Source organism: Vipera berus (genome assembly GCF_964194415.1).
Source record: "Vipera berus genome assembly, chromosome: 3".
NCBI lineage: Eukaryota > Metazoa > Chordata > Lepidosauria > Squamata > Viperidae > Vipera > Vipera berus.
Genome location: NC_138204.1, coordinates 74,226,099 through 74,370,277, shown reverse-complemented (window position 1 = coordinate 74,370,277; position 144,179 = coordinate 74,226,099). Strand labels below are relative to the sequence as shown.

The 144,179-nt window shown below is 39.3% G+C and overlaps 4 protein-coding genes across 8 annotated transcripts in view; 2 read left to right on the top strand and 2 right to left on the bottom strand.

Moving 5' to 3' along the window:
- Positions 1-3,384, bottom strand: part of TYW3 (tRNA-yW synthesizing protein 3 homolog) — a 9,111-nt gene extending 5,727 nt beyond the window's left edge. For both annotated transcript variants that reach the window (XM_081325087.1, XM_081325088.1), the window contains exons 1-2: positions 3,166-3,384; positions 1,756-1,836 (exon numbers count right to left, since the gene is read on the bottom strand). In XM_081325087.1, the coding sequence (XP_081181213.1) occupies positions 1,756-1,836; positions 3,166-3,354 (270 nt within the window). In that variant the 5' untranslated portion in view covers positions 3,355-3,384. The remainder of the gene's footprint in view (positions 1-1,755; positions 1,837-3,165) is intronic.
- A 56-nt stretch (positions 3,385-3,440) lies between these two features.
- CRYZ (crystallin zeta) lies at positions 3,441-17,506 on the top strand. Of its 4 annotated transcripts, XM_081325082.1 has the most exons (10): positions 3,514-3,642; positions 7,087-7,158; positions 7,245-7,361; positions 7,909-8,061; positions 8,975-9,138; positions 9,934-9,985; positions 12,337-12,486; positions 16,382-16,483; positions 16,567-16,662; positions 17,162-17,506. In XM_081325082.1, the coding sequence occupies exons 3-10, from the start codon at positions 7,251-7,253 to the stop codon at positions 17,327-17,329; spliced, it is 996 nt and encodes a 331-aa protein (XP_081181208.1). In that variant the 5' UTR covers positions 3,514-3,642; positions 7,087-7,158; positions 7,245-7,250; the 3' UTR covers positions 17,330-17,506. The 4 variants fall into 4 exon arrangements, with proteins under 4 accessions (XP_081181209.1, XP_081181210.1, XP_081181208.1 ...); XM_081325083.1 differs by lacking the exon at positions 7,087-7,158 and having other exon boundaries at positions 3,441-3,642; XM_081325084.1 differs by lacking the exon at positions 7,087-7,158 and having other exon boundaries at positions 3,504-3,654.
- A 14,333-nt stretch (positions 17,507-31,839) lies between these two features.
- Positions 31,840-105,725, top strand: ERICH3 (glutamate rich 3). The gene is made up of 15 exons (XM_081325819.1): positions 31,840-32,032; positions 41,203-41,296; positions 56,894-57,019; positions 61,964-62,035; positions 63,705-63,827; positions 66,523-66,684; positions 71,010-71,213; positions 73,176-73,356; positions 75,527-75,713; positions 80,625-80,893; positions 81,795-82,046; positions 89,078-89,488; positions 93,324-93,458; positions 97,403-102,782; positions 105,276-105,725. The coding sequence occupies exons 1-14, from the start codon at positions 32,013-32,015 to the stop codon at positions 102,757-102,759; spliced, it is 7,593 nt and encodes a 2,530-aa protein (XP_081181945.1). The 5' UTR covers positions 31,840-32,012; the 3' UTR covers positions 102,760-102,782; positions 105,276-105,725.
- A 15,177-nt stretch (positions 105,726-120,902) lies between these two features.
- LOC308666503 (serine/threonine-protein kinase TNNI3K) overlaps positions 120,903-144,179 on the bottom strand; it is a gene marked incomplete at both ends in the record, with an annotated part of 226,850 nt that continues 203,573 nt past the window's right edge. Inside the window, 3 exons of the mRNA XM_081325369.1 lie at positions 120,903-120,979; positions 123,502-123,581; positions 141,051-141,220. Of these exons, the coding sequence (XP_081181495.1) occupies positions 120,903-120,979; positions 123,502-123,581; positions 141,051-141,220 (327 nt within the window). The remainder of the gene's footprint in view (positions 120,980-123,501; positions 123,582-141,050; positions 141,221-144,179) is intronic.

The window sequence follows — 144,179 nt, the reverse complement described above, 5'->3', positions numbered from 1 at the left end:
GATTGACTGCTAACGATAAAAAGAGGTTTAGAAATCTTGATGTTGCCTCATATAGCCACAATTCTAAGGTCTGCACACCAGTTTTCAGAAAAATTTCTGATCAAATCTGGCCTATCGGTTTCCAGATGTCATTCAAATAATACTTTGAAAACTAATACAAACTCCATCTAGCTACAAGATCTGCAATAGGGGAAAAATAGTGCACATTTACAGTAATAATGCACATGATTAAAGAATACTACAAAAACATTCCTGACTCCAAAAGTTTTATTATTTTCTGTACAGATCTTATCCACATATTGACCTATTTAACCTTTTAAAACTGGTTTTTGGAAGAAAATGAACACAACAAAGCATTGTTTCCCTAGAATGCTTTCACTTCAATAAAATTTTATCTTCTCTTTGATCACCATACCCTAGAATGTTAGAATGGAAGGGAGTTTGGAGATCATCTAGTCCAACCCCCTAATAAGGGCTGGAATCCACTTCTACAGCATCCCTGATACAGAGCTATCCTACTTCTGTTTAAATACTTCCAGTGAAGAGAGACCATCACCTCCAAAGGCAGACATTTTCCAGGTCTGGTAGTTAAGATTTTTTTTCCCCTTGGCATTTAATCAAGATTCTATTTCTCTGTAGTATAAACAATGTTCTGGAACAATTCTGAAGAATTCTGTCTCATTTTTTGTATCTCAACCCTTCAGCTTTTGAAGAAAACAATCTATTATGTTGCACCTCTATCTTGTCTTCTCCAAGCTAAGCTAACCTAACACTTTTCTCCATTTTTTGTACCTTTTCCCTCCAAGTCACTGATCATCTTTGTTACTTTCCTCTGGATGTAGTCCAGTTCACCAATCTTTTAAACATGTTTTTATTAAAAGATTTTAATAAACATAAGTAGTATATTCAAACAAAAATAGTAAATGTGAAAGAAGGAAAAAAAGAAAGGAAAGGAAAACAGAAAAAGGAGGATTGATGAACTGGACTATTTCTTTTAATCCCGGTATTATACTTCATTGGGGAAGTTCAAAACTACATTTGAATTTTCTGCATCTGTTAACTTATGTTCAACTTGTGATCCACCAAGTCATCCAATTCCTTTTCACATGTTCTTCTGCTCTCACATGGTCCCTTTCTTTCAGAAGCCTGCAATTTTCTATTACAAAAAATATATCTTATTAGGGCTTTAAAACACGTTTGTCCCCATCACTAGAAATCATCACCAAGACATTTAAAATTTTGAAATGAATAAGGTGATTTGATCATCTGATATAGTCAGCTTCTTGGATACCCTCAGACTTAAGTTAACAGTAGTCATTCCATGTGAGTTAAATATCTATGATGGAAAAAGCATCAGAAAACCAGTCATGTCTATCATCTATAGCAGGGGTGTCAAACTGCCGGCCCACGGGCCGGAGCATCACGGAGAAACCGTGCCCATCCCATTTTCAGCAATGGGAAAAAGTTCCGATACGTCGTGCGACGTCACGTGACGTCGCGAGTTTGACATGCCTGATCTATAGAATGACTCACAACTCTACAAAAAAGAAAACACAATAATTCCATTTACTTTGATCAATAAAGAACTGCATCAGCCACAAACAAGACAATGACATGGAAGAGCAGACTCCTCTCTTACTGATTGTGTTATATAAATTTAATTACAGAAGCTTGGCAATTCTTACAATATTGTTAGTATGCAGAAATAAGCAACATTTTGAAAGCTTGGGGAATAAACAATGTACTGATCCTTACCACATCTTTTGTAGTACATAATTGGTGGGTCACCATAAGCCAAGTACAGCTTTGCTTCTGTATTTCAAAGCCAGCAGCACCCTAGTTAAGAAAAAAAAATCACAGAGTACAAATCTTTTAGGCATAGAAACATACTCAGAACTACTTGCTGTATTCCCAACTTTCCAACATTAAAACACTAGAATTTTCCCTGCATGCTAAGAAGAAGGGGGAAAAAAGTTAAGGATGATGGGGGAATAAAATGTAGCCAATGAATCAGTTTCAAGCTACATATCTGACTAGTTAGATGAAAAAGAGTAAAGACATATTTCTGGAGATCGTATCACATTTATCTCTAATAGAAGAAGTCTTGAAGGGATTGAAGCAACGGCACTTACTCTAAATAAGGCATATCTTGCCATTATATTTTTAAAAGATGAGAAGTCTGTGACATACATACATACTTCCAAATACATCAGGTGCAATCTGAAGCACCTCCTAGTAAATACATGTATAAGATGTCTCAATTTTCTTTTAAGAGGTACTCTGAAGTGTTGACTTAGCTTTCTATCCTTCTGAGCACCCAGATTGTTGGGGAAAATATGCTGACTATGTAAACCACTTAAGAGGGCTGTAAAGCACTGTGAAGCAGCATATAAGTCTAAGTGCTATTGCTACTATCCAAACCATCTTACTTAAGCTGCAGAATAATTCTGGCCAACTGCCCAGTTTTGTTAAAGCACCAGGATAGAAACAGAGATACATGAGTCCTGCCTTAGGTGGCACAAAGCCAGCTGGGAGATCTTGGGCCAGTCCCTCTCTCTCAGCCCTAGAAAGGAGGCAATGGCAAACCACTTCTGCATTTATTTTTTTTGCCAAGAAAATTCAGGAACCAGACCACGCATTCGCCAGGTGTCAATGCTAACACAGACACCTACACGTAAAGGGATTTTTCCACCCTTTGGAATATTTCAGGGGAATCTGAATTCACTGAGCTGCTTGTTCAATTCCAACAAACTGAGAGTGGAATGAATTATAGCGGATGGAAGAGAGGGAGGGGGAGGGGGAGGGAGAGGGAGAGGGAGAGAGAGAGTGAGAGTGAGAGTGAGTGTGTGTTGTAGATCAGGGCTTCAAAGATTTTGGGCTGCAGAGTTCCGGGCAGCAACAACTCCCCACATTCTGTAGGCATCGTCTTAATGGTCGAGCGCAGCTCTGCAACCCAGATGGGGCAGAGCTTTAACCTAGCGAAGGGCTGCCCTAAAGCAGCGCTTTAACTCCCAAAGAAGTGGATTTTGTCAGGTTACAACCCCATGAGGCTCCAGAGCGGAAAGAAGAGGTGGCGGAGGAGGAGGAGGAGGAGGGAGCGGTTCCACCCAACCTCAGGTCGGCTTCAGATCTGCTGGGCGCAGAACAGGCCGAAGCAGGGCTTACCGCAGCCGGGGGGGCGGCCGGGGGCTGTTCCAGCACCACCACGCGCCCCGAGCACGAGCTGGTGGTGCAGAAAGTCTCGCGCTCATTCAGGAGCCGGACGATCTCCTCGATAGGCTCATCCACGCTGCCCTTCCGGCTAGCGTCTGCGCGCGACAGCCGCTGCTCTTTCCAGCGTTTGAAATCGGCCATCAGCAATAGCGGCAGCGGCGGCTCTTTTTCCTCCCCGCCCCCAGACGGCGGCAATGGCAGCCTTCATGGGACCCGTCCGTGGGAGGCGCCATCTTAGCCGGACGGTGTCTCGCTTGGGGCAAACTTAATTTCCCCAAGTCCCGGACCCTCGGAAGTAAACGCCCAATGACCTTTTCTGATTAGATAGGAGTATATATATTGCTTTCGGGCTTCACCCTCCCTCCTTATTTTCTTGGATGCGAAGACACTGCGGAGGCTTCTTCCCTTGCTCAAGGACCCTAGGCGACGGTGAGTCGAGAGGTACAAAATCCAAGCCACGTTTTGCGGCATGATTCGACTGTGATTGCGGGCCTGAAGTTCCTTAGATTTGTACTCCGCCTGTCTGATGGAGTCACCTACTGCTTCCTCTTCCTGTTTCTCCCCGGGCCAATCTTTGAAATAGGTCAGGCTGAGAGAGGTCTCTATGGCTGAGGTTGGAATAGAATCCGGGTGTTCCCGGTGCCATTCTAACACCCTTAAGCCAATGTTTTTCACCCGTACAACTTTAAAAGCTGTGGACTTCAACTCCCAGAATTCTACAGCAAGCCATACTGGCTGGAGAATTCTGGGAGTTGAAGTCCACAGGTTTTAAAGTTACTAGGGATGGAAAAACACTGCCTTAACCACTACATCACTCTGACTTCTTAGCCAGGCTGCCTTGGTCTAGAGCAGGGGTAGGCAACCTCGGCTCTTTTATGACTCATGGACTTCAACTCCCAGAACTCCTGAGTCAGCTGACTCAGGAATTCTGGGAGTTGAAGTCCATGAGTCATAAAAGAGCCGAGGTTGCCTACCCCTGGTCTAGAGAGAGAAGACAGCAAAACACTGAAAAAAGGCATCATCCACCTAGTTTTGTACTGCTCCCAAGAAAAGTATCTGGAGATATCCATGAAGTCAGCAGAAGCTGGAATCAATTCAAGGGTGGTTTCATTCTACTCATCCTCCATCGTGAGGGTCTATAGCTCCTGTTAGACAAGAGAAGACTCGACCAGACGGCTGTTGGGAAACCAGGGTGGTTGTATTTTTTAGTTGTTTAAATTGTATCAGTTGAGCTAACTGGAGCTGCAGTCCTGCAAACATCAGGAGACCACCTGTCTTTGGCCAAAGGGCAGTCATTCATATTGTGTAACAGCAATAGGTCTGGGAGGTTTTGTGGTAGACATTCCACAGCAATAAATAGCAGGGGGAATGTTCACATCAGAACTAAGTCCAATTTTGTTCTTGGACTATAACAGGATTGAAAATATATTTCCTTTTTTAAATTGGATTTTCAGACCACCCAAGTCCAGAAAGACACTAGGCAGCTCACAGTCTCTTTTTTGTAAAAAAAAAAACTAATTTAAAAGACTACCTGAACAAAACTCCATAAATGACATATAGAAAAATTGCAGTCTTTGATGGTGGTTGCTTAAGTAAGAAGAAATCTGCACTGAGTGGTACCTTAGCTAAATTCTGAATTAAAAAAGGACTGCTAGATCTGTTGTGCAGAAAGGCAGGTGGCCATTGTAAATCTTTGCTGCCAGCATGTGGGTATCCAGATTTATTATATGTATGGATTTGGCAGCCCTAAAAAAATAGAATAGGGATACAATTCCTGAAATCTTATTTTGGAATAAATTCCATTACAACAATTTTTGGACAAATGCTCATGCAGTGCAGAAGAAAAATAATTTAAAAACTATTTACTAGCATTGAAAACTAGCACTAGCCAATATAGGTGTGATCTCTTCCAAAACAGATGAGAGCACGTTTGCACATTCCTGTGCAATCTTTAAAAGCATATTTGTTTGCTGAATATGACCCAAGAGTTCTGTAGTCCTGGTTATTTCTTGGCAGTTCAAACAGTTCAGAGATAAAGAAGGACAATACAGGAATTCAGAGACTCTGGTGAAATATGTTATATGCTTAGGGTTTTAAGTACTACTGTCCTTGCAAATCATTTTTCCCTCTATTTCCTTTTCATGCCAGAAGCAGGAAGATTCTATGAATTATCAACAGTATGACATTATTTAGGTTATTTATATTATAAAACTATTTTGAAGTAATTTTTTATTGTGCATTGTATCTATTAAAATTTGTTGATTGTGTTAGAAATGGCAAAAATGTAACTTGCTTTGATTAAATGTATTGAATAGCTTTTTAACAGACAAAATTCCTTTTTTTTTCTAGGAGTGTAATAGGCAACTCCTATTGTTCATTCTTCTTGTTCTACTATTCTTCTTTTACTAGCCAATGATGCTAGGAATAGTTAGTGGGACAAGAAGAAGGGGCAAGCAAAAAAACATCGAAACTGATACAAAGATGAACATCCAACAATTGAAAGAAGCTGTGCTTGACAGGGTAGCATGGAGAGCACTGGCCTACAAAGTCAGCAAGCATTGGATAAGACTGAATTGTTAATTAAAACAACAAGTGATCATGTGAACAAATTGTTACAAATATTGGTGATGTACTGACTCTGGCCACTGATAATTGGATTCGGCTTTTCTCAGAAATATTATATGTCTGACATCTCTACGGATATGATTTGCGGCAATATATTATTGGTCTGTGCAAATTTTCATATACTTTAGTTTCACATATAGTTTAGTTTGATTACTGCAAAAGGATGAGTTTTTGCAGTATGCTTTTTAAATCAGAAGACACTTTTTGCTTGGGATATAAAACAAAACAAACTAACATGGCATAAGAAATGACGCCATGTAGACTTAGCCTTGAGATTTTTCATTTTTATAGATGAAATTATGCCAAAAGATTGAGCAAGTCAATTCAGTTTGCAACATTCAGGCTGTGCAAACCAGGATTTTCTGCACTTATCGATCTGCAGCCATACAGTGTCAGGAAAAGGTAAGGCTGCTTTAAGGTGTTTTACCACGGAGACATCCTCAGACAAGTGCTGGCTCTTCGGCTTTGAAACGGAGATGAGCACCGGCCCCTAGAGATGGAAACGACTAGCACGCATGTGCGGGGGAACCTTTACCTTTACCTATACATGTACTAGGTTCATGCTCCCATGTACCCTCAAATAAATTTTTAGAGATTTAATCTAAAGCACTGCAAGGCCCTTTGTTGCTATTTATATGTTCATTTATCAAGCACTGCTTGCTTTTGGCCTAAAGAGGAGGAAAGATTTCTCCCCATAAAGGAACATTTGGATGGAATTTGAGTAGAACTCATACTGTACAGTAATCATGCTATGTTATGACAAGTATTATTAGACTGCAGGTATGCCTTTGTTTTCTTTTGGACCCCAAAGGGAAAAAAGGTGCCAATTATTTGCATATCAGATCAAAGACACTGATGTCCTGATTTGAATGTTTGTTGATTTTGCCTTCCCTGAGATTTTTATTGGCACCAGGATCTTTGAATCTGTGTTGTATTTTGATTCTCCCCTTCCAGGAGGTCAGGAGCTCAAGGTAACACATGTTATATTCCCCTTCTGGTTATTTTCACAATTCTATAAGGAGGGTCAGACTGTGTAGTAATCTCTTTGGGAGTTCCATGGTTCAGTAGAGACTCGCCAGTTGTAATTTAGGACTCTGTTCCTTTGCAAAATCCTGTTAACTTTGCAATGCAGTAAATCATTCAGAAAACGTGATGAATGATGCCAGTTCAAAGTGATGTGTCTGTATATATTTTGCTGTGTTTGATTCAAGATTTCTTCACATTGTGGTTGGAATTTTCTCTCTTTAGGGATAAAAATCAGATGGGGACATAAAATAGAACAGGAAGAAATAGACGGAGAACCACTAGTTTAAATTTCAGGTGAAGAGCAAGTGATTTGATTCTCTTTGACGTGAAAAGGCAGCAGATATTCAGATACTGTAGTTTTTATATCTGTGCATTTTCAGGTTGTCATGACAACAGGAAGAAATTTGATGAGAGCCATAAAAGTATTCGAATTTGGTGGGCCTGAAGTGCTCAAACTGCAGCTAGATACCTTAGTGCCAGTTCCAAAAGAGAACCAGGTAAAATAAAGAATGTGCAATGCTGCTGCTTTTGCTACAACGGCTACTACTAATACTATTCTTAAACATGAGGTCCTGCTCAGATAATGCAAAATGAGCTTGAATAAACCTTGATACAAATGATTTCATTTCAGAAGATAAAATGGGGGAAACAATTACAGTTGCACCTTAATTGGAACCCAGAATTTACATTTGGATCATTGAAATTGACATCAATAATCTGGAACATAACTATTCTACCAAGAGTTGTGGTAGATCTGTGTGCAGATTCACAGTTCATAAGAAGGCAGCAAGAAAATAGGGTGATTAATGATTCCGGGGTGGTGAGGAAGGGAGAAACTGTAGGAGAGAGGATATTTTCTCCAAGTCATCTTATTCATGACTGATGCATCCATGTGAGTGTTGGGGGTTATGATTTAATGCCTCTGGAGTGAGCCAAATCAGGGGTGATTGCAGACTTATCTCTGATCTGAGATTGTGAGGTTGCACATTTAAAAAAAGTATCCCCCTTTCTTTTGAACTAAGTTCTGAGACATTTTTTTTTCAGGTTCTCATCAAAGTTCATGCATGTGGGATCAACCCAGTAGACACCTATATTCGTTCTGGATCTTATAAAAGGAAACCATCTTTACCATATACACCAGGTACAGATGTAGCTGGAGTGGTAGAAGAAGTTGGAGAACATGTGACTGCTTTCAAGGTGGGCTGCTGTTTGCTTCTCTTCCTTTCTCTTAATCTTTAGGCTCGGGAAATAAATTCTTATCTGGGTTTTCTGGCCTTGATAAAAGTTCCCATCCCTCACTGGGTCTCACTTTTGTCATTTTGCTGGCATTTTTATAGCAATTTAAACATTATAATAAAAAATACAAATAACAAAAAGAAAAATACTGCAGAAGAGAAAAATAGAGAGAAAAGTTAAAAAAAAAGTAATATAGTAATGAAAAGGGGGGGAAAAGATACATAAAGAAATGATTTCCCCCTTCATCACAAACAATTTTAGTAACTGATCGCCTTCTTTTAAAATACAACAAATCTCTTCTTCCCATATTTCATCTCTTATATGTAAACAAATCCTTAAAGCCTTGTTGTTCAGTTTTGGTCAGCAAAAGTCCATTAAGAGTTATCGGAGATAACATACTTATTTTAACCTGGATCAAATAAACCAACTTTTTATTTCTTCCCTTTAACAAACTTGATCTATAATCCCTTCAAATAGTGCCCTAGAACTTGAATGCTTTTCATTTTTTTCCCTTTGTCCTTTCTTACTAAATTCTTCAAAACTGCCAACAAGTGTCTAAATCCAACGTAGGAAAGTTATCCAGGTCATTCTTTTGATTTGTTTAAAATCCCTTTTAATTTGTCCAGAGAAGAATTACATAGAGCTGGCTCTTCACTCCGCTGTGGTCATCAGCTCTAGTTCCAGTTCATCATTTCTTCCCCAGTAGTCATTTGGCTGTTATTTTATGAGTCGGTTCACCTCATGTTTCTCTTCCAACTATATTTTGTTCAGATTTCATTCTTTTTTTTTCTTTTTTTGAACAGACTTTGCAGAAAACAGAGACAAAACCCCAAAACCTTTCATTAATCTTTCTGCATTTGTTTGCTCTTGTTAGAAAGGTGACCGGGTTTTTACCCTGGGCACTGTTTCTGGTGGCTATGCTGAATACACTGTCGCATCCGCTGACACCATTTTTCCTTTGTCTGATAAACTGGACTTCAAGCAAGGTGCGGCCATTGGAATTCCATATTTTACTGCATTCCGAGCCCTCTTTCAAAAGTAAGGTTGCCACTTCCTAAAACTGTTTTTAAACTCTTGTGTGATACTGCCCCCTTCCCTTTTCCTGACTTTCCAAATGTACTCCTGTTAAGTCTTCCAGGATTTCACACTGTAAGTGCTGAATGACTTGATGTGCTCTTTCCTCGATGAGGCGTAAAAAGAAGTCTTCACAGAGGTTGCTGAAGACCTTCATTCAATATCATTTTGTCAGTAGTGCTATAAGCCAGCATATCTCTGGTTGTTGGTTCATTATATGACAAGAACCAACATTGGGATTATGCAAGTGATCAGAGAAATAGATTCACAGATCCACACAGGGGCACATGTTTTGTAAATCTTAGCCAATTTATCGTAGACTCCAGCATGTTCCACATGTCCTTCAAAGGGGATGGACTACTATATTATCTTTCACTTACAGTTATGTAAATAATTGTGACTGGTATGTGCATTTATGACTTTGCATATCTATAAAGCAAAGGAAAAGTGAAGTAAGATCGCAAGCACATTGACACTTTTACTTAGTGACTGCTTTGCTTAACAATTGAGTTGCCCACCAAGTACCACTTGCAGTCGCTAAATGAGGAATATCTGTACTTATTGCCACAAAGGATTTTTTTTTAAAGGAAATTCAAAATATCTGGAACTGATCCCAATTTAATTATCAAGACTCCACTAAATATAATTTTGAATGGATGTTATTTTTCCCCACTGGCTGTGTAAACACTAGATTTTGAGGCTGCATAATGTGAAATGGTTACATTGTTACGTTCAAAATATTTATTATGTTTTCTTCAGAGGTTCTGCCAAAGCAGGAGAAACTGTGCTAGTCCATGGAGCAAGTGGAGGAGTAAGTGATTCTGTTTCTATTGCTGTATGCCAATCAGATTTGCACTTTTGTGAACTGGTGGCCGTATATTTCCTTTAAAGAAATAAGTATAGTATGTGGGTACATACAATACGTACTAGGGAAAATTACTTTGTTGTTCTTAAGCAGGTTGATATTCCCTTTTCCGGGTAAACAACCCTAATCCAAAAGGCCTAAAAAATATTAAGCGATGGCTCAATGATTAAAGAGGCCAAGCTTGTCAGCTAGAAAGCTTGACAGCCCGGGTTTGAGACCTAAGCGCTGTGCAACTGGGTGAGTTCCAGTCCTTGTCTCAGCTCCTGCTCACCTAGCAGTTTTAAAGCATGCAAATGTGAGTAGATACAGATAGTCCACGACTTACAACAGTTTGCTTAGTGTCCGTCACTGAAAAAGTGACTTATGACGATCTTACACACTTATGACCGTTGCAGTGTCCCCATGGTCACACGATCTACGTTTAGACGTTTGACAGCTGACTCACATTTATGACGGCTGCAGTGTCCCACAGTCATGTGATCCCCTTTGGCGACCTTCTGACAAGCAAAGTCAGTGGGGAAGCCAGATTCACTTAACAACCGTGTTACTAATTTTAACCACCTCAGCGATTCACTTAACAAAGGTGGCAAGAAAAGTCATAAAATGAGGGCAGAACTCGATTAACAAATTTCTCACTTAGCAACATCAATTTGGAGCTCAATTGTGATTGTAAGTCGAGGACTACCTGTAAATAGGTACCACTTTGGTGGGAAGGTAACAATATTCCATGTGCCTCAGGATATAGTCATGCTGGTCAGATGACCACGGAAGTGTCTGTGGTCAACACTGGCTCCCTAGGCCAAGAAATGGAGATGAGCACAACTCTCTAGAGTCGGACACGACTGGACGGGGAAAACCTTGACCTTTACTCCTAGTGCATTTCACCTACAATACGCTTAATGTTCATACTGTAGAATGGCGGCCCCCAACCTTTTGGGCACCAGGGACCGGTTCCGTGGAGAAAAAGTTTTTCCGTAGACCAGCGGGGACATGGTTTCACGTGCTACCTGCATCCTGTGGATGGGGTTTTTCTTGTTTGCGTGGACCGGTTTCTGGCATGCCGCGGAACGGTGCCTGTCCACGGACCTGGGCTTGGGGACCCCTGCTGTAGAACCCCCATAATGGATTAAGGGTTGCAACAAAGTGGTCCTCTGGTTGAAACTTCCTAAGCATTAAAAAAAAGGTCTATGATGCTTGGAAATGTGTTGCTTGAAAACGCATCTCCCTTAGTTGAAAAGTATGCAGTTTCTGCATTGCTTAGAGTAATGGTTCCCAATCTTTTCTGTGCCCCATCTTCCTAGGAAATGTTTGATCAATGTTAGCACCCACTACAAAGGTACTTGTGATTCGTGACTTGTCACTAAGCACACAAGTCACTCTTTGTCGCACCCCCTGAAATTCCACCTTAAACCCTCTGGGGGGTGGTACAGGTACCCTAGATTGGGAACCCCTGGCTTTGAATAATATTATAAGGAGTAGCTTCAAGTTGATACCTTGGAAATTTGAAGAGGGAACGGTTGCATTATAGTGGGTAATTGAGCAAATAAGATTTTACACGCTACCTGAAAAAGTATAATCGTATACCCTGACGGTTGAGTTAATTATTCATTTGCCTGCTTTTGTTTCAGGGATGATGTTTGAACTATTGTTAAGAGAAAGTAGATTGTCTCATAATAATAATAATAATAAACCTTTATTGTCAAAGTACAACATGTGTACATTGAGATTAGCTGAGCCTCCCCCCGTGCTCTCTCTCCCCCCAACACACAGTGACAACAAACCCTCCATCCCACCACACTATGTGAACCAACTACACCACACACCGGCCTCCCAAGTCAATTCTGCATAAGATTATGTCCCATTTAAAAGCCTAACAGCCCACGGATAAAAGCTATTTTTCAGCCTGTTGGTACGGCTGGCTATATTCCTATATCTCCTACCGGATGGTAGGAGAGTAAAGAGATACCGTCCAGGGTGTGAGTCATCCCTGAGAATCTTCCTCACTCTTCCAAGGCAAAGAGCCCTGGCGATGTCATCCAGTGGTGTCAGGGAACAGCCCACAATGTCTTGTGCTGTGCTCACCACCCTCTGTAATACTTTCCTATCCTATCATGCAGATGTATCAGATGAGGGGGAGCTATAAAAACACTGAACACTTTAACAAGTGTAGTAATAGTTAAGGGGTTATCGCTGTGTGGTTGAAGGGCTCTTCATTCAATTGGATGATTGTCATGATGCTGTTGTGCTGGAAACGTTACTACTTCTTATCTTTGCTGTTTTTCCTCTCTGTTTCTTAGGTTGGAATAGCAGCATGCCAATTAGCAAGAGCTTATGGCTTGAAGGTTTGGGGCACAGCTGGGACAGAGAAAGGAATGAATCTAGTTTTGAAAAATGGTGCTTGCAGGGTATTTAATCACAGGAAGAGTGATTACTTGGCTGAGATTAAGGTAATTTGAGAGTTCTATCTAATATCCTACCTGTAACCTTTCAAAGTAAGTTACATTTAGTTCCAGGGGAGTCAGCTAATAGGTAAGCCAGTTTAGATTGCAGTCCTACTCTGCTTTCCATGTGTTGTTGAATTATGCAGGGTTTGTTTGTTTGTTTGTTTATATTCCACCTTTATTATTCATGTAAATAACTCAAGGTGGCGAACATACCCAATCTTACTTCCTTCTCCTGTTTTCCCCACAACAACTACCCTGTGAGGTGGGTTGGGCTGAGAGAAAGAGGGATTGGCCCAAAGTCACCCAATTCAATCATAATTACATTGAATTAAGGTTACAGTTAAAGGTACGCATTCATTTCCTTTGAATAAATATATAAAGTTTGCCTCGGATGGTTGGTGGCAACATTTTTAGATGCTGGCTTTCTCTCAGTCTTTGATACATTCATTTTTTAAGTTTAGGTCATTCCCTACTTTTAATAGCAAGTGTGGAACAATTTTGGGGATTCTTTTTAGGCAAAAGTTAACCCCCTCCATAAAAAGAAAGGTTTGGGAGGTGAGAAACCATCATCCTCTCAGCTTTACTGTTGGGTGGTGGAAGGAATGAACCAAAGAGGGCAGCCACCTGAGCAATGGAAGATGGAAGATGTGAATTATAATGACGATTTGTGCCTGTGTGAAGCTGGAGCTTAACATCCCCACCTAGTCATTTTCTCTAGAATTCCTATTTAAAATAAAATGTATTTAATCCTCCTTTAACAAGAATAAACGCAATAATACTTTGTTATTTTGATATATGTATGTATGTGTATGTGTGTACACACACACACACACACACACACACATTAAATTTGGATTGCTAACAAAGAATTAAAGGGAGACTGGTATAGCTATTTCAAGCTGCTTTGCTCTCATCAGCCAGCCACAAACTTGCACATGCAAGCAGCCCAGGTTCGAATCTCAGAAGGGTGTGGCTGGCTGATGAGAGCAAAGCAGCTTGAAATAGCTATACCAGTCTCCCTTTAATTCTTTGTTAGCAATCCAAATTTAATATAAAAATGATTGTTGCAATTTTTAATGACCTTTAAAGCCCTACATGGCATGGGTCCGGAGTACCTTAGGGAGCACCTGCGGCCGGCATCAACTTCCCTCCGCCCAGTGCACTCCCACAGAGAGGGCCTCCTCAGGGTGCCACCGGTCAGAGAATGCCGTCTGGTGGCCCCCAGGGGGAGGTCCTTCTCTGTGGGTGCGCCGGATTTGTGGAGCCGTTTACCGGTTCAGCTCTGGACGGCGCCCGACCTTCGCTCCTTCCGATGGGATCTTAAGACCTACTTGTTTGAACAAGCCGGCCTGGCCTGATGGGTTTTGGGTTTTATTATTGCTTTTAACGTATTTTAACTTATTGTTTTTAGGTATTGGGCACTTTGTTTAATCTTTTCTTAATTTTTGTATCCTTGTATTAGTATTTATTGCCCTGTTCACCGCCCTGAGTCCTTCGGAAGAAGGGCGGTATACAAATAAAATAATAATAATAATAATAATAATAATAATAATTATTATTATTATTATTATTATTATTATTATTATTATTATTATTATTATTATCATTATTATCATTATTATTATTATTGTTGTTGTTGTTGTTGTTGTTGTTATTATTGCCTGTGGATGGCCCTAGTTTGGGCTGATACAGGCAAAAGATTCCTTCTCCCCATATTTGGGTCGACAGGATGCATAAAAAAACACTCTCTCTGTCTCTCTCTCTATACACACACACAGACACACACACACACACATATACAGGTGAAACTCGAAAAATTAAAATATCGTGCAAAAGTTCATTTTTTTCAGTAATGCAACTTAAAACGGGAAACTAATATTTATTTATTATTTTATTTATTTTAATCCCATTTATCTCCGATGACTCAGGGCGGCTTACAATTTAAGCACAAACCAATGTGCTTAGCAATAGCCTTCATTCTATGTATATGCCTGCTTATTAGGGCTTTCCCCCCCCAAGCGGCATTATTACAAAGTCAGCTTATTGCCCCCAACAATCTGGGTCCTCATTTTACCTACCTCGGAAGGATGGAAGGCTGAGTCAACCTTGAGCCTGGTGGGATGCGAACCTGCACTAATTGCAGGCAGCTGGTGTTACTTAAGGAGGCATTAGCCCACTGCTCCACCCAGGCTCTTTTTAATATATGAGATAGACTCATTACATGCAAAGCAAGATAGTTCAAGCCCTGATTTGTCATAATTGTGATGATTATGGCGTACAGCTCATGAAAACCTCAAATCCACAATCTCAGAAAATTAGAATATTGTGAAAAGGTGCAATATTCTAGGCTCAAAGTGTCCCACTCTAATCAGCTAATTAAGCCATAACACCTGCAAAGGGTTCCTGAGCCTTTAAATGGTCTCTCAGTCTGGTTCAGTAGGAATCACAATCATGGGGAAGACTGCTGACCTGACAGTTGTGCAGAAAACCATCATTGACACCCTCCATAAGGAGGGAAAGCCTCAAAAGGTAATTGCAAAAGAAGTTAGATGTTCCCAAAGTGCTGTATCAAAGCACATTAATAGAAAGTTATGTGGAAGGGAAAAGTGTGGAAGAAAAAGGTGCACAAGCAGCAGGGATGACCGCAGCCTGGAGAGGATTGTCAGGAAAAGGCCATTCAAAAGTGTTGGGGACTTTCACAAGGAGTGGACTGAGGCTGGAGTCAGTGCATCAAGATCCACCACACTCAGACGGATCCTGGATATGGGCTTCAAATTCCTCTTGTCAAGCCGCTCCTGAACAACAACGTCAGAAGCCTCTTACCTGGGCTAAAGGAAAACCGACCTGGTCTGTTGCTCAGTGGTCCAAAGTCCTCTTTTCTGATGAGAGCAACTTTTGCATCTCATTTGGAAACCAAGAACCCAAAGTCTGGAGGAAGAATGGAGAGGCACACACTGCAAGATGCTTGAAGTCCAGTGTGAAGTTTCCACAGTCTGTGTTGATTTGGGGAGCCATGTCATCTGCTGGTGTTGGTCCACTGTGCTTCATTAAGTCCAGGGTCAACGCAGCCGTCTACCAGGAGATTTTGGAGCACTTCATGCTTCCTTCCGCAGAAGAGCTTTATGGGGATGCTGACTTCATTTTCCAGCAGGACTTGGCACCTGCCCACACTGCCAAAAGCACCAAAACCTGGTTCAGTGACCGTGGGATTATTGTGCTTGATTGGCCAGCAAACTTGCATGACCTGAACCCCATAAAGAATCTATGGGGCATTGCCAAGAGAAAGATGAGAGACATGAGACCGAACAATGCAGAAGAGCTGAAGGCCACTATTGAAGCATCCTGGTCTTCCATAACACCTCAGCAGTGCCACAGGCTGATAGCTTCCGCTGCATTGAGGCAGTAATTGCTGCAAAAGGGGCCCAAACCAAGTACTGAGTACATATGCATGCTTATACTTTTCAGAGGTCCGATATTGTTCTATGTACACTTCTTGTTTTACTGATTGCATGTAATATTCTAATTTTCTGAGATTGTGGATTTGGGGTTTTCATGAGCTGTACGCCACAATCATCACAATTATGACAAATCAGGGCTTGAACTATCTTGCTTTGCATGTAATGAGTCCATCTCATATTAGTTTCCCCTTTTAAGTTGCATTACTGAAATAAATGAACTTTTGCACAATATTCTAATTTTTCGAATTTCACCTGTATATACTGTGTGTGTGTGTGTGTGTGTGTGTGTGTGTGTGTGTGTGTGTGTATGTATAAAACATTTCCAAGAGAGGGACACTACTGGACCAAAGACTCCACAAAAGAACAGTAACAATTCAGGAGAGACTAAATCTGCCAATCTTCCATGCTTTCACAGTGCAGCTGATTTATTTGTTTTGTAGAAAATTGCTGGTGCCCAAGGCATAGATGTGATAATAGAGATGCTAGCCAATGTCAACCTTGCAAATGACTTGCAACTGCTGTCAAGAGGAGGAAGAGTGATGGTGAGCAAGCGGTTCCACTTTTTAATTAGTGGCTTTACCATAAAGCATTCTTATTTTATAATTTTCATCTCTCTCTGCGATAGATTGTTGGAAGTCGTGGCTCAATTGAGACAAACCCCAGGGATCTAATGGGGAATGAGTCAAGCATCATAGGAATTACTTTATTTTCTGCCTCTAAGGTAAAAACTAAAATGATGTGACATGATAATAGGTTAAGCTGAACTGTTTATCTTTTTGGTTACACAATGTCAGATGATTGCCTCCATGTGGAGAATTCTGGAAGTTTCTTTAACCTCCAGCTTCTGTTCTGTTGTGTTATTCATTTTGCCCAGTGTTTCCCAACTTTGGTCACTTGAGGGTATGTGGATTTCAACTCCCAGAATTCCCCAGACAGCTTAACTGAGGATTTCTGGGAGTTGAAGTCCACATATCTTCAAATGGCCAAGGAAAGGGAACCCTGATTTAGCCACATAGTGTGAACATTTCCATTTGGAGGAAACTTTACATTTACTTCTTGTTGAGGAGCCTTGGACTGGCTAATGAAGGGAATGGCAAGATCTTGGCTTCAATGGGACAAAGAAGGTCAATGCTGACATTTCCAGCATGTCAAATCTTAAGTGTCAGGATATATCTGAAATGTTCTTTTTAAATGCTTGATTTTAAATGTTCTCTGTTTAGGAACAGATGCACGAATGTGCAATGGCAATTCTTGCAGGGATCGAAGTTGGATGGCTGAAACCAGCAGTGGGCCCTGAATACCCACTGGAGAAAGCGGCAGAGGCTCATAAAGACATAATCCACGGCCAAGGGGCTTTGGGGAAGATGGTGCTTCTTACGTGTTGTTAAGTTCTTCTACAGTAATTGTGTAAATACGAATTGCAGTCTTTTATCCAACGCATTTGAAATGTACAAAATGTGACACCGAAGTAAAATATAACACATATAACTGGTATGAATTTGCACAACAAATTTAAAATTTAAATGTATCAGATTTCACACGATTAAATGATTAATCTTCTGAAAGTCTTTATGGATCCTTGTAACAGATATTTGGGGCATACTGCTGAATCGTCCTTTGCTAGTCTTATCTTCATGAAATTTCCTTGCAGTCCTTCCTCTCAGAAAAAGAGGGGGGAATCTACACTAATTTTCCTTTAAGGTGAGTACAGGTAGTCCTCAATTTACAACAGTTCATTTAGTGACCATTGAAAGTTACAACGGCACTGAAAAAAAGGACCATTTCTCACACTTAACAACTGTTGCAGCATCCCCAGGGTCATGTGGTCAAAATTCAGATGCTTGGCAACTGGCACATATTTACGACAGTCACACTGTCCCGGGGGTGTGTGTGTCATGCAATCCCCTTTTGCGACCTTCTGACAAGCAAGGTCAATGGGAAAGCCAGATTCACCTAACAACCGTGTTGCTAACTTAACAGTTGCAATGATTCACTTAACAACAGTGGCAAGAAAAGTCGTAAAAGAGGGCAAAATTCACTTAACAAATGTTTCACTTAGCAACATAAATTTTGGACTCAGTTGTGGTGGTTAAGTCGAGGACTGCATGTATTCCCATGTCTGCTTGAAATTGCACTTTCTCATATTCCAAGCAGATAAGGGTAATGCCCGTATTGGCCGAAGAATTCTGGAAATTGCAGCTGTAAGATACTTAGAAAGCACAAGTTTTTTAAGGTGCATGATTTGCTTCCATCAGTTGTGATGGATACCAGTTGAGATGGTTTTCAAATGAGCTTGGTGGGATTCAAGAATTGGACTCTTGATAAATACCACAGGCAGAATGACTTGAACCACAAGCTGAGGGTTGTATAGGCCTTCTTTCAAATGGCATGCCAAAGGTGATGGGTTTCCTGGCTGTATCTTGCTGGCCACTCTGGGACCCAGAATGCAGGAACTGATGTATCATTAACCCAGGGGTAGGCAACCTTGGCTCTTTTATGACTTGTGGACTACAACACCCAGGACTCAGGAATTTTGGGAGTTGAAGTCCATGAGTCATAAAAGAGCCCAGGGCTCTTATATTCTGACACAAACATGCAGTCAGTATCTTTTGTGAACCTCCTGCACATAGTAACATTATGTGGACATAGCACTAGGACTAAAGACTTATATATTGCTTTATAGTGCTAAGCCGTTTACAGAGTCAGCATATTGGTGGAGCAGTGGGCTAATGCCTCCTTAAGTAACACCAGCTGCCTGCAATTAGTGCAGGTTCGCATCCCACCAGGCTCAAGGTTGACTCAGCCTTCCATCCTTCTGAGGTAGGTAAAATGAGGACCCAGATTGTTGGGGGCAATTAAGCTGACTTTGTAATAATGCCGTTTGGCGGGGGGGGCGAAAGCCCTAATAAGCAGGCATATACATAGAATGAAGGCTATTGCTAAGCTTGTAAGCCGCCCTGAGTCTTCGGAGAAGGGCGGGATATAAATGGAATTAAAATAAAATAAAATATTGCCCCCAATAATCTGGGTCCTCATTTTACCAATCTTAGAAGGATGGAAGACTGAGTCAACAACCTGGAGCTTGTCAGGATCGAATTCCTGGCAGTGGGCAACTTGCAATACCACATTGTAACCACTGCGCCCCCACAGATATAATACAAAAGTAGTAGTTTGACACTATGAGCCACAGCTAGTCTTAGGCTTCTGCATTGTGTGTATTTTTTTACAACTGTATAGAGCTGTATAGAATTATGCTACTTGGTATATTATCTGAGTTTTGCTTAATCCTCAGTTTCATAGCTCAAATAAGTCAACTTCAAGACATAATTTATTGTATGCCATTCCGGTGTACTGAAAATTAGTAAAAAGCATATCTACCCAAGTAATGCTTTGAATGTATAATTCATACTTTCTTAAATTTCGCTTAGAAATACATTTTAACTGTATGATCATTGATCTGATTCCTACCAAATGCTATCTGACACATACTTCTGGATTGCTGGCTTCGCCTGAATGCATTACAGATATGGAATCGTGTGTTAGTGCTGAAGGATAATTTTTCTCGGACTGGTGAAAACTTACAGATTGATAACTTGCAGGTTATTGATACGATCTATGATGTTCTCAGTTCAAAGCATAACTGAACGTGAGCAGTTAGGTGTGAAGGCCAGGTAGTAACTATCTGACATTGATGGAAGCCTCTAGCAGTGGCTGAATAGAACCTAAATGTTGAGTTTGTGGATCCAATGATTCCTGGGAAATTCCATCTTTGACTGAATGGAGTGTAGGGTCACAATTTGGGGGTTATAAAGTCACAGCTGATACTTGATGACATACTGACAACTGTGGCTAGGAGGCCTTTGCACAGTCACATCTTGTGTGCCAATTGTGACTATTCTGGAGTGAGAGGCCCTACACACATCACTCATGCTATAGCCATTTCCTTTTTGAATAGCTGCAACATTCTCCATAATGTTACCCTTGAACTGCATTCAGAAGCTATTGCAGTTACCCAATGTACTGTAGTAGCCTGAGCAACAAGAAATACATCCCTATGTACTTGGGTGACCAAACAGTGATTTAGTAAACCCTAGAACTCCCCCCGCCCACTTGGCCACCAGTCTCAGAAAAGAAGATACAGCCCATCATTAAAAGCTTAAAGAGCAATAAAGCCCCAGGTGAGGATTTTTTACCAGCAGAATTATTCAAGAAATTTCCCAACTGGTGGGGCCCTGTATTGGCAGGTTTTTTTTACACACATAAGTAACACCTGCCATATACCAGATGGGTGGAAGATGGCAATAGTTGTCCCCATATATAAAAAAGGGAATAAAAAGGATCCTAGTAATTACATGCCCATCAGCCTGATTGACATTGTAGCAAAAATACATGCTAGGTGCCTGTTGAACAGAACTGAAATCTGGGTAGAGGAAAACAATATCCTCACAGAAGAACAAGCAGGTTTTAGACAAAGCAAATCTACTATTGATAACTGCTTTGTCTTGAACCATCTAATTGCCAAATATGCCTATAAGAGGAGACCCCTGTTTGCTGCTTTCATAGACCTTACAGCAGCATTTGATATGGTAAATAGAGAAGTACTATGGAGTAAATTGACCTCTCTTAAAATAGAACCCAGATTCCTGGCTTTGATTAAAGACCTTTACAAAAGTACCTGTTTGAGGGTGCAGTATGGGGTTAATGGGGCTCTGACTAACAGGATTCACACAAATAAAGGGATAAGGCAAGGGTGTATCCTGGCCCCATTATTATTTAGTTTATATATCAATGACTTGCCAGGGTTAATGAAGGATCCCATGGTACACATGCCGATGATCCTAAATACTTACTGTAACAGCTTGCTTATGCTGATGATATGTTTTTATTATCATACTCACAAGTAAGATTACGTAGGCTATTAAGAAGATTCAGCTCTTATTGCCAGGATAACTTTCTAATCATTAGCAAATCTAAATCAAAAATAATGGTGTTTGGAAGACACCATCACAGACATAAGTGGCAATTAGATGGTGAACCAATTGAACAGGTTAATACCTTTGTATATTTGGGCATAATTTTTCCCAAGACTGGATCTTGGGCCTGCCATCATCAACGGAGTACATGTAGAGCAAAAGCCTGTTTGAATACTGCTTAAACTAAAGAACCATAGTTACCCAGGGTCCCTAGCCCCATTAATTAAGGTTTATAAGGCTAAGGTTACCACTATGCTCTTGTATGGAGCAGAAATTTGGGGTCTTTTTTTTTTATTGAAAAGTTTTAAAATACAGTTTTCCTTTAAAAATCCCCCCTTCCCCCTCCCTCCTCCCCCCTCCCTACCTCCCCCCCTCCCCCCTCCCCCCCCCGACTTCCCAGAGCTAAATACAAGGTATATATATAAAAAGCAATCATAAACAATCATATACTAACAATTATAAACTCTAAAATCCATCACTCTCTAGCTTATATAAGATAAAACAAATAATAATAATATTGAATATGTAAAAAAAGAAACTAAAATAATAAAAGGAAAAAAAACGAAAGAAGACTTATTCAAATGCTACATAAAACTTCTTAACCCTATACTTGTTCTGGATAAAATCAATCCATTTTCTCCATTCCATAATATAGCGTTCTTGCGAATGATCTTTCAAATAGGCCGAAATCTTCGCCATCTCTGCCAGGTCGGAAACCTTTAAAGTCCACTCCTCTATGGTCGGCAGTTCCTCTTTCCTCCAGTATTGGCCTATCAAAAGTCTTGCCGCCGTAATTAAGTTCAACATCAACTTGGTGTCCACAACTGTGGCATCTGTAATTATTCCCAACAAAAAAAATTGCGGACAAAACTTTATCCTCTGTTTAAAAATCTTCTGCATGTTCCACCAGACTTTTATCCAAAAAGCCTTAACCTTTTTACAAGTCCACCATATATGAAAATATGTTGCATCTTCATCACCACACCTCCAACATTTAGGCTGATAATTCGGATACATACTTGCAAGCTTTTTGGGAGAAATTTGGGGTCTTTACTCAGCCACAGTCCTAGAACAAACACAGTCCCAGCATTTCAGATGCCACCCCCCGCCGTGGGTGCGCGGAGCCAACCAGATGGTACCGCCCCAGGCACCTAATGGACCCTGATAGGTTCCAGGCAGCGCTTGGGAACCCACCTGCACTCCCTGCTCACAGCTCGGCGGATGCCTTAGTGGAAGCCTGGGAAAGGGCAGCCACGGAGGCACTTGACCGAGTTGTACCCTTGCGGCCCTTGACCCGGCGCAGATCCCAGCGAGCCCCATGGTTCACCGCGGAGCTCCGGGAAATGAAGCGTCAGAGACGGGGCCTAGAGAGCCGTTGGAGATCCAGTCGATCCGAATCCGACCGGTTGCGACTAAGAATCCACACCAGGTCTTATCTCGCAGCGATAAGGGCGGTGAGAACCAATTACTTTTCCGCCCTCATCACGTCCGCAGATAATCGCCCGGCTGCCCTGTTTAGAGTGACCCGCTCCCTTCTGAACCAAGAGGTGAGGGAGGAGCCATTACAGGGTCGAGCCGAGGAATTTGGTCAATATCTGTTGGACAAAATCGCTCGGATTCGAACCGGCCTGGACTCCAACTGGGCAGAGTCTGAGGAACAGGACATGGGCAGTCTTGTCGACGTCATCTGGGAGGAGTTTGATCCTGTGACTCCAAAGGAAGTGGACAGGATTATGAGGAGGTTGAGTTCCTCCACATGCTTATTGGACCCGTGCCCTTCCTGGCTGGCTTATGCAGCTCGGGAAGGGACACGAGGCTGGTTTCAGGCGGTCATCTCTGCTTCTCTGAGTGAGGGTCACTTCCCCGCCTCCTTGAAGGAGGCGGTGGTGAGACCTCTCCTCAAGAAGCCTACCTTGGACCCAGCTACATTGAATAACTTTCGTCCGGTCTCCAACCTTCGCTTCCTTGCGAAGGTTGTTGAGAGTGTGGTGGCGCATCAGCTTCCTCAAGTCCTGGATGAAGCAGATTATCTAGAACCGTGCCAATCGGGCTTCAGGCCGGGCTACAGCACGGAGATGGCATTGGTCGCTCTGATGAATGATCTCTGGAGGGCCCGGGACAGGGGCCATTCCTCTGTCCTGGTCTTATTAGACCTTTCGGCGGCTTTCGATACCATCAACCATGGTATCTTGCTGCGGCGCCTCAGGGGATTGGGAGTGGGAGGCACGGTTCTGCGGTGGTTCTCCTCCTTTCTCCTGGGACGCTCGCAGTCGGTGTTGGCAGGGGGACAGAGGTCGACTCCGAGGCCTCTCGTTTGTGGAGTTCCTCAGGGGTCGGTCCTCTCGCCTCTCCTGTTCAACATCTACATGAAACCGCTAGGTGAGATCATTCGTGGTTTTGGAGTAGGGTACCATCAGTATGCTGATGACACCCAGCTTTTCATCTCGACTCCAAACTGCATCAGTGATGCCCTCGACGTGATGTCCCGTTGCCTGGAAGCGGTTCGGGAATGGATGGGGAGGAACAGGCTTCAACTCAACCCGGACAAGACTGAATGGCTGTACATACCGGCATGCCAGGATACTCAGAGCATTCCATCCCTTAACATCGGGGGTGAGTTATTACCCCCTGTTGATAGGGCCCGCAACCTGGGTGTCCTCCTAGATTCACAGCTATCCTTGGAAGATCACATAGGAGCTGTGACCAGGGGGGCCTTCACTCGGGTTCGACTGGTGCGCCAACTACGACCCTATCTGGACCTGGATGCCTTACGTACAGTCACCCATGCACTTGTGACCTCTCGCCTTGACTACTGCAACGCTCTCTACATGGGGCTGCCCTTGAGAGCCACTCGGAAGCTTCAGCTGGTGCAGAGTGCAGCTGCACGAACACTTTTGGGGGCTTCCCGATACTCCCATATCACACCTCTCCTCCGTGAGCTGCACTGGCTTCCAGTTGCCTTCCGAGTGAAATTCAAGGTACTAGTGATGACATACAAAGCCCTACATGGCATGGGTCCGGATTACCTACGGGAGCACCTACTGCCAGCGTCAACACCCCTCCGTCCTGTGCGCTCCCACAGAGAAGGCCTCCTCAGGGTGCCACCGGTCAGAGAATGCCGGCTGGTGGCCCCCAGGGGGAGAGCATTCTCAGTGGGTGCGCCAACCCTCTGGAACTGCTTGCCTACCGAAATCCGGATGGCCCCCGACCTTCGCACCTTCCGGCGCGACTTAAAAACCTACCTGTTCCAGCAGTCCGGCCTGGCCTGATAGCGCTTGGGGTTTCAGTTGTTTTTTACTATTGTTTAACTGTATACTTACCTTGCTCTGTACACCGCCCCGAGTCCCTCGGGAGAAGGGCAGTATATAAAAACAAACAAATAAATAAAATAAAAATAAATTTTGGGTGTAGATCCAAGAACATCTGCTGCAGCAGTTAGAGCTGAATTGGGAATTCATACAATTCATGCATTATCCAAAATTACAGCATATAACTACTGGTGCAAAGTTAATGAAATGGAGACTGATAAGACTCCCCAAGTTATGTTTACTACAGCAAATTAAACTAAAATCACAAATCTCCTGGATCACCAAACTAACAAATTTTGTAAGAAGCTGTGGCCTTCCTGTCTCTTGCGTAACAGGAGAACAACCCAAAAAAACAGTTGCCCAAAAAATTAAGGATATAGAAGCACAAAATGATATAGCTCTCCTTGGTAAGGTGGGTAACTTGAAATGGCTGAGTAAATACAAACGTACCTTTCAAATAGACAGTTATTTGAAGTTACAACTGCCAAAACATCTTAGGGAGATATTTATGCAAGTGAGATTTGAACACCTTGACACAATGGTCAGATATGGGAGATTTCATGCTATACCCTACAATACGCATCTGCATTTGCGGAGCGGCAGAGGTAGAAGACCTAGCTCACATCCTATTTGACTGTTGCCTGTATAAGAGGGTGAGAGACAGGTATCTTGGTCTATATACCAAACAAATGACCCATTGGGATCCCCATATCAAAACAACTTACTTTATGTCTGGCCAGAACTTGAAAATAACATTTAACACAGCACAGTACTTAAACAAAATGGTTCGGTTGAGATCTGCATATGTGGGACTGATTGGGGTAGATTGCAAGGGTGACTCCAAAATATAATTTTATCATATTTTATCTATATCTTAAATTATTGTACACTATTATAATTTCATTTTAGATTGTATTTTATTCCCATTTCATTTTAAATCATATTTTATTCTAATTCCATTTTAAATTGTATTTTATCAAATTCCATTTTAAATTGATTTTATCAAATTTTAGTAATAATTTGTTGCTGGAACTTTGCACTTTGATATGGCCCAAGGGCTAATCAGTAAAGACTTATTATCATTCCTCCACTGTGTGTAAAGAACCAAAATTCTCCATAGTCTGGCAGTTCCAGAGCACATGCCTAACCTTTGGGCAAATTTGTTGTTGTTCAGTCACTACGACATGTCCTCTTCGCAGCCCCGTGGACCATAGCACGTCAGGTCACCTGTCCTCCACTGTCTCCTACAGTTTGCCCAAATTCATGTTCATTGTGTTGATGACACTATCCAGCCATCTCATCCTCTGTCATATTCTTGTCCTTTTGCCTTCAATCTTTCCCAACATCAGAGTCTTGTCCTCTCATTAGATGGTTAAAGTATTTCAGCTTCAGATTTAGGCTAGGTAGAATATTAAAAATTACAGAGTTTCCAACAATTTCTTGTTGGAAAAGAGTGAAGGAGAGATCAAGATTGGTCCTTTATTATAATTTGGATGTAAATATGCATATAATTTGTTTGTAAAGGTAAAGGTTCCCCCGCACATGCGTGCTAGTCGTTTCCAACTCTAGGGGTCGGTGCTCATCTCCGTTTCAAAGCCGAAGAGCCAGTGCTTGTCCGAGGATGACTCCGTGGTCATGTGGCCGGCATGACTAGATGCCAAAGGCGCACGGAACGCTGTTACCTTCCCACCGTAGTGGTCCCTATTTTTCTACTTGCATTTTTACGTGCTTTCGAACTGCTAGGTTGGCAGAAGCTGGGACGAGTAACAGGCGCTCAGTTTGTTACGCGGCACTCGGGATTCGACCCGCCAAACTGCCGACCTTCTGATCAACAAGCTCAGTGTCCTAACCCACTGAGCCACCATGTCCCTTGATTTGTTTATAAGGGGCTTCAATGGAAAGCAAGCATGATATAAGGCAGAGATAGGAAAATTACAGTATTCTGGACTAAAGTTTCTATAAATTCCAGTCCTTGGATTACTGGAATTCTAATCCAAAGCATCTGAAAAGATAATTTTAAATGCATATAATTTTTCAAACCACTGTGGAGATGTTCTGACTATTTTCTGTTGGTGAGGCCTTTCATTGGTTTTGAAGTAATCATGAGAGTTTATTGACTTCCCACCAGAAGGTGTCATACGAGTATTATTTTAAACACATTTCATTTCTATCACTTTTCACTCCGAAGGGGGGAAATAATTGTAACATCATTTGCCAGAATATAATTTTACACCCTCTACTTGAGATGCATGTGGGATTCTCATGGAAGATGGAAATTATGGGAGACCTTCCTTTTTTAATAGGTTATGTTTTGTTTGCAAGATCTGTGATAAACGTCCTTCAGAAAGAATGAGCAAACCAGTCTGAAATTCAGTGAGCTGATATGAACTTTATGAAGGCAATAAACTGAAACCAATACTATAAATGTATTTGGAGGACATACAAGCTATTGGATTAATATAGTTTAGTAAAAGTGTCAAGGTCTGGACTGGAGGACGAATTTATGCTGATATAAAAAAAAAGCCAGCTTCATACTTTTCCATAAAGATAAACATCCTGTTTTGTTTGACAATCTGTGTTTTCTCTAGCTAATTCTTTTCTTCATCACATGAGCAAAATTTATAGAACTTGAAAAAAAGTGATTTATAAAAAAATAATTTGTTTTGACCAGATATTGGGGAACATAGCAACTGCAGTGGTGGAGCAGTGGGCTAATGCCTCCTTAAGTAACACCAGCTGCCTGCAATTAGTGCAGGTTCACATCCCACCAGGCTCAAGGTTGACTCAGCCTTCCATCCTTCCGAGGTAGGTAAAATGAGGACCCAGATTGTTGGGGGCAATTAAGCTGACTTTGTAATAATGCTGCTGGGGTGTGTGTGAAAGCCCTAATAAGCAGGCTTATACATAGAATGAAGGCTACTGCTAAGCTTGTAAGCCGCCCTGAGTCTTTGGAGAAGGGCGGGATATAAATGGAATTAAAATAAAAAAATAAATAAAAAACATTATTCTTAGGGATGCCATTTCTTTGTTTTCAACCATATTGCCAAGTACACAAAATGCAACTTGTATTTTTATTCTTGGTCCTCCAATATTCTTTCTTTGTCATTCAGTGATTGCTGAGCTAATATTCGTAAAAGTCCTACCAGCATAATCGTGTTGAGAAACAACATGCTTGTAGCAATGGCTGCCGGACCATTCCTGCTCTGTAGACATTTTGACCTTATAAATACATGTGATTTTAGTGCCATTTCTAAAACTGGTAAGATCCACCTATATTACAGGTAGCCCTTGAATTATGACCGGTCGCTTAGCAACCATTCAAAGTGATGACCGACTTGAAAAAGGGGATTCATGAGCTGGATGTGCTGACGGTTGGGGTCAGACAACTGCATTTTACAGTGTTTTTGCTGAAAACCAGCACTTCCACTTTTCAGCTAGCGAACCATTGACAACCGCCACAAAAAAGGTTGTAAAATTGCGTGGGTTGTGTGACTGACTCATACTACAACCCTTATGACATACAATGGCTCTGTTCTGGTTGTATGTCAAGGACTGCCTGTACTCCAGCCTCAGTTATTCTCTTTCATTATGATGTGGCATTTGATACATTTATATTCTCCTTCTTTCTTGCCATTTGGGACAGCATCCCAATGGCCTCTTATCTAGATATTAAAATATTATTTTTTTATATCTATGTTAAACCCGTTAAGGATGTTTCAACATGGAAAAGGAAAATGGGCTATTATGTGAGCTCCACCTCTAAGGCTGCACAAGTAATCCTTGACTTACGACCATAATTGAGCCCAACATTTCTGTTGCTAAGTGAGACAGTTAAATAAGTTTTGCCCCATTTTACGACCTTTCTTTCTACATTTGTTAAGTGAATCACCACAGCTGTTAAATTAACATGGTTGTTAAATGAATCTGGGTTCCCCATTGACTTTGCTTGTCAGAAGGTCACAAAAGGTGATCACATGACCCCCAAGACACTGCAACCGTCATAAGTACATGCCAGTTGCTAATTATCCAAGTTTTGATCATGTGACCATGGGAAGGATGCAATGGTCTTAGGTGTGAAAAATGGTCATGGATCATTTTTTTTTCAGTGCCACTGTAACTTTGAATGGTCACTAAATGAATTGTTGTAAATTGAGGACTACCTGCACATCTCTCCGTTCTAATTGTATACAGGCATTTAAGTTAGAGAAGCCTTCGAAGGTAGATTTTAATGCGCATAGGCTTCTCTGGCGATTGAAACCAAGTTTCTATGGAAGTTTTTGTCAATAAGACATTAACAAGCAGGCATTCCAGCGTTTGTGGATCAGATTGGAAATGCAGCTTGCTTAGTTACATAAAGGGCCTGCATGTGAAGAACTAGGAGCAGAGCTGAATTCTTGCTCCATTTCAAGTGTGTCAGACACTTTGGGGAGCTGTTTATCAAATTTGTATAGCTGCACAACTCACCAATGTGACAAATTGCAGCGTCTCCACTTTATGAATTATATTCTTAATTACATACGCCTTTGACCTTGGTTTCCAAGTAGGCATGTATTATGCCTTACCCCACAGGAAACGTCTACTCTACATCCCATGTTAAGTAAGAACTTGAATTGTCAGACTTAATCTTGCTAGAGGTCTTTTTAAAATTCTAGTTAAGAAAGAAACTATAGAAAAGATTTGCTTTTTTGCTAAACGGAGGAATCAAAGTCTATCCAGGTAGTCCTTGCTTGATGACCACAATTGTGATTGGCAACTCAATTGCTAAACACTGCAGTTGCTAAATGGAAAAACCACATGACTGCAATAGGCTTATGCCCTTAGTTCCCCTTCAGTCGTTAAGTGGAGTGACAGGGTCATTAAGTAGCAATTGTGATTGAGACTTACAGTTTTACTTCCACCTTCTCCATTAACTCTGCTGGCACAAGCTGGTTAAAAAATCACACAAATGGCAATCGTGACCATGGGACAGTGCAGTGGCTGTAAATGTGAAGACTAGTCCAGGGGTAGGCAACCTCGGCTCTTTTATGACTCATGGACTTCAACTCCCAGAATTCCTGAGTCAGCTGGGAGTTGAAGTCCTTGAGTCATAAAAGAGCTGAGGTTGCCTACCCCTGGACTAGTCGCAAAGTAAACTAAAGAAAGAAAGAAAGAAAGAAAGAAAGAGGTAGTCCTCAACTTACAACAATTCATTTAGTGACCGAAGTTACGACGACACTGAAAAAAGGGACATGACCATTTTTCACACTTACAACCATTGCAGCATCTCCATGGTTACTGTACATAATCAAAATTCAGACACTTGGTAACTAGTGGGTATTTATGATGATTGCAAGTCATGTGATCACCGTTTGTGACACACAAAGTCAACGGGGAAGCCAGATTCATTTCACAACTGTGTTACTAAAGTAATAATTTCAGAGATTTACTTAACAATTGTGACAAGAAAGGTCACACAATGGGGCAATTTGGAGCTCAATTTTGGTTCTATGGACTAGCTGTAGTGGTGTAAGTTTGTAAGTTTGAACAATCGCTTCATGAGGCAGTCAGTAAACAAGGAATCCCTGTATACGTGGGTCTGCTCAGCTGAATTATGCCAAGAGGTGGCCAGTCCAAAATCACTCGGTGAACTTCAGTGGCTGAGGTTGGACTTGAATCTGTATCCTTGTAGTCCAACAATTAATTACCACATCATACTAGAGCTAACTAGGCAATTTAAAAAAGTCATTCTTCAGTCCCTGGCATTCATAACAATCAGTCTGTGTACTTTTTGTTTAATTATCGGAAGTAATAATAGTAGAGAGGTCTCATCATGGACATGTTTTAGTGCTTTGAAAATCATCAAAGTAGCCATTGCTTCATGTATGTTAAATAGTAGCCCCTTTTAAGGTACAGGTAGTCCTCAACATATGACCACAATTGAGCCCAAAATTTCTGTTGTTAAGTGAGACATTTGTTAAGTGAGTTTTGCCCCATTTTATGACTTTCCTTGCCACCACTGTTAAGTGAACCACTACGGTTGATAATTTAGTAACCTGGCTGTTAAGTGAATCTGGCTTCCCCATTGACTTTGCTTGTCAGAAGGTCGCAAAAGGGGATCACCTGACACCCCCCCCGGGACACAGCAAAGGTCATAAATATGAATTATTTGCTGCCAAGCATCTGAATTTTGAACACATGATCATGGGGATGCTGCAAAGGTCGTAACTATGAAAAAAGGTCATAAGTCCCATTTTTCAGTTCTGTTGTAACTTTGAATGGTCACTTAATGGACTATTGTAAATCGAGGATTAACTATACCCTCCAGATGGAAATCCCAGTTGTTTTCTTGAGAACACTATAGAACAAGTTTTTCTCCTACTTATGGGATTTTTTTTTAAAAAAACTTCTTTGTCCGGCCTATAGATCTAAGATTTCCTAGTGGTGTCCCATCCCAGTATTAACTGAATGCAACTGTTTAATTTTTCAGCCAGCATATTCAGTCACAAGAAACAATCCCTTCATTCTCTCTGGATTCATCAACCACTTCTGGTTCTAGCTAGCATCACGAGCAGCAAGGAAAGCCTCTACCATGTTTGCGATCCTATCCATCTCAACCATGCTCCTTCCTACAAATGCTTTTTTTAAAATAAAAAAAACTAAGCTAAAAGGGTTTAGCACTGAAACTTTATCTTGAAGGAGAGATGCTGGAGCTGGCCACAAAGCGTATTTTTAAAAGCAGGCGAAAGAATAGCGTTTGCGCTGCAGTCAGAAGAAAGGTGGGCTTGGGGGTCGTCTCTGGTCTGCTTACTCCAGAGGGTAACCGAATTTTAAGGGCATGCGGCGTTTTCCGTTTTCTATCCTTCCTTTTCCAGCCTCTTTACTGCACTTCTCTAGCTTTTTAAGATGCAAATACCTGAGAGGCAGGCCACCTTCCTCTGGGACTCTGGAAGCTACACCCTGCCAGTGGACACTTCCTCGCAGATTTCAGAGATCTGAGTTTAGAAGAGTCAAGCCCTTGACGACACGTCGGGCCTTGATCCTTCCGTGGCAAATCCCAATCATTTCCATATTCAGGGACCATACTTCAAACCCCGCCAGGGAGAATCCTAACACCATCAGCGTTCGCGTTTGACAATAATACCTCTTTGTATAATAAGCCAGGGGTAGGCAACCTCGGCTCTTTTAGGACTCATGGACTTCAACTCCCAGAATTCCTGAGTCAGCATAGCTGACTCAGGAATTCTGGGAGTTGAAGTCCATGAGTCCTAAAAGAGCCGAGGTTGCCTACCCCTGGTATAAGCCAAGTAAGTCGGAGCATTGCCCAAGTACAAGCAGCTCGCTTCTCTCTATCTCTCTCCCGTCTACTTCTCCGCGTTGGGTTACAAGAGCCCGGGGAACTGGCTCGCCAACCGAGCAGAAACGGGCAGCTCGGCTTCCCCTATCAGCGCGGAGAGCCCGGGCAGCCTCCCAATTCATTGGGTCAAGGGAGACCTTTGCACCCACCTCCTTCAAAGCATCACCACGTGGTCCTCTCTTAGCAACGCGAAGACCTGCGTTGATGCAGGAGGCTGGAGCGGGGGGGGGGGCGGGGACGAGGTGAGGTGCGGGTTCGCTCCCCCCCCCTTTCCAGGGCATCAATTGGGTCCGGGCTCTGGAGCGGAGCGAGGCGAGGCGAGGCAGCGCAGTCTCCAAGCGCTGAGAATGAAGGTTCTCATTTAAAAAAAAAAAGCATCCAGCCTGTTAGCGCCCCAAAGGTGCCCTTTGGGTTTCCAGTGCATCCTCCCCACACCAAAAAGAGCTATTCTGTAATCATGAATCATCCCCATTTTGGGTAAGTGAGAAGCTTCCAAATACTTGGGAGAGGGTGGATGGGATGAGATAAGAGTCATCTCTTGGGTTGCTGTCAGCCTATCTTATCTCCTTAGTGGCTGTGTTACGAATTCATTTTCTGGAAAACAAAAAAAAAACACCCTTTTTTTCTCCTCTGTCTGTGCCTCAGAGAGAGGAAGCCTTTTTCCCCCTGGTTATTAAAATGCCATTTCTTTGCAAAAGTGAACAGGCTGTGGACGACACAGGTCACTTCAGCAGTTTGAGTTGTAGGCAGCCCTGCCCTAAATTCCAGGTTAAGGAGATGCTGTTTAGCGTCTGACGTTTGGGACAGCATAGGGTTTTGACTAGGCTGAAGCTCATCCATCTTCTTCAGGCATGATGGAGTGGCAGGGAGCATGGAGAAATAATTTTAATCTGCAGAAATTGCATCTCAGAATGAAATGGTTACATTATTTATTTTGGACAACCTGTTGGAATATAGATTTGGCAGCTCCTGCTAATTCATCAATGAAATCTTTCAAGCAAGGAGGAAAAAATCTAATCTAAATCCCCTTGCTCTGATGAAGTTTTCGTTTGTTTAATGAACCGTGGTATACATTTTTTAAGAAAGTAGGTGAACAGCTCAAGAGCTGGTCTTATTGCAAAACTTGTCCTGTTGTAGTTAATACAATCACTTCTACTTATTACCTTTCGGAAGGGGAAAAACAAGTAAAATTAAATTAATACAAAACCTAAAGGCAGCTAACTTAAATCATTGTAAGATTTATGCATTAGAAAGTTAATAACCTTGATGTTGAATGTTCATAGTAACACAGAGTTTTCTAATTAATTCTTGAGGGATTGTGAAATCAAATTTTAAGGAAATACGAAGCAACTTTAATACGGTAAATTTACAACTGGCCAAGTGCTGATGGCTAGAAAGTCTGAATTTCATCATGGGAAAAAAAAAGTGTGTGTATTTGTGTATGTGTGTACAACTCTGTGTCTTAGCAGTTTAATCAAATATTACACTGAAAAATAATAGCAGGATCCACATATTGCACTAAATCAAAATTACATTTATTTAGATTTATCAATCCTTAGTTTTCAAACTATTTATACTAGATATAGATCAGTCATAAACTGTCATTTCTCATGCAATCCATCAGTGCATGTGTACACAAATATAGAGGGAGAGTAAAACATTTCTGTTTTCATGAACTGAAAAAAATAGCATAGGATCTGTCTTTTTTCTGTACAAGTCTTATCTCTTTCAGACTGCAGCAGAAGACTATTTTTTTTACTTAAAATACTTCCTCATATAAGAAGTCCATCCATGCAGAAAAATAATGCATCATAGAAGCAATTGTCAATACTGATGCAGTAAGAAGCAATAATCACAATAGGACAAAACTGCCCTATGTAATTATTATTAAAGGTAAATAATCCTTAGGTTGCATACATCAGTCTTGCTTAATATGGACCCAGATTGTTGGGGGCAATAAGCTGACTTTGTAATAATGCCGCTTGGGGGGGTGTATGAAAGCCCTAATAAGCAGGCATATACATAGAATGAAGGCTATTGCTAAGCACATTGGTTTGTGCTTAAATTGTAAGCCGCCCTGAGTCTTCGGAGAAGGGCGGGATATAAATAGAATTAAAATAAATAAATAAATAAATAAAATAAATAAAATATGATGGATGTCCCTGTGAATCTGGATTACAGTTCTCGATCAGTATGGCCATAAGCCACAGTGACTGGGAATGATAGAAATTGTAGTCCCAATAGGCTAGGCCAGGGAAGGGAAGTTCTGCTGTGGCTTTTATGCCCATCTGATAGACCTTTCTTTGCTACTGACTTTGCTCGTTATGAGAGTTTCTGTAGGCCTCCTTTGTTTTTCCTCTCATTATCATCATCGCCTCCGGTCATTGTTTTCTCCACCTACTAGCCCTTTCCCCTTCTCAGATCATCCTTCTAGCATTTCAATTTCCTTCTCACTGCAAGATCTCCTGACTGTAACCACAGTAATATTTGTTCAGTACCTTCTCATTAATTTATCTATGCTTCCTTTTCCTTGTTCCTTCTTCCTTCACACCTGTCTTCCAACTACTTTTCTACCAGAACCTACCCTTCTATTTATAATTGGCAACTTTCTTTAATCACTGAATGTCTATGTTCTTGCCCTTTAAACTTCTCCATCTTCCAGAATCTTTTCCAGCCCGCAGTGAAAGTTAATTCAGATTAACTAATTAGCGCCTCTGTCATAGCAACTTATTTTTAAATTTTAGGCAGAGTAATAGCTTCACAGAGGTTGCATTTCAAGTACCCTGTCAGTTTTGTCTCTGGAAGATAATATATTCATAAACCTCCTGGTGCCCTTTCTCCAGGTTAGAAACTTCATGTCCGAAAGAATGAGGAGAAAAAATTCATTTGCAAATGGAACATAGAACTTTCAAAAGCATTTTTTTTAATGGGACAAAAAGACTTCAGATTGTTGAGTGAAGGTATTTTTGATGTTTTTACGAACAGAGACTGAGCCTAAACTTGTGAACTGTCTTATGAATACAGGTAGCTCTTGATTTATGCTTCTGATCAAAGTTAAAACAGACCCCGCAAAGCTTCTTATGACCCAGTTCTGAAGTTACAATACCAGGCCTTCCCTGCAGTTACGTGATTCCATTTTGAGTGCTCTGGTGTGCATTTATGACTGTTTCCAGCACCCCATGATCATGGTACTGCATTTTATAATGTTTCCCCCCCAGAAACTGGCATTTAGTTCCAGCTTATGGGGGGGGGGGGGACAGGTTTTTTTCCTACATGAAATATTTTATTTACCAGTCTGCATACCATTTCAATTGTCAGCGACTCTGAGCAGCTTCTATGTCATAAAATAAGATTAAAAACCGTCCTATTGTATTTAATAATAATAATTTAATTTTTATACCGCCCTTCTCCCGAAGGACTCAGGGCGGTGAACAGGGCAATACACAATAAAAATAGAATACAAAAATTAAAAAGCCATTAAACATTATGCCCATAAAATTAATACATATTAAAATTAAAACTATTTATAAAAACCCAACCCCATCCCGTCAGACCAGGCCAGCTTGTTCGAAAAAGAAAGCTTTGAGATCGCGCCGGAAGGAGCGAAGGTCGGGGGTATCTTACTCATAATATCGCCATATTATTTGCTGAGGCATATTTTTCTTCTATATCACCTGCTATATCCATTGATTCCTCTATCTTCTTATTCCGATAAATATTCGTGGAAATGGACCAAATTTAGAAAACACAAATAGAAGATTAAAAAAAAACAGTTCAAATTAACCTTCATTCTAGAAGTCTTTAATAATTAAAATCCTGACTAAAACGACGTGCCTTTACAGGTTTTCTAATCACTTCGTGGGAGCTGAACACCATGACAGATTTCACCGAATCGAGCAGAACTGAAACAATGGAGCCAGATCATAAAAATTCCAAAAGCTTATGATAAAAGGAAGTTAGAAAACATAACCAAAAAAATAATAATGTCAGCACGTGCTATCATTGAAACACCAACCTATAGAAACAAAGCTTGAGGCCTTTTGCATTTCATTTTTCTTTATGCCCTATGGCGGGGACATCTTGCCCTCTGATTTTGCATACGTTGGTCTGTTTCCATCTGTCCTTTATTTCTGCAGTGGTCATATTTGTTTTTCACTTACTGTGTGAGAACTAACACACCCAGCTTTGAGTACATTCCGTTAGCCAGAAACAACGCAAGGGAGGACATTTTGATTCATATCACAAAGATCAGCCTTTTGCTAACAAGAGGCATCTCCAAAGAGACCTGTCCTGTAGATCTTAAGACTGTTGTAATGCGACAGGCTGCCCTTAAACCTTTCAAAATGAATGTAATAGCAACACTTTAAATTGTATCCAGTAAGCAATTGATACCATGTAATTTTTGTGGCTTGCACCTTGTTTTTTTTTTTTACCCATCGCTATTTCTGGACAGGGTTTTTTCCCCCTACATGAAATATTTAACTGATCTTGTCAGTGATTCTGAGCAGCTACCTTGGCTTATGTCATAAAATAAGATTAAAAATCGTACTATTGTATCTTACTCATAGTTTCAGGCCAGGAACAATAGACACAGTTTAAAAAGCATAAAAATGATTAAAATGATTCATGACCCGTGTTTTCCAAGAACTGATGGAAAAGTTATTCATATTTCATTGCTAAGTGATTCTTTTGGGGAATGCTATTCCAAAGATTCCAAAGAAGAGGGATAGTGGCTGAAAAAAGGAGGTATTACTTGAGAATAGCCTAACCCAGGGGTCTTCAAACTTGGCCCTTTTATGACTTGTGGACTTCAACTCCCAGAATTCTTCAACCAGCGTGCCTGGCTGAGGAATTCTGGGAGTTGAAGTCCACAAGTCATAAAAGGGCCAAGTTTGAAGACCCCTGGCCTAACCTAATAACATAGTTTTGCAAGCCTTTAACTTTTTTTTTAATACCAATCAATTGGGAATAAAACAATTTGTTAATAAAAAAGATAAATCAATAGATAAAAGTGTATTATCATCCAAGATCAGCCATTTGCTAGCTCATGGGGAATTTCAAAATGCCTCTTTCAATAGTGACTTTTGATTTTGATTTTGCCCTTTTAATCCTAATATATGTCACCATATTTGGCTACTTAAAATGGGAAAGAGTCAGGGTCAGAAGTGTCCCTGATAAACGTCCTTGAAATATTTGTTTAGGTGTTTAATTTTGTAAGTGAAAAGTTTAGTAGAAAAGGACCACTTGTAATTAAAGGACCACTTGTAATTAATAAAGAACTCCTCCATCATTGACTATGGATACAATAAATAAGGGAGTGTTGGGACTCATGCAGCAGAAGACAAGTCAATACAGTTACCATGCTTGAGAGAAATTAGCTTTTGGGAGTGCAGTTGAATCAGCATGTTGCTCAAGTACATGGGTAGACTGATGGACACTAAGCAATTTTAGAGACCTACATACATCTACCGTGGAGTCATGCACTTCGGATGTTTAGTTTTGTCGTGTGAACTCTGTCACAACTGGAGTTCTGAAACCCTTTTTCAAACACTGGTGGTAACACTTCATGTAAACTTTTAGAACTGAAGACCATGAAAATTAATTAGCCTCAGTCTCCACTCTTTTCCAAAGGAAAAGGAAAAAAAATACGAGGGCAATTCAGTAATAAACCTCTGTTTGGTTATCAGTGACAGACACTTGCAGATACAGAACTTTTATTATACACATTAGAAAACTACATTACTTCATTCAAATTGAGGCACTTGTCATAACTCCTTACAAGGTTTGAAATTCCTTAGTAGTAGTCACCTGGCGCCAAATCTGAGCTATAGGTGGGGTTATCAAAAACAGCCCAATGGAACTACTTCAAAAGTTCTTGAGTGCGTCTAGTGGTGTGTGTGGGTGAGCATTATCATGAACCACACCAGACGTGGTGCTATAGAAAATCCTGCCAAATGTGAAGATGCCAAAGGAGTACTGCTAGTGAAGTTCCTGGAGCATGGTTTGACCATCAATTCAGAAGTCTACTGTGAAACATAATGAAAACTCAGATGAGCCATCCATAACAAGCATCGGAGCATGCTGACTTCCAGTGTGGTGCTTGTTCATGATAATGCTCGCCCGCACACCGCTAGACACACTCAAGAATTTTTGAAGCAGTTCTGTTGGGATGCTTTTGATCACCCCTCCATAGCTCAGATTTGGCGCCGAGCGATTACTACTAAGGAATTTCAAACCTTGTAAGACGTTATGACAAGTGCCTCAATTTGAATGGAGACTATGTCGAAAAGTAATGTTGTAGTTTTCTAATGTGAATAATAAAATTTCTGTATCTGCGAGTGTATGTTATTGATAACCAAACAGAGGTTTATTTCCAAATTGTGCTCATATGCTAGAGATCACTAATGATAATAATTTCTCTTGCCTCCACTGAGTCATGTTGTCCATGCAATCACTTGGTTCATATCCTAGAGAAGAGAGTGTCTTCTAGCTATACCAAGACAATGTCAAGTAGCTAAGGTGAGTTTATATTTTTAGAATAAATATTTCTTTTGTTAGCTGCCTCAAAGTAAAAGGCCACACGTTCTCTTTGTTCATAATACATTTACCTGAATCATCTAACTAAGCTGAATGGTAGAACGCTCAGAACTGGAAAATGGCAGGGATTTCTTCCCATAGAGCATAGATAAACCCTGGAATTCACTTCCACATGATGTAGTAATGGGCATCACCATCTTTAATTGGACAGCTTTAATTGTGTAGACAGATTAAGGATAAAGGTAATGATGCCATCATAATGATGTTATACTGCCTTAAGAATCAAACAGCATGGCCTTGAACCATAATGATTAAGAACACCATTGGAGAGAGCTATTTCCCATATGATGTCTTTGGTAGGCAGATTGAATTGAAATGGGCTTTTGATCTTGATTAGCATGTTCCTTCTTAGTGAATATCTTCATGTTTTCCCTCACCTCACCTAAAGATGTTTTTCCCCCCACTTTTATCCTCAGGTATGATCAATAAGGTTGTGGTAAACAAATAGTGTTCCATTAATGGTCAGGAACAGGTAACTAGAAAGAGGGTTGTTCCCTTCTGTTCATTCCAGCAGTGTAAACATTATACCTGCACAATAGTTTGCTATTAGCACTTATAAAAGAAAGCCTAGTTTAGGTTTTCAGTAATCTGTGCATGTTTGAGTGAATGGTACACAATTCATTACGTTGGTGGAAACTATATCTAGGCAGGCAGCCAGTGATGTCATATTATCTGCCATTGTATTGGAGTTTCTGAGTGTCAGAAAAACTAATTTGGTTCGAGGAGTTAAGCTCTCCTATGAACTGGACTACCCCACTACTTCATTTTTTCAAATAAACGGGCTGAATGCCAGGTCTGATTAGAAGTTATCCACCAAAGCTAGAAGTCTTGTGTTGCAGTTGTTACGTCTGTAGACCCTTGTGCATGTCCAGTTTTTCTCTTGAATTTTCTTGACATTTTGTTGATCTCGAAAAGTGAACCAAGGACTTTCCAGGTGAAGACGTGCCAATAAGTTGACCAGCTGGCTCACAGGAGTAATGTAATTGGCTAGTTTGTTTTTCATAATCCTGAAGAATCTGCAGCCTCAGATTAGCTGGGTATCATCTTTGCAATTCCCCCCCCCCCCATATGTCCATTCAGTTTGTACTTGTGGTCTATCAACAGCCAGGATTATTTTCATTTTCTTTCATGCTGAAAGATAATTTATGGTCTTACCCAGCCATAAGGCCACTGACTCCCATGCCCTCATTTTTCTGAAGTGCATTATTACTTTCCAATATAAATACCCAGTGCCTGACCTTGCTTCTTTCCAAGAATCAAATATGAACAAGGTTGTGATTAGACAGCAACCAGATCAGCCTTTCACTCAGTTTCCAAGACTATTCCTCATTATGCTTTCAGAACAGTATTTCTGCTCTGCTGTAATGCCTAAACTCCCAGAATTCCCAAGTTTAGTTTCGCAAAGCAGTCTTTACCAAAATCTGTTTCCATAAATTCATAATGCATCTGTTGGCTCTGATTCTCCTCCTTTTAACTCCATACAGGTTGTCACCCTCCATGTGAATTGCTGGCTTTGAGTTCAATGGCAACAGTCAAACAAGAAATTGAGGGGATTATAAGAACCATTTACACAGTGCCTAAACTGATACGTATCTTCTTAAAAAAAAAGCTTTCTGTTTCAGCAACACTTCCTTCCTGTCTTTCTTTGACAAACACTAATGTCTTCATTTTCTTCTTTCTCTAACTCTGAATTAGGACGATTAAGACTACAAGCATTAATACACTGAAGAGGCAATTTTTGTCTTTTGTAATGAGTCTTTTCAATATAAAGACCGAAACCTTGACTTGAATCCTTGCTTGACTTATTCTTTCCTGATTTAGAGTAGCTAATGTTGAATCACAGTGGATAAATCTCCTGCATTTTAGCTTGTGAGGTAGGCCATGAAATACTGAGAAGGAAGTAAGTAAAGGGATATTGGGTAAAGCAATCCCCCCCCCACCTCCAATTCATGCAGAACACTAGAGCCAGCAAAGCACACTAAATCAATATTTGGTATAATTACTGTAATCTGGCAGTTTCAGATGCAAATGCAAACAACAGGATAAAGAAAGTAACATAAAACAGTTGCTATAGCACCCGTGTTTAATCACCAGGCATAACACAGCAAACTAAATTATGTGTTTAAAGTTTAATTTATCTCGTGTAGGCTACCTGTGGGATTATTGTGAAACCAAAAATAAACTTCCTGTAATTCTTTTGCCTTTGTCAATGATTTTGTAAAGGGAATAGTTTATTCTTTTTTTTTCTTTTGCCTCTCACCATCAGAGTGATTTTGTTTATTAAAGTTAAAAATCCTGATAGGATGTAATCTGGTTTCAAAGGCATGGGATTAATGCAGAATAAAAAAAGCAGAAAAAAAGATGACTCAGCCCATAGAGATGCTTATCATATTATTATGATGTGCTGGTATCTCCTTGGTTGGCTTGGTATTTAAAAGAGATACTGCTTTAATCTCTCTCTCTCTCTCTCTCTCTCTCTCTCTCTCTCTCTCTCTCTCTCTCTCTCTCTCTCTCTCTCTCTCTCTCTCTCTCTGTCTCTCTCTCTCTGTGTCTCTCTCTTGTCTCTGTGGAGCACAGAAAACAGCAATATAGACACATGGTTTTAAATGCCATATATATATATGGACATCAGAAAGCTTACACCCAGTCATTTTAGGGGTTTTAAAGGTTAGCAATGAATTATTGCTACTATTGTTAGTAATTATTTTTCACAGGTTTCAGCTAACAAGCTAAGCTGGGAATAGCTAATAGCCAATGCAGGAGTATTTATATTAAACACAATAGCCTCATCAAATTATAGAGGACCTTTCCTAGCTTGACCCCTATTAGACAGAAGAGATTGGGACTCTCATCTTTTCTATCCAGCACATCAATAAGTTGCAGATGACTGAAAGTATACTTCAGTTTAGCAGGATTCTAGGCTTGGGCAGAGCCACTCAGAATTCTGGAAAAAAAATTCTTGACATCTATGCTATTGTGGATCCCTTTAATTTTCTATTTTTTTAAAAAAAAAACTATTTTCTCATACTATGCTGGTATGTTCATTTCAGATACCTTGCAAATTACAACAGTTTAACAGACAAGCATCTTACAGGGTATTTCAGCAACACCAGGATAAGACGTCATCTGCGGAGGTCAGGACTGGTAGGTATGCAAATATTTCTTAGTTTCTCTAGATTTATCTCGCCAGCTTTCTCTTAAGGAGTTTTAAGAAGACAGTTATGATTTCTTCCACTCTTATACCTTGTGAAGTTGGTTAGACTAAGAGAAAGTGACTGGCTCTGCATTATCCAAAGGGTTAGCTGTATAATAATTTAAACTAAAGTCCTTTGTCCAAAACTATAATCAGGTAATGACTGAAGATTTTTTCCTGTTTCCTTGTTTCATGCCTCTTCTCTAAAACATATTAAAAATAGACTTGTTATTTTAATCAAATCTAGCCAAACCCTCAGGCCATACCTGTATTGAAAATGCATGCCAATGCACTTTTATTACAGTTGTCATAAATCATTGTGACAACACCCAAAGTTACCAATTAAGGTGACAGCATAATATAGCAACCAATATACATAAAGGTTGTGGCCCTAAGTTCATTTCCTAAGGAGTGTCCAACTAAATTTTGTGGGACTTACTTCTGAGTAAGCCTTCATAAGATCGTGCTGTATGGGAATTCTCACATATTTTCACAAAGGTAAGAATATGTACTTTTGTATATATGTATGCATACTATATATGTGATCTGTAAAGTGAGTCATGACATAGTGTTATCTGAGATAGTGGATAACCTGAAAAAGCCTAAGGAAGAAATGAGGTTCAACTAGTTATTTGCAAGGTTATTTTAATAGGAATTAAATAATGAGTAACTTTGGAAACAGAATAGAAACCTAGAGATTCTATCACTGGTATTGCTGTTGCCTGTTATTTCTGTTGGAATAATACAACTACATTGATTTTAGTGTTCCTAAGAACAGTCCCCACCTCTGAGAAAACAGTCTGATGTCATATTGGGCTCTGATGTCACATTTCATTTTGGGGTACAGTCTGTTTCTCACACAATAGCTTGTATCCATAGATGTCTGTTATAAGCCACAGTGGCATCAAATGACAATGTGTACATCATGTCATTGTACCATTGATGACACTTTCATAATTTCACCTAGAAATCTCATTTGACCAAAACCTGCCCATCTTTAAAACACACCTATTGTCATTGGCAGGTGCTGCCTTTTGTGCCAAAATGGAGGATAAGTGGGACATCTACCATTAAAAAGCAGAGATGTCAGATTCAAGTATTTCAACTATGTACCATGGAACAGGAACAATGAATAGAAATAATGACTACTCAAATATTATATATTTGCTTTTGCTTAATTTATTTAATAAAACAGAGAAAAGACTGAGAAAAAATTCAAAAAAACAAAAGCACAAACAATGCAAGATAAATTGTGTGTGTGTATGTATGTATGTAGGGACGCGGTGGCTCAGTGGGTTAGGACGCTGAGCTTGTCGATCAGAAGGTCGGCAGTTTGGCGGGTCGAATCCCGAGTGCCGCGTAACAGAGTGAGCGCCTGTTACTCGTCTCAGCTTCTGCCAACCTAGCAGTTCAAAAGCACGTAAAAATGCAAGTAGAAAAATAGGGACCACTATGGTGGGAAGGTAACAGTGTTCCGTGCGCCTTTGGCGTCTAGTCATGCCGGCCACATGACCACGGAGACGTCCTCGGACAAGCGCTGGCTCTTCGGCTATGAAACGGAGATGAGCACCGGCCCCTAGAGTCGGAAACGACTAGCACGCATGTGCGGGGGAACCTTTACCTTTACCTTTTTATGTATGTATGTATGTTTCTCATGCATACATATGAATGTATGTATGTTTCTCATGCATACATATGAAATTCTTTATGTAACCATTTCACTAGAATTGTTTTACAATTCATTGTAATCGTTCATGCATAATCTGTGACTGTAGGCAATTCATTCATAGGGTGAACGTAACATCAGGTTCAATTTATTAAATAATTGGAGCTATAAATTTACCTTTCTAATGTTGAAGAACTAATCTCTTGGCATTAATGAGGGCATGGAGAATCCATTTTTGTTGTCCAGCTGTCAATTCCCATGTTGCAAATATGTAGTTCAAAAGAACATGTACATACAAAAATAGTAAACTATTTCAAAATCAAATTAATACCTGTAAATTACTTCTTCCCAAAACAGAGTAACATTAGGACACTGCAAAAATATGTCCTTGAATGAAGTACTCCAGTTGCATTAACAACATGATAATTTACTCACACTCCAATATTAGACCTGTTGAATTTAATGAGTAGGATTAGTGAACTAAGGTCTGTGCATTTAATAATGAGTAAAGGTGAATTAGGGACATGGTGGCTCAGTGGGTTAGGACACTGAGCTTGTCGATCAGATGGTCGGCAGTTTGGCGGGTCGAATCCCAAGTGCTGCGTAACAGAGTGAGCGCCTGTTACTCGTCCTAGCTTCTGCCAACCTAGCAGTTCGAAAGCACGTAAAAATGCAAGTAGAAAAATAGGGACCACTACGGTGGGAAGGTAACAGCGTTCCGTGCGCCTTTGGCGTCTAGTCATGCTGGCCACATGACCACGGAGACGTCCTCGGACAAGTGCTGGCTCTTCGGCTTTGAAATGGAGATGAGCACCGGCCCCTAGAGTTGGAAACGACTAGCACGCATGTGCGGGGGAACCTTTACCTTTACCTTAAGGTGAAATAGAGATGAATTACTGACTAATTATTACAGATTGTTACAGATTTATTATAGATTTACTACAGAATTACAGATGAATTAGAGAATGTCTCAAAAAAGTAGAATCTCCTGCAATCTCTTGTAGAATGCTCTTTGACATGCAGAGCTTAGCCTGCAGACATAAAAGCCAAATGGGTTGACTATTTTCCTTTTTTTCTGACCAATTGGGCTATTTTACAAATGTCTTTCTCCTTCAAATCTGTGGAAGGAAAAATATCTAAAGCAGCCTGAGAAGCATAGAGAAATGACTTATGCTTTCAATTCAGCAGATCCAAAATCTAATCACCTAAACTTTCAATAGCGTAAGTCTGACTTTCCAGGATGATGAAATAGTAGCCACAAACTTGGCTGGCTTTATTGATTTATTTCATTTATATCCTGCCTTTTCTTTAAGAAACTCGCCCTCATTTTTATCCTCCAAACAGCTACGCTGGGAGGTAGATTGGACAGAGAGTGTGTTAAGGTCAGTGTCATCCAGTGAGCTTCAGGATTGAGCGGAGACTTGAACCTACATATTTGATTCCCAGTTCAACCTTTGTAGCCATTACTACCACATTGGTAAATTGGACAAATACATGGGAGCTAATCCAATCATGATGCTGTTTGTATTCCCTTCAATACCAGTGACAAAATGCCTGTCAGCACTGGTTGCTGGGGAACATAAATGAGAAGATGCTATTTGCACTTCTGCCCTGCTTGGGGCTGGATTAGTTAGATCTTTGGTTTGATCTGTTTTTATGATATTCCCTCCCCCACCAGCCAAATGTACTTCTTACCAGTAGAGGGCACTTTCACACCATCTTAATCCACTCAGTTGCTTGTCTGAAAGGGCTCTAGAATTGCTTCTCTGTATACCTTTAGACCATGACTCTCTGTGGACCTTAAAAGGTTAATAAATGTGTTGCTGCACATCCTAGAAAGCCCGTGTTTCATTACATGCCTAATAGTGCAGGAAAGAAGTACAAAAATAGATCCATCTGGAATATCCATTCTATTGTACTGTCTTGCCCTTATATTATAATCCTCTACAGGTATTTAGTGGAAGGATTTGGGCTATTTTTTTTCTTTTTTGCTTTATATTGCCATTTCTGCTTGTTCATAAAGTTAAGTGATCTTAACTTTCTCTGAGAAAAACAGCCTTAAGCCAAAATCACAATCAAGTTAGAATTTTAGTTGAAGGATTGTGCTATGCTCATCTGTGTCAGTAATGCAACATTCAGTAAAGAATGTGCGTGTCTGTAGACAGGGAACTAACTTCGTTGGCTTCTTGAAGTAACATATTTCTCCTCCATTCCCTTAATCACCTGCCGTATTTACCGTGAGCAGATCATACTTTCCGATATCAGAAAAGGCCCATTTTTTAAAAAAACTTTGCCTCCCATTTTATTCAAGAAAGCCTAGAAAGTGGGAACATGAAGCATTGAACAGTAGATTTTTGTACATGTTTATGCACATACATAGATACATAGCCGTCATGCAACAGTATTTTTAGTTTGGGGGTAAACAACAGTAGGCAAAGAACAAAAAGAAGTATAAACTAGAAATCCAAGGAAACAAAAGATATGAAATAAGAAAAGGAATAAACCTAGTTTAGGCCAACCTATCTGACTATGCTTTCTGTATCTTTCTGAATCTACAAAATGTCTTGCTTCCAGCACATCTGTTGCTCCTGCTTCACATCTTGCCTTTTGTTATTTAAACGCCTCACTGTCTCTTTTTGAGGATCTCACCAATGTGATCCAGTCTTCTTTTTGACCCATTCTTTCTTAATAAATTTATTTGCAATTTGATGATCATTCAGTCTCTGTCTATAATTAAGCTACCTAAATTGTTTCGTAGTGGTCACTCACTTGTATACTTGATACACATTTGTCCAGTGCCCATTTTTTCTTGATGTTCTTTTTAGTTTACCAGTAGAAGAGAACATTTGTAGCTCAGGGTTGAACTCAGGGTCCTCGATGTTCTTTGAGCTTGGTTGTTTTCTTGCAGACGTTTCATTACCATACTAGGTAAAATCATCAGGGCTAGAAGAGAGTTTGTTCTTCTCTTTGTATACAGGTGGTTTGCCGTGTCAGTGCTGGTGGCCTTTTTGTTTTATTACTCACCACTTATGTTCCTACTGTATTCAACTTATATTCAATATGCTTTTTTCTGATCATCCAACTCCCAGCTACCATATAACATATAACAAAGCAGGCACAAACACATTCTTTTTTACTTCCTTTAACATTCTTTCCTCACTGCCCACTGCCTTTCTAGAATATTAAACATCCTCAGATTTTTCTGTCCATCTTCTCAGGTTAAAATAGATATGCTGTTATCTTTGACAATCCTTAATGAGTTTCTGCTGACCTGGGATTTAAGGATTCATTTATACTGTAGATAAGAGATGAGATATGGGAATAAGAGATCATTGGTTGTATTTTTAGAGAAGGGGTAAGTTACTTAAATGGATTATACTTGTTGTGATGAAAGGGGAAGTCATTTCTTTATATATTTCTTAACTTTTTATTTACTGTATTATTATTTTTTCTATTCTTTTCTGCATTTTTTCTTCTTTTATGTTTTACTTTGTATTAGCTTTTTTTAAAAAATGTAACGTTTAATAAAACTATTACCGTATTTTCCGGCGTATAAGACGACTTTTGAACCCATGAAAATCTCAAAAGTTGGGGGGTCGTCTTATACGCCGGAAAAAAAACATAAATCAGTCGAGCGTCCCCATTCTTGCAAAGCAACTTCAAGCCTCCTTAGTCCAGTCCCCCCTCCATCGTGACTCTCCCTTCCCACCCCCAAGAGCCTCTAAGCCCCTTCCCCTCCCCCTTGCAAATGCCAGACCCCAGGAGTGGCAGGAAGCCCCTCCCCCTCACCCAAGCGGCATCTGAGCATAAGCAGAGCATGCCCTGCTACCCGCTATGTCTCCCGGCAGACACCCGCATCTGGCCTCGCAACCAGCCGCAGAAGCCCGCGCCCGGCTTTCCTTCCCCCCACCCGCACCCGGCTACCTGTTCCTGGGCCCCGGCCCTAGCCGCGGGCCAGCTCGCCAGTGACCAGGCCGACGGACTCCCGGCCGCCAGGCAGTTCCAGGTTTGGGGGACTTCCGGTGGGCCGGGGAAGAGCGTGCCTGCCAGCCCGTTCCAGGAACTTCTGGGGACTTCCGGCAGGCCTGGCGCCCCTCTCGCCCTCAGACCACGCAGCGGCCCTCGCCAGCCGGCCTCAGCATGGCCGCCCAAAGCCCGCCTCTCCAGCGCGTCTTCCGAGCCCACCTGGCTGACCGCCTCCTGGGCGGGGCTTGGTTCCAGACGCGCGGCTGCTCCGTCTGCAAATGTGCTCTCAAATGGGTGGGTGGAAGGAAAAGCCCCTTTTGAAGTCCAAATTACAAATACAGGTAGTCCTCAACTTATGACCATAATGGAGTCTGCCTATTATGGCCATACGTCATGACAGTCATATAGTGAGTAATCACATGAATGATGTGATTTTATGACCTTTTTTGCAGTGTTGGTTAAGCAAAGGGCACAGTCATTAAGTGAACCCATTGTTTGCTTTATGGCGGGGTTGCCAAAAACTGGAAGGTTTTCAGCAAAATCATTGTAAATTGTGATCATGTGACTGCGGGACACTTCAAATGGCTGTAGGGGAGGCCCAGCTGTCGGAACTTTGGAACCAGGTGTGTTGTGGGGGGGCGGGGGTGTTCCATCATAACTTTGAACGGTGATTTAGTGACTGAGCATAAGTTGAGGACTATTTGTATTCTGGTCTTCCATGTACATTATGTCCGCAAACAATAGCAATAGGGCTTAGACTTATATACCGCTTCACAGTGCTTCACAGCCCTCTCTAAGCAGTTTACAGAGTCAGCATATTGACCCCAGCAATCTGGGTCCTCACTTTACCAACCTCGGAGGATAGAAGGCTGAGTCAACTTTGAGCCAGTCAGGATCGAACTCCTTGATTGAGCAGTGAGTTAGCCTGCAGTACTGCATTCTAACCACTGCGCCACTAAGTCTCACCTTTCTAACATGATCAAAACTATTCTACATACAGTAAATTTAATACACTAGTACTGTTTCTTTTTTTTTTTATTGAAGAGTTTTAAAATACAGTTTTCCTTTAAGAATCCCCCCTTCCCCCTCCCTCCTCCCCCCTTCCTACCTCCCCCCCTCCCCCCCTCCCCCCCCGACTTCCCAGAGCTAAATACAAGGTATATATATAAAAAACAATCATAAACAATCATATACTAACAATTATAAACTCTAAAATCCATCACTCTCTAGCTTATATAAGATAAAACAAATAATAATAATATTGAATATGTATAAAAAGAAACTAAGATAATAAAAGAAAAAAAAAACGAAAGAAGACTTATTCAAATGCTACATAAAACTTCTTAACCCTATACTTGTTCTGGATAAAATCAATCCATTTTCTCCATTCCATAATATAGCGTTCTTGCGAGTGATCTTTCAAATAGGCCGAAATCTTCGCCATCTCTGCCAGGTCGGAAACCTTTAAAGTCCACTCCTCTATGGTCGGCAGTTCCTCTTTCTTCCAGTATTGGCCTATCAAAAGTCTTGCCGCCGTAATTAAATTCAACATCAACTTGGTGTCCACAACTGTGGCATCTGTAATTATTCCCAACAAAAAAAATTGCGGACAAAACTTTAACCTCTGTTTAAAAATCTTCTGCATGTTCCACCAGACTTTTATCCAAAAAGCCTTAACCTTTTTACAAGTCCACCATATGTGAAAATATGTTGCATCTTCATCACCGCACCTCCAACATTTAGGCTGATAATTCGGATACATACTTGCAAGCTTTTTAGGATCTAAATGCCATCTATAAAACATTTTGTAAAAATTCTCTCTTAAATTTTGAGCTTGTGTAAATTTTACGTTCCTCACCCAAATCTTTTCCCACGTGTCCATTGTGATAACTTCCTGAATATTTTGGGCCCATTTTATCATACAATCCTTAACAAGCTCTGTTTCTGAGTCAATCTCTATCAATACAAGATATATCCGTTTGATATGTGCTGGTCCCTGATTCCTAATTTGCTTTATCAAATTTTCATCAGTCATTGTAAATCCATTTTTCTGGTCTTCTTTCCACCTGGCCCGTAACTGAGTATATTGAAACCAATTTTGAACAACCTTCTCTTCTCGCAAGAGGCTATATGATTTCAAACACCAAACGTTTCTTTCCAAACTGAGAATCTCCTTGTACGTAGTCAAATCATGTTTGAAGCCAGCATGTATATTTTCTATTGCGTGTTTTGGAATTGCCCACAATGGTATCTTGCAACTTAACTTATGTCTGTACTTCTTCCAAACTCTCAGCAATGCCTGTCTTAAAATATGCACCCTAAACACATTGTCTACCTTCTTATCATACAACAAATATGCATGCCAGCCAAACAACAAATCGTGGCCCTCAAGATTTAATAACCTCCCTTGCGTCAAATTAATCCAGTCACTTATTCCTACTAATGCAGCAGCTTCATAATATAATTTAAAATTAGGCAATTTAAGGCCACCTCTCTCACGAGTATCCTGCATAATCTTAAGTTTAACTCGTGGTTTTTTCCCTGCCCACACAAATTTATTGATACCTCGCTGCCATTCCTCCAGATTAGAATCTTTCTTAAGAATCGGTATCATTTGAAATAAAAATAAAAATTTAGGCAGGACATTCATTTTTACTGCTGCAATCCGTCCCAACAAAGACAATTGCAATTTTTTCCAGCTCTCCAATTCTTTTTGAATTTCCCCCCATAATTTTTCATAATTATTTTTATATAGCTTTGTATTAGAGGGCGACAAAATCACCCCCAAATATTTAACCCTTTTAACAATCTCAAATCCAGTTAATCCTTCTAAAAGGGCCTTTTGCGGCGTTGTCATATTTTTGGCCAAAATTTTTGTTTTTTGTACATTAACCTTAAATCCAGAAACCTTCCCATATTGTGTTATTATCTCCATCAGGTCCACAACAGAGTACTCTGGCTGGGTCACTGTAACAACCAGATCGTCTGCGAATGCTCTCAATCTGTAGTCCTGATCTCCAATTTGAATCCCCTTAATTTTTTCCGAATTCCGAATTTTAACCAATAATATCTCTAATGTTAACACAAATAACAAGGGCGATAACGGACACCCTTGCCTTGTGCCCTTCTCAATATTACATGCTTCTGTCAAGCTATTATTAACTATAATTCGGGCAGTTTGTTTTTGATATAATGCCCTAATCGGTTGTAAAAAATTTTCCCCAAAATCCATTTTATCTAAAACTTTCAACAAAAATTTCCAATTCAATTGGTCAAAAGCTTTTTCAGCATCTAAAAAAATTAGCACCGCAGCAATCTGGTTGTTCCTTTCCAAAAACTCTAACACATCAACTATATGCCTCACATTATTTTTCATTTGCCTACCACTAATAAACCCTGTTTGATCCCCATGAATCACCTGTTGCAGAACCCTCATCAGTCTATTAGCCAAAACCTTAGCAAATATCTTGTAATCTGTGTTTAAAAGCGATATCGGTCTATAATTTTTAACTTGAGTAGCATCTTGGTCTTCCTTCGGAATCAAAGAGATAAAAGCTGTTCTCCAAGACGGTGGCACCTTTCCCCCCCTCTGGATTGTCTGGAACAGTTCCTTTAACGGTTTGATCATCTCTAATTGTAAATTTTTATAATAGGCCGCAGTCAAGCCATCCGTACCTGGTGCTTTATCCACCTTCAATTCCTTAATTGCTGTAAAAATTTCTTCTTCTGTGATCAGTTGATTAATCCCTTCTTTTTGTACTTGCGTAAGAACCGGGATGCTAGCATTTTCCAAATATATATCAATGTCTTTTTCATTAATTTTCTCCTTAGCATATAATTTAGAATAAAAATCCACAAAAGCGTCCTTGATAAGGTCCTGTTGAAACACAACCCTTCCTTTATGCTCAATCTTGTCTATATTAGAAGCCCTTTGTTTTTTCCTCAATCTATAAGCTAACCATCTGCCTGGTTTGTTAGCGTTACAAAAAGTGTTATGCCTGGCAAACCGCAGATTGGTTGCCACTTGGTCAGCCATTAATTTATCAAATTGTCCTCTTAACAATTTAATAGCCTCCTTAGTCTTCACATCCTCTGACTTCAAAATCAAAGCCTTTTCTTTTTCCTTTATTTCATTCTCCAGTTCTTTCCTCCTAGCTTCCACAGCACGTCTATGTTTGTTGTTCATATATATCAACACCCCTCTCATGTATGCCTTGCTAGCATCCCACACCATGTCCATAGAAGTACCTTTGTTCATATTAGTTTCAAAAAAATCCTTCATCCGCTGTTTGCATTCTTCCACATTTCTCTGATTTCTAAACAAATTCTCATTTACGCGCCACGAGCGCCTGTCTCTTTTCTCCTTATCAATCTCTAACCACACTGGACTATGATCAGAAATAGTTCTTGCACAAATCTTCACCTTTTTAGTCCTCAAAAAAAAGTCATTAGTCACCAAAATAAAATCAATCCTCGAAAAAGATTTATGTCTATCAGAATAAAAAGTATAATCCTTTTCCTGCAGGTGTCTCTCGCGCCAGATATCTCGCAATTCCAAGTCATCCTTCATTTCAAAAAAAGATTTAGGCAGTCTAGCATGACTTGGAATGCGCTTAAAAGCTCCAGCCTTGTCCATCTGTACATCCATAACACCATTCCAGTCCCCCATAAAAATAAAAGATTTATAATCCAACTGGGTAAGCTTTGTATAAAGTAAACTAAAAAAGTCAGCCTGTTGTTGTTGTTGATTAGGGGCATACAGTCCAACTAGAAGCGTCTTTTTGCCTTCTAGCAACAAGTCTATCAGTACGTATCTTCCATGCTTATCTGCTTCAATTAAATCCGCTGTTATGGCACTTTTAATATAAACAACCACTCCATTTTTCTTATTCATTGCAGAGGCAACAAAATGCGTACCCAGTCTTGAGTTCAATAAAAACTTTTGGTCCATAGCCCTAATATGCGTTTCTTGCAAACATATAACATCTATCTTAAATTGTTTTAAATATTGAAAAACCTTCTTTCTCTTCTGTGGTGAATTTAGTCCATTAACGTTCCAAGTCAAAAATTTAGTTGCCATGCATATCCTCCCAAAGCTCTTGAAGCACTGCTTTGATAGGACTATCTTCTTTAGGCCGTGCTCCTCCCACTGCTTGGCTACGAGTACGTTGTGAAGATTCTGAAGACTTTTGCTGATCTTGTTCTTTTATTTTCTTTGCTCTTTTTAAAGCAGCACGCGTTACCCTTTGCTCTCTAGGATCATCCAAAGAGGTTGTAGCTTGATCTCCTCCAGCACCATTTTCCTCAGTTTCATCCTCTTGATGTTCTCCTTCTCCTTCTCCAGATCCCTTTGCAGCTTCCAGAAGTGTTAATGGGGTTGCTTTTAAAACAGTATTGTAGAAATCACGCGCTTGCTTCACAGTAATCAACCGGTACCTTTTGCCTTCATACATCACCATCTGCCCGTCTGGAATCTCCCATCTGAACCTTATATCTCGTTGCTTGAGCTCTTGCACAAGAAATATAAAATCCTTCCTTCTCCTCAAAATCTTTGGAGGGATCTCTTTTAAAACCAAGACTTCTTGATCAGCAATCACAACTTTAGCATCATAGGCAGCTTGTATAACTTCATCTCTGATTTCTCTTTTTGTGAAGTAAACCACCACATCTCTAGGCAACTTTCTCTGTCTGGCAATCCATGAGTTTACACGGAACACTTTATCCATAGCTGCTCTTATTTCAGATGCTGGCTGATTCAATACCACTTCAAAAGCCTCAGAAACCAGCTGCTTTAAATCTTCCTTAATGTTCTCTTTTAAACCTCTGATTCTAACAGCAAACTGCATCTGGTAATATTGGGCAAGGCTTAACTCCCTTTCCATTTTGTCTCTTAAATTTTCATTCTCCCGTACTTTAACTTCTAATATTTCATTCTTTTGAGTCAAATCATCCAATTTTTCATCTAAATCTTCCACACATTCCGCCACTTTATGCACTGAAGACAAAATGTCTACCTTCATCACGCTGAGCTTCTGTTCCATCCTCTCTTCCATTCTCTCCTCCAGTTTCTCCAATTTCTCCTCCATCTGTGCAAATTTATCAGCCATTGATTGATTAATTGACTCCAAAAGTACCTGGGCATGTTTATCCAAAGCATCTCGTAAGTCCTTCGATGTCAGTACATCAGGAGGGTGCAACGCCTGTAATGATGATTGTTGCACCGGAGAAGATCCACCACTCCGAAGAGTTTTAGGGGGAGGTTTAGCCGCCATCTTTTACTTTTCAATTGTGACGCACTTTCACTTAAAGTTTAAAAAGTCCATCAAGCTCGAGAGTATAATAAAATAATCCTCTTCACCTTTTCCTCTTGTACCGCTCTGCCTGCTCCTTTAATCCATAGTCCTTTCTTCAGGCAGGGGTGGTCGCAGACGCCTGGCTCTGCTCCAAGAAGTCCGGAGCAGAGACGCCAGCCAGCTGGGAGCAACCCAGGCTTCGGGGGAGTTCAATCCTTCAGCCGCCCAAGCTCCAAGCTCAGGCGGCCCCGGAGAACTCTACCCCTACCTGGGGCCTCACCCCCTCCTCTTCTCCCGAGGAGGGGGCTTCAAATTCGCCCGAACAGCTGATCGGCGCTGTTTCGGGTGAAAAAACAACAGCTGAGCCGCGGGCAGCCCGAGAAGGCTGTCTCCGTCGCCGCGGAGCCACCGGAAGTTCCCACTAGTACTGTTTCTTTTATGGCCATTTTCAATTTCAATTTCAATTTAATTGATTTAATTGATTATCTTATAGATTATCTTTCTGCAGTCAGTTTACTTTTACTTTTAAAACTAGCAAACAGTGCTCGTCCCACATTCAGAACCTTCTAGCGCCTTCTAGTCTTCAATAATTCTTTCAGGCTTTCATTATAAATAGGGAAATCAGTCACGTTTTAGATATATTAATTCCTTTGCCATGCATATACACGAAGAGAGTCTGCTAACAGCTGTTTGAAAGAAATGTATCACTTCCAATGCAGATGCTCACCAAACAGTCTTCCTTCCTTCATTCTTGGTCACTGAATCATTTCTGTAATCTCTTAACCAGTTGCCATCATCCATTCACTTCACTTATCTGAATATTTTTGTTTCCTTCTGGATTGCGTTCATTCAAAAGGTTGCATAGTGTTCTCCCAAAAGCTCATACTTGGCTCTTCTATTAAGTCCATTTACTGGAGTCAGTGAAATCTGTATAATTTAGTTTAGCTTAAACTCTACCCCTTTGGGCATGAAATATTTTGATGAATATAGAAAAGGACTAGGTCATGCACTATAAGTGCCACAATGATTCTTTCCTTAATCTGACCCTCCTTGTTTTCCCTGAAGATGCCACTGTCTGGAATGTAGTATGCAACTGCCATCAATATAGGAATTCTGATTGTTCTATAATTTTATTCATTCATTCATGCTCATTAACATTTACTCTCGTAAAGTCTAACTTTCAGCCTTCATTACGGCATGATTGTCACCAAGTGGGCTCATAATTATTGACCTACACTGCATATCATAGTTTTGGTCAATTTAAAATATCACATATTGCTTTTAGTAATTTTCTTTATAAGTTACCAGTTTTAGTTGGACCTGTGCCTTCTATACTGTGTCAGTATAAAGTGTAACCAAAGCTTAGGTTTACTCCATGTATGCTCACTCTGTTTTGTACAAGCTAGGATCTAAAACCTAGAGCTACTCTGCAAGCCAAGATACTGCTGCCTGTATCCTACCAACTCAGGCATCGTGTGGTGTATTGACAGACATCCAAGATGGATATTTACTTAGACGTCTATCCTGCAGAGTTGAATGATATTTGCTATTTAGTATCTGAGCCAGGGGGTTGTAATTTAATCTAGTGGGATATCCATGCAGATACTCAGGTTATATGTTTCATACTGAAGTGCTTTAGATAAGAGACGAGGGCAATCTTAAGTTTCAAAGGAGGGGAGCAGTTTTCTAGTGTATTAAATTTTGTGTGTGTGTTGGTTGGTTGTATAGAAAACAGGAAAAAGGATAAAATGAGAATCCAATAGATAAGCTCAGTAATACAGAACAGTAAACTGCTTGGTCAAAAAGCATTCAAATAAAAGCCATTTAGAGGAGAATCATGCCACCAAATGAGCCACTTAGCATTTTCAAGTGACATTTGAAGCTAAATAAGCCTGTTCTATGCTCAAGATGTCTAACACACTGAGAATGACTGATGAAGAAGTATTAATGGAATTTGAAGCTTTGTTCCATCTTAATAAACCTGGCTCACTATCAATAATACAGCAGCAACCTACTTTAATGCTATGGGAGACCTTTTGGTGACATGGATTGATTAGGTTCTATGTAGACTTGCTATCTTGGCACAAAGCTTGGGCTTTTAACATAGTTATATTAAATCATTTCTACCCATGAATGACACCAACTAGAAAGCTTAATATTAAGCTATTTCTTACCAGGCTGCTGTTCCATACTTTTTTCAGGCATGATTTGTTCTCGAGTGGCTTCATAAATCTGCTATGTCAGGGCATGTTTCCAGTTGATAATTGGAAGGCTACTCTTCAATGCTTGAAGGGATGTGTATTTTAAAAAGGATACCAAAATTAAACTCTAGCAATTCAGCATTTGGATTTCAAAACCATCCTTCCACTTATAATAACTAACATAGTTATAAGAGGTGCGTGGTTCACAAAGGGTTCATTGGCTCATTTTAACCACTGAACCATGATGGCACAGTGGTTAGAATGAAGTATTGCAGGCTAATTCTGCTGATTGCCAGTAGTTCGATCCTGACCAGCTCAAGGTTGACTCACCCTTCCATCCTTCCAAGGTTGGTAAAATGAGGACCCAGATTGTTGGAGGGGCAATATGCTGACTCTATAAACTGCTTAGAGAGGACTGTAAAGCATTGTGAAGTGGTATATAAGTCTAAGTGTTATTGCTATTAAATCCAGAAAGCCAGTTCAACTTCCTATACCGTGGGCTTGGGAAAGAAAAAGGAGGGTATTGGAAAGAGGAAGGGTATTCATAACCACTAGATCAGGGATAGGCAACCCTGGCTCTTTTATGACTCATGGACTTCAAATCCCAGAATTCCTGAGCCAGCATGGCTGGCTCAGAAATTCTGGGAGTTGAAGTCCACAAGTCATAAAAAAGCCAGGGTTGCCTCTACCCCACACTAGATGCATCAGCATTGCCGTTAAACAACCTATTAGTTCATCCTGTGGGTATACATGTAGCCTGTGATGGGAAAACAAATGTCCACCCTTGCTGTAATGCAAGGCTCTCCAAACTTGGCAACTTTAAGACTTGTGGATTTCAACTCCCAGAATTCCCAACCAGCATAAGTAGCTGAGGAATTCTGGGAGTTGAAGTCCACAAGTCTTAAAGTTGCTAGCTTTGGAAACTTCCACTGTAATGGCTGGAAAACAGAATCACAGAAAAAAGATGGGTTTCTATCTGAGTTCTGTACCCCTTCATTAGCTTTGGTAGTTGCAACCCTATACGTATTCACTGAGGGTAAGCCCCAGTGATCACAATGGGATTTGGTTTTTTAGTTAATATGCAAAGCATTTCCTCACTGATGACTTTTTTTTTCTAGAAGAGAAGAAAAATACTATTGTCTTTTTTCCCCTTTTGAATTCTAGTTTGATTAAAATACAAACTTTATGGCAGAAGTACCTAGCCTGTCTCTCTGGTACATATGTAACAAGATCTTGGTTATGTAGAACATCACATTTTTGCTGGAGAGAATGGAGCAGTCTGTGCTTATCTTAATCTCCATGTCCTCATAGAAGATTAAGATTATGATGAAAATATTTTAGTTTATGGTGAGAAGCTGTATAAGTCTTATATCCTCTTTCCCTAACACACACTACCTGCATATTTTGTTTTCTTCATGGCAGATCTCAAGAAGTGGAAGGATAATATCAGACAAGGAATACCGGTTAAATGCCATGAAGAAGGATCATCAGAAGTATATACGGGAATGCTTGGCTCAGGCTATTTTTCACAAAGCTCTTGATATGGAAGTATGGTTATATTATGGCTACTCTTCATAAAAGTCATAGTCATATTTAGGATTTCTGAGAATATCTACATGTGGAAATGTCATTAAATATGCTGCGACTGGTAGAAGATCTACACCACTGATTAGTAACCATTAGTGTATTATAATTACCCATTTTCACATGTTTGACAGTTATTGTGGGTTAGTAATGATGCTGAATTGCAACTCTAACATACATTAGAGCAGAAGAATTGTTCTATTTGTAAGCGGTGAAACTGGCCAGGCAGAAACCAGCAATTCCTAAGCTAGAGAAAACCATTATGAAAATATATCCCAGGGGCCAAGGTTGTGGGGGTGATGAAGGTGGGCTTTTAAATGTTGGGTCATAGATATTTCAAGCTTTGAATCCCTTGTTCAGCTCTGGGCAATCAATTGCTTGGGTAGAGGCATCATTCTTATCTGCAATCAAGTTTCTAACCTAGAAAGACTTCTGCAAGATAAATCAACTCCTGAGCAAAGGATTGAGCATCTGGAAAATTATGATCAATTGGTGCAAATCCTGATGTTAACTCCCAGAACACTTATAAAGCTTAATTTTTCCCCCAAAAGAAATCTGTATTGATTCGCTAACCTAAGGAACACCTGTAGTTCTAACATGTGTTAGTAACTGTGATTACGAAAAATTAGTAATTTCACTTATTCTAGATTTATTACTGTAGCGATCAATTCTGAGAGAATGCCTTACGTGAGAGATAAATTAGTTGTCAAAAGAAGCAGAGACTTGTAATTGGCCAGATTGCTGGCCAGACCTCAGAATGGTCACTAGATTCCACACAGTCATCTCCTGTGGGAAAGACAGCAGGAGGTCATGTCCCATCTGTGTACTCAAGAACTGGTCACGGTCCATCAGAAAAATGCTTACTTCTACCCATGTGAACACCAAAGGTCATGGGAAACTGGCCAGAACAAACAAAAGCATAGATATAAAGAGTGAGGGAGGACAGGAAGGAGCAGACGCTATTTCATTCACACAAAAAGTGGAAGCGTGGCTGGAGGTAGGCCTCATCCTAGCTCGGTTCCAGCTATCGGTTGTTTCTACCTTCTGACTTCCTTTGTGATGCTACTGTTTCTCATGGTTTCACCTAAAACTCAGATATACAGTTCAGGAGAACTTTAGGTCTCTGAGCCTTGCTAAGAAGTCAGCATTCATTTTATACAGGTTCTTGGCAAAGTTGAGAAACCTATGTGCTACTCGCCTGACGAACAGAAAACAGCAGTTGAGACCAACTGTCTTAGAATCTTAGAATTCTAAGGAGGTACCACCTAAGTCTGATGTGCATATACATACATACTTGCACAAACATGGAGATTATTTAATAGTGACTATCACTTTTTACCCCTCCCCGGCTGATCAAACATCTGGTAACATCAGAAACACCCTGCACAGACAAAATCTTTGAAGAAATCTTATGGATCATCGAAGCTAGTAGCTATCAACAGTTTGCCAATGGAATTCCCAAAGAGAGTTTTGTTGTGGACTTCCATTACCCTTCCTCCTATACATAAACACACCGAAATCTGCATTGGAAGAGAAAAGATGGCAGCGGAAACCTATGACTTGGTTTGGAGCATAATAGAAATTTTATATTCCCTTCTCCCCATTTCCCTTCCTGAGATAAACAAGAAAATTGAATAGATAAGGATAGTGAGGAAAGCTTTGGGGGGGGTGGGGAGGGGGGGTAAAAAGAAAAATCTAAATAGGGCCTGTGAAAAGGAAACGAAGGGGCAATGGCCCTTTGGGAAGGAGATAAGAGATCTCATGTGGCATTTAATGAAGATTCTTCTTTCTGAATTTTCTGCTGGAATGAAAAATAGTGGCTCATCTTAGTCTGGGTCCTTCAGATATAATAGATTACATCTTCATTATAGCCCAGCCAGCATAGAAGTTTAATCCATAACATCTGGAAGGCACCAAGTTGGGGATATTTGTTAAATAAACTATAGTATATATTTTGAATGTAAATTGAGCTTGTTCCAACGTGAGAAGTGGTAGCAGAAATGTATGGCTACCACATAAAGATTTTGATAATCTCATATATCAGAGAATTTTACTTATTTATGAACTACATTGGGCATACACAATACCTTTTTGTTGTTTTTCCATGACAATCATTTATTTATTTTAAAAATCCTTAACAAATGCCCCACTGATGAATTTTCCTTTCTATGGTTGAAAAAAACTGATGTTACTAGGCTGCACCAGGGCCACCAGCTTGTGTTCTCTCCATCATTTGTTCAAAAATACACACCTATATTTGGGCCCATCCATACACCATACACAATATATGGCAATGCTTGCCTATTCATTCTTACAGACAGATCTTTCTTCTTTCATGAGGCAGACACTTTTATGGGATTTTCTTGTTGTGCCTGGGGAATTTCATGTGATTACAGTACATAAGCTAAAAAGAATTCTTAAACGGAAGACCTTTTCAAACCTAATTACAAAGAGGAAAGATTCCATGTTTAGGAAAGTCCATGTGCCAATATATCCATATTGCCAGCTTGTGATTTCACATTCAAGATTTAGATTTGATGGGCTAATTAAGGACGTGGCTTCACAATACAATAAGCTTACAAATATAGTTGAACAGGTTCTACTTAAGATTATTGCATTTTTCTCCTGAACAATACAGCTTGTTTGGGTCTTATTGTATATTCCGTAAGTGTTCATGGGAGCATGTAAAAGGAGAGAACCCATGTTTTATTTTCAGTTTGTTATTCTTCAAAGTACCATGCAGGGAACAAAGCAAACCCTAAATTAGTTAGAAATGAGAGAAGGAGCCAGCAGTGACAAGTGTCCTATCCTAGGTAGCAAAGAGTCCTGGAACAAAATCTAGCTCTAATACTTAGATCCCTTGATAGACAAGAGACTAAGCAAAGTCTTATTCAGTATTAAGGTAAAATATTTCAGAAATATAGTAAAGTTAAGACATTCCAAAAGCACTGTGTCTGAACTCTGACAACTGGAAAAATCTAGATGACTCTCTAGATGCAACCAAAATGTTATGAGGATTTGTGCCTTTGCTGCCATCTAGTGGTTGTATGGATTTTTGCAATCTAGAATGGTAGACAGTAATTCTTTCAAGACATCAGAGCTAGAAATTGAATCTTCAGGATTGATCTCCCTAACTTTTTATCCTTGCCTTGCCCCTGCTTCTCTCTGAAGACACTATTCTGTGAGGCCATGATAGAGCAAAAGTGCATATTACAATAACCCACCCTTAGCAGTTCATTTCAAAGCAGCTAGGTTTTTAATACTCCTATTATAAATGCTCCAACACTGGAGGTTTTTAAGAAGAGACTGGACAGCCATTTGCCTGAATTGGTACAGGGTTTCCTGCCTGAGCAGGGAGTTGGAATAGATGACCTCCAAGGTCCCTTCCAGCTGCTGCTGCTGCTGCTGCTGCTATTATTATTATTATTATTATTATTATTATTATTATTATTATTATTATTATTATTATTATTTTATTGTTGTTGTTGTTGTTGTTGTTGTTGTTGTTATTATTATTATTATTATTATTATTATTATTATTATTATTATTTGCAAGCATTATGTGCTGAATGTAGGAGATACCAACATTTTTGTTAAAGGATTCAGTCCTACGAGCAGTTGGCCATATATTAAAATAATGATTTTCAAATTGCTGGGTACTTTTTTCCCGAAGATTTTTGAGGATCTCAGTCTTCAGTTATAACATTCACAGAAGTGTTACTAGATCCAAATCTCCAAGGGATTTACACATACGAGCTTATTGCCTATTACCTAAAAAAACTGCGAAAATGGTTGTCTCTCAGGATTAAGTTAGACATGACACTCCATACCCAACACCTGCTGTCTACATTTAAAAGACATTTTCACAAGAACTCATTAGGTATAGAGTGTCTTGTTATTCTTCATTGCAAAGGAAACCTGGCATGCTCCATTTTTAACAGCAGCTTTAAGAAACATCGGGAAAATGCTTTTACCTGTTCAGATAAATTTTTAATACTTAAACAGCCCTCTCCACTTACTGCGGTATGGGTGGTAGCTTTGTTTATTGTATTATTATCATAGAAAATTACTTCATTGTTGAGTGGTAAAACTGCAGTGCTTAATTACGTGACGTGACCACTATGCATTGCAACGGTGAAATGTTTGGTCTGCTTGGGAATTGCTACTTCTTTTTCCTTCCTTTCCATCCCTAATTATTGTGATGCATTGCAGAAAATGGGACAAAATGTTATCAAAATTGGCACCCTATTTTGCCTCTGCATGCGCCTGAGAATTGCATTTATAATATTGCATAGATAGCTAAAGCATTATATAATTTACCCATCCCATCTCTTCTGTTGTGTTCTCAAGTACTACTTGTGTTCTTAAAAGGGATATAAATCATCATTATCAACTAGGCTGGGAGTGTTGCTTGCTGGGAGTTGTGGTTTGAAAAGACAGAAGGAAGAAAAAGAAAGGGAAAAGGTTGCTGGATGTAGGAGGATTTGAAGCCTATGCACTTATTGGGCAGCTTTTACTAATAGCTATTTGAATAAAACTCCTGTCTTTAATCACTTGACAGTCACTTGCTCTTTGATATGAGCCTTGCTTACACAATAAATTTGACCAACCATTTGGATGGGGGATTTTGTTTTCTATTTATATTTTAAGAAGTCATGCTCTTCACTCCCCCCCAAAAGGCCAGCAGAGCAATGTATAAAAACCAGAAAGAATCTCAGTCCTACTATCCAAAAGAGATTATGAAGAGGAAAGGAAGAAAAAAACATAACTTAAAGATTGGGAGGAAAGAGAAAAGGTGTAACAACTCAGAGTAGTGTTATGTGCTCTAGGAATGATGTAACCAGATGGTAAATCTGAAATGTGATTTTGTCTTTACTTTTTATTTTATTTTTTAAATGGACCTATTAGCGACATCACCAGGGTGACATAAAAAGAAAACTTGAGAGTTCGGCAAGGCGGGAGCGGATCCAGCGAACCAAGGTAACAATTTCTCTCTTTTTGAAAAGAATCCCTGATTTCTTCCAGGACTAGAGTTGATTGCCATTGATAAGACTTAGAGATACATGTTTGTTTAGGGTAACCAGTTCTAGATTGCAAAAGTCTCAATAATTGCTAGACAGCATCAAAAGAGAGTTTACTGAATTCCCTGGCTGCCCTGGTTTTTTTGCAGCATAAATCCAGTGGCCCTAGATTTGACTTGATTTTATGAGCTATTCCTTTTTCCTATGTCTAGCAATTAGAATGTTTTTTTATTCTATTCATGATGGGTATTTGGTTAGATTCTGCTACTGTTTCCTAATAATTTTCTCACGGGGAGGCATAATTACATTTATATAAATAGAAAAGCCAGTTTGAGAGCCTGTTTGATACAGTGGTTGAAGACCAGGCTGGGAACCATGAGATAGTGAGTTTTAGGTATCCCTTTGACATGAGGCCAGCTGGGTGACTTTGGGCTGGTCATACTTTCTTGGTCCTAGAAAGAGGGCAATGATAGACCACAAATATATCCAAGGAAACTACACAGACTGCACAGTCCCCAGGAGTTACAACTGACTCAAAGGAAGCAAAAAACAAAACAAGCAAATTTACTAATATTGGAAGGTTCAGGTGTGGGCCTTGATTCTCTCTAGTCTAGGGTTTTGAAGATATTGGCTGAATTCCTGGATAGAAGCCTTATTTACAAAGAGCTTTGCCAGAGCATTGTTTTCTAACAATATTGTTTACTCAGGTATCTCAAGCTATGTTCAGGCATTACTGTTCCATGTTCAAACTGATACTGGATGAGGAGTAAGCAGGCCCTCCCCTTCCTTAGCCATATGCTTACAGTACAGCTCTCTGCAACAGCCACATTAACTTTACAGAGAATTGCCTTTACACGAGTCTACAGGAGCCTGACAGTCTCACATGGGATCGCTTATATATAGAATTAAGTCCTTGCTAGAAACCACAGGCTGTAAAAATGGAAACCATCTCTGCATATATGTTACCAGCAGGACATTGTAATGGAATGTATGGATGACCTTGGGGAATGAGGGGAAGAGATGCTGCCTTGGAAACCATCCGATGAGAGGCAGGAGCCGTCAGTGGCTTAATGGTTGGAGAAAGAAAATTAGGGAGGACTCACCCTAATGGATCAAGTAGTTAAAAGTGGTGGTGGTGAAATTGTACTTTCAGACTTGCTAGATTCTTTTAAGGTATTGAATTAATTAAGCCTAATTAGTTCACCTAGGCCAGGGGTCAGCAACCTGAAACAGTGAAAGAGCCACTCGGAACCGGTTCCCTCACAAAAGGAAAAACTGGGAGCCGCAAAAAATGTGTGTGCATGCGCGTACATGCGCGCATGTGCAGAACAGGGTTTGACTGAAGAGTGGAGCCAAGGCGAGATATGCACCTACCGTGCATATTTGAATTGATTGGTTGAACTTTTTTAGTCCCACTTTTTTTTTTTTTTGGACTGCACATGGCAGAGGACTGGGAGCCGCAGGAGACGGCTGAAAGCCGCGGGTTGCAGACCTGTGACCTAGGCATATTTCTGGTTGGATTCACCTGAGATGGCTGAAAGACATAGAGAAGGAGGCTGCCCACCCTTACTCATAAGGTAACGTACTTGTATATGTAATGTCAAGTCTGTCATTTCTCCTTCATTTAGGCGGACCGAGCGAGAAAGGCAGCAGATGGTTCCCATCATTTGCTTTCCCCACATCCACCTACTGTACCAAGAAATCGCTTTGGGCGGCGCAAATTGGGTGAGAGAGGACCATCAAGTCACACGGTGAGTCTCTAGTGAGTCTCTGTAGGATAAACAATATTCCTGTTTAAATTTTAATGGAATCAAAGTGACATCATGCAAATTTGTAGCACTGGGAACTATCTTAAAATGTTTATTCCCTTTTAATCCAAAGGATATCAAGGTGCCATACATGGCTGTGGTTATAAATGACATTTGCAGATCTCCACCAAATTTGTAGATGGAGAAATGGGATTTTAATGAAGTATGGCCAGTCAGGAAGGTTGGGGTTCCTTTGAAAAAATATTTGAACAGTGGAAGTAAGATATTCACAAATAGTGCTTAACTAACTGGACACTAAGCAAGTCTGCCATCCATTTTATCCATGAGAATTTTTCTGAATCTCTCTTCCAGTTTGAAATGGTTTGGTAAAACAAATTCTCTTTCATTAAACTGAATTGGTAAAAAAAAACTGCTGGAGATTTCGTGGCGCAATTGGGCCATATATACTTATTTTATCCTTGTAAGAACTTAGCAAGCTATGGCTTGTTTAAAGACTGAAGCATTTATAATCATTTTATGTGTTTCGATGCATTAATATGGAGATTTGGCTACTCATAGTCAATGTTACAGGTTTTACTTCTTTATTTATGTAATTTGTTTAGGCTACCCAATTCTAGAATGGCACTGATTGGCTTAAAATATGCATAAGGTATTCTTAGTAAAGGTAAAGGTTCCCCCGCACATGCATGCTAGTTGTTTCCAACTCTAGGGGCCGGTGCTCATCTCCGTTTCAAAGCCGAAGAGCCAGCGCTTGTCCGAGGACGTCTCCGTGGTCATGTGGCCGGCATGACTAGACGCCAAAGGCACATGGAACGCTGTTACCTTCCCACCGGCACGCTGGCTGAGGAATTCTGGGAGTTGAAGTCCACAAGTCATAAAAGGACCAAGTCTGAAGACCCCTGTTTTAGGATATAAAGAAACTCTGATGTGGAATGCCAATACACAAATCCTTGCTTAATTTCATGAGCACTCTGTTATGCTAATGTTATCTTCTACTTAATGTGACCATTTTAAATATATATCTGTTAGAATATAGCTATTTTTGAATACAGGTAGTCCTTGACGTACAACCATAATGGCCATTATGGCCACAACTGGTGACAGTTGTTAAGTGAGATGGCCTAGCTTCATGACCCCTAACCCCCCCATCCACAAACTCTACAAACAAATGGGAATAACATTTGCTTATAGAATAGCATGAGATTGCCATAAGGCAGGCAACCTCTAATGCTGAGTCTTGCATTGGCCGAGCAGGTTTCTGCAAAAGATAGAAAGGTAAACTGGGTGCTGCTGGGTCCTGGAGCTGGCTGAGGAGTAGGCCAAGTCCTGCAAGTCCCTGGGTGGCTGAATGGGAAGAAGGCTTCGGCCTAACAAGCTCTCACAGCCCCACCTGCAATGGTAATGTCTGCCCCCGGCTTTAGGCTCCCTTGGGTGGCTGATTACGAAGCAGGCCTTAGCTTATAAGTTCTCACAACCCCACATGCACCAGTAGCACTCACTGCTCAGCTTTAGGCTCCCTTGGTGGGGAGGGGGGCTGAATGGGAAGCAGGCCTTGGCCTACAAGTTCTCAGAGCCCCATATGCATTAGTAGCCTCAGCTGCCCAGCTTTAGGCTCCCTTGGGTGGCCGAGTGGGACAAAGGCTTCCGGCCTACAAGCTCTCAGAGCCCCATGTGCACCAGTAACATTGGCTGCCTGGCTTTAGGCTCCCTTGGGTGTCTGAATGGCTGGGTGCGAAGCAGGCTGAGGCCTGTGAGGACCCAGCAGGATGGGTGGGGGAGACAAATGGGTGTTTGTGTGTGGGGGAAACTGCAGCATCCCTGGATGACATCGCCAGGGCTCGTTGCCTTGGAAGAGTGAGGAAGATTCTCAGGGATGACTCACACCCTGGACGGTATCTCTTTACTCTCCTACCATCCGGTAGGAGATATAGGAATATAGCCAGCCGTACCAACAGGCTGAAAAATAGCTTTTATCCGTGGGCTGTTAGGCTTTTAAATGGGACATAATCTTATGCAGAATTGACTTGGGAGGCCGGTGTGTGGTGTAGTTGGTTCACATAGTGTGGTGGGATGGAGAGTTTGTTGTCACTGTGTGTTGGGGGGAGAGAGCACGGGGGGGGGGAGGCTCAGCTAATCTCAATGTACACATGTTGCACTTTGACAATAAAGGTTTATTATTATTATTATTAGTTTGTTATAAGAGTGAACAACTGCAGAAACTCTGCAGTGGCCATAACTTTCAAACTGGGTCATAACTTTCAAACAGGGTCATAAGTAGCTGTCGGGGACATCTGTCATAACTTTGAAGTCATTAAGCCACTGATTATAAGGACTTACCTGTACCTATTTGAATGAAATATGCATTGGCTTCTTTTACTTAATTCAGTTTTTGCACAATTTAGTTTAAGGGATATAAATTGATATAGTTGTAAAACCTTTATCTATCCATCTATCTATTTCGAAACAAAAAGTCCAAATGTAGACAGATTACAATTTCGTTTTCAGAAATCTGCATAAGCTACGTGTTCTTAAGTTAGGGATAGGTAGTGTGGTGTCCTCTCAGTGTTTTTGATTACAAATCCAGTGGTGATATTTGGAGTTGTAACTAAAAACTTACAGAGCACCAGTTTACTCAGCCTAACTTAAGGATTTACCTCTGTGTCTTTTAATGGTTCAGATTACTTATCCTCGACCAAGCACTGCTCCAGGAAACATACAACAGCCACTCCGGCTTCAGCCCCTCTACAGAAATGTCGTGACTGAAGCTTCATCAAAGACTGGTTTGAGCTCCAGACCAAAGTTTATCACTGTTGACAAAGAATATCATTTTACTAGCGAGGTTAGCGTTTACTTCTCTACACATGCACTACAATAGGAAGAATGAGGATATACTGTCATTTTGTTCAATTATACACAAGGAATCATCTAGTACATTTTTTAAAAAAATAGAATGTGAAGTAATGCAGAATGATGCAGAATGTTGATAACAACAAAGGGCAATTATTTCTTACAATTGGTTGCAAATGGGGGTGGGTCATCTTCCTGATAAGGAGACCCAGTGTGAGAATTCCGTGCTGGAGGCAGCGGCTGGATTGATGGCAGGCTCCATCTCCCCCCTTGGTCTCTGGTCTCCACCTAGCCATCTTTTGTTACCGTACTGATATTCTCGTTTTCATTTTCATTGTTTACTTTGTTCTATTATTTTACTTCTGTTTTCTTTACATTTTTTTCATGTCTTCCTTTTTATTGCTTTAAGCTGGCTAGGGTGGTGGTGCAATGGTTAGAATGCAGTATTGCAGGCTACTTCTGCTGACTGCTGGCTGCCAGCAGTTTGGCAGTTGAAGTGTCACTGGTTCAAGGTTGATTTAGCCTTCCATCCTTCCGAGGTCAGTAAAATGAGGAACCAGATTGTTGGGGGCCATAGGCTGACTCTGTTAACTGCTCAGAGAGGACTGCAAAGCACTGGGGAGGGAGTATATAAGTCTGAGTGCTATTGCTAGCTGCGATGAGATAGCACTAGCTATCAGCAAATAAATTTAACAATCAATCAATCAATCAATCAATAAATGAAGCAGCTGCTGAAAATAAAGGAGGGGGGGAAAGGTGCAAAGGATTTCACTGCTGAAGGGCATGGATGCCTCTGAAGATTAGATGTTGCTTGGAAGCTGCCTGAATATTCACCCTTTCTGTAATGGAACTTGTTCCTCTTTCCCTTCTTTCCCTATTTGTTTTTTTAAAATATATATATTTATTTTGCCTTTATTATTTTTACAAATATTTCAAAGCAGTGAACATAGCTAATACGCCTTCCTGCCCCTAGTTTCCCCACAACAACAATCCTGTAAAATGGGTTGGGTTGAGAGAGAGGGATTCCCCCAAGGTGACCGATAGAGCTTATGGCAAGTATATAGAGACAAATATAATGGAGAAGAGAAAGGGAAAAACACCTCTTTGAAAGAAGATGCTTTCAAAAAAGCACCTTTGAGGCACACCTCTTTGAAACTCTACACAGGTTTAATTCCCAGTATTACTGTTCTTCTGAATTAAGTTGGCGTCAGCTTATAGCTTCTGAAAGCTTGTGAGATAAAAATACTTCCTAAAATATTGTTTTATGCAGCAGTGTTATGGTTATAGATAGATAACCTTTATTGTCAGTTTTTACTGTGGGCACAATGGCACACATTAAAAATGAAATTTAGTTGCTCGCTCTCAAAGTGTACACATACATAACACATATTTAAACATACTATATAACACAAGTATAGACCTACACCCTTACATATAAGTAACATAAATATTAATCACTCTCCATCTTGAATACATAACTGAAGGAGGAAGCTTTAGAGGTCACAAGGTTAATACTGTATGGAACAAAACTGGGACTGAATCTGGATGTTCTGGAGGGAACTGCCAATAATCTCACTGATACCTGATTTATTTCACACCATGTTAAGCTTAGGCCAAGGAAAACTGTTGAAGTGTGAGCAAAGCAGAGTGATTGAAACCAAATGTATAGTTCTGTTGGCTTAATCATATTAACTGAACCTGGGAGACATTCAAGAAGACATAGTGATAGGAGATAAAGCAGCCACAAAATGGAGCAATCTAGGCCATAGGAGCTCTGGTGGGACACTAGTGGTAAAAATGACATCTAAACAGCATGAATAGGCCCACCTGTATATATTGGCTCCAGCCTAGAGTTGATCTCTGCCTTTATTAATAACATGTAATAACATTTTATAAATAATTAAGCTATTAAGACTATTAAATCATTCATACATATACACACTGCAAAGTGACAGGTGCTCAGCTAATGCAAAATGGGGTATTTGGTTAGAGAGGGGAAAACCCACCCTATAATAGCAATAACCTTATCCATACATTGTATTGGACTCAGCTTGTAAATATGGGAAGATAGTCCTCAGGAATAGGGCGGTATACAAATTCAATAAATAAATAAATAAATTCAGCTTAAACATACCTCATATAATTTCCGGCTTTAGAAAACATAGTTTTTAAGTGCTGCTCATTTTAAACTTCTTGCAATCCCATACAATATGGGTAAAACTAAAATTGTGGAATATATATATATATATATATATATATATATATATATATATATATATATATATATATATATATATATATTCCACAATCTTAGTTTTACCCATATTGTATGGGATTGCAAGAAGTTATATACATACATACATATATACATATATATATATAAGTAACACCAGCTGCCTGCAATTAGTGCAGGTTCGCATCCCACCAGGCTCAAGGTTGACTCAGCCTTCCATCCTTCCGAGGTAGGTAAAATGAGGACCCAGATTGTTGGGGGCAATAAGCTGACTTTGTAATAATGCCGCTTGGGGGGCCCCCAAAAGCCCTAATAAGCAGGCATATACATAGAATGAAGGCTATTGCTAAGCACATTGGTTTGTGCTTAAAATTGTAAGCCGCCCTGAGTCTTCGGAGAAGGGCGGGATATAAATGGGATTAAATATATATATATATATATATATATATATATATATATATATATATATATATATATATATATATATATATATATATATATATATATATATATATATATATATATATATATATATATATATATATATATATATATATATATATATATATATATATATATATATATATATATATATATATATATATATATGTAAATTTTTAAATTGCTAACAAAGAATTAAGAATTAGCAATTTAAAATTTACACAAATATGAGCTGTCACCGGTGTGACTACTGCCTGTCGATGGCCTTCAGGTTAGGCTGACACAGGAAGTAAAGATTTGTCCCATGTTTGGGGCCTAGCAAGGTAATCTAAAATAGTTAACAAGCATTTGACATATTTGTTTTCTGAGGTTTTCGCGGGTGTTTGTATCTGGATCTTTGGTCATTCGGGTTTTTCCCCGCGTAGAATTGAAGGTTTCCTTTAAAAAAGAGGAACAAACACCCACTACCACATGCTTCTCCCAGAAGAAGGAAGCTGAAGCCACCAGCCTGAGGATGACGGATGGGATTCCGTCGAAACGTTGCTCCTACACCTTCAATTCTACGTGGGAAAAAACCCGAATGACCAGAGATCCATATATATATATATATATATATATATATATATATATATATATATATATATATATATATATATATATATATATATATATATATATATATATATATATATATATATATAGTCTGAAATGGTATAGGGTTTCCTGCCTGAGCAGGGGGTTGGACTAGATGACCTCCAAGCTCCCTTCCAACTTTATTATTATATATACACACATTCAAGTACTAATTCAGTTTAGATCCTCAACCAGCAATTTGCGAGAAGTCAGAAAAAATGGTCTTTATAGTGGCTGTAAATCTCACCCACAGTGCAGGAATGTAAAAGCTGAGGAAAAACAAAGAATTTTATTTCAGAAGTGGAAATTCTGTGCCGATAAACCCAAGGTGCAGGAATAAGAGCTGAGTGGAGTCTTGTACTTTCAGGAGTCAGTCAGGGGATCAGAAGCAGCATACTTCCTGGAAGTAAAATCCGAAGTTAAAAAGTGGTTTGCCAGAAGAAATTTGACTCCCAAGCATGTGTTGCTGTAGCCCTGATTCAAGCATGCTATTATACGTTTTGGAGAAGAAGAGTTATGGATCTTTTTCAGCTCAGGCTTTAGGTCAGGTGAGAGCATACCTGACTGCTTCAGAACTGCAGGCTCTTCCTCCAACAGGCCCTGCTCTTTTTGAGCAGATAACTGAGATCCCTCTGACTCCTGAGTTGCAAGCTCAGAATATGTCAAACCTACTCCTCTAGTTCAGAATCTGACTCATAGGTTGGATCGTAACGATTGATCCTGTTGTACTTATGAGCTGCCTTTTTAACACTTGCCAAGAACCTTAATTGTTTATTACAAAATATGGTCAAGCAATAGTCTGTTTTACACATGAAGCCAGGAATGAGAAATCTTTCAACTGAGAATCCCTGCTGAAACCAATGAAATTTAGATTTATTTATTTTTTTTAAAAAAACAACACAAACGAAGAAATGTATTGTTCATGCACGGAATTACTAAATGGAAAATTCTAGCTAAGCACCTTTGAGTCTAAGTGTTAATGAATATTAATTTTGTTCAATTTTTTTCAGGGGAACAAAGGGGTGTTAAGGCCTGTGCATTCAATGGATTATTCAGTTGAAGTATCCAGACTTCCCATTATTAACAATTATATGATACCTATTCCACAACCACCCAGAAGTGACAAAACTATAATCCCCATGAAACCTGGGGGAAGAGGTCGGCGGTTTCGCCCTACAACTTCATCAAATGGCCTGGAGCAGTTGCTAATGAAGGTGATTCTTCTTCTTCCCACTATTGCATTTTTTTCTTGTATAGGTAATTTTGTAATGGCCTCTACTAAGCGTATAAAGATGTGCCAAAATACTCCTTGATGGGCTTTTTTTTAAAATGCACACAGAGATACATCTTTTAAAATAAAGAAAGTTTGCATTTTCGTTTCCTGTTTAAAAACTTGGTTTTGTTTCTAATATCAGTCTTTTGAATAGATAAACGTTAATACTTTGAACCAGGGCTTTTTTTCTCATTGAACGCTCAGAACGGAGTTCTGGCACCTTTTTTGGATGGAACCTTGTAGGGTAGGCAAGGTGGGTTGTATAACATGTGTGAGTTCTGGCACCTTTTTCTTTTACAAAAAAAGCACTGCTTTGAACCATTCTTTTGAATCTATTCTACTGCTTTTTCATCCAGGCTTTCCTTAAAGTATTTAATAAAATACTTTATATATATATATATATATGTAGAATGCGGCCGCGCGAGTTGTGATGGGGGTTTCCCGATACTCCCATGTAACACCTCTACTCCGTGAGCTGCATTGGCTTCCGGTTGCCCTCCGGGTGAGATTCAAAGTGCTGGTGATGACCTATAAAGCCCTAAATGGCTTGGGCCTGGGATATTTGAGGGAACACCTGCTGCCAGCATCAAGTTCCCTTCGTCCAGTGCGCTCGCAGAGGGAGGGTCTTCTCAGGGTGCCGCCGGTAAAAGATTGCCGGCGGATAACACCCAGGGGGAGGGCCTTCTCTGTGGGTGCACCTACCATCTGGAACCAGCTGCCCGTAGAGCTCAGGACTGCCCCTGACCTACGCTCATTCCGCCGGGACCTGAAGACTTGGCTCTTTGAGCTCTCTGACCCAGGCTGAGAATTTTAACTGGGGTTTTATTTTCAGGGATAATTTAATCTTTTAATTCTCTTTTAACTTTGTATTTTATATTGATATGATTTTAAAATGCCCTGTAAACCGCCCTGAGTCCTTCGGGAAAGGGCGGTATATAAATCTAATAAAATCTAAAAATCTAAAATATAGAGTACATTTTCCCAACCTACAGCAGTGCAAAAATATGAGCTGTGAATTCTAGGAATTGCCATCAGAAAGGTTTTGCTGTATCTGGGGGAAGTCACCAGGATAAGGAAAGTGGATATTATATATCCAAAGTGATACTATATATCAAATAATTTGGAACAGAAAGATAAGCCCTTTTGCAAAAGATTGACTATTCCTGGTAGCTAGAGAAGCTGCATTTAAATATACAAGTAACACTTTTAGAAAAAATGATATACCGTATGTGATGTCCATAATATTAAAGAACTCATATATGCTCATTGGTCTCAATGAGCAAATGTTATGTTATGTAAATCTGAAATTAAGGATGATGACTTTAAATAAAGCCATCATAAAATAAAATACAAATAATCAAGTAGTTGAAATCCCATGAATTTCAGTTAAGCACTGCATTATGCCCTTTGGGCCTATAAACGTTACAGATTGCTGTTCTGGGCTCTGGGACTGGCCTAGATGTTCCTTTCCCCTTTTTTCATTTCTTTTAGGCTTTTCCAGCAGGTTTTTAGATTTATCTGAGGCTCCAGTGTGGGAGCTATCCACAGTAAGATTCTGAATTACTATATTAACTTAAATGAATGTGTCTAATCCTATTTTAAAATGATTAGTATGGGTGCCACCACCATATTATCTAGCTTCAAATGTGGTTATTTACTTTTATGAGAATGACTTTGGTTCCACTATCCTGACTATTCACCCTTCAGAATCATAGCATGTTTCTGTTGGAGGGCCTTTTTTGTGATATGTGTAAGAAGTACTTGGGATGGTATAAATCCCTTTGAATTTTAGCACTTGTTCATGGGTGAGTACTGAAGTGATTTCAAAATAGAATGAGATAACATGGGAACAAATGTCTAAAAATCCACATATTTCAGTATGCTTTTCTGCCTTTTTATGCAGGACACTGGAAGATTCTGCAAGCCTCAAATACAAAGCAATGCATATGTCACCATGGTCTATTTGGGAAAAACTGTGCACCTTTCTTATGACCTTTTAGATTATCGAGAGGAAATAAAAATTTACCAACAGCATTGTGGAGGAGAAAACCTATGTGTGTATAGAGGCAAACTGCTGGAGGGAGGTGAGACTGAAAAAACACACCAAGAATTCATCTGAATTCTGTCAACCTCTTATTTTTATATGGATAAACTGTTGAAGTGGTAGCAGAATTATTTCGGCAAAGCTTAGTCTGCTTATGTGTGTCCAGGGACTTATATTCCAGCTGCCTCAAACCAAGTTTAGATTTACTGTTTCATGATTGAAAATGAGGCTGCAATTACTTTTGCAAATTGTGGAAGAAGGGATGTACAGGGGTGATTTAATAAAATGCAGTGGGCTAGATTAATTTTTGGATGGAGATGCATGGTTAATAAAATACTTGCAGGGGTAAAATGAATACCAAATTATCTACGTACAAGAAGCTATAATATATCAGTGTGAACTGTTTATCGCTCCAGAAGGGAAATGAATGCAGGCTTGAGGTTTGATTCTGAATGTGAATCAATGGTGATGATGTTGACTTAAGCAAAGCTGTTCCAGGTATAATTACCAGCAGAAATGAGGGAAGAATAGCATACTGGGTAGAATTAATCTCATGCCACGGTCCTGGGCTATTGCTGAGGAATGATAAGTTTTATATCGTTAGTTATCATTTATTTAATTTGTCATAGTGCTAGGCACTAGGTGGAAATAATGTAGTCTATGCCCAAAGGCCTTAAATCTGTATTAGACTGACTGGTTAACAACAACAGGGGAAGAGGTCAAGGAGTGATTAAATAATCAGTTGCTAATGAAGAAACTGTTAAATAAAGCTGGAATGGTATTTGAGAAAGGAGGTTGAAGGAGAACAGCAAAAAAAAAAATACCCTTCCCTACTGAAAGGAAGAATTGATCCATAAATATGCAAGTGAAGAGCAGAAGGTACTGAAATTGCTACTGAATGAAACAGCAGATACTTCAGTTTCTAGAAAAGCGAAAAATAAGCATTGCAAACTTGCAATAAATGAAATTCAAGAGTAACTTTATTTTTTAAAAAGCATTACTAATAAGATTTGACAAGGAGAATGCAGAGGTTTAGGACTGGAGTGGTCCAGGGCAACAGTTGGAAAGTAGACAGAAGCAAGGGTCAAACCAGAAAAGATACCTTTATGCAATTAGCAGTTCTCTAGTTTTACCCCTTAGTTCTGTCTATTTAGCAGTGGCATTTTTAAAAAAACACTAAATAGGAAATTTGAGGGCTTTAATCCTAAAGTGGGATATAAACTAGATTATTCTTTACTGTAATCCCAGTGAATATTTGTTTTCCTATACACACACACACATAGACACAAACACCTGTGCTATTTGCAATTGGGAAAATACCTCCTGTAGCTTAAAAGTATTTTTTCCTGTAGTGTAACTAGCTGGTATATTGTTGCAATGATTCCATGTTGAGGTAAAAGCTTCTGCCCTTCTACATTGGAATCCTGATCTTCATTTAGTCAGTTCTAATCTAGACTATTCAAATCTGTGCTTTACTTAGAGCCAAACAAGGTGTGGTGGTACTATCAAGAAAAAAAACAGCTTTGCAGATAGTAGTGTCACATCTTGTTTGGCGTTAAGTAAAGCACAGATTAAAATAGTCTCTACGAGATCTGATAAAAGAACAATAAAGGACTAAATAAGCATAAGGAGGTTTGGGTGGGAATGGATCTTGATAAGGCAGAGAAAAAGAGTTGGATTTAAATGTGTGTTTAGAAGTAGTTTTATTGTCGTTAGTATTCATCAGATTAGTCTGTTTAGTCAGATAGTAAGGAAATAGTATGTGTATGCAGGAATCTTGAAACTAACACTAGCTTACTGTTTTTATAGTTGTTTTGTATTTAGGAAAGCTCTCCACTTTAAGTTTATTCCCCTTTATTAAATTCTGTTCATTTAATGTATCCCACCTTTATTATTTTTACAAACAACCCAAGATAGTGAACATATCCCATGCACCTTTCTCTTCTTAATTTCCCACAACAACATATAAAATGTTTCTGCATCTTGAAAGCTTACCAAAGATAATTTGACCATGGAGTACTACTTCCCTATGCGTATACTTCCCTTTTATTTGGGACAGCTTTGAAACATGCCACCTGCAACTTACAGCTTGAAGTAGTACAGTCTTGGAAGAAAGGGGAATATGCTCGTATTGAACTGGTTCCTTGTCTATCTTAAATATGGTCAAAAGCTCCGTTATATATACTTTTTTTTCTTTTTCTCAACTACAGAAACATTTCAGTTCATCTCCAGGCGACATCATGGCTTCCCCTTCAGTCTCACCTTTTATCTCAATGGAATTCAGGTTGACCGATTAAGTTCTTGCTGCGAATATAAGCATCGGAAAGGTACTCGGCTAGGAGGCAAGCATGGATACTTTGGTTTCGTCAATGTGGAAAGATCATCTCCTTGCTATAGGTATGCTTTTATATTTATCAGTTCTGAGGCATTAATATTGTCTTTAATTTTTTCTTTCAAGTGGTATTGTCTGGATCACAGCTCTGGAGGAGAAATCATTTTAGTCTTATAAAGTAGAGAGTCCCTTTGCATCTTTAATATAAAAATAAATGATAGTTTATGAATAAATCTCTCCATATATATATTTTTCCATGGCAATGAATCACTTTATAAATTTTACATGGCATGGGACAGCGATCTATTTATGTTTTTAGAAAAATGACCTCATAAAGCATAATTGGCATTGTGCTCCTCATCTTGTCCTCAGAGCTGGGTCTATGTATTAGGCTAATTTGGTTCTCAAGAAACCCCTGTATAGGAAAACCTTTTCAAAGGGTCCAATTGCATAGGATAACAACATTGGTACCACTTCGAATGCTGGTCAAATGGAGTCTTGTATACAGTATGTGTCACTACTCACATCTAGGGGTCAATTTGCAGATAGCCACACAATGCATCAGAATAAAGAGCAACATGTCAAACTCGTGACATTGCACGACGTATCGGAACTTTTTCCCCATTCATTGCCAGCATTGGGATGAGCATGGTTTCCTCATGACGCATCCAGTCCGCAGGCCGGCAGTTTGACACCCCTGTTATAGGCTGATTTTTGGGGGGGGTATTTTTGGCTTAATTGTATAACAAACAGTAGCTATATAGTTATTGATTACTTTTCAATTCTGTGCCCAAATTCCTTTCAGTAAGATACTTACCGTATTTACAGTTTGTGAGCATTGCACTATTTGACTTACAATTTGAAAGTATGTTTCAAAAGTATAATACAGAGAAACATAAGATAAAAATTGAGAAAGTTGGTTCATATATTATGTTGCTGTTTCAAAAGATGGGCTCTTCTGGGCATTCTCTGTTTGAAAAAGGTATTGATTTATGCTGATTGTGTAAATAAAAGAATAAGGCATTTATTTTTAGTCTAGGCCAGGAACCTTTTTTACGTCTTTTGCCAGAAATGAAAACATCAACCACCTCCATTTCTTCTGTAATATTTTCGTTTCTTTGATGTGCAAAGCAATGATAGGCCAAAAAAGTGGTGCACATTTCCCCACTGGGAAAAATATTGTATAAACAGCAGTGGAAAAAATAAGGAAAGGAAAGAAATAGAAATCCCCAGAGAGCCAAATGATTTTTCTGATAAGCATACTGCACCATCCAGAAACACTTCACTTCCTCTTCAGAGTCAGATTTGCATGATTAATGTAAATGTTATGCTATCACTAATGTGATAAGCGCTTTCTGAGGACTGGAAAGCATGCAAATTCGAGCCATAGTGATACTTTTTTCACTACATTTCTAGTCTAGCCATATAGGTCTGTTTATATGCCAATTTATTTTGACAAAAAATCAGGCAAGAGAATAGCGAAATGCTTTGAACAATTACTCTGGGGAACAGACATAGCTTTGTTGTGCATTTTAATCATTTTCATTGATTTTGCTTTGCGTAAAAACACCTGTAATCTTCTCTATAAGCAAACAGTTTTTTTATTCTGATTGCAGGCTATTTTGTTAATTGATTGATTTAGATCACGCCTTTCCAAACACTTGGCACTTAGTTTGCTAGCTTACCTAGCCATTGAGATAGTAGTAAGAACCCAGCTATCATAAAACTATATTTTAGCCCAGTGATTTTCAACTTGTGGTCCGCAGACCCCTATGGGTCCATGATGTCATCACAATGGGTCCATGAAGACTTGAAGAAATGTTACAATTTAAATCTTGACTTAAGTCTTGGGGGTCCATGGCCACAAAAGATGTTAAAATGTTGAGAACCACTGTTGTGGCCCATTGCAAGAGCAAAGCCATTGAAATATTAAATGTCAATTAAAACTTTGGTTATATAAATTATCTTTCACTTTATGGACGGTTGAATTTCTTTATATATAATTCAAATTTATATAGCCATCCATCTCATATATACGACTCCTGGAGGCTTAAAAACAATGACAACAAATATAAAAAGAACAATGCAACAATTAAAAAAAGAACAATCCAAAAACTTATATAAACCATCATATCAAAATTCATAAAATTTATAGCCATGGTAATCACAATAACATCATTCATTTCAATCCCTGGGCTGGCTTGCCACATTCTCTGCTGCCCACGCCTGATGACAAAACTATGTTTCCGGGGTCCTTTGAAAAGCCAGCAGAGTTGGCCTAGGTCAGGGGTAGGCAACCTTGGCTCTTTTATGATACGTGGACTTCAAGTCCCAGAATTCCTGAGCCGGCATGGCTGGCTCAGGAATTCTGGGAGTTGAAGTCCACGAGTCATAAAAGAGCCAAGGTTGCTTACCTCTGGCCTAGGTGATCTCTGGGGGAAGGGGAGGAGTTATGGTGTTCTAAATTAAAGGTAAAGGTCTAGATAATTAAAAGAATGTTGGAATAGACTATCACAGCCGGCTAGTAAGTCAAGAGACAAATCAAACAGCAGTGGCCTCACCATTTTCCCACAGATATCTTCTCATAAGGTTATTACGAGATTGTAACAGGTGAGATGGGCAGTCAGACAAACAAATAATATATGAGGTGTTTTCAATGTGATTTCTAAAAGGTACCCATACCTCCACTGTGAGATTGTCCTTTGGGTTTTGTTTTATGTTTAGCTAACCGCCACCCTAGTATTGCCCATCCTCTTGGTTTTTAGTCCCTATTTAAATTCTCTTAATTTTAAATATTTATTCAATCTTTCTTGATTTTAATTGTTTTATATTCTCTTTTTATCACTTCGTAAGCTACCAAGAGTTGCTTCAACAGTGAGATGGATGGCATATAAATTTAATAAATAAAAAAATAACCCATGAAATAACTTTATTTCTACAATTTATAAGGAAATTACAACAGAGTTTAATCAAATAATGCTTCTATAAACTAGAAGTTTTATAGTTGAATCTGCAACTGTGGAAGAAATCTTATCCATATTTCATTTCACAGATGTTTTTACTAAAAACATTTTTCTCATTGATTTTGTTCATTCATTTTGTGAATTCTGATCTTGAAGTGGTATTTTAATTTCCTCAGATCAGTACATTTTCCCCCCTGAAAAATTGCCCTCAATTTTTTGCATATAATATCTTATTAAGCTTATTGTGGGAAAATGGGGAAGGGGAAAATGGGGAGAAAGAAGTAGAGAATAAAGGGCGGAAAGGAAGAAAAACATTAACTTCTGACTCTTCAGTCCAGTAGAATAAAAATAATATTACAGCCTCAACATTTTACTTTTACTTTTTATCTAATATGTACTAGCCATTTCTATAATAACAAACTGTCGAATCTTGCAAAATCCAAAGTCAAAGTCATTTTTTTCTGTCTCAAGTACAAAATCTAGAAGCAGTTTCCAAGTAGAAACAAAGTTGGATATATTATTTTGTTTGATTAAAGCAATTAACTTCACCATCTCTACTAATTCCAACAGTATTTTCAGCCATTCTCTTTCCCTTTTTGCACTTATAGCACTTTTGCTTATCAACCTCTATAATAACAAAGTTCCAGATTTTTTTTCCAAGTTCTTTACCCATTAAAACTTAAAGAAACGTCTGTGGTTTGATTTTTATATTTATTTTGAGAATCTTCTGTATTAAAATATGAATCTTATCCCAGTATTTCTTTGCTTTGTCAATAAAAGTGATAAAAAGTTCCTTCTTTACATTTACATTTCCAATATATATTTGAAGCACCCTTATATATCTTTGACAATTTGTCAGGTTAAATACCATTGGTACATCATTTTATAAACATTTTCCTTTAAATTATAATTCAACATAAATTTTAAATCCTTCATCCACATGTTTTCCCATTGTTCTAGTATTACATTACACCCAAAATTCTTTGCCCACTGAATCATACAGTGCTTCACATATTTGTTCTCCAAATTCAGTTTCAATAACAATTTATAAACCTTGGCAATAACAAGTTCATCCTTAAGGTATGGTTCCCCCGCACATGCTTGCTAGTCGTTTCCAACTCTAGGGGCCGGTGCTCATCTCCGTTTCAAAGCCGAAGAGCCAGCGCTTGTCCGAGGATGACTCCGTGGTCATGTGGCCAGCATGCCTAGATGCCAAAGGCGCACGGAACGCTGTTACCTTCCCACTGTAGTGGTCCCTATTTTTCTACTTGCATTTTTGCATGCTTTCGAACTGCTAGGTTGGCAGAAGCTGGGACGAGTAACAGGCACTCACTCTGTTACGCAGCACTCGGGATTCGACCCGCCAAACTGCCGACCATCTGATCGACAAGCTCAGCGTCGTAACCCACTGAGCCACCGTGTCCTTACTACATGCTATAATTTCAAATTCATTTTCACAGGGTCAGTCCCATAATTTTTCTGTCTAATTTAAATAATTCTTTCAATTGAAAATATGCAGACGAATGACACATCTTACTGACTTCAACGCTTCCTTAGACTTAAGAGTGGCTATCGCCCTAAAAATTGATTTTATAAAATCAATTGCCCCTATTTTTCCTTACATTAAGCTTCATTCAACCTTCCTTTTTTAAAATACTTCAAAAACTCTGCCATATTTTCCCTTAATGCATTATGAATCCATTCATCTGAAAATGGATTGACAAATGGAAATTTACCTCCCTCCCAAAAAAAAAGGTCTCCCTCTCACGATACAGTTTTTCATTAGGGTCAATTATCTGGTGAAATGATTTTCTCCAGCTGTTTTGGTTATACTTGTACAATTCCAATATACATAAAACTTTTTGTTGTATATTGTTGTATATCCATTCTTGTGTTGTTGTTTTTAAAAAAAGAAAAGCAGGAACTTTCTCTGTTTTTATTTTCTAGTAATCCATAGAATAAGACACTTTTTTAGTAGTATGTTTTCATAATGTTATACTAAATTTTTATCAGATGTATCATTTCATTGGGCCTGGACAAAAAGCCTACACCTCCAAGAAAGAAGACCCTTGAAGAAAGCGCAAAGCTGGAAGATTGGAAGAAAGAGGAAGTGACACACAAGTTGAAAGAGGAAAAAAAAGTATTACCGTCCCACTTTCCTTCAGCTTCTGCGGTAAAGAAACGGGCTGAAGAACGTGCTGAAGAAAAGCAGTTGGAGACCAAAAAAAGAGAAAAAGATAGAGATGAATTTGTGGATACCCAGAAACCTGCTGCTTACGAAGGTATGGTTTGGAAAGAGAAAGCAAGTTGGTCAGTGAGGGGTCCTTGGTGCTTTCTGAGCTTGGTTGTTCTCTTGCAGATGTTTCATTACCCAAACTAGGTAACAAATTTGGGGTAATGAAATGTCTGCCAGAAAACAACCAAGCTCAAAGAACACCAAGGACTCCTCATTTCAACCCTGAGCTACAAATATTCTCTTTTATCAGTGTAAGTTGCATGAAGGAATCCCTAAAACGGAATTGATCTGAAACAGCCATCCTGGATCTACTGTCGTCCAGGTGTACCAGATTTTAGCTACCCGAGGCGCTTGTTGTTATTCTTTCATTCTTATCATCGATCACTCAATAAAGTCAAAGTAGTTAAGCAGAATCCTATGTGCAATAGGAACTGAATATCATCGAGGAGAATAAAACTGGCTTTGTCTAAAAGGAGATAAAAGGACAAGATGAGCCTCTCTTCTGCACATAATTTAGGAAGTGTTGAAAGTTTATAAAGCAAATGTAACAATGTACTATACTAGTTGTTTTGATGGAGTTTCACGAGCAGAATAGAGAGAGATCAATATAATCAGTCCTATACTGCTTTGGCTGCATTTTACTGATATGTTTCCTTAAATGGTCTCTTATGAGATCTCTTCCTGTTTCCTGGCATTCTAGAACATGGGGGGGGGGTGGAGGGAAGGGTGAACGTAAGGAATAAAAGCAGAGTGGACAATTAAATTTGACAGAAAAACACATTGTACAGGTTCAGCCCACTGTGAACTTTGATGTTGTTGCTATTTTTTAGGGTCAAGTACAAAGGCGAACAAAAGCTAATGGACTTAACCTCTTGGGGGTTAATGAGAACCCGTAATAAGCTGCAGTCAATTTCCTATCTCACAATACATGTATCATTTTATTTCAGCATACGAGGAAGATTTTGAAGCTGATGAAGAGAAATCAGTTGGGAAAGTTGAGAAAGTTGAGAAGGAAGCACGTGCTGATGATCAAATGAGTGAAAAAGGGAAGCCGCTCTCCGAAGGGGAAACCGATCGTTCAGATGGTGAAAGGAAGAAAAAAGTCTCCTCACAGAAATCTTCACGGACTTCTGATAGTGAGCGAGATGAAAGTGAGGGATATACGGACAGCTACACAGAGGAAGAGGAGAGAAAACATGGTTAGTTGTTGTTGTTTTTCTTAAATTGAAGTATGCCATCCTAATAGCGTTTTAATATTTCAGAGGACTCTTCATTTTCAGAGTCATGGTTAAGTACCAGTTAAAGTTAAATTTACATTCATTCATTTCCCACGTTGCTTATTTTTGAATCTGCCTCTCTATCTGTTCAGCCAAAGAGGAGAATACGAATGAAGGAATGAAGTTGACGGTTATAGAATGAAATATTATAGTACCTGTTATGAATTATGTCTACATTTCAAGCCTGAACCGCAAGTGGTCTTATCTTTGTGTAAAATGAAATAGATTGTATTCTATTCTGTACAAAACAAGGCATAAGGGGAGCTTTGCTTTCTCATTGTCTTTTTTGAAACTTCCCTCATAACCATGTTACGAACTCTGTTCTCTGTACTGTTGTCAAATCAGAAGCAGATCTTCGGTTCTTAGGAAGCTCCTGCCAGTAGATCTTTGAATAATTTCCATGCCAGTTAGCTAACAAAAGCTCCCTGCAGGAGAGACCGAGAAGATGGGATTATATTCTTATAAACTCAAATAGCTTGTAATCCATGGTTTGCACTGAAGAAAACAAAGGCGAGTTGATGACTTTGTTTGCAAAGTCAGTTAGTACGAACAATGGTCTGTGCTATGCATTGTCTTTTCTTAGTTGATGGCATATTTTTCTCCCACTTTTTCCTCCCATTTACAGGGTAGCCAGTAGGTGTCACTTTGGCACTGTAAAGTGTCAAGTGCTGTAAGAGTATTCTCCATGTGCATCTCTGTCTGTCTGTCTGTCTGTCTGTCTGTCTGTCTGTCTGTCTGTCTGTCTGTCTGTCAGCAGTTGTAGAGATCTCTTGTCCTATCTTTGTGCTCTTGCACCATAGAGCTTTATTTTGATCCACCCTCACTTTGTTCCCACAATGAAATGTCCCAACCTCAAGGTGAAAAATGTGTGTTCATGGGCCCGTTGGGTTCTAGGCAGGGAACAAAAGCTCAGTGTAGCGAACCCGCAATAATTATTAGCACAAGGAGATTAAAATGTCACAGGATTTGTTTCAGGAGAATAAATAAGATTTGGGGTAACCTCTCTCTTTTCCAGTCACCATGACTGATGGAGATAATTATTTCCTGTATGTATTTGCAGCCACCCACTCCCAATAAATAATCTAGTGGGAAGCATGTATTTCATTTCCCATTCATTAATACAAAAAGTGTGGAAGCAGGTCTCAAGCAGAGCACATTTGCAAGATGATGGAAGCGGCCAGCTTTTTGGCTTTCTGTTGAAGCAAAGCTGATTTCTTCTTTTCTATTTTACTGTTTCTGATTTGGCTGTAACTAACCCCCCTCTTGACATTGAAGCTGTTCCAGACTTTTCTATGTTTACTGCTTATCCCTAAAATTCTTCCCATTCTGACGGGCCTTACTGTACATGAAAGAACATTGTTTTATTCAAACCAAATGTTAATGTTGCTTTTACTTTCATGTTTTCTGTGTGAAATATAGGCAAAGGTAAAGCAACCGACTGGGAAATGGATGCATCTGCCCGAAAGATCCAAGCTTTTTATAGGAAGCATAAAGGTCAACAGCAAACTCAGGCTGTCAAACCAGGTTTGGCGTTGGTTTGCATGGAAAAGAATCTTGGTTCTGATCAAGACAAATTCAATTTTTACATAGTCAGTGACTATGACAAATAATCATCTTGCAGCTTTGCTAATCATTAATAAGCATAATTGCACATTTTGTTCCTTTTTAAAAAAGTTGGTGTGTCTTCTGAGGCTTGTGGCCAAATTATATCAGGTACAGCATTAGATTGTCTCAAGGAACTTTTATAGATTTTGTTTATAGTTGGACTACTGATATGATTTGAATTTCAACAATGATCATATTTGGTGTTCGAGAAAGTAATTAGCAGCTAATTTTTGCTTCCAAATGAATGTGCGTGACTTGCTTGTGGAGTTTTTGCTTCCAAATGAATGTATACAGACCTTTCTCTTTTGTGTAGTTATTTTTCTGTAGGGTACCTACTGTCTATATCAGGGGTAGGCAACCTTGGCATTTTTATGACTCATGGACTTCAACTCCCAGAATTCCTGAGCTAGCCATGCTGGCTCAGGAATTCTGGGAGTTGAAGTCCCCGAGTCATAAAAGAGCCAAGATTGCCTAACCCTGGTCTATATGATATGGATACCATACAGTGATGGATGGGGAGTCTCGCTTTGTAATAGAGGTGATAAGCAGAAGGTCAATGACTGTCCTTTAATTGTTCATTTCCACTCATCTTTGGTTCTGCTGTCAATACAATATTTAGATATTTGTTAAAAGCTCACCCCCATTTCTTTCAGGTCCCTAGATGCGTAGCCATGACTGAATTTGTTTTATATCTGAAAAATATATATCTGAGCTCCTTGATTTGTTATTGTGTAATTTATTTTCTTAGAATGGAACAAAGTCATTTTGTCAGGGTCCTTGTTGATTTGTTTCTTTGGTTATAGTATCAATGGATTTCTTATTTAAAAGATATGCATCTTATGCTGGATTGTTCAGACATAGAGAACAGATGCATTATATGATGAGTTCTTTTCCTTCTTTCCATATCTGTCTGTCTTTCTGCTATCTATCTATCTATCTATCTATCTATCTATCTATCTATCTATCTATCTATCTATCTATCTATCTATCTATCTATCTATCTATCTATCTATCTATCATCTATCTCTATCTATCTATCTATCTATCTATCTATCTATCTATCTATCTATCTATCTATCTATCTATCTATCTATCATCTATGTATGTTCATTCTCAGGTAGTAGTACAGAAAGATTTTGGAGGGACTACACATTTTTTATTTAATTTTGACTAAAATTAAAATTCAAACACTGTAGAAGTAGACTTATTTTCTATATGCAATGACCCACAAAATTTGTTCTTATTCTTGACAGCTGTAGACCTGCAGGTCTAATTGAAGGCAAAATTTCTCCCAATGTGGAAAATTTTAATAACCTCTCCAGACAGATAAGGAATCTTTACTCTTATTTTTTTCCCTCCCATTGTTTTGTTAAGAGCTGGTCAGAGAGACTGAACTTACATTTTTCAGATCCTGGTAGGCCATAATGCTGTGAATAAATCAGAAGGACTCATTAGTTAGAGAAAACATTTCATGGTATTTTGCTGAGGGTAGCAAACAGCGATTTTGCTATTAGTGTGTTTATATTCTCTAAAATTCTGATAATATTTTTAATGAGCTGGCTAGCTCAAAGGTGCTGTGTCTTTTTACATTCTTGGAGATTTAAACCTAATGCTATTTTGCATATTCCTCATAAGCCATGGCAGAGTGAGCGTCACTGACTTCAGTTCCCACTTGCATCACTTATGTTTTGTATAAAAAAGGGGATAATATAAAGCTCCAAGTGTGTTTTTCAAGTGGATGGAGTGATTGTGCAGTGTGTGTGTGTGTGTGTGTGTGTGTGTGTGTGTGTGTGTGAGAGAGAGAGAGAGAGAGAGGTGGAGAGAGTTTAAATGAGAACCTCATTTGATTGGTAAGAGAAAAAGTACAGTATGTTTGTCATTCTCTCACTGTCTCTAAACAACATAAAAAGACAGAGAAATTGGAAATAGCTTATTAAAAGACACCAATGGCTAATTGCCATCGATAATTAAATCTATATAGTTTCAAATTTGGCTTCTATTTTGCTACCCTCTTCTGAGGTAGCATTTGGGTTCACAAAACCTATTAAAAGGCATGAAGTCCTGAAGGTGATTCCCTATGGCAACTATTACTGTCTAGCAGAATGTCATATACATCTGTGGAGGTTTTTTTTGTTTTTTTTTTTAAATCCCATTTATATCCCGCCCTTCTCCGAAGACTCAGGGCGGCTTACAATCTAAAGCACAAATCAATGTGCTTAGCAATAGCCTTCATTCTATGTATATGCCTGCTTATTAGGGCTTTCGCCCCCCCCCCCAGCGGCATTATTACAAAGTCAGCTTAATTGCCCCCAACAATCTGGGTCCTCATTTTACCTACCTCGGAAGGATGGAAGGCTGAGTCAACCTTGAGCCTGGTGGGACTCGAACCTGCATCAATTGCAGGCAGCTGGTGTTACTTAAGGAGGCATTAGCCCACTGCTCCACCAAGGACCAGTCCTTGCTCTTTCGTTGGCCTCCCATCCCACCCTCAAGGGGAAGAGGGAGGCTTGGATGAAAAGGAGCAAATTTTCTGCAGGAGCAGAGCCAGGATTTGCTGCTGCTGGTGGTTTTGCCCATGTCATGCTTGGCTCCCTTTGAGAGGAAGAGCAGGACAAAGGGAAAGTGAGGACAGCCAATCAGCAGCATTGGAAAAGGATGAGTCATTGAGGAAGGAGATATGACCTCTCATGGCCAAGATTGGGCAGATTAGGACCATTGACCAGAAGGTTTCCCTTCCCTGTACTACCTCACCATGAATGTGAGTGTGCAAGTTTATGCACACTTAGATTTTAAATAGGGTTGGACAAGAAACAGGACATTTGGCTTCCCTGTTTCCTGTTAAAACCTACACCATGTATTAGAGCTGGACCACTGATAGGAAAGTTATGGTAGAAATAAACAACCCAATATCATCAACTGCCCAGATAAAGAAAGCTGGACATTCTCCTGCTGAAAAGAGATTCTCTTATAGCTTTTTATGGAGAGCAGGCAGGAGGTGCAAGACATTTGAATATTGATTATTTTAAACAGACATGGCATTTGATGCACAGAAGTCTCTGGAATTCTTCCTCCTAGCCTCATGGGTTTGCTGCAATGAATCTATTTATCTGAGCTTTTATTTTGTGAGAAACATTTTCTTGCTTTGTCAGCTGAGAGATGCCTGAGAACAGATTATTCAGATCCGGACCACAGATTACTTAAACTTTAGCTCCCATCAAGTTCTTGACTGGCTCTATGTACTGACTGGTTTGGTTATATGTTCTTTAGCTTTGTTTTCCCATCTGGAAAATTAAGATTATAATGGTTCTCTCAATGGTGATGTAGTCACTTTTATAACAGTGGCTGTAAAATTCATTGCACTGCATTAATAACTAAAACTAAAACCATTCATATTAGCTCAAGCAAACGTTTATTTTACAAAAGTCTCCAAACTTTGCAGAATATTTAGAACAGCACAAATGGAAGTAGCAATTTAAAGTATTTCCAGAAATTATAATTAATTATCTTTAACAGTAGGCGAAACCTGAAAAAAACCGAAGTCAGAATTGCATTAAATGGAAGGCACAAAATTAAATATGTTATCACATTAAGAATAGTGTTTTTAGAACAAAATTCTCATGGCTTTCCTTGATCAGTTCTATTATAGGCATCTTCTAATAAATGGATGTTGCTTGTCAAGAATAAATGACAAATAATAATAAAAGGGAGGTACAGATTTTCCAAATTAATTCTGTGGTCCTTTTGAAAGCGAGTCATCACATACCAGGTTCGCCTGATATGCCAGTTGCGCCCCTTTCTGGACCGAGATGCCCTACGTACAGTCACCCACGCACTCGTTACCTCCCATATAGATTACTGCAATGCTCTCTACATGGGACTGCCCTTGAAGACCACCCGAAGGCTTCAGCTGGTTCAGAGTGCGGCCGCACGGGTAGTGATGGGAGCACCCTGATACTCCCATATTACACCCCTTCTGCGTGAGCTGCATTGGTTACCGGTTGTCCTCCGGGTGAGATTTAAGGTGCTGGTACTTACCTTTAAAGCCCTACATGGCTTAGGCCCAGGATACTTGCAGGACCATCTGCTGCCGGGAACAACTTCCCATCGCCCAGTATGCTCACACAGAGAAGGCCTCCTCAGGGTACCGTCGGCTAGACAATGTCAGCTGGCGACCCCCAGGGGGAGAGCCTTCTCTGTGGGAGTGCCAACCCTATGGAACCAGCTCCCCCCTGAGCTTCGGATGGCCCCAGATCTCCAGTCCTTTCGCCGCGGCCTCAAAACACTCCTTTTCCACCTGGCTGACCTGGACTGACAGGGATTTTGATTATGTTTTTAATTTTTAACTCTAATTTTTTAATTTAATTTAATTTTAATTTTAATTTATTCTACAGGGGCCATTAATGTAATTTTTATTTTAACTTCTGTATTATTGTATGTTATTGTTGTTAGCCGCCCTGAGTCCTTTGGGAGATAGGGCGGCATATAAGTCCCAATAATAAATAAATAAATAAATGATTGGATCCTATTTTACAACCATTTTACCAAAGTTGTTAAATGAATCACATGGTTGTTAAGAGCATCTAGCTTCCCAGCTGATGTTGCTTGTTGGAAACCAGCTAAAAAGTCAGAAAATCAGGATCATGTGACCATCGGATGTGGCAACTGTTCGTAAATGTGAGCTGGTTGCCAAGCAGCCAAATTGTGATCATAGGACAGTGAGGGAGGTGCAATGGTGGTAACTTTGAGTACAGGTTGCAAATAACTTTTCCTGAGGCCACTGTAACTTTAAACCATTGTTAAATGAACAGTTATAAATGGAGAACAACCTGTCTCTTTATGTAACCAGGTCTTCAGATATAGACAATCTTAAAATTTAAAATTGACAACTTTAATCAGCTGGCTGTAACAGTGCTGTAACATGTAGATAATATTAATAGGTGCTTGAGATTGAAATTTAGATCCAATTTATGCTCAAGGATAGATTTTCACAAATGCGTTGCGGCAACAACTTCTAGTGTGATGGCTGGGAATCCTAGGTATTATAATCCTATACCTTTGGAGATCATCTATTCTAAGGCAGGGGTGGGGGGACCTTGTCTCTTTCATGACTGGCTGGCTTAGGAATTCTGGGAGTTGAAGTCCACAAGTCAAAAAACAGCCAAAGTTCCCCACTCCTGATCTAAGGGCTGCTTTAGAAAGACTTAAACCATACTTTGCATTTCTGTGAAGAGAGGCACTTTTTCAGGCTTAATTCTAAGTTTCTCTACTTGACCTTTGCAAAAAAAAATGCATCACAAGGATAGGGTTGCAGGATGCTGTTAAATTCTAACTGTCTTTACTCTTTGTAGGTAGAAAACAAGTGCTTTCCGTCTCTGGCAGCAGCACATTATACAGCAGCGCAACCGAATCCGAGTCCGAAGGCAGGAAGCATGACGGGGAGGAAGACGTTACAGACATTCATTCAGAATGTGAAACGGAAACCAGCAAGTCTCAGCGGGAGGGAAGTCAGGGAACGGATGTGGAAGAAGAGGAAAACTTGGGGGAAACAGAAAGCTTGTCCACCAAGAATGTGCCAGAGATCTTCTATGAAGAGAAAGTGGAGATGACCCTTCAGGACATGAGTCCGGGCCATGAGAAACCCAACCTTATAGGGTCGGTAGACATGGGGGAGGAGGAAGAGAAGGATAAGTTAGTGCATTTGAAAAGCAGTGCCCTAGAAGGCTATCCGAGCAGGAAGATTTCTGAAGATAAGGAAGGTGGTGAGTATGGTTTGCAGAGAGATCTGTACTAGGTTTGGTGAATACAAGTGTGTTGCTTTTTTGATTCTTAAAGTGAATGCTGATTTTCTGGTGCCGTGTTTTGATATTGCATATAAATAAAAACCTTGCTTGAATCTTCCTAAATCTATTAATATCCTTGAATGGGGCAAGATTTTGGTTTGCCGTATGGGCCAGATAACTGGTAGAGCTTTGTCTTGAAATTGCCGTCTTACTATTTCAAGTGCCGGGATTGAATAATATTACATATATAGGGCTTCCGTGAGTCTTTCTTTGTCACCATCCCTATTGTGCATGGGACATTTGGTGACTGAATAAATTTAATTTCTAGTTAGCCAGGGGCAAAGAGATGAAATGAATCTTAGATCAGTGAATATGCCTGGTATTGATAATGACCATCATTGAAATCTTAGTTGTACAATTCGGGTAAAAAGAACAAAATCAAAATCGTTGTGTATATTTCGTAAAGATTCAGAAACATAGGCCCTAAAACAAGTCTTTTTATCATTTGAGACAATGAATTGGGAGACCCAAATACATGATATTTTTTTCAATTTTTTTCATGATCATGAAGCATATGAATTGCCATATTTAGGTTATCCTTCTTTGTTCTGTATTAGATTATTTGAACATTTCGGCTACCATTGTTCAATACAACCTTTCCAAACCTGTTGCCCACTAAATATATTAGGCTACAATATCCAGAATTGTAACCCATATGCTTATTTCTGTGAATCATAAAATACATATTATTTACATGATTATTCCCATTTCCTGCCTCAGATCCCTTTGGCAAGAAAGCCAAAAATATTTTATTTTGTTTTAATGTAGCTTGTGATGGAAATATTGTAAGAGTGAATCAATTCATACTAATTAGCATGCTATCAGTGGTGATGCAGGCATGAAAGAAAGCCATAAGTCATGCTAATATTTTTGATTTGTGGTTTGGAATATGTTCTTTGTATGGTGATACATTATGTTCTTGCTTGATTTAATATATTTTGATAGATTGTTTCATATTACTTGGTGTTGCTGGATTTACTAGTTTGGCAGGGTCAGACGATTATAAAACAGTAATTGTCTGCTAACATCTTGGTGCCGGATTGCTTTTCATTGTCTTGCCATTTTTTATGTATAAAACATGGAGGAATATTGAAACAAAATACAGTTTGGGATAATTATGCTGAATTATTTATAGGTGTTTAGTTGCTTGAGATACTTTCCTTCATCCATATGCTAGGTTTTCAGTATGGGTGACTTTGCAATTACACTGTTAGATGAGATGAATATTTAAGTACAATTGAGGAATGAAATTAACCACTTAAGAGGAATACATATAGAATGAAATATTCTAACATTAAATACAAGTGTGGGGGAAAAAAGAATGTAGGCTGAGTCAATGGCCTGCCCCAGATTTTAGCATAAAAGAATATCATTACTTCTATTTTGTTTAGACCATAATCATTAGATGACTGCAACAGTTTTAGCTTTCAGCATAGCATTCAGCAGTGTCTTCAGATTCTGCTGCTGTGATTGAAGGTAGTAAAAATGTCAGCTACCAACACCTCTTTAAAAGAAGTTTTACAGGGTAGTAGTAGATGATATGGTATGCCTTGATGAATGTCCTGGCAAACAAAGAAAGTTGTTACTTAACATTTTCCGAATGGGAATGTGAGGACACCTGAACATTCTAATGGATGATTTTGATGATAGTTTTGGGAACAGCAAACTGTTCAACCTTGGTAAATCATTAAGACCATATAACGCTTAATTAACCTATTAGGTTGTGGTAGGAGATCAGACTCTAAAAATGGCCTGAAGCTCAAATACTGTGATCGGTTCTGGTCAGGTCTCTTTATTCACAGAACAATCATCTCTACACAGAATGACTCCCCTGTTCTAAAGTGGGACTCAGATTGTAACATTTGCCAATAGCCAGGGAGAAAAAAGTTAATTAAGAGTAGCAGGAATTCCCAGAAGAGACATATAAAAGAAGCATGTATGTGAAAATGATGTGAAGACATTCTCCCTTGGAAATGTATTACAGGTAGTACCTCTCAAAGGTCTGTAAATTGAATGAATCTTATTTCTTAGCATGTTGCCCAAATTCAGTGTGAGAGGCATCAACTCTCCTTCCATTTTTTTGCCTGCGAAGAACTTTTAGCTGCCCATTGTGTTTCAGGCGCCAGTTGATTATTTTGGCTGTTTTGCATTTTTTTAAAACCACGGGTTAGGTTAGGTTTAACGGGTTGGAGTAATATTTTTCAACATTGGTAACTTGAATATGTGTGGTCTTCCGCTCCCAGAGATCGCTCAGTTAACAAACTGGTTAGGAAATTTAGGAAATTTAGGGATTTGAAGTTTTCAAGTTGAGAAACACTGGGTTAGCTTTAGGTTTGATCAAAGGTCGATAGTTACTTCTTCAAATATATAGCCATGCCATATGACAGCCATGCCAATAAAGATATCAGACATAATTGATTATGTCCATGGTAGGCAAAAACTTTTCAGATGAGATAAAATAAAGGAATCTCCATGCACCAAACAGGATTTACCATATTATACATACATTAACCTTCAGGTGATGTGGCGATACTGAAAATTTTCCTACAAAATAACAAAAGCACTTAGACTTATATATCACATCATAGGGCTTTACAATCCTCTCTAAGAGTTTACAGAATCAGCATATTGCCCCCGATAACCTGGGTCCTATTTTACCGACCTTGGAAAGATGGAAGGCTGAGTCAGCCTTAAGATGGTCAGGATCGAACTGCTGGCAGTTGGCAGAGTTAGTCTGCAATACTGCATTCTAACCACTGCACAACCATTGTTTATGCATGAATAGGGTGTCCACACTTAAGAAGAGCCTTCAGTATTTTCCTTTTTAAAAAGACAAGACATAAATGCTGAAGAGGACTTTTACAGAGCAATTTCTTTCACTTTAATGTCATTTTGGACAAAAGAAAAAATGTGCTTTTGCTTAGAAAATCATGGTTTCTGAGCTGATAGGAATATAATATTAATAATGGACATTTTGTTATAAACAAGTGAAATGTAAATAACCTAATTATTAACACACTAAAGTCACAGTAAAAATAATAGTACTCCTTTAAGCTGTCATAGATAAGGATAATAATAATAATAATAATAATAATAATAATAATAATAATAATAATAATAATAATAATAATAATAATAATAATAATATTGTAGAACGGCATAGCAAAACTGGAGCAGGTGGGGATTTGCATTCAGTCTTTCCCATGAATCAAAATGAGACAAAGCTTGCAAGTTATTTTACTTCCTTAAGGAATTAACAAAACTGTTGGAATTGTGTTAGGAAGTTTAGTATTCAAAGATGCCCTTATTGTATCTGTGATGGAATAATAGCTTTTCAATTGTATTGTTGCTATTACTGTTCTTGCTGTTATTTGTATCCTGCCTTCAGGATACCTTTCTGATTTTAGTTTGTGCACAAATTAAAACCATTTCTGAACGAAGGTGACCTAACAGCTTGGTGATATTTGAAAGTGGTGAGTGCTTTGTGTAATTTTTGCATGGGAGAGATAGCATTGCATGAAATTTTCATTGCCTAAAGAAAGAATGACATTTGCTTATATGTGTACATAATTCATCTTTACGGTGAAGAATTTTGCTGGATTTTAATTGCCATCCTTAGCTAGTTGTACAGTAATTGTAAGCTCATTTTATGTTCAAGGATGGGTTGGTTTTATTTTATTTTATTTTATTTTATTTTATTTTTGCTTTCTCTTTTGCTCTCTTCTTTTATGATTGTGGAACTATTTTTTTGAAGATCGCAAATCGGTCAGAGAGAAAATAGCTGAGGCTATTGAAAAAGATCAGCTTTTGAGTTCTGAACCTGAACCTAGCGATTACAGTACAGAGGAAGAGGATGAACATATAACAGCTGCTCAAGACAAATTTGAAGGTAAATTCTACTGTTTGCATGGAACCTGTCTTCAGTATTTCTTTCTAGTTAAATGCTGTGTCTAATCGGTGTTTTACTCCTTATATTTTATATTTTCATATTTTTCTTCTTTTTCTCTCTTCCATAGGGAGAAAAAGTTTTTCAATCACTACTGTCTTCCTCAGGAAATAGTGATCTTTGAAGCCACTTCACCTTCAACCCAGTCCTTGCACATCACCCTATGTGCTGCAAAACTCTTATATAGGCAGGGAACTCAGATATAATTTAGGTCAGGATCAACAATTGTGGACTTCATGGGACCTTCCCCAGCCTCTTATTTGTGGTCCATAGAGCTTTCCAGAATAGCTCAGATCAGGGGTGTCAAACTCGCAATGTCACATGACGTGTCGGGACGTGATGTATCGGAACTTTTTTTCCATTACCGGCAGTGGGTGCGGTTTCAGCATGACGCATCTGGCCCATGGGCTGGCAGTTTGTCACCCCTGGCTCAGATCATTGTTTCTTAACCTTGACCACTTTAAGATGTGTTGACTTCAACTCCCAGAATTCCCCAGCCAATAAGAAGTCCAAACATCTTAAAGTGGCCAAGGCTGACAAAAACTGGCCTAGATTATCTTTGCTGGCATTATGGCTGATATTTGGCTCCACAGTTACAGCCTTTTTTCCTGGGTCAGTTAAAGTTCAAATGAATGTAGTCAGTTTGAGGTTGAATGCCTCAGTTTTATCCCTTAATTTGCCAAACCCTCCGAGTTCTTACAAGTAACATGTAAGCACACATGGTTGATCTTGTCATTAATGTTGACAAGATTGTATGTTCCTTGTATGGCCTGGAAGTCAAGTTAAAAAAAAAGGCCCCCTGCCCACCTGACATTGCTTGCTTGTTTACATCTTAGACTATCCAACAATTGTACACAGCATAAAAAGTGAGAATTTTTGCCATCACATGAACACAAGGTGAAATTCAGGTCACATTTTAGGAACTTCTGTAGATCTATATTATCTGGAAGAAAAACATAATAGTGAGATGAAATTCTCTTAAATTATTGAAACCTCTAAGAAATCCTCAAAAGTAACTCTCTGGGACTCCCCAAATAATGACATATTCCTATTCTATTCCTATTCTTCCTATTTTAAGAATGGGTAAAGTCCAAGTCAGATTTTAGCAGCTGTTTCTTCTCCTTCATTGTGAATTAAAATCTCAGCCATGCAAAATCCAGTCCTAAGTATAGAAGAAGAAAAATGTAAATACTTGACATGTTTTCATACTGTTGCTAGAGGGGAAGTATTTCATGCACATCAGGTGGTGCAATCATATTTTCAATATACTTTATACAGTTCTGATTGCCTGTTGTGGGAACCCAGCAATTTTGGTTTCTAAACTGTGCTTTATGGCTTAGCATTATGCATGACCTTCAGTTGAGATTTATTCAACAAATCATGCTGTTAATGTTCATGAAGAACAAGAAGCCTATAAATACGGATATTGAGTTTTGTTTGATATAAGGAAATGAAAGTCAGTATCAGTTACTTATCTTCTTTAATGTATATTTTGGGCCTTCAGTACCCAAATCCCCAACATTGGGATAAATGTTAGACTGGCAGCCTTTTCATAAGACTGACCAGTAGATAAGAGTTTAGATGCCTTCTTCCACGTCACACAATACCATGCAAATTTTACAGCTCCTATAAACCATTTTGTCAAAAGGCAAATGGAGGTTTTCTTAATAATACTGTGTTTTTTCCCCTTTATTCTCCTGGCACTTTCTTTAGCTCTGTTCCCTAAGAAACAAGTTTTGATTCCAAGATTCCAAATGAGATTCCAATCTCATTTGATTGGATTGTTTGTTGAAAGTCACATACAGTACAAAGGTCTAGATGAATGCTATCAGCACTTCAATTTCAACAGTTTTTAGTGCCAAGTACTTAAATTATGCAAGCGTACAGGTCAGAAAGGTCTATAAGAATCTGTCTTCTTATATATTCCATTATAATATTTTCCTTAATCTTTGAAGGTTTTAGAAGATAATTTATTGAACATAATTAATAATGAGTACCCTGAGAGTTTGTACAGTATTTCCAATTAAAGTAAAAGACTCTAATGTAAACTCAATTGGGCAAAAATAAAATCCTATCAAAGTCCATTGGACCTTATCTTTATATGTAGTCCTATACTACCTCACTGAAATCAGTCGGAAAAGTAAATCCCAAATCAATTAGGGTTCATTGTTCTCAAATAGGTTTAACATTATTTTTCTGTAAATATTCTGATGAGGCACTTATTCCTATCCAGACCAGAATAGTTTATTATTCCTCACAATTCTTCCTGAGTGGATCCTATGTTGTTCTGCTGGTATTTCTAGAAAGTAGTTATAAGGCTTCTAAGTGGGGTACATAGGGGTCAAAAAATCAAGAAGAGAGGAACAACCATAAAAAGGGTCACACAACAAACATAAAAAGGGCAGGGCTTTATTGTGGGTTCCTCATCTAATTTTTTTAAATCCCCCCCCCCAAACTCTGTCATTGGTCCTAGGTAGCTATTTCTCACTTCCTACTAATTTGCATTTTTAATTCACTTGTTTTAACTACATGAAAAGTCATATTCATATGAAACTAAATGTGTATATAGATAGATAGATAGATAGATAGATAGATAGATAGATAGATAGATAGATAGATAGATAGATCGATAGAGATAGAGATAGAGATAGAGATAGAGATATATAGATATAGATATAGATATAGATATAGATATAGATATAGATATAGATATTTAATCCACTCATTTTCTCCCTTATGCTTATATTTGTATAGACACAAAGCCATGAGGAAGTGGGCAATAATTTCATTTCAGCAACTAAGACCAGGCTTATTTTGTAGTGTCTAGAATATAATGTCTAAAGTATTTGATTTTAAAATAAATTCTGTTATTTTGATGTAAGGCCACACTTTTTTTCAGGATATATCATTCCTTCCAATGTGTGTGCACATTGACCTTTAATGTTTGATTTAATGCATTTCAAAACATTTATATTCTTTTTTTCTCTGTATTTTAACTTTCTGAAACAATAAAACTATATAAACTCCCAAAAAAGAAAAAAGGGAATTTTACAAAAAACAACAATTAGACAAAGCATGCAAATCAATTAAATAGCTTTCACTACCAGAGAGTAAGTTATCCCGCCACCAACTTCTTAGAGCAAAAGTGAAAGTGAAGGGAAGTTAAAAGACCTGACTCTCCGATTGCTCCTACCAAGAATTGTGGTCATCAAGATCCCTCTTCTGCAAAGATATATGATTGTCTTAGGGTTGTCCTTGGTCGTTCCTAATATTCCCATTCAGATCTAGGGAGCAGGTTTGGCTGCATAATCAGCTGTTTGTCTACGAGAGACAAGAGATCACCTGCCACCATCTTGGGGGCAAAACCTTTACATTCCTATACTTTTAATTTTCTGAAACTGTTTTCTTTTTATGGACCTTTTCTGCAGTGGAGAACTTCATTTTTGTAATCCAACTTCAGTGACATGGCCACTCTTTAATATTTTATAATAGTTAGTTTGCTTGGAAAAGGAAGGCTTTGCTGGTAATGTTTTGTGTAAAAGAAGCAGTAAAATTAGTAGTGTAGGAGGAATATCAGGCAGTTTGTAAGGTAGACTAATAATTAACCATACAAGAGCAAGTTTTGAGAACACACTTCTCTCTTGACTTATGTAGAATAATGTGGGACCAGAAAATTAACTTGTCCAGTTTTCCATTGTAGCGTACCATCCTTCACAAATCAGTTGCTCTCAGGTTAATTTAAGAAGCAAAGTGACTGATGGCTATCCATTCAAAATGGTTGGGCCAACAAGGGCAGGTGAAACATATGTCAATTGTATTTTTTTTTAAAAAATGCCACATTGATAAAGTTATCACAATTACAACTCATACTGTGCTTATTTTAATAGCACCAGATGAAGTTTCCTTGCCAAAACGATCAAGAAGGACTGAATCGCAAAAGGCTGCAAAGCAAATGAAGAGAGAGAGAGAGGGGATGGACAAGGAAGGAGTACTTGAGGAAGAGGAGCTCATAGCTGGTAAAGGCTCCAAAGAAGCAGCTCTAACAGAAGAATTGCTAGCCCCCCAAATAGCAAGTCTTAGAGGAGACCAGGCACTAAAACCTGAACTTGTGGCAGGAAAAAGAGAATGGGAGAGAGAACCCATAGAATCAGACCTGGCCAGTATAGAAAAAGAAATAGCCCCCCAAATTGAGAGTATAACAAAAACAGAAGAAATGGCAATAAAACATAAAGCTGCTGATGGAGAGGAGGTTCTAGGGGGATTCAGATCAGAAGGGGAAGAAACTGAAGGTGCCAAAATTAGTGAGAAATCCAGAGCAGCAAAGAGAGAAGAACATGTGCGATGGCAGATCCTTGAGGGAGAAGAAGGTGCAGAAGTAACTGAGACACCAGATGTTTTAAAGACAAGAGAATTAGAAGGAATTAAGACAGAGGACAGAGACAGGCTTGAAGCAAAAGAAAAGATGAAAGGAAAATATGAGACAGCTGAAGATTGGGAGGCACCATCTGCAGAAAAGATCAGCATTGGAAAGGGACCAGAAAAGGTAGGAGAAGCTGAACCCAAAGAAATTGTTCAAGAGCAAAAACATAAAGCAGAGGCCGGAAAAAAAGCTGACCTAATGGAAAAGGAAAGAAAGGATGAGGCATTTTTAAGGGAAGATGAAGAGAGAAAATATGAATTGAGGCCCATTTCCCCTATGGAAGCAGGACTTAGACCACCACAATTAAAAGTGGAAGATGTTCTCTATGGAGATGAAAAAGCAGCTGCTGCAGAAAAGGCAATCACTAGTGGAAGAGAAGTTCCATCTGAGACGGAAGAAACAATCCAAGGAATTTCATCCAGATGGGATGAAGATTTATACCAAGAATATCCAGATGTGACTGGGATGAAAGCCATATCTCCAGAAGATTTAGCCCTCAAGAAAATAGAGCCTTCAGTGGGAGAGGCCTTCCTTGACCATGAAATTGAAATAACTGGGGAAGACAGGTTAGCAGGCAAACCATATTCTGAAAGAGAGAAAGAGAGACAAGCAAGAAGAAAAGATATTTTGGCAATTGAGCAAACAGCCCTAGGAGAAAAGACTGTAGTACAACCTGTAGAAAGAGGAGAAGAAGAAAGGCTAAAGTTCAAAATGGCAGCTCCAGAAGAGAAACTGGATTTGGAGAAAGAAGGGCTTTATATTGAACCCAACTTAGAATCTATGGCAGAGATGATGGAAGAATTAGCAAAGAAGGAAAAAGAAAAAGGAGAGATGTGGGTTGAAGAGGCAGAGGGACAAATAAAAGGATTATCTCCAATGATTGAAGAACAAAAAGCACCCAGAAGAAAGGCAGAAGCTGAAGAGGGAGGTGCTGAGATGGCACTTAAAGAAGAAGCAGAAACTGATCAGACAGAAGTTAAAACTAAACGAAAAGTAGGAAAAGAAGAGGTAGGAAAGAAAATGGAATATCCATGGGAAGCAGAAGGAGACATGGCACTTAAAAGGGAGGCAGAAACTGGAGAGGCTAAAGTCGATGTGGGACTTGAGGAGGAGTTAGAAGTCACAAAGGCAGAAGCTGACATGACACTTAAAGGGGAGGCAGAAAGAGGACATGTCAAAGCTAAGATGCTACCCAAAGGCAGGTTAGATGCTGAAGAAGCAGAAGCTGAGATGACACTTGAAAGAGAGGCAGAAATTGGACGTGTCAAAGCTAAGATGGAACCTAAAGGAGAATTATATGCTGAAGAAGCAGAAGCTGCGATGACACTTGAAAGAGAGGCAGAAATTGGACGTGTCAAAGCTAAGGTGAAACCTAAAGGAGAGATATACCCTGAAAAAGCAGAAGCTGAGATGACACTTGAAAGAGAGGCAGAAATTGGACGTGTCAAAGCTAAGATGGAACCTAAAGGAGAGTTATATGCTGAAGAAGCAGAAGCTGAGATGACACTTCAAAGAGAGGCAGAAATTGGACATGTCAAAGCTAAGGTGGAACCTAAAGGAGAGTTATACCCTGAAGAAGCAGAAGCTGAGATGACACTTGAAAGAGAGGCAGAAATTGGACATGTCAAAGCTAAGGTGGTACCTAAAGGAGACTTATATGCTGAAGAAACAGAAGCTGAGATGACACTTGAAAGACAGGCAGAACCTGGACATGTCAAAGCTAAGATGGGACGTAAAGGAGATTTATATGCTGAAGAAGCAGAAGCTGAGGTGACACTTCAAAGAGAGGCAGAAACTGAACGTGTCAAACCTAGAATGGTACCTGAAGGGGAGTTATATGCTGAAGAAGCAGAAGCTGAGGTGACACTTCAAAGAGAGGCAGAACCTGGACGTGTCAAGCCTAGAATGGTACCTGAAGGGGAGTTATATGCTGAAGAAGCAGAAGTTGAGGTATCACTTGAAAGAGAGGCAAAAACTGGATGGGTGAAAGCTAAGGTGGGACCTGAAGTGGGGTTATATGCTGAAGAAGCAGAAGCTGAGATGACACTTGAAAGACAGGCAGAACCTGGATATGTCAAAGCTAAGATGGGACCTAAAGGAGATTTATATGCTGAAGAAGCAGAAGCTGAGATGACACTTAAAAGAGAGGCAGAACCTGGACGTGTCAAACCTAGAAGGGTACCTGAAGGGGAGTTATATGCTGAAGAAGCAGAAGCTGAGGTGACATTTGAAAGAGAGGCAGAAACTGCATATGTTAAAGCTAAGAGGGTACCTAAAGAAGATTTATATGCTGAAGAACCAGAAGCTGAGATGACACTTGAAAGAGAGGCAGAACCTGGACATGTCAAACCTAGAATGGTACCTGAAGGGGAGTTATATGCTGAAGAAGCAGAAGCTGAGGTGACATTTGAAAGAGAGGCAGAAACTGCATATGTTAAAGCTAAGAGGGTACCTAAAGAAGACTTATATGCTGAAGAACCAGAAGCTGAGATGACACTTGAAAGAGAGGCAGAACCCGGACATGTCAAACCTAGAAGGGTACCTGAAAGGGAGTTATATGCTGAAGAAGCAGAAGCTGAGGTGACATTTGAAAGAGAGGCAGAAACTGCATATGTTAAAGCTAAGAGGGTACCTAAAGAAGATTTATATGCTGAAGAACCAGAAGCTGAGATGACACTTGAAAGAGAGGCAGAACCTGGACATGTCAAACCTAGAAGGGTACCTGAAGGGGAGTTATATGCTGAAGAAGCAGAAGCTGAGGTGACATTTGAAAGAGAGGCAGAAACTGCATATGTTAAAGCTAAGAGGGTACCTAAAGAAGACTTATATGCTGAAGAACCAGAAGCTGAGATGACACTTGAAAGAGAGGCAGAACCTGGACGTGTCAAAACTAGAAGGGTACCTGAAGGGGAGTTATATGCTGAAGAAGCGGAAGCTGAGGTGACATTTGAAAGAGAGGCAGAAACTGCTTATGTTAAAGCTAAGAGGGTACCTAAAGGAGACTTATATGCTGAAGAAGCAGAAGTTGAGGTGTCATTTGAAAGTGAGGGAGAAACTGGACTGATTAAAGCTAGGATGGTACCTAAAGGAGACTTATATGCTGAAGAAGCAGAAGCTGAGGTGACAATTGCCTGGAAAGCAGAGACTGGACAGGTTAAAGCTAGGGTGGCACCTAAAGGGCAGTTAGATGCTGAAAAAAGAGAAGCTGAGTTGACAGTTGCCTGGAAAGCAGAAACTAGACAGGTCAAAGCTAAAGTCTCACCTAAAGAGGAGCTATATGCTGAAGAAGCAGAAGCTGAAATGATACTTAAAAGAGAGGCAGAACCTGGACCGGTCAAAGCTAAGGGGGTACCCGAAAGGTGGTTAGATGTTGAAGAAGCAGAAGCTGAGGTGACAGTTAAAGGAAAAGCAGAAACTATAGAGGCAGAATCTGATAAGATAGCTGAAAGGAAATTAGAAGTTGAAGGGTCAGAAGCTGAGGGGAGGAGGGCAGAAGGCAAGGTTGCCTTGAAATGGAAGCCAGAAACTGGAGAGGCAGAGGCTGATGTGGTATCCAAAGGGGAATTAGAAGTTGAAGAAGCAGAAGCTGAGTTGACATTTAAAGGAAAGGCAATAGAGAAAGCACTTAAACAGATGGCAGTAGGTATAGAGGTAGAGGCTGATGTGATACCTAAAGAGGAATTAGAAGTCAAAGAGGCAGAATCTGAGGGGACACTTAAAAGGAAGGCAGAACCCAGACAGGCCAAAGCTAAGGTGGTGCCTAAAGGGGAGTTAGGTGCTGAAGAAGCAGAAGCCGAGATGACACTTAAGCGGAAAGGAGAAACTATAGAAGCAGAGTCTGAAGCGATAGCTGGAAAGGACTTAGAAGCTGAAGATGCAGAAGATGAGAGGACACTTAAAAAGAAGGCAGAAGGCAAGGTAGCCTTGGAACAGAAGGCAAAAATTGTAAAACCAGAGACTGAGGTAGCAATTGAAGAGAAAGCAGAAGTACCAAAACTCTGGGAAGAAGAAACAGAAGATTCAGAAGCAAAGGGAGAAGTGCTTTCTGTCATCATAGGATCTCTGAATGAAACCACCTTTGGAGAGCAAGGGCTAGTCACCAGGAGAGAAGAGATTATAGCAGAAATAAAACATACTTCTGAATCGGTCCCACAAAAAGAAGCATTTGTTGGAGGAGAAATGAAAAAAGAACCTAGTGTTCAAACTGGAGTATCTGACAAGACTGAAACAAGTGAAACATTTCTTTACATGGAAGTAGAGGAGGAAGTCATAGCTCCTGAAGAAGAGAAGGAACAGGATGAATCAGACACAGGAGATGAGATGAGAGAAGGAATGATAACACTTGAAGATGTAGAAGAAGCTCTCTTAATAGGGATACAGCAACTGATAACAGAAGTATCACAGATCAATGAAAACGATAAAGATAAAGAAGAACCTTCGGTGGAAAGATCAGCAGAAGACGAATCAACTCAGGAGTGTGCCACAAGTGAAGATTTTTTTGCTGTTGTGGTAGATGAAGAAAGGGAGATAATTGAAAGCAGTAACAGTGAGGAAGAAAGAACTGGGGAGCATTCAGAAGGAACAGGAGAGCCTTCGGAAGAAGAAACAGGAGAGCCTTCGGAAGAAGAAACAGGAGAGCCTTCAGAAGAAGGAATAGGGGAGCCTTCAGAAGAAACCCCTTCAGATGAAAAAGATGGAAATATGAACTGCGAAATAGGGTTGGAGGAGACTACAGATGAAACTATCACAATGACAAATACCATTCTTTGGAGCTCCCAGGAGTATGAAAGAGAGTGTCACCAAGATCGTACTGGAACTGACTAAGAAGACAGACACCTAGACTAAAGGTGAGCATGTGCTGATATATAAATTCCCTTCTCACTTCTATGAGTGGTATGTGTCTTCTTCAATTTCAGGTATTCTACTAGAGATCTGGGAGTTTAAGGGTTCTAATACACTGTATATCAGACCAAAAGACAGCAGTGGTGGTCGATGTAATGGTATTAAGTGACAGCAACATCAGGAAAAAGGAAAATGAGAAGATGGAGAAGGATCAGGGCCTGAAGGAGAAAATAGAGAGGATGTGGAAAATAAAGACCAAAGTGGTCCCAGAGTGGTGGTAAGATCACTTGGAGCTGTGATTCTTAAGCTGGCTGAGTGGCTCCATCAGATTCCATGGACAACATCAGAGTTCTTTGTCCAGAAGAGTGCAATGCTAAGAACAGCTAAGGTGATGTGCAGAACTTTCAAAGTCCCAAGCCTCTGGTAGAGGACCTGAGATTGAGGAAGATACAAACAACTCATAGGGCTGAGAAGGGAATTTTTGAATTATTATATATTTGTCAAATCATGTCTACTATGTGAGCTCTGGCCCCAGTGTGTCATGGATTAATTAAATGGATTATGGCCTGCTTCACACTTGCCCATAATGTGGTGTGGCTTTCATTTGGCATATTATCTGAAGCTGTCCACTGTGATCTGTAAACTCTGTGGTATGGTGTACATTTATATATTAACTCAGCCAATAACATTTCTTCAATAAACCATGCTCAACCATTACAAGAATTAATTAATCCTAGTAATTCACTGGGGATATCTATTTAATTCTTTGAGAAAGAAATGATTAAAATTGGATTTTTGTCTGCACAGCTAATCCCGTTATTTGACTTAGCAATAGGTTGCACACTAGATCTCCCAAGTGGTGGTAAGCTTCTGGGTGGACAGTGCTGATCTAGGTTCGGCTTCCTTTGATGCAGAAGATCACTGATGGTTCGGTACTGCTTGAGCTTATTTGAAAATAAAGCTCAACATACAATTTAAGCATTTCAAAAAGCATTCCATTACTGCCCAATCGATTATCCAGAGGAAAGCACCTCTTTGTCCATAGTAGCTGATAGACCTTGGATTTCCTCTTCCTCTTCCTCCTCATCTGTTCATATTCCGATCTAACTTAAATCATTCCTATCTGGTGCAGAAGACAGAGGGAGAGAAAGCTCTATTTTCCCAAATGCTAAAGTTGTCCCGAGCTATTTCCTTGTCATTCTCAGCCACTTATGTGCAATTTCCCTGATACTGGCAGTTTAGTCTGCTGATCAGTAGGGCACTTTCATATGTCCTTTTGGCCCCACTAACTCTTTTTATAAACCCTCAACTTAAAGTTGAACTCATAAGTATTTTCTTCAACCTGGTCCCACCACATGTCTAGTCTATCATCACATCTCTGTTCTTCTAAAGCAGTCCAGTTAATGGGATACAAAAGCAACCTACCACATTTAACTATTTTCTAGTTGTAATCTCATTAACTATTTTCTAGTTGTAATACCATTAATTTGAGACTGAGGCCAGAGCTACACTTTTTGCTTACCCCATTGCCAGTAAAGACCACTTGCCACTTCTTATTTTGCCTTGGAAAAAGTGTGTTGAGCAATTACCCTGCATATCAAACAACTGAAAGCCAAGGAAGCCACTGCAGTATTTCATTATTATCATAGATCACTTCTTCCTGATATAAAGATACAGAAGAAATGCTTAGGTATTTTGCTTCTAAAAGTGCTATAGTTCTCAGACTTCAAATTCTGAATAACAAGTTGTGCTAATCAGGAACTAAATATTGAATGGTAAATGTTACACTAATTATTGTTTGCATGTGAACCCTTCCTAGATTTAAAAACAGCACTGTCCTCCACTAGGGACAGTTGAGAAAGAATTTGTCCCTCTTTAATAGGCTTGATTAAAATAAATCCTCATTTGTGCTGCCTCAAGAATCTACAACTAATTTTTTTAAAAAATGCTAGGGCTGTACTTGTCTCTTTTAAATTTCCAAAGAATTATCTCCTGTACCAGTGTTTCTCAATCTTGGCAACTTTAAACTGTGTGGAGTTCAACTCCCAGAATTCCTCAGCCAGCATTGAGGAATAGACACACTGCTCTATACTTTGTAGAAGGGATGTGGTGGCTCAGTGGGTTAAGACACTGAGCTTGTTGATCAGAAGGTCGGCAGTTTGGCGGGTCGAATCCCAAGTGCCGCGTAACAGAGTGAGCGCTTGTTACTCATCCCAGCTTCTGCCAACCTAGCAGTTCGAAAGCATGTAAAAATGCAAGGAGAAAAATAGGGACCACTACGGTGGGAAGGTAACAGCATTCTGTGCGCCTTTGACGTCTAGTCATGCCGGCCACATGACCACGGAGACATCGTCAGACAAGTGCTGGCTCTTTGGCTTTGAAACGGAGATGAGCACCGGCCCCTAGAGTTGGAAATGACTAGCACAGATGTGCGGGGGAAGCTTTACTTTTTACTTTTATACTCTGTAAACTAATCTTGTATTTGTTTGTTTTCCCAGAATGCTTTGGGTTTGGAACTTCCCATCTCATCATTGCTGCCTCAAGATTTGGTGGAAACACAGATTTATTCAAGCATCTTCTTATATTCTTTTGATGCTTGCCGTCCATCTTTCCATTGTTGTCCTGACGACCATGATCATCTAGTAACTTTTTTCAAGGAAATCATTCTAGATTCGTGCCACCTGGGGTAACTGCCCTCTTTGATTCCTTCACACACTTCTGCCACTATGCATCAGGACTGCTCCAGACAAACGAAATCCTATCTAACCTATTTCATTAATAGCATTCCTTTATAATTCTGAAAATATCAATAATGAGGCCTGTATAACAGCTGTCGCACATTTCTTTTAAAAACAAAACAGAATTATTATGTAATGGGAACTTTCCCAAAATCAACCAGCTAATTCTGCTGCACAGTAAGAGTCACTTGAAATCTTTATGTAGAACAATAAAACACCTGCAAACAGATTTGAACATTTGTATGTATTTTATGGCCTTCTTTCTTCCCTTTGTATTTTATGTGTTCTTTTTAAATTTAGCAGAAGGGAAGTGCTTGAAGTTCACTCACATTCTCCAAAGAGTCATACAGGGTAACTCCTGATTCGATTTTTGAAAGATTGTCATTGGTCTTGAACTTAATTCTGTGCATAATGTAGAAAGTATAGCCAAATTGATTGATACCACAGCTAAAAGGAGCTGCATCATCCATAAAGACCGATATTAGCAATCCTCAAGTTACAACCATGGTGGAACCTGCCCTTAATGGTTGTAACTCACAATGGTCATAAAGCAAGTCAGTTAAGTGACTGACCTGATTTTATGAACTTTTTTTGATGTGATCATTAAATGAACCCTACAGTCATTAAGCAAACCTATGGTTTTCTATGACTCATTTCCCCCCAAAAACCAGAAGTAAATGCTGGTTTGGGGCAAAACCATAATAAAATGTGGTCACATGACTGCAGGATGTTGCAAATGGCTGTAAATTAGTCCAGTTCCCGAGTGCCAAAATATGATCACATGACTGGGAGGTGACCATCCAAACTTTGAATCCAGGTCATAAGTACCCCTTAGATTGGTCCATCAGAACTTGGAATGGTCGCTAAGCAATCAGTCATAAGTAAAGAACTACAGTACCTTATAATCAGCTATATGCTGCGTGCTGCTGTAGGTACGAACAAGGATAATTCAGTCATATGATTTATATCTTTCCACTTTTTTGTCATGGGCTTGGATTCAGACTGGGACTTGCCTGAAAAGAACTGAAAATCTCTTGTTTTGCACTGGATTTTATCCCATGGTTCCCGGGAATTCAGCCATTGTTAGACAGCTGACATCATTTATCAGTACAGCTACCTTGAAAAGTACTTGCATATGATGGATTCTAGATTCTACAAAGCTTTGTGTTACTGTGCAGAAATACCACATACATCTGCTCACAAATAAATTCACAAGAAAAAGAATGAGAGAGAGTGAGAGAAAAGATCTCTGATCGATCCCTACATTTTAAACTGAAAAGCTGGAAAGAAAGAGTGATGCCAGAATACCAAATCAATAATGATTACCAAATCCATCAGAGCCAGACTTTCATTACTTTCATAGTTTTCTTACAATTTTCCCATTGGCTGTTATGAATCCTGAAAATTTAACGTATTAGAAGTTGGTCTTTCAACACTAACAACTATATCTGTTAAAGCTCTTAAATTCATTCTTTGTAAGAGTATAGCCTTCATCTCAGAAAATAGTATGCTGTTTGTTTTGGAAATTTTAGGAAAGATTTGTTTCCCTTCTTTTTTAACATAAATACAGGAGTGGGGAAATGACAGAACATGACATCACAGTGCAAACTACATTCCTTACATACTTACCTTTTGGGACATTGGGACACAAAAGGGCAGAGCTTGTAGACTGATGTCATGACACATGTTTTGCCATTTTGGCATCGTTGCCATGGACTCCTGTGCTTATAATGGCTTAAATCATACATTGTTCTAAGTCACAGTGCTTTGCTTGATTTGGGCTTATGAATCTTACTGTGAGTTTGTAAACCCTGGTTTATGGCTTTAGTAAGTTGTATGAACCCAGTCAATAAAGCCTGATTAAATCAGTGGCAGTGTTAACATAGCATCTCAATCCAGCCAATGTAAGTAGAAAAAAAAGCAGTGGATTACCCCAGTACCAGAGTTTTACAGGTATTTGGCTTTTAGCTGCACACTCCTGTTTCTTATTTTTGTCTAAATTAATTTTTATATGTTTGTAAAATAACAGAAACTGGAATAGGGATTTAGGAAACATTTTTTATTACATGCAGTGATAGTACCCACTAGAAGGAGATTATTCTGTTGATTAAAATGCCTTCTTTTCAATCTGCCAATATTCTGCATTCTCCAGAACACACAGCCTTGCAGCAGAAGTCTCACCAAATCTGATGGATTTGGTTCCGAGTGAATAGGCACAGTATTAAGTTGTGTGTCATTTAACAATCTGGCAGCAATTATTCTGAAAACCTACCATCATACAGTTGCCAAAGCAGCACACATTAATGTCTGAGAACAAAAGCATTAATTGAATACTGTTTGATGTCATGTTTAGGGACTTGGAATTATTATATAGATTCTATACTAGATTTTATGCTATGGTAGCAATGAGCAAAATTTCTGTTAGCATGTTAGAAAGCAGGATTAGGCAGCTAAAGGCCCCAAGGTGACATATTTTATTTATTTATTTATTTACTTACTTACTAAATTTATATGCTGCTGACCTCACTATCGAGTGATTTTTTATTAACACCCATAGTATAATAACACAGGCACACATGCATACCAAGTAACAAAAAGTACTGAATTTCATGAAAATTTGCATGGCCAGTGGGATGTTTTGCTTGCTCATCCAGAGTTTTTATTAACAGGACATTTGTTTGAATTACTACAAAGTGATAATATTTATTTTTATGCTGTAAAGTGGTTCATCAGATTGCTGCAATCCAGTCTTCACAATTGTGGACAAATGTTTAAGGTTAGAGAGATGACACGCAGTCTGAGTGTCATGGTTCCAACAGACAGAGATGAATAAAGCAGAACTCTGAAGCTTGGAAATTCCTCAAAGAACATGTTTATTAGTTACAAAGTATCAGCACGTCAAAAGTAAAACAAAGTCTGAAGACACATGTAACAATTCCCCAATATAAAGTTAAGAAATCCCACCTCTAAAGGTATGCAAGCAACTACGTTCACCAATACATCTTCTTGGGCTTTTCATGAAACGCCCAGCCAGCAGCCGATGACCTTGGTTCCCATGGGACAAAAGATTATTTTGACTAGCGAAGCACCTGGCAATCACCCCTCCCCCCTTTCAATGTGTCAACCGAAAATGAATAGGGAAAATAGCCACAACCATGGTCATTTTCAAAGTTGACACTGAGATTTAAGGCTGACTTGTCATTGACTCAAATGATGTGATCAGTTTTGATTTATGAAAGTTCTAATGGGTGGTGCAAGGTTCATTCTCACTTCATAGTGAGAGTTGTAATCGATGTTTTGTACTATGTTGAGTACAGGTCTAATGGAAAAATGCTTAATTGTTATATGTGTGTCAAATAATTTTTGTAAAGATCATTTTCCTCGCAGAACCATGCCATTGTTAAACTGAAGCATGCATGAGATATCTTTGTTTAACCAACATTAATACCTGATTTGATTTTCATTTTTGATATTTTGGGATCTTCAAAACAGCAGACATAAAATGCTCAGAAAACTATCTTTTTCATTTAAAACAGTGATATTGCATATGTGGGAATATGGTGAACTGAAGAGAGATCCACAAAAGCACAGCAACTGCTTTATAAGTGTAATAAAAATAATAATAAGTTGGAAGGGACCTTGGAGGTCATCTAGTCCAACCCCCCGCTCAGGCAGGAAACCCTATACCATTTCAGACAAATGGCTGTCCAGTCTCTTCTTAAAAACGCCCAGTGTTGGAGCATTTACCACTTCTGGAGGCAGGTTGTTCCACTGGTTAATTGTTTTAACTGTCTGGAAGTTTCTCCTTAGTTCTAGGTTGCTTCTCTCCTTGACTAGTTTCCATCCGTTGCTTCTTGTCCTGCCTTTGGGTGCTTTGGAGAATAGCTTGACTCCCTCTTCTTTGTGGCAGCCCCTGAGATATTGGAACACTGCTATCATGCCACCTCTCGCCCTTCTCTTCGTTAAACTACACATACCCAATTCCAGCAACCGTTCCCTATATGTTTTAGCCTCCAGTCCCCCAATCATCTTTGTTGCTCTTCTCTGTACCCTTTCTAGAGTCTCGACATCTTTTTTACATCGTGGTGACCAAAACTGGATGCAATATTCCAGGTGTGGCCTTACCAAAGCATTGTAAAGTGGTATTAGTACTTCACTTGATCTTGATTCTATCCCTCTGTTAATGCAGCCTAGCACTGTGTTGGCTTTTTTGGCAGGTGCAGCACACTGCTGGCTCATATTTAAGTGATTGTCCACTCCAAGATCCCTCTCATAGTTACTACTATTGAGCAAGGTACCACCTATACTATACCTGTGCATTTGATTTTTTCCTGCCTAAATGTAAAACCTTACTTTTTTCACCATTGACTTCCATTTTGTTAGCTAGCGCCCAGTGTTCAAGTCTGTCCAGATCATCCTGTATCTTAAGCCTATCTTCTGGAGTATTGGCTATTCCTGCCAGCTTGGTGTTGTCTGCAAATTTGATGAGTTCCCCATCTATCCCCTCATCCAAATCATTGATGAAGATGTTGAAGAGCACTGGACCCTGAACAGAGCCCTGAGGCACCCCACTACACACTTCCTTCCATGTAGATGCAGTTCCATTGAGGACCACACGCTGAGTACAGCCTGTCAGCCAGCTACGAATCCATCTGGTGGTGATGCTATCTAACCCACATTTTTCTATCTTATCAAGTAGTAGGTTGTGATCTACTTTATCAAATGCCTTACTGAAGTCCAAGTAAATGATATCTACAGCATTCCTCTGGTCCACTAATTTGTCACTTGATCAAAGAATGCAATAAGATTTGTCTGGCATGATCTGTTTTTGACAAACCCATGTTGGTTTTTAGTGATAACTTTGTTTGCATCAAGGTGTTCACTGATTTGTTGTTTGATTATCTTTTCCAGAATCTTCCCAGGTATTGAGGTCAGACTGATAGGTCTGTAGTTTCCTGGATCTATTTTTTTCCCTTTTTTGAAGATGGGAACTACATCAGCTCTCTTCCAGTCCTCTGGCAGTTCCCCAGTGCTCCAGAATCTTTGAAAAATATAGTTCAGTGGTTCTGAGATCACGTCTGCCAGTTCCTTTAGGACCTTGGGGTGTAATCCATCTGGTCCTGATGATTTGAACTCATCTAGGCTGGACAGGTGCTCACTTACCATTTTCTTACCTATCTTAACTTGCGTTTCTATTCTGTTTTTTATGGCACTGTTTTGGTAGGTTGGACTGTTTTTTCCCTTTGTGTAAAGACAGATGCAAAAAACGAGTTAAATAGTTCTGCTTTCTCCCTGTTGCTTGTCACCTTCTTGCCACTTTCCCCCACTAATGGACCAATCATTTCCTTAATATTTTTCTTGTTTTTTATATGTTGAAAGAAGGGGTTTTTTTTGTTATTTTTGACTTTGGTCACTGTTAAGGTTGGGTTCCGGAATCAGAGATGATACAGGTTCAGGAGCTACGTTGTTTTATTGAGGAACATGGCCAAACTGGGGAACAAAGGTTTTCAGCCCTCATTTATACCTGGCCAGGTAACTGCCTGGCCAATGGGTTAAAATCCAAGCATCCTGCCGGCTGGTCAGCCAATCCCTTTAAATCCAGCTCTCCCACCGAACACTGTCTCTTTGTTCTGGCTTCCCGCCGAACGCTGTTCCTGCTTGCTGTTCCTGCACGGAGCTGTCCAGCTCCACGCCTCCTTAATTCACTGACCCACACGTGTATGCAAAACCTGCATACACTACAGTCACAAACCTTAGTTCATTTTGAGCCTTAGCTTCCCTCACTTCATCTTTGCAGGCATGGGTTGTTTGCTGATATTCTGCCTTAGTTATGTGCCCCTCTTTCCACTTCTTATATTTGTCCTTTTTATCTTTCAATTTATCAGAGAGTTCTTTATGCAGCTATGCTGGTTTCTTTTGAGAGCTGTTATTTTTCTGCTTTGTTGGTATTGTGTTAAACTGGGCCTTTATTATCTCACTTTTCAAAATTTCCCAAGCTTCTTGAGTTGTTTTCCCCTTTAGGATTCTCATCCATGGAATTCTTCCCATGATCTCTGTAAGTTTATTGAAATTAGCTCTTTTAAAGTCCAAGACTCTAGTTTTACTGTGTTCTTTCTATTACTTGTGCTTCCAGAATGTTGAACTCCAATATTGCATGATCACTTCCACCCAAGGTTCCTGTGGCTTTGACACCTTCTATCATTTCATCTCTGTTAGTGAGAATTAAATCCAATATGGCTAATCCCCTAGTTCCCTTCTCTACTTTTTGGGAGAGAAAGTTGTCTGCTAGGTTTGTCAAGAATCTGTTAGATCTTCCACTTGTGCAGAGTTTGTCTCCCAGTTGATATCAGGGTAATTAAAGTCCCCCATTACTATTGTGATGCACTTCCTACATACCTTAGTTAGCTGACTAGCAAAAAGTTCATCTATTTCCTCTGCTTGGTTGGGCGGCCTATAGTATATACCTATGGCAATGTCATTTCCCCCCCTTTTTATATTGTAATAATTTAAAGAATCTGAAATAAACAGGAAACTATTTTGTTCTGATAAAGGAATACATAGGCTAAGGGTCCAGATAAAATTGGAATATTGAAACTTTTAGAATAAGATTATGGAATTACAAAATGCAAACCGTTTCTCATGGGAAATTGATTCCGTTTAGGTTTTAACCAACACATAGGTAAAGAATTTTATGATTTGAAAAACTGGACACTAAGGGAGACTAAAGATTTTAGGTAGAAGAAAGATATGCAAGATGGTGCAAATTGTAATGACAATAAAACTACTAGAAGAGACTTTTGAAGAATTGAATCAAACAATAATACCCATAATATCAACAAAGAGTAATGGTGTCTGCTTCATGGGTACGCTATATTTAAAATATATCATTGAAGAAAAGTCAGATGTAGAACACAAGTTATATGACAAGATAGAGATGATATTGAAAGTAGATATATACCTCATAGGCCAAGATAATGATTTTAAAAAGGATATTTCACTGGGTCTAGAATAAAAATTGCTTTTGGATTTACAAAAGAGGCTTGTTTAGAAGACTATGCAATGGGACAAAGAAGAAATGAAGTCCAATCTTAAAGCAATATTTGAATAAACTAAAAATTAAGACTATTAGAAATAAAAGGAAGCAATATAAAGTTGGTACATCTGATCAAGGATAAAATATGTTGTTACTTTTAGCAACCCTTATAAATAAAAGGAAGGAATATAAAGTTGGTATACAGAGCAAGGATAAAATAAGATATGTTGTTACTTCTAGCAACTCTTTATGAATCTATAAAGGGTTGCTAGAAATAACAAGATATTTTATTTTATCCTTGAGAGAGACCAGGACTGAAAGGACGATGCTTTATGGATTTATTTATAGAAAAGATGGACTTTGAGATGAAGAGATAAATGTAACTTTAGAGAGAGAGAAGAATTTATACTTGTCAAAATAAAGGTTGCAAGTCACTTTTTTAATATATTTCTTTAGTATATTACCTTTCTTTTTCTTCTTTCTTCTTTTTCCTTTATTTTTTACTCCTACCTGTTTTCTTTTCTTTCTTTAAGTTTAGTTTGTATTAGATTTTAATATTATAATGACTATAGCATTTCAGATAATATATGTTCTCTGTCATGTTTTATGCAATACGTTTTTATCAAGGTAGGATTCTCTTTGTGGAAGACAAATTGAAGCATGTTTTGCTTTTCATTCAAACTATATTTCAGTGTATCCATCATAATATATAGTCCTTTTTGTTTTCCCCATTTTTCAATGTAATATCTTTGTTTCTATATTTTTATGGGGGGAAATTCTTTATACTATAAGTTTATATACAGAGGAATACAGTATATGATATGTCCATAGTATACCATAGGTAAAGGTAAAGGTTCCCCCGCACATGTGTGCTAGTCGTTTCCGACTCTAGGGGCCGGTGCTCATCTCAGTTTCAAAGCCGAAGAGCCAGCGCTTGTCCGAGGACATCTCCGTGGTCATGTGGCCGGCATGACTAGACGCCAAAGGCGCACGGAACGCTGTTACCTTCCCACCGTAGTGGTCCCTATTTTTCTACTTGCATTTTTATGTGCTTTCGAACTGCTAGGTTGGCAGAAGCTGGGACGAGTAACAGGCGCTCACTCTGCTACGCAGCACTTGGGATTTGACCCGCCAAACTGCCGACCTTCTGATCGACAAGCTCAGCGTCCTAACCCACTGAGCCACCGCGTCCCTTATAGTATACCATATAATTATTTATACATTTATTTTTTATTTATTACGTTCCTATGCTGCCTGTCTCACTGATACAGTGATTCGGGGTGGCTTATAATATAATTACAAGTAAAAAAAAAGTACTAGAAAATAAAATAAAAATTAAATCAAAAGGCTAAAAACCAAGATGATGGACCTTCTGAAGACGGAGATTTTTACCCGGTTAACCACATCAGAAAAGGCTCTTCTCCTGGACCCCACCAGCTGAAACTCTTTGGTCTATGGCAGGGGTAGGCAACCTTGGCTCTGGCTATGCTGGCTCAGGAATTCTGGGAGTTGAAGTCCATGAGTCATAAAAAAGCCGAGGTTGCCTACCCCTGGTCTATGGGATTCAAAATAGGCCCTTTCTGCTGGCATGAGTGGAGTAGGTTAGCCACATTGGAGTGAGATGGTCCTCAGATACCTTCAACCCATGCCATAAAGGGCTTTAAAGTTGCTGAGAGGTCAAAAAGATCAAGGATGAATGCACTACCCCAAACCTGTTACCACCAAACAGATCATCCACAAGTACGACCAATGCCATCTGTGTCCCATAACTGGGCCTAGAACCTGACTGAAAGGGGTCCAGATAATCTGTTTCATCCAGGGCCCTCTGCAACTGCAACACAACCACTTTTCCTCCACCTTCCCTGAAACTGGATGGAAATGGTCCAGGCAGGTGGGATCCAGTGAAGATTTCTTAAGGAGGGGACAGACCAAGGATTCCTAAAATGGTCCTGGAAATATTCCCTCTTGCAGTGATATATTAATTACTGCCTGGACCCACCTGCAAGTCCTGGTGGTTTTAGCAAAAAGGTGGGGCAAGGATCTAATAAACAAGTAGTTGCAATAACAGCCCAAAGGACCCTGTCCACTTCCTCAGATCCAACCGAGTCAAATTGCTCCCAGATAACTGGGTAAATCTGTTCCCTGGGCACCTCTAATGGACCCACTCCACACTTGGATTCCAGGCCGAGACAAAGATGGATACAAGTAAACAGAGTCCATACAGTAGTTCTAATTGGGAGTGGACTGTGATGCATTCAATCCTTTGCATTAATAAACATACTAGACTGTGATGTGCTGTTCTTGATGAAAAAGTGTTGTGTGTCTGTTCTCTTTAGGAACTCTGCATAATCTTGTAGTAATAACAAAATCATTGTGAATCAAATCAACTTTGGAACTACGATTGTACTGTAAGTCACAGAACTGGCAGATGTTACAGATGGTTAACATCAAAGATGATTGTTCTCCCCCCCCCAAAGCCCATGGATGAGTGGCCAAATGCATTTTAAATCTGAAAGTAATTAAATTAAGAACGTCTTAGTTATGGAGTTTAAACCTTCAGATAATGCACTTACATGTTAATATTGTTTTTAAATCCGAAAGGGGCAACACTTGGTTTTTAGCTTTTCTATTTAATTCCTCTAATTTTAATTGTCTTGTAGGACTTTTTTTAAAAAAAACTTTTTATCATATTGTAAGATGCTGCATCAATGAGATGAGCAGCACAAAAATTAAATAAATAAAATAAAATAAAATAAAACACTCTGTAAGAGCCACTAGGACTTGATGAAATTGCTCACGCAGGGTCCGCAGTTGTCAAGATATAGTCTAATCAAATTTCAAAGTCTTTTTTAAAAACTAATTTGAAGCATGTACTGGTCTGAGTGAATATTCTGCCTGTTTGTTTTTAAAAATGTTGTATAATAAATCACAGCTCCGACTTTCAAGGTTGCCAACAATTAGATGATGCTACAGCTACTGTTAACTGAATGAACTTGAACATGCCTTGGTGAGGTGGTTCTCTCTCTCTCTCTCTCTTTGTGTATGTGTTTATTCGTGTATTTCAAATATACTTTATTTCTGGGAAAGGGACAAATCTAATCTGACCTCAGCAGCAACATGGGGACACTGTGCTAGGGTGGATTTTACATTTTGATTCTAAAAAAAGTAAAATCCATTTGAATTAATAACTCAGCATTTCTGAACAGCCTGTTTTCCATGGAAGACTTGATATTCCTTCTATAGAGACCAATTAACTGAGGCACTGTTTTCCTCTAATAGCCAATTATATTAATTACCAATAAAACAATGTGTTTGCTTTGCTTGAATCCAACCTGTTGGCTTTGTCAAATGCTTTGCATTTCAAACTATGAAAGTCTACAGTAACAACTATCTAGAATCAGCAAATGAAACAAAATTCCCCTGTGAATGTAAAGGGTGCTGGCACTGGATCAGGCAATTAAAATAGCTTTTTCCTCTTGCTGCTTCCCTTGTTCTATTTCTAGTCCTCATTAATTTCTTACACTTGAGTGGACCTGTTAATGGAGATGCATTGCACAGAGATAGATTCTTTCTTTCTTCTTTCTTTCTTTCTTTCTTTCTTTCTTTCTTTCTTTCTTTCTTTCTTTCTTTCTTTCTTTCTTTCTTTCTTTCTTTCTTTCTTTCTTTCTTTCTCTTTCTTTCTTTCTTTCTTTCTTTCTTTCTTTCTTTCTTTCTTTCTTCTTTCTTTCTTTCTTTCTTTCTTTCTTTCTTTCTTTCCTTCTCTTTCTTTCTTCTTTTCCTTCCTTCCTTCCTTCCTCCCTCCCTCCCTCCCTCCCTCTCTGGCTCCCACACTTTTGCCAGCTAATAGGCACCAACCCAACAAGTGAATCCTGCTGCAATGACTTTATGTTCTGAAAAGCTGAATCTGTTGCATTTTTTATACCTAAGCAAGATATGAAAAACATGAATTTACTCAAGCAAATATAAACTGGGCTGCAATTAGTATCTTTCTTCACTCAGAGATAGTCTATATTTTTAACAGTAGCAATCATTGAGAAATTCTCTTGGGGAGAACTATAGCATGGAAAATTGCATCTTTTAAACTACCTACCAGTCACCTTCAACATCTAGCCAAAAACGTTGGTGCCTGATGCAGTTTGTTGTGGAAGAGAGTTGATATATAAACAGAAAAGAGAAATGGACTTTAATAAGATCTTTATTTTCCTCTTTAGTAAGGAAACGGGCCTTTTTCTTCAAGCCCAACAACCTCTTGGTGCATTTCTTCCAGCAATAAAACCTTATGATGGAGATGCTTGTATGGCACTGGCTCTAATTATACTCTCTAGCCCCATTTCACTGGCATGTTGCATTCACATACTGATTTGCACCAAATCTGATCAGTAGCGGACTCTGCCATTAAGTGGCCAATGAAGGCTTTTGTAGACAGCCGAGATGAAAAGGGAGCAGGTGTTTGTAGGCAGAACAATGTCAACTAAGTGCCCTGACTAGCCTGGAGAACAGTTTCTCATAGCTAATGTCAAAATCAGATTTAAGTGCCTGTCCAGTCAGCTTCAATCCACCCTTGTCCTCTTTTGGTCAGACCCATTCTGCTTAAAATGTATGCAGAGAACTCTCTTATTTTGATGGACTCTCCTTGTCTTCCCTCTGTGAAATATAAGATCAGGTTTCTCACCCGTACGCTATAGAGAATTGTCAACACTCCCTACACACCTTCACTTTGTTTTCCATTGATGTGTCTTCCTCACTACTATTCTGGCATCTCAGATGGTTCTCCCCGACCCGCAGCTGTCAATGAATTCATGGCTGCTCCCTGGCTCCCTTCTGCAGAATCTGCTCATTATGGTGAAATAGGAAAGATCAGAGTTCACGTTCAGCCTTCTGTAATGCGTGTAGGGGTGTCTTAATTGTGCTTCTTGTGTTCAGTGATGCTTAACAGGCAAAAAAAGAAGCTCAGAGAAAAGGAGAATATGAGAAGGATGAACTTGCAATAAAAAAAATCCCCCAAAAGATATCCCTTTCCTATCCCCCCCCAAAAAAAGTTTCTAATATAACAGTTAGTTACAGCAAAACAGCAGAGAGATTTGATTATGACGCATTTTTACAGCTCTTAAAGAATAAATCTTAAGAATAAAGTGTTGGGGGAAGAAAAGGGTGGAATAAAGGTTAGAAACTGACATCTATTGTCTCTTACAGCCAAACAGACCTATGGTATAACAAAGAGAATCTTACATTCATCTGTTTAACAAAGGTAGGAAATCTTACTGCCTTTCTGGTTATCAGAGTTAACTATATCAATATAAGGAGTCCACAGATAACTTCTGGTGGTGTCATTGATTCTGTATTGTCATTGACCTAGGTTTGATGTAATCCATGATATTATTATATTTCAGCTCTAATCCATTATTTTGCCGAAGAATAGTTTTACAAAGGGATGAGAATATCTTTTGACACTGATTTGTGGCCTTGTTGGCTTGTCTCTACTGTTTTGAAAGCTCTAATCATGTGAACAGATAATAACATTCCCTGTACTGAATATTCTGTTTCGGACCATTCTCAGTACAAAATGTTGCACATCTGGCCAAGTGGTTTATGATTCACAACATGTATTGTTGCCCCAATAAGCTTTAATCTTGAGGGTTTCATGGTTTTCATTATATTTTTCATTGCAGTGCAACCCCGCAATGGAGCATGTAAACTGTCCATTGAGTGAGTGATGGGATGGGATTCCCAGCCTAGCGCTTTTTTCAAGGCTGACTATGAAGACATTTTAAAACTTTGCATTGTATTAACCTCTGGATTCTGAGACACTTAAGCATTTGCTACAGCTCATGAGTTTAACTGCTAGCCTGCAGTTTGTGTAGCTTATAAAACAGTGATACGAATTGTTTGATTTCTGAATCTAAACATTTATATCTATATCAATCTCCACAGCACATAAAACTTGGAGGAAACAATTTTTTTTATGTTTAGCTTGTTTATTTGCAAAGCCAACAATCCCCTGGGACCTGGATCATAGTCTTGTCATATCTCTGCTTGAGTGCATATGTATAAGCGTTGTCACCTAGAACAGCAAAAATATTGCCAAAAATGGTTTTCCTCTTAGGAGCACTAGGTGGCACTGTGGAGCAGTATTTCTGTCAGCAGGACAGCCTTGAGCTTCCAGCCTTTCACACTTTTCTGCAACTGTATTCTGAAGAGACACATGCACAGTCATCCTCTCTCATTTGGTGTCATTATTGCAAAATTTTCTGCGACAAAATTACCTTTTGGGATGCTTAAACCTGATTGCTCCTTTGCTAGGTTGCTGGCGAAGGCAGTTTGCATTTGATCCAAATCCATAAATACAGGCAATCTTCGTTTACCAATTGCCTTATTTAATGATTGTTTGCAGTTACTATGGCGATAAATTGTGATCAGCTCTTGCATTTGCAACCTTTGCAGGTTTGAAAAGCAGAGGAAAGCTGAAGGAAGGTCATAAGCATAGCCATGGTTTCAATTAGTGATTGCTTTGCTTTACAACCAAGTTGCACGTCTCAGTTGTGGTCACTAAGTGAGGATTACATATAGCTTTTTTTAAAAAAAATAGTAACCTTGGGTTTCATTTCATCATGGTTGCCCTTTTCACTACTAAGATAAACATCTACTCCTACACCCAAATATACACATAGACATGTGGACATTTTTCATCAGAATGTATTTCTGGTGGTTTTACACATTTTCCTCTTCATATCTTTTTCTTTTCATATGAGAAATTGATCAGTTTCCAAAATGTGTAGGTCTACTTATGGAAAGGAGGATAAAATTCCCAAATGGTATCAGATGCTTTGCTTATTGTCTTCTGAACTACATTAAGGTTCTACACGTGGGCAGCTTTAGGAAATGACTAGCTTCTTGATATATAGGGACACGGTGGCTCAGTGGGTTAGGACGCTGAGCTTGTCGATCAGGTCGGCAGTTTGGCGGGTCGAATCCCGAGTGCCGCGTAACAGACTGAGTGCCTGTTACTCATCCCTGCTTCTGCCAACCTAGCAGTTCGAAAGCATGCAAAAATGCAAGTAGAAAAGTAGGGACCACTCCGGTGGGAAGGTAACAGCGTTCCGTGCGCCTTTGGCGTCTAGTCATGCCGGCCACATGAACACGGAGTCGTCCTTGGACAAGCACTGGCTCTTTCGGCTTTGAAACAGAGATGAGCACCGGCCCCTAGAGTTGGAATCGACTAGCACGCATGTGCGGGGGAACCTTTACCTTTACCTTTAGCTTCTTGATAGTGAAAGAAACTGATTTAAAATCTGACTGCATCTCACTGTAGCCTTGGAACAATATGATTGGACAACATTCAAGAAAAGCTATAAAGATCCGGTACTCTGAATTGCATCCCTCTCGGAGTTACACTGTATCTTCAAACTCTATTAATCATTCAAGAGAACACTAAAAAAAAATGAATAAACTAGCCACACCAAACAGAGAAAAAGAAAATAAGCCCCGACATCGGATATTAATCAGTTAACAATTTTGAACAGTGCCACATTAAGCTGCATTGGCACTGTAGTTTTAATTCAAAGTGTTTGTAACAAATTATCTATTTTTTAAAAGACATTCTGGCTGATTTTTTTGGGGGGTGGGTGTTTCGACATAGATTAAGCAAAAGAGACTCAGGGAAGATATAAAGAACATCATTAAATTAGAAGTGCAGGTGATTGCTGACAGCAGTGTTTTCTCAATCTCAACAACTTTTAAGACTTGTGGACATCAATTCCCAGAATTCTGGGAGTTGAAGTCCACAACTCTTAAATTTGTGGAGGTTGAAGAACCTTGATCCAGAGCTTTGGAAGAGATTCTGCGGAGCCACCTCAGCTGATGGATGAGATTGACGGATGCAGAGGTGAAAAGGAAAACGAGCAATCCTACAGGAAGCGTGGAGCGATAAATTTCTCTCCTACCATGAAAGAAAGAAAGTGTAATTTTTCCACCACGGGGAGTCCTAAGATGGCGATTTCTCACAGGGTAACAATTATTTCCCCCTCCTTTCTTCGTGCTTACTAGAGAAAATATATATCAGACCCACTAATTACTTTTACTGGCACTGAATACAGCACATTCCTGGGTGAGCAGCCCCTCTCCTAAATTCTGCAACTTAGCTGATTTATGTTTCCTCGCCTTCTTTAAATTACTGGAATAGGGGGGAAAATGGTGAAGGACTAATTTACGGGGGAAGTATTAGCTAACGGTAAATAAACAAGCCAGCATAAGGCTCTGTGCTGTAATGTACAATGCCTGGGAACCGTGGCGACAGAGGAAGAATTGTTGCTGCCAATCGGTGGAGATTCCTCACTGCAGGTAGATGGTTCTTGCTGTCAGCCACTGTCTTCGAAGCTGCCACTGTTGCTGCAGGAAGGAAATCTCAGGGTACTCATGGGATCCGACACGTAACCTGTGGAAAACAAAAAGAAGCTCAGGTGCTTGTCGCAAATGTCGTTCAGCCTAGCTGCTGCACCTTGTCTCTCTTCTTCCTACGTTCGCCAAGCCTCTGTGTACAGGAAGCAAGCACAGAGGGCTTCCCTCGTAGCAGAAATGCACATATTTGCTGCCCAATAATAATAATAAAAAAGATGTTGTTGCTTTGGCTACATCTTTTATGGCCCGAAATAACCGCATTCAAAGTAATTTCTTTTCAGGAAAAAATGACAGAGGGTGGGATCTAACAGGCAGACGGGATGCAGTTCGTGTTCACAGTCTCCTTAGCCATTTAAGATGATGGCCGATAGGAAAGTGGGAAATGCGAATATCCTCTCACGCTTCTGTTTGATTTTTAAATATACGTATCTTGACCTTGAATGGAAGATTCAGTGGTTAACAATAAGCTGTCTGCCAGAAATAATTATGTCCTTAATCCTGCATTATTACTGTTAACAATAGCTTATTCTACAAGCACCTGTTTGCTTGTCAGAGTATTTATCATCTGGGCCATTGGTTAAATGTCATTACTTCAATTCTTCCTTTTGGGGAATATATGCCAGTTTAACCTAGTCACAAAATCTCTGAACTAAGACCATCATGGGTGAAGATCACTTATAATATAAACGTGTGTGTGTGTGTGTGTGTGTGTGTGTGTGTGTGTGTGTGTGTGAGAGAGAGAGAGAGAGAGAGAGAGAGAGAGAGAGAGAGAGAGAGAGAGAGAGAGAGAGAGAGAGAGAGAGAGAGAGAGAGAAAAATATGGAGGGAGGGAGGAGGGGAGAGGAAGCCCAGTAACCAAAAAACCCCCCCAAACTCTCCCTAATGGCATAAGGCAAGAGCCCAATTCTCACATCAGGGTAGAATTAATAGTCACTTCAGTATCATATACCATTCAATATCACATCCAACAACCCCCCCCCCCAAAAAAAACCCCACAAGCATCGTTTATTACAGTGGATATTTTCATTTTATTTCTTTACATTTTAACCCCTTCTTTTTGTTTTAATTTTGTACCCTCAGGATCATGTCTGTAATCTTTCAAAACAAAGAATGAAAAAGAAATGCTGAAATAAGTGGACATGCTGATAGGTCTAAGTTTTCAAGTTGTGATAACAATTCTGGCAATATTCTGAAAGAATCTCACACAACTTTCCTGAATTTTTGGAACTTACTATAACCTTTCCAGACAGGATCAGTAGTAGAACCTGGGCCTGTGGTGTCATTTGGTAGATTCAACTTGGCTCTGATCACTGAAAGGATCCGCTATGAAGTGTGCCTTGTTGATTTGATAAAGTAAGGGATTCCTCTCGCTTTATCCAAACAAGACAGGCCACTCCATTTCTTCTGGCCCCTTTATCTAAAACCCTGGTGGAAGGGTCTCGTTTGTGTATGGACCCAGCATGCAAAGACCTTCAAGTAGGTTTGCCACAAGCTCCATATGCAAGAAATATTTGAACAAATGTAGTGGTTAATTATTAAAAATGCTACATTTTTTTCTTGCTTAATACCAGAAATATCACTCGTTTAATTCATGAGGACGGTGCCTTACTTTGGAACTGATGCCTTTGACAACTAGCAGTGCTGTGTCAAGCCTCTGATAAGTCCTGGGCATTAGTCTGCAGAGCGGCCTCAGAGGTGTACAGGCCTACTTGTTTAGTGACTGCCTCAGATAGTGACCATTCACAATTATGACTGGTGAAAAAGTAACCTTATTTAGCATAACAAAAGACTTTAGGTGAAACTGATCAAGGTCTGTTGGCCAGAAGGTTCTAATCAACTAATTAAGGTCACAGAGCTGACCTTGCAGTTAGCACTTTCTAGGTAAGTACTACACTGCAGAGAAAAGCAGGTCAGGAGAAGATCGCTTATTAAAGGAATCTCTCTGGTCTGCAAAGAGGAGAAAAAAACAACAACAGATGAGGCACAGGACACTGTAGGAAAGAACTTTACTTGAATGATATGGTGGTCTTTGCAATCCCCCCCCCGTGTCACAGGTTCACTTAGCGACGGTGTAATTTACCAACGATTCCACAGAAACCAATTCAATCACTAAATGAGGATTACCTGTACTTAGTTGGACTTTAATTAAAGTTAAGCCACTTGAAGGTCTTGCACAGCTCAAGGAGAAACATCTGAGCCATGATAGCACAGTGGTTAGAATGCAATATTGCAGGCTAATTCAGCTCACTGCCAGGAGTTCGATCCTCAGTGGCTCAAGGTTGACTCAGCCTTCCATCCTTCCGAGGCTGATAAAATGAGGACCTCAATTCTTAGGGGCAATGTGCTGACTTTGTAAACTGCTTAGAGAGGGCTGTAAATATTGTGAAGCCGTATATAAGTCTAAGTGCTATTGTTATTGCTACAGTATCTCCTATTACCAAGGTTGCTGATTTTTTTATTTCTGGGTGCTATAAATTTGGAGGATCAATTTTATTACAAACTAAACATTATCAGTCCATGCATACAGTTTATTATTATTGAAGAGGATCTGTATTTTACCATTTTGGTCAATAGGTGGGCATTGAAAATTTCTTCTCATCTCTTCCAAAGAAAGGCCTTGAGAAGAGTGCTGACCAGCGCTGTAAATGGTAGAAGAGAGAAATGGTGAACAAGAGTACTTTTTCAGAACTTGCTCCAAAACCAGTATGATTTAAAAATAATCTACCCTCATTCAAAATATGGAAATGCCTTTTACAATGGAAGAACTACACTGGAATAAGAGGAGGAGGAAGAGGAGGAGGAGGAGGAGGACGAGGAGATGGATATACAGAGAAACATTTCTGGAATAGCTTGTTTCTGATCTTGAGCTTTGCCTCAAAGTCTGGACTACTTTCAGCGTTATTAGCAATCTGAGGTGACAGATCCAGCACACTATAAATATTTTATTTACATCTGTACTATCAGGTTTGTGCATGCTAATTTCTTTGCTAAACAGAACATTCCTCTTTTGAAGCAAATCCCAATATTATTCCCTGTAAATACATTCCTTTATTCTTGGAAGTGTTCAGACAGCGCCAGCCTTTGCCAGCTGCTCTCATTTGAGGGGCAACTATCATTATCAAGTATTCTGTCTGAATGAAAAAAAAGCTGCCCAACTGGCCATTAATAGCCAGGTAATTTGTACAACACATCTGCGGTAGCCCAAAGTGAGGAATTATTTGAAGTAATTTCAAAGAACAGTGTTTTCAAAGAACCTTTTGTGAAGTTGTGGCTGAAAGAACAAAGATTCAAGATTATTTCCAGCAATGCCTCATCCGTGGTGATTTTGATCACGATAACTTCACATTGATGGCCGGTAAGACTTCTGTAACTTCAATGGCTAGTTTCACACTATCGGATACATTTCTTAATTGTTTATTCTAAAGATACTTTTCTGGAAATAAGTCCCATTGAAACAGAAGGGACTTAATAACAAATAAACCATAGATATCTGTAGGAACCTTTACACTTTATAAGGCTATTTTTCATAAGATTCATATTGCTCTTCTTCTTGCTAAAATGTGCCTGCTTTCCATTTAAATGAAAATATAAGGTAGCTTAATAATACATCTCTGCTTAATAACAAGTTCCATGTAAGTCTCATTGAAACAGATTTCTTTGCAACTCAGTTTGTGTTGCCTTGGTGTTAATATTTCCAATTATTGGTCTGTATATAATTTGTCTCTTACATATTGTTTATCTCTCTGTCCATCCATACAGATGTCTCTTTTCTGATAATAATACCAGTGCTGAAAAATAAAGGATGAATAATTGTTTACTCTCATACCATATTTAATTAGGCTCATAGGCCAAGGCTAAACTTGTTGTTTATAAAGAATTCTATCCATCCTGTGGAAATATTTGAAAACTTTTGGTAAATGTTCTTGAGAGTATTAAAAACTACTTGCTGACTTGCAAAAGGGACTCTGCTCTTTCTTTTCTTGTTGGAACCAAAATATGAAGCTCTCTTGAGCTCAGCAGGTCACGTAGTTTTTAGCTTTGCCTGATCTACTTTTTTTTTGTTATACGGGTGGATTTTAAATTTATTATATTGAGCATATTTGAACTTTTTTTTGTTTACCACCCGGTATTTTAGAATGAAATATAGGCTAAATCACCTTTAATACTTGAATATGCAAATAACACACGAACCTTTAGTATAATATTAAAACCAATTTAATAATATTTGCTAATAAATATTCAGCCATTTCAGAGTAAAGACTATCCTGAAAGAAGTAATTCTTCTTAATACCACCATTGTCCAGATTAGCTATACTGTTTCAATATCAATCTTTATTGTGCTAAAACTAAATATGCATACAATGGAATATGACTCATTAGTTGAAGCCCATCCATATACTGAATTTCTTGCACTTCTACTCTGTGGGTAGTAGAAGAATGAATTCATGTCATTAGCATTGCAAGGTCTCTACCGAATTGAAATGGTTTATTTATTTACTTAATTCAATCTATTTATTCTTTCTTGCTATTAGAGAAGCCATACTTTGTCTATGTCACTAATCTGACTTCACATTTACCTAAATTAAAACTAATGTATAGTTACGAAAGTGTGCCCAGGCAACAGAATCTAATGAGTGTCAAGGTCAAATGCAAAACTCAGAGTCACAAATATTACTCAAAATAGCTCTCACAGAGTTGACATTGCCTTGGACTCTAAAAACACACTTTCCACAACTTTCAGAGAAGACTATTTCTTAGAGGAGAGATATTATTTGGTAACCTAACTTGAGTCATCAGCTTAGATTTTTTTTTTAATCAAAAGAGAAGATAAGACTTGGCTTCAGAAAAATGGTTCAAATCTACGGCCCAGGTTAGTTACTCAGTTATAGATGTACTAACACATCTACAGTATGGTATGGTAGTCTGGAAAACGTTTTGGTGTTCTCTAAGCTTGGTTGTTGTTGGGTTTTTTTATTTTTTTATTTTTTTGCAGACGTTTCATTATCAAACTAGGTAACATCTATCACATACAATGCACATATATTCAGACAAGTAAATAAGCTTGCATCTTAGCATTTCTAAAATACATTATGAACAAGTCATAATCCCAGTGCAATTGCTCACTGCCAGATATTTCAGCCTTAAGAAGGTAAATATGTTCTCAGAGTTATGCAACTTCATCAAGGTGTTTGGTTAACGTATTGGGAATATTACTGAGGGAAATGCAAATAATTTGTTCAGAACATGTTCAGTAACAAAAGGTGGAAGATTGGAATGAGTTCAGGAATAAGAGGGTGATGTTGGCTTCTTTTGAAATGAGACTTCTGGACATATTCCATCTAATTAGGCTAAATAAATAAATTGGAATGTATTGATTTGGGTTCCTGATGATATTGTCAGAGCATTATGTAACAAGAGCCAATTCATATTTCAGAAGTGGGAAAAACAAGTATGAAATAAAACCGTCATTGCCTTGGTGTTTTTACTTTATTTATCAAAGGTGGATTCCATTTAGTAAACATCTGAACAGAATTTGTCATTTCCAGATTCTGGAAGTCAAGTATTTCTCCTTTAGCTAGTAGACCCCCCACTTAGGCTACTTCTATCCCCTTTAAAATATTTTGCTTCAGAATTATTAAAAATGGTGTCTTAGTTTCCAATAAGAGAGGCCATAAAACCATGTAATTAGTTACCAATCTTTTTAATCAAAACCAATGAAGCCCTTCATATCAAAGCCTCAATAACTGAAATAGCTTTATAAAATATTTCTTTTAAGACTTGTAATCAGAATTAGACTCCTTCATTCAAAAGTTATCAAATTGTATTGTCAATCATACTGGAAAAAAATCTACAGAGGCATATTACTAGATGCTGACTGTTGCCTTTCAAACACATTTCCCTATGGAAAGTTTTATAAATTACAACTGCTATAAAAACCTTCCATATCATGGTGGATGGATGACATAAAGAAGGACAGATGTTACTGCTCTAAGAATATTGGAGATTGGGCTTTTTAAATAATTATTTCTCCTGAACAAATATTAACAGTCATATGATATTCATTTAATTAAAAAGAAATTAACTACATATATAATATTTTTCATTTTTCTTCTCTTTATCATGTCATAAAGTAATCAAAGAAAACCATGTAAGAATTGCACTTTTGGAAAGCAAAACAATGCATAAACATCTGTCAGGCTTGAAATAGCAGTTCATGTGTGAAGGTTCAATTTAACTGATTCATTGCTAAAAGCCTATGCACAGGAATGTTCTCAACTAAAGATCAGTACTGGTTAATATTAGATAAGTGTCAGTGACAATCAAGGGGGGCTGGACTAGTTCCTTTGTGGTTACATAAAGATTCTAAACTGAATCCTCTTTTTAGTCCACTCCCTGGCTTTGCCATTCCTCCTCCTACACTGTCTGAAGACTTGTGTGGTAGCTCATAGGACTATCAGAAAGTCACTGTAGCCTTCTGGTTTTGCATCATGGTAAGACAAGACAAAGAAAGGCAGAGCTCTGCCTTCTGTGCCCGATTTCGCCCTGCTGGGGCTCCTGAAAAAGGCCTAAAGTCACTCCAAAGAGGCGATGAAGAAGGAGGGGTGCCTTGTTGATCAAGGAGAGCCAGAAATCTCTCCATTCAATCCAAGGAAAGCCCTCTAAACTGGCAGGGGAAAGACCAGCCACACCTGTATGGCCAACCATTAGCTACTGACAACTGAAGAAGAAAAGCTTTAATTAGCACACCATAAACAGCATGTTTATTGTTATTGTTACTTCTATAATATTAGTGAAATATGATGAAGATGTTTATACCTAATTTTGTATATATCAATAGTATTAAGAATTGTAATTGTTTAATGAGGGGAAAAGGGAAAAATATGGGGAAGAAAGGAAGATCAAGGAAGAAATACTGGATTGTGCAGTACTGAATAGATTTATATTGAAGAAGTTAATGTTAAATAGCGTTGTTTACCAAGCTTTAAAGATTGTAATTTTTAAAAATTAATAAATCCTATAAAAAAAGCAAGAAAGTCACTGTAGATCAGCTTTTCCCAAATTGGCAGCTTCTAAAAGTACATCCAGACAAGACAGTAAGTCTCGAAATTCTCAAGATAGCCAAAATGAGTTCTTCCAATTACATTTTACTAAAACATTTTTTCCAAACATCTTTATGAAAAAGAAGTTCCTCAAAATTATTTCAAAGAAGAACAGAACTTTAAAAGATTTTGATGAAGTCATTCTAACTGATGTTCAGGCCTTTAGGTAGTTATGAAATGCTGAGAGGTAAAAATACATGTTCTGACTTTCAATGTACTGCCATCCCTCCACCAATATGCAGCTCGCTGCTTTCCCATGTTTCATTAACCCCCACCCCCAAAATATCCTACACAAAATTTCCATTGACATGTATGTATATATGCACAGTATGTATGTATGCACACTACTATTTATTGCCAACAAGGGAGATCACAGAAAATTTCTTCCTCTTTTAGAGAAGAGCCTTGGTGGAGCAGTGGGCTAATGCCTCCTTAAGTAACACCAGCTGCCTGCAATTATTGCAGGTTCGCATCCCACCAGGCTCAAGGTTGACTCCGCCTTCCATCCTTCCGAGGTAGGTAAAATGAGGACCCAGATTGTTGGGGGCAATAAGCTGACTTTGTAATAATGCCGCTTGGGGGGGGGGAAAGCCCTAATAAGCAGGCATATACATAGAATGAAGGCTATTGCTAAACACATTGATTTGTGCTTAGAGTGTAAGCCGCCCTGAGTCTTCGGAGAAGGGCGGGATATAAATGGGATTAAAATAAATAAATAAATAAAATAAATCCAAATAAACAATTCATCCAATTTCTCTGGATGAATTGAGTGGACAAAGTCATAGACACAGTCAAATTCAAGATTATTTAGGAGAGAAAGGAAACTAAAAGTACGTAGGACATTAAAAAACATGTTAGTGTTGCATCTATACTATGCACAAATATTATGTGAACATTCAAGATATGAGTTAATGTGAAGTAATATATAAAGAATTCAAACCACTGCATGTAGATTGTGACCTAACATTTATTTATGATAAAAACATCTGCTATTACATTACCCAGTGCTTTTTTTGTAAAAGAAAAAGGTGCCGGAACTCACACATGTCATACAACCCACCTTGCCTACCCTACAAGGTTCCATTCAAAAAAGGTGCCGGAACTCCGTTCTGAGCGTTCTATGAGGAAAAAAAAGCCCTGACATTACCAGTTCTATTCTAGAGCTACTGCAACTCTCTGTTGTTCCTCTTTGTGTTTTGTTTGGAAAAGACAATGGACTAGAACATTCTAGTTATCTTTTCGTGCACATTGTTTTATAAGCTGTGCAAAAGTAAAGAAATACAGTACTTGTTGAGTGGTAAAACTGTATTTAACATTGCAAAAACTGGACCCAAACTCAAAACATTTCAGGGAAAAAGTTCACACCTGCATATCCATCTGGAAAAGATGCTGAGATGCATATCTTGGGGGATTAATTAATGATCTCAACTCAAGGCTAAACCTGGTTCTACAATCTTTTTACTCTCAAGCATTAAAGGTCTAGTCATTTCCCCCCCCCCCATTCACTGGGATTGAAAATGACAGACCACATTCACTTTATATAAAGTTTATGCAATTTTATCATCGTTATTCAGTCAAAACTGTTAGGAAAGTATATTCATTCCCTAGACCAGGAATGGGGAACTAGGGCAGTTTTATCAGTTGTGGACTTCAACTCCGAGAGTTCCTGAGCCAGCATGGAACTTCCAATTCTGGAAGTTGAAATCCACAAATCATAAAGGTGCCATAGTTCTCTACCTCTGCCATATATGACAAGGTCGTCTTAGAATTGAGAAATGGGGATTTCCATGTGGAAGCACCTAAATGCAATCCCTGTTATGCTTCTTCAAAAGGAATAGATCGCAGGTGCTGTGAAAAGCTTTGTTGGAAATCCAGGACAATAAACAGAAATTCCCAAGACAATAAGCAAATTAAAAAGTCCTTCCTGATATTGGTCATGCATATTTTATGTCTTATCCTTACACCAAAAATAGAAGACTGCCTAGTTCTCTATGTTATTTGTTTTTTCATATGTTGAGGCCTATGCGTGATAAGACCTACATGTAGGTCCTGCTGTTTGACTGAAGCATTGGCAAGGGAGCATCAGCATGTCTCCAGAACCTCTAATCCATTTATTCTCAACCTTTTTTTCACCATGGACCCCCTTTAAATACCTTTTGTGGCCATGGACCACCAAGACTTAACTCACGTTTTAAGCCACAACATTTCTTCAAGCCTTTGGGGCCCTCTGTGATGACATCGCACCCCCCCAAGGGGTCCATGGACCACAGATTGAGAATCACTGCATCTATGTCCATGTCTGTAGACAGGAAATCATAAGGTCACAAAAGATGCTGCATTGGATATACAGAGGAAACCAGCTGATGTATTCTCTATTGAGAATTTGATAACAGATTGGGGTAAACAGTCTACAATCACCCCCTTCCTATTCTATGCTTCAGTAATGCAATAGGTGAGTTCTGGCATATGCAAATAACAAGTCAAAAGAGTGAACTAGATAACTTTCCTACTCTGGACTTACAAAAGAGATTTGTTAAACCTTGGAAGAATTCTATGAGAAGAGACAAAGAGAAAATAGAAGGAAATCAAGTTCCAGGACATTGTTTGGATGGATTAAAGATCAAGATAGTTAAAAGTAAAGGGAAGGGATATAAAGATTTATTTGATCAAGGTTAAAATAGATTTGTTATCTGTGTTACCCCTTAATGGACTTTTGTTGATCAGGAATTGAATAGCTTTCAGGATTTATTTATAGATAAGAAGAACAGATCATTTGTTTTATTTTTAAGAGGGGGTCATAAGTTACTAAACATTAATTTATACTTGTGATGAAGGGGAGGGGGGGGGTCATTTCTTCATATATTTTTCTTTTTCTTTCCTATATATTCTTATGTCTTCTTTGTTTCTTATTTTTATTTCTCTTTTTTTTCCTTTTCTGAATTTTCTATTTTTTTTCTTTTTGTCCTTTTTTTTTAGTTTATATTAAGTTTTTACCCTTTTAATGATAATTTTTAAATAAAATTATTAAATTAAAAAAAGGAAATAATAAAGCCACAGTGTAGGTATAGTTAGAAAAATACAATTCAGTCTCCGGTGTTCTCAAAGTACACCCTAAAGTGTAGGTGAAATATAACTGAAAGGAAACTCTAGCTGGGGAATAGGTAATCCAATATGCCAAAGGGTTCCCATAGGAACGTCGCATCTTTTATTTATATCTGCTTGGAAGAGCTGCCTCATTTGGAGTCTGACTTGTTCAATGTGCAGGCGGCATCCCCTGAAGTGGGGCTGCTGGAAACTTGTCTCCTGCTGCTAAACTACTACTTGGTGCTCTGAGCCTACTGTCATTCAGTGGTTACTGGCTTCTCATGGTTCATTACAAACCTTCATGCAACATTTTTAAGGCTCGACATAAAAAAGCATCTGCTGAGAAACATACTTCCCTGCCTCTAGTCCTTGTAAAGCTACAGGCAAGTGCCTCGGTTGACTTGAAGGAATGGCAGGGTTGCTGCAAAACCCAGAAATGCTGCCTTTCTAAATATTGTACCTTCCTGTCAAGGTTTCTGGGCTCGGAGTCAGAAACGTAATGATGTGACCATTCCCAGATTATTCTCATGAGAGTGGAGCCATTGGGCGTGATCCCTAGATTTGAAGGAGCAAGAGGGTTAGTGATCTTGTCATGTTTTCCCCTGGGGAAGCCAGGTGAGAGAGGCCTGCTTTGCTTTTCTAAAGTCTACCTGTGCAAATTTCGGAGAACATCTTTCAGCCCCGCTCTTTGGTTTAAGGCATCGCCGTTTGAAGGACACAACAAATGCAACACACACACACACACACACACACACAATGTATCATCCACTTACTGAATGTTTAATGCTTTTGCAAGAATTGGAAATTGGAAGATGCATCCAATTTGAAGAAAGCATCTTGGGTCCCAACCCCTCCAGAATGATTCCACAATCTGGAAACACTTATCAAATTTCTTGTACAACAAGCTTGTTTTATGAAAAAGATTGATGTCTGTACATATGACAGCATAGAACAAATCGTAGAATCATGAGCTTGGAGACCATTCAGCCATGTGAAGAGGTCAGGCAAGAAGAAACAGGGACAGGTTATCAAACTGGAGAGGAAAGCATGAATCATGAGCTGCAGCCTATAGGGAAGGCTTATTACCCTCTATTTGGGGGAAGAGAAGTACAGTAACCCCATTTCATATTTCTGACATCTGAATAACTTTGGCAAACCATTACATCAAATGTCAGTGTTTTTAGTGTTGAGTTGCAAACTTACAGTTTCCTGGAATTGAGCCCTATTGAATTCAATGGGGTTCATTCTAGAGCATAGACCGCCCGAGTTAAGAATAAGATGCAGGTGCTAAAAAGGTGAATGACATTTTAGTCTGTACTAATGGAATAATCCTTTGCAAAGCACAAGGAAATAAATTTTGCAGTAGGCAAAATTACAGCAGGCATAATTTAAATTCTGTATCTAGCTGTGAATACTTTGAATGTAAACAAATTGGAATGACCCATACAAGAAGAGGTACAGAATGGAGGCAGGACAGCTGATCTGTGGGGTGGGAAAGGAGAAAGAAAAAGTTGGAAGAGCAGGATCACTGAAGAAAACATTCGGATAAACATTTTAATCATCTGAATTTAATCATCTTGACGGCCAGTAGATTGGTATCTTCAAAAGAATCTGGATAGTACCTATTGAGAATTTGATAACAGATTGGGGTAAGCAGCCTACAACCCACCCACCCGCTTCCTAATCTAGGATTCAATCATGCAATAGCGAGTTCAGATTTTACTTCTCTGTGTAAAGCTTAGATGGTGAGTCAGTTGTATTGTAACCATCTATAGTGGATTATTCTGATTCTTAGCAATATGTAAAATGTCCTTTCATATAATATAAATTTTCACCTAATAATTTATTCCATGAAAATAAAACTATAAACAGGAACTGGCATTGTTCATGTCTCTGTGTATATGTGTTTATGTGCATATCCTTCCCCCTTTACTCACAGCCTGCCTGTAAGTCAAGTGACAGCTCACAACTTACTTTCTTCCTTAAATATCAGTAAGTTCACAAACCTGGCAGAATATTTCTTCTTGTGCTTGAACTCCTCAAAAGCATTAATGCCAAGCTACATTTATTAGACCAAAGTGGGTACTTAATGGACAGGATAAAAAATGGTTGTTGGATTTTCAATGTTTCAGAAAAATCTCAGTTGAGTTCTGTAACTCAGAAAACATTTTTTTCCTCATTTAGTTTACCTTCAGTAAATTGGTTTGTATAAACGTTGAAATGTTAGATTAAAAAAAACCCCTTTCATTATTAGCTAATGACTGATACTCTTTTTTAAAAAAGGTGCATTAGTGAACATAACTTTACGGAAAATTAAGTAATTATTGTGTATATTATTTCCTCCCTGTTTCCTATTTCCCTATTTCCTCTGGAGAAAACAATGGATTTTCACCAATGCAGATACAGTAAATCCTACAGATGCATTTTACTGTTGCTAGGGTCATTTTTTTAATTAGAAAAATACTCTCAAGATCTTTTTTGGGTGGAACTTGACAGGATAATAGAATTAGATTTGTTGAATTCCACTAAACTGTAAAGTAACGCATCATCAGCTTCACTTACTTTTCAAATATTTCTCTGTAGTGGAGCTCATCCATCTACCTCTGCTCGCACATAAAACCATGAAAGCAAAAGGCCAAGTCAATCAATCATCTAAGAGACAGAATGTTATGCATTTAGCAACGATTACAGACTATGGCCAGTTCTTCTGGGTGGAACGCAGACTGTCTGGGCAAAGGACCATGTTCCCCCCACCAATCTGGGTCTAAATATTATTCCAAGATTCTTTTATGCCTGCTAACCTGACAAGGTTCCATTTAAAGCAGTAATGCCCAACACGAACAAATTTCCCATTCCGTTCCCATTCTGCTTGGGTGAAGCCAGTTCCACCAATCTGCACCCACAAGCTCTCTTTTGAAGACCTTTGCATTTACAATAATGTTTTCTTCAACAGCATTAATCCACCATTCCTGAGTGCCCAGGAGTCTCATCTTCCCCCTCTTCTAAACACATCCATATGCTAAAACCAAACAGGGAAGTTGCCAGATGTGCCACTTTCTCTGCTGATGGGTTCTTGTGGGGGCTGGGAAATTAGAGGAATCTGGATGGTTGCACTGGACTAGACAATCTTTGTGTGTTCTATCTTGCCCCTTTCAAAAAAAGAGAGGCCAATTGTAGAATCTTTCAGATTGGTGCTGGGATCTCTTTTTCACCTGTGTCTCTTATTCTGGAATTGTCACTTGTTTACAGTCATTTAGAAAGTGTTCGAAGTTACATCAGCACTGAAAAAAGCGATGGCCATTTTTCACACTTACAATTGTCGCAGTGTCCCCCTGGTCACATGATCAAGATTCAGACACTTGGCAACTGGCATGTACTTACGACGGTTGCAGTGTCCCGGGGGCATGTGATCACCTTTTGCGACCTTCTGACAGGCAAAGCCAATGGGCAAGCCAGATTCACTTAACGACCATGTTATTAACTTAACAGCTGCACTGATTAACTTAACAGCTGACTCAAGAAAGGTCGTAAAATGGGGCAAAATTCACTTAACAACTGTCTCACTTTGCAACAGAATTTCAGGCTCTGCTGTGGACATAAGTTGACTACCTGTACTGATGAGGCAGCACAGCAGGAAGAAAAGGACTTCTGAAGTCACATGCAGAGAAAGAGGCAAGATTGCAACCAGATTGTCAGCAAGCTTCCTCAGGAGAAGGAACCAAGGCCCACCAAGTTCAAATTATGGTTCGGATAAATATCCCTAGAATTCCAATCCAAGTAAGGGAGCATTACCATTCCTACATGACAGCCCTCACTTCAAACAGATAGCTTCTTCCCCCTTCTCTCATTCTCTGGCCTTTTATTCTGGAGGCTTGAAAGAAATCGTCTTATTCACTACAAAAGCCCCAATCATTATTGCCTCTTTAAAAGTCCAAATGTATCATCTGGACATCTTCCCACCAAACCTACTTCTGGGAATGTAAATCCTTCCTATCTACTTCTAACCAAATGAACAGGCCAAGGATCAAAACAAGAGATTTTCTCAGAAGCATAAGGACCGGGACTGGTGGGTTTCTTCACCTTTGTCCCTCACCTCCCACCAAATGTCTACAACTGGCAGGAAGACAGCTACAATCGTCCCTCTTAAACTGGCCTGAGCTGGGGAGAGAAGCAAATTTTGACAGACATCTTAACAGGCAGATAACCGGGACACTGTTGATGTCACCTAGTTCGGTAGTAAGACGTCTGCAAGAAAACTATCAACCTCAAGAGAACCAGGGACTCTAGATATTAACAATCTGTCCAGGCTTGTTCTGGTTTGGGGCTAGTGTTTTTATTTTTATTTATCAAATTTAGACACCACACATCTCCTTCACAAAGCGACTTTGGGTGGTATACAGATAAATTATTAAAAGCATAAAAATGAATAAAAAGTTTAAAATAGAGGCTGGATAGTTAAAATAGTTTTACCCAAGGGCCTTCAAAAAAATGCTATTTTGGAATAGTGTAATCCCAGTAACAGTACTATTAGTACTGTTACTATTAGTAGTACTATTAGTAGTACTATTAGTAGTACTAATAATACACTAATAATAATTATAATAATAGTGCTAATAGAACAGTACTATTCCAGTAATAGTATTAGTCTTATCACTGTTAATACTAATAATGTACTACTATTACTAATACTACTAATATTATTAGTGTACTACAATAGTACTAATAGTAGTATTCCAGAATGGCACCATTCCAGAATAATGTCCAAGAAAGGTCTCATGATTAGCTGATATCAGCTGATTGTTGGGCAGTTTTTGAACTCAACCATGCAACGCATTTGTACCATACTTGAGCAAGAGTTTAGAGCTTTCCTGAAGAGCACTAACTTAATGTTCAAAAACAGCCCAAACCACTTTGAAGTAACAGAGAGAAAGCCAGCTTTTTATATTCCAGTGTGCAACGTCCTGCAGCCATCACTGGACTTATCTCGTTCAGGCTGCCTAGGTCTCCAAGCCAAGGATAAGCTTAGAGATCTGGCTGGAACAGGAAAGAGCCTTGACCCTGGAAGCAGAACAGAAAAAGGGAGAGGGAAAAGGCTGCACTGCTCTAAAGCAACCTACAGATGGCAGGCTGATCTGTACTCCCTAAGGAGCACCTGTTGTTACACCAACTCAGTGGCCCTTGAAACACATTGGATTGCACCCATGGCAAAACTGTTGTGGCTTGTGGGGCTGCTTAAACCCAAAACTCTATTTGGACAGAGATTGATATTAATCTGCATCAGTTGTGCATTGGGGTAAGATGAAGGCAACGTCTGGGAAAGAAATATATATATCCAACAGCGTCGTCCACACACTGTCCAACTCTCAAGGCTGGAGTAGTATCAATAACATCATCATAAAATTGGGATATGTGGATAAGTGTATATGGACATGTGTGCTAGTACATTTGACAGAAAGATACAAACTGGGATGCATTTGCATTTTGCATATGCTCAGTCTATCAGTCAATTTCTCTCTTGACACATCCCAAGGGGAGGCTCACATGCTACTGGGCCACTGTAACTTTGCTAATAAAATGGACCATATTTACAGAAGGATGAAGTAAGTAATTTCACACCTCCTTAACTCTGTATGTGGGTTTTAGGCACACAGCTCGGCAAACATCCTTCGTCATTGTGTGCAGCCTTGTAGTTTGTGCAGCTCAGATGAGCTCGGAGAGGCAAAGGCTGTAACAATGTACTGCAATAGTTGTGAGCACACAGCACTGAGTCACTCCTGCTCCCAATTTGTATGTTTTTTAAAAATTAAAGCCTCGAGAAACCATTGTCATTCGAAAGCTAGGTCATTAATCTTCTCAGTATGTCGTATAATTGGGGGGGAAAAAACCCACTGAATCTGCAGAAACCATCTTCATTTTAGTTTATATTTTGCCTCTGGGTAACTCTTTCAATGTTTTATTTTATAGGACTGGAGTTAGTTAATTTGTATTGCATAGAATTTGAAGGGGGAAGTCTTCTGCAACCCTTTGGGTTCTGCAGGAACCCATTTCAACCAGCTAATAAGCTTGGGTGGCGTACTGTTGTGAACATTAAATTACAGTAGCAGGGAAGCTGCTGTGATAACTACTTTCTTCACCCTCTTGGGCATCCGTAGTATAACCTAAATGTGTCACTTGCTTATTCTTTCATGCAAATCTATTACATGCTGCAGCATGAAAGGGGAACTAATATAAAATCCTCTAATACGCCCTGAATCTTGTTGCTTTCCTCACAAATTTGTTGTTGTTCCAGCCCCTTGCAAGTTATCTAAAGGAGATCCTCCCGCCAACCTGCATTTCTTCACATATGGATCATGGTTTTGGATTTGTTTCAAATCAAATATTATGCAATGATATTTTTAGATATCGATGTCTGTCTCAAGCTCATTTTGACACTGTAGTACTAGCACATGGATTAAGTGAATGAAATGGTTTGGGCTCATCTCCGGAAAAAGGATGGGAGATGATTCCTTCAAGAAGACTAAATTAGATGTCTACCTGGGATCTTCATTGCTAGGTACTCCAATAGTATCAATACAGTACTTATGGGCTACAGAAACTCCCTTGTTGCCATGTTGAGACTCTAGAAAGAGTACAGAGAAGAGCAACAAAGATGATTAGGGGACTGGAGGCTAAAACATATAAGGAACGGTTGCTGGAATTGGGTATGTGTAGTTTAATGAAGAGAAGGGTGAGGGGTGACATGATAGCAGTGTTCCAATATCTCAGGGGCTGCCACAAAGAAGAGGGAGTCAAGCTATTCTCCAAAGCGCCTGAAGGCAGTACAAGAAGCAACGGATGGAAACTAATCAAGGAGAGAAGCAACCTGGAACTATGGAGAAACTTCCTGACTGTTAGAACAATTAACCAGTGGAACAACCTGCCTCCAGAAGGGGTGAATTCTCCAACACTGGAAGTTTTTAAGAAGAGACTGGACAGCCATTTGTCTGAAATGGTAAAGGGTTTCCTGCCTGAGCAGGGAGTTGGACTAGATGACCTCCAAGGTCCCTTCCAACTTTATTATTATTATTATTATTATTATTATTATTATTATTATTATTATTATTATTATTATTATTATTATTATTATTATTATTATTAAAGTCCCATTGTTATAACTTGCTAAAGCTGTTTACTAAGTATTCTTTGTGTCTGAAGAAAAGGCTGAAAGGCACAACCAGAATTAAGATGCTATACCTACCATAGACTGGGCATTTTCCCAATAGTGAATTAAAAGCATCTTCATAGCGTCATCCTTCTCTTGCTGGAATGATACAAAGCTTTTTCTCATTACTCTTTTCTCTCGTTACTTTGAAGCCTCAATAGTTGAATGACTCTAGAAAACGCTAAGTCTCAAATAGGAAAATAATTTCTAGCTTCACTTGCCATTTATCATCCTGCTTTTGCCCCACCAATTCCAATGGCCTCAATCTATTCCTGAAAGCAGTTCTTTAAAGTTCTTTAAAAAAATGTAACTGTGCTTTTAGGTTTGATATCACAACAGCAGTGGAACTAATCTACTTTTTTCCATGTTAGATCTAGAAGGCCTGCTATGTAGTGGCCATGGAGAGGAATGACTACAGAATTCTATATAACATTTCTAACTTGCATTAGAAAAGGAACGGATGGGCTTTTGTGTCTCACATCACTCTAGACCAGAGGTGGTGAAAGATGCCCCCTTTGTGACCTGTGGACTTCTTCAGTTCCCAGAATTCCTGAGCCAGCAGTCCACAAGTTACAAAAGGGCCATCGTTCCCCACCCCTGATCTAGACAAACCAATATTTAGCTCAATCTGAATTGAGTAAAAGCAGGGAGCAATATCACTGTGCTTCAGAGATTCTAACTGCTGAAACATCTTGTTGCATAACATTGTGGACTTTGGGAGATGTTAATGCCATAATTTTCATTTCCTGGGCTACAAGAAAGTGATAGCGATATTATTATTATTATTGTTATTATTAATAATAATAATAATAATAATAATAATAATAATAATAATAATAATAATAATAAAGTTGGAAGGGACCTTGGAGGTCATCTAGTCCAACCCCCTGCTCAGGCAGGAAACCCTATACCACAGGTCTGCAACCCACGGCTCCGGAGCCGCATGCGGCTCTTTCAGCCGTCTCCTGCGGCTCCCAGGCCTCTGCCATGTGCAGTCCAAAAAAAAAAAGTGGGACTAAAAAAGTTCAGCCAATCAATTCAAATATGCAGGGTAGGTGCATATCTCGCCTTGGCTCCAGTCTTCAGTCAAACCCTGTTCTGCGCATGCTTGCATGTATGCGCATGCGCACATATTTTTTGCGGCTCCCAATTTTTCATTTTGTGAGGGAACCGGTTCTGAGTGGCTCTTTCACTGTTTCAGGTTGCTGACCCCTGCCCTATACCATTTCAGACAAATGGCTGTCCAGTCTCTTCTTAAAAACTTCCAGTGTTGGAGAATTCACCCCTTCTGGAGGCAGGTTGTTCCACTGGTTAATTGTTCTAACAGTCAGGAAGTTTCTCCTTAGTTCCAGGTTGCTTCTCTCCTTGACTAGTTTCCATCCATTGCTTCTTGTCCTGCTTTCAGGTGCTTTGGAGAATAGCTTGACTCCCTCTTCTTTGTGGCAGCCCCTGAGATATTGGAACACTGCTATCATGCCACCCCTCGTCCTTCTCTTCGTTAAACTACACATACCCAATTCCCGCAACCGTTCCCTATATGTTTTAGCCTCCAGTCCCCCAATCATCTTTGTTGCTCTTCTCTGTACTCTTTCTAGAGTCCCGACATCGTTTTTACATCGTGGTGACTAAACAAAGGTTAACATCATATGAAAGCCAGTTTGGTGTAGTAGTTAAGGTGCTGACCTAGAAACCAGGAGACTGTGAATTCTAGTTCTGCTTTAGGCTTGAAAAACCAGCTGGATGACTTCAGGCCAGTCACTTGCTGTTAGCACAACTTACCTCACAGGGTTATTGTTGTGGTGAAAATATGAGGAGGAGGGAATATTATTCATGTTCACTCTTAGAGTTATTTATAAAAAAAGTAACGGCGGGATAAAAATCTAATAAATATTTATTTATTAGATTTTTATCCCGCCGTTACTTAACTACTACACCAAACTATACAAAACTCTGCACTGATCTATCTGAAACAGCCTCTTCAAAGAGGTAAAGCAACAATTATTAGCAAATTCTCCAGTTCTGCCAAAAAGTAAAAGAAGTTACCAGCTTTCCTTAAAAAAAAGTACTAAATAAAGCCTACTTGCTTTGCCCACTAAATTCCCTGAAAACTGATTCCTGTTCTCAATGATGATGGCAAATTTCAAATAATACAATCTCTCTCCCAAAAACTTATATTGTACTAATTTCTTGATTTCTGGAGTTAATTCTTCCATTTTCTCAACCACTTTCTATTTCAGGTCCTATTCAGTTGCGTGATTTGATTTTCAGTGAGTTTCCTTCCTTTTGCTATAGCTTTCTCTCTACTTCCTGCCAGCCCCTTTCCTTGACTTTCCAGAAAAAAGGAAGAACGATTTCTTATACAGAGTTGGGGAAGCAAGAGAAAAATGAAATGTTGTGCATACAATTGAATTATGGGAATGCCCAAACAAGCAAGTATATAAGAACTGACTGCTTATGCAGAAGACCTGGGAAGGAAGTCTGAACAGAGAAACCAAGGTGGCATTTAGAATTTCTCCAAATTTAAGCTGGTTTGTTGATAGATTTTTTTTTGACCTTATAGTTTACAAAGAAAAACTAGTATTGTGCGTGTTGATTCTGTGGCCCTTTCAAACATTTTATTCTTTAATGAGGTGCTAAGAGCAATTTGAATAGTCAAGAATAGGTCAGGCAGTTCTTTGAATCCTACAGGTTAAGGAAGGTATCCATGTGGTCTTTGTGCTTACCTTTGGGACCATGTCCCATGAGCTCTTGAATTCAAGGCGTATTCCAGTTCAAAACGAGTACGCAAAGCAGCAACATGGCTGCGTCCGGGGCATCCCCGAGGGACTAGGCAGTCTGATGAGGAGGATGGTGACAAGGAACCACTGCTGTTGCTGGAGGCTGGTGACATCAGCTGGAGATAAAAAATGAGGACATTATCAGTATCTATTTATGACAACCCAAAAGTCTTATTAGAAAGGCCGATATCCCTCCTGTGTGTCACAAATGCTTTTGATAATGTCCACAGTTATTTCCACTTATGGTGTCGTGCTAGTTTTTGATTGTCCTATGGAGGAGAGCCATGGTAATCTATGGCTGTGGAAAACTTTTTGCTGCATTTTTTTTTGTCCAAGGATTTAAGTCCTTTCTCTTATTACAGATATAGAGTGTAAATCAGTCTTCTTTGATTGGCTATTAAAAATGTATAGTTTCTTTATGATGGATCTAACAGTATTGCCATATTTATTACTGCAATGAGATCATTTTCTATATCATCTTACAGCAATATATTTAAAAACAATGTCTTCCATTTGTTGTATAGTTGGAAAGTGTATGGTGTTTGCATCACAGAATAGGCAATACCAAATGTGGGTAAATAAGTAAAATAATAGAGCTGCAACTTTCTAATGCTCAAGGCTAATAGTAGCATATCATGTGAAGTTTTTTTCTGTTGGAATGAGAAAATGTAATTATTTTTTAAAAAAATTCTGCAATCTACCAACTCAATTTCATGTAAAGTTAATCAGAGACGAAAGAAACTCTCAATTTAACAGAATAATGGAATGGGTGTCTGTTAAATCTAAATGTACGATAAATTGGAAGGGAACTAGTTCTATGTGTAAAATGGTGTTAATGCATGGTAAAGTTTGAAATGGGATTTTATACAAGGATAAAATGGCTTTATGTATGTAGAAAGTAGCAAATGGACTTTTATGCATGTATAAAACAACATTCGACATGTGCATTACCCCTGAGAAAAGCAATTCTCTAGATAGTATAGTACTAAAGCGAGGAAGGTGTGAATATGGGTGTGCATAACATTTACTTATTACTCATATCTTAAAGAATAAGAAGGAAAAAGAGCACACAAAAGGGAAAACACGGTTAATATAGAAATTCAATATCAACAAGTAGATTAAGAAATTAATGAGATTGTATAGTTAGAGCTCAGTAATGATTGATGAGAAATTAACAACCCCCCCCCACAAAGTATATTAAATTATTTTAACAATGTGTGAAAGGGTTTGTATCTCTGAGTTGAGTTCCAAAATCTCTACCCTTTGTTATTTAAAATGTAGAAAGATTTTATTTTATTTATTTTTATTTTTATTCCATTTATATCCCGCCCTTCTCCGAAGACTCAGGGCGGCTTTACAAACTTAGCAGTAGCCTTCAAGAAAGAAAGAACTAAAACATTATAAACATTAGTTTCCAAATACCCGTTTGCTATAGTCTGACAGGAGAAAGGAATTAATTGCATAGAATATGCCCTGCATAGTTTCCCCACTTTCAGCCAGATAATTAGTAGACAGGAGAGATTAGAATGCTTCTGTGCTGCACATCAGCCTAGTTTAAGAGAGCCAAGGTTATAGTCACCGTTAAATAAGAGGAATCAAAGTAATTTTATTGAATGTTATTTTACTGATTGATCTTATTTCTTCATTACTTTTTATTTATTATATATTATTTATTATATAAATTCTTATAAATAAGAATTCATTTTTTTATTATTTATTTATAATAATAAGGTGGTGCAGTGGATAGAATGCAGTATTGAAGGCTAACTCTGCTCACAGCCTGGTGTTCGATCCTAATAGGCTCAAGATTGACTTGTTTTCCATCCTTCCAAGGTTGGTAAATCGAAGACTCAGATTCTTGGGGACAATATGCTGATTCTGTAAACCACTCACACAGAACTAGAAAGCACTATGGGGCGGTATATATAGCTAAGTGCTATTTATTGGATGTTATTTGGCTGGTTGTTTGAAGACCTATAGTACTTTGGAATGTGAGTTGTTCCTAGGCAAGATGCATCCTCTGTAGAGCACCTGAAGGAGTCTCATGCTGATACATGGAAGCAAGATGTCGTAATATTAATTATACAAAGTGTATGTGATCCAAAACCATACTTCTTGATTACAATCACTATTTACAAGACATGATTGCCCATCTAACACATGCAGATTTTGGGATAGCTGTTCATTGTTTGTTCTGGAACTATATTTTGCTTCCTGTTCACTCCAAAACCAGTCATTTCCACCTCCCATTGATGGGATTTAAGGAGATATTTAAGTGAATACAAGGCAACCTGTAACCCTTTGGGTCTTCCTTTGAGAGATATTTCCTTACTTTATCAGAGAAACCAAATGACCATGGGGAAAAAATGCAGCAAAGAACCATGGGGGAAAAAGGGGGGGGAGTGGGTGACTTTTCACTTCCAGCTTATGTTGCTTCTGGGAAGCTGATGCGGAGTATCAGAAATCTGTCCTTCCTTTTGGCTGAGCCACAGAACTGCCTGCCACTTTGTTGGGGGTGTGGGGACAGTCAGGGACTGCAAGTAAAACAGTACCCCGACTCCCCATCCTGGCATGTCTCCAAGAGGAGGATGTAGGGAGGTTGCTGTACAAGTTGTGAAGGGTGCACAGAATGCATGAGAGGTGTCACATGGTTCAAGGAGGGCACATGGGGTGCAGCATGGGTTGGGAAGGTGGGCAGGTAGTGGTGGGATTCAGCCAGTTTGCACCAGTTCGGCACAACCGGTAGCTAATTTTTTTGTTGCCCATGCCCAGGATGGACTTCCGGAAGCAGCATCCAACTAGAGAACCGGTTGTTCACATATTTGAATCCCACCACTGTGGGCAAGGGTATGCCTATGTGAGCAAGAGCTGTCAGAAAGATCGGGAAGGATGTACAGGTCAGGAAGAATGCATGGGGTATACCTAGGCATATGAAAGGTGCTCAGCTGGTTGGGGAGGATGTGTGTGTGGGGGGTGGCATGGGTCGGTGAGAGCTTAGAGGTTTACGGCATTGGTCAGGAATGGTGTGCAGGGGTATGTAAGTGGCTGGTATGGCACGAGCACAGAGGGGATGGG

What these genes read in the sequence shown, in the direction of transcription:
- ERICH3 (XM_081325819.1), top strand. Translation starts at nt 32,013, where the DNA reads ATGAATCATCCCCATTTTGG. An exon ending in AATATCATTTTACTAGCGAG is followed by an intron (nt 66,685 to 71,009) that starts GTTAGCGTTTAC and finishes AATTTTTTTCAG; the next exon opens with GGGAACAAAGGGGTGTTAAG. An exon ending in AGATCATCTCCTTGCTATAG is followed by an intron (nt 75,714 to 80,624) that starts GTATGCTTTTAT and finishes AATTTTTATCAG; the next exon opens with ATGTATCATTTCATTGGGCC.
- CRYZ (XM_081325083.1), top strand. Translation starts at nt 7,251, where the DNA reads ATGACAACAGGAAGAAATTTGATGAGAGCCATAAAAGTATTCGAATTT. An exon ending in CAGTTCCAAAAGAGAACCAG is followed by an intron (nt 7,362 to 7,908) that starts GTAAAATAAAGA and finishes TTTTTTTTTCAG; the next exon opens with GTTCTCATCAAAGTTCATGC. An exon ending in CTTTATTTTCTGCCTCTAAG is followed by an intron (nt 16,663 to 17,161) that starts GTAAAAACTAAA and finishes TTCTCTGTTTAG; the next exon opens with GAACAGATGCACGAATGTGC.